Raw genomic sequence first — 144,179 nt, 5'->3', positions numbered from 1 at the left:
AGCTGAGTCAAGAAGCTAGCTAGACCAGCAGCCACCCGACCAGCAGCTAGGAGTATGGAACCCAGGCCCAATCTCCCCCAGCTTCTCTTCCTGTCTCTCTCTGCCTCCACCCACCAAAATCGTCATTTCCTATAGAACACATCAGGACTTGCACAGAGAGTGGGCGGGGACCATTTTTTATCCAATCCTGTATATTAATAGAATATAGCCCAATTACTATTTAGCGTCACGTACTTGGGACCTCAGTGCATCAACTCAAACCTCAGCCCATTACAGAATCCCACTGGGAAACTGAGTCAGAAGGATCCCACCTGAGTGGAGGCCAAGGTTGTCCTCCCAACTCTTGCCCCGGCACCAATCTCTACCTGTAGCAATTCAGGATCACATTCCTCTAACTTATGGCATATTCCTTTCAGATGGTGGATTATTGGCTTTTTGATCAACCAGACCATCATATTTGAATTCAAAACTCTAAATAATATCAGTTATAGTCCCAAGAAATTTTATCTCAAATTGCAAGTCTCATCAAAGTTCAAGGATCCCATATCCTAAATAAGTAGTGGCTGTAATCTTACATTAATAATAGTAAGAAATTTATCTTTAAAAGTTCACAGCTTATCTTCATATCTAAGTAGATAGTTTTAAGTTCAACATTATACAAATCAGTTTACTTTAAGATGCTCCATAACCAATCTATATCAAAACATGTTAAGGTATGAACCATGTTCAGATGGACAAAGACATAGACCACTGTACTCAGAATCTTCTTAAACAATATAAATAGCTTTAAAATGATTTACTATAGTTAATTAAAAGTCACATAAAATATAGAATATACTGTCCTAATTTTGATTTAAAGGATCCTCTCAGTATTAACATTAATGATTTCTTAAAAAATTTCAATTCATCTTCTTCCAATCAAGGAGTCCCTATAAACTTTTCTGGAAATGTAAATAACAAGTACAACACCAATATTGTTAAAATTCCTCTAAACACAATTAATCTCTTCTCCCATCAAAACATTCCTAATTGCCACAGTGCAAAGTCAATTTTAGAGGTTATAAATTGTCCTTAATAGTCCTTTGTTAAGGTTCTTCCACAGGTCCTTTTAAGCCTGGTGTTCTTCAGCCTCCAGACTGCAGTCTCAGTCACCAGTAATGTCTAGTAAGGTCCTTCCCACTCTGCTTCTTCCAGGACTTAGAAGCATTCATTTTCCTGAAACTGCAAATCCCAAAGATGTTGTCTGGGTCAGTAATCCTTGCTTCCTAAAAGCTAAAAGGGATGAGATAATTCCTTAAAAACTTCTTTTTTGTTTCAAAAGAAGATATTTCCCTTTCTCCTCCCAAATAAAATAAACAAAACAGCATCTCATATGGGGAAAGCCCTAGATCACTTCTGGGGAACAAGTCTAATTCTTTAACAAAGCAAAAGGCAAACATTTGGTCCAAGGCAGTTCCTGAGCCAAGTTCGAGGATCACCAGAGAATTCTCTAGAGGGCTCCTGTCCAAGGATTCAGGATGGGAGAGACCCTTCACAAGCAGGAAATATCCTGGATAAGCTCCCAAAACTGTGTGGGACAGTGATCCTTACCTAAATTAAAATCAGAGATTCTCAAGGTAAAAATGAAAAAAAAAAAAAAAAAAAAAAAAGGATTTATTATGATCTTGCAAGAAAAGGCATTTCCCAATGGAGAGGAGTACAAAGCTCAAACATAAGATTAGATAGACCCTAATGCAGAAGTCCCCACTTCCTTCAGACCTTTTTTCCCACTGGCTGGGGAGTCCAGGCTCATGCTTAAAGTTAAATATCTGTCCTAGAAACAAAGAATACTAGTTAATAACATTCTCTTTACTATAGTAGGTAATTAGATGGTAATAAAGAGATAAAGGGGAGAACAGGAAGGAAATGTAAATTTATCTAAGATAATTGAACACCTGAAGCTTTAAGCTATAACGCAACGTATTATTGCAAAGTCTAAAGTTACAATTAGGACATAGGTTGAAGCCCATAGGTTTTTATGAGATATCTTCACTCAGTTTATCCCATTCAATAGGGTGATTCAAAGTTTTCAAAGCACTTGATCTATACAAACTCATTTGATCTTTTTTAGGAAAAAATATGAGTGAAATGAAGAAGGAAGGAAGGAAAGAAGGAAAGAAAAAGGAAGGAAGGAAAGAAGGAAGGAAGGAAGGAAGGAAGGAAGGAAGGAAGGAAGGAAAAAAAAAGAGAGAAAGTCATTTATGAAGGTATTTACCACAGAAATTATGATCTATTTTATATAGATGAGGAAACTGAGAGCCAGAAAAATTGCATTTCTTGTCTATGATCAACCAGTAAGTAAATGTTGGCAATAAGAATTTGAGTCCAGTATCTCTTAGCTCCAACTCCACCATTTTTTCTATTACATAATGCTCATTGTCTAAACAAAACTCCTTGTAAAGCTGTGGTAAACTCTTTAAAATGGCTTGACTAGCCTTGACTATATTTTCTTGTTCGTGACAGCTACTTGGTTCATTTTTCAGAATACTGGAGTTGGTAGTCACTTACTCCATGACCTGAGTCAAATCACAAACTGTCTCTCCCTCAGCGTCAATTATTTTATCTATAAAATAGGAATAATAGTAGCTACTTCAAAGCTCTATATTTTTAATATCTTCTCAAAAGTCTTCCATAGAGTGTCCACCCAACATGCTGGGATCTTTGTGGTTTCTTAACATTATAGGAACTCATAACAGTATTTGTGCTAAGATCAAATACCCCATATTGCAAACTGTACAATGTAGAGGAAACACTGATAGTTCCAGATATTTAATTGAATGTGTTGTGACTTTGTTAGAGATCCTGGTGTTTTCTACAAGCCTTAGACATGTCACCAACATGACAAATTCAAGAGTTGAATTTCAGGTATAAAATTTATTTACAATCAAAATGTTGACTGGGGCAATGTCAAATATCTTTCTGTAGACATTTAGAATGCTTCTAATAGTACTTGTGATGTTGATATTCAATTGTTTGCACTATTTCTCCCCTTCATTTTAATAGGAAATTGATTTCAATGTTACTAAAGAAAGAACAGTGGTTTTAGATTCAAAAGAACTGGGTTCAAATTCTGCCCTTTCGGTTCATTACCAATGTGACACTGGATAGGTAATTTAACCTATCTGAGCCTTAGGTTTTTCATTGGTAAAAAAAGTGGATTGTCCCAATGGCCTCTGAGGACCCTTCCCAGCTCCCAATTCTGTTCCACCAAATAATTCTCTGATTTCTTATATTCATAGAGTATGATCCTAGTAGTTCCCCTAAAACTAAAAGAAAAAAAAAAAGATATTTCTGTTTCCAAAGTCTTTCAAAGGAAATTAGAGAAAATATATTTTAAATGGTAGAAATTATTTGAGATTTGTACATTATAAGGGTAAGGACAATATGATTTTAAGGATTGCTTTTTAAAAATTTTTGCTCTTCACCTAAGATTTCCTTGATATTAGCAATTACTCTGAGGAGCAATTGTTCTGCAGCTTATAGTCTTAGAGAATGAAACATAGACAAATTAAACTATTTGACTCATGTCACAATGCCTGCACTTCTCAGACTTAGGGCTTGAATCCAAGTTTTCCCAAATCTCAATACCCACTGGACCACAATGTTATTATTAACATCAGATACAGCCATACACATTTAGAAGATATGTCCCATCACAGTTTACACTGATTAGAAATGCATTTATTTCCTGAGAAGAAGCTTTCAAGCTGGAACAGTGAGTCAAGAGTTCTCACTTGTTCAGAAAAGAGTTGGAAATAGTGAGGTATTTGTATTTTTTAAACAAAGGAAGAAGAAAAAGTGGAAATTTGGACAGATCCTAGGCAGGAAATCCCATTTCCCAGTGGAGAAGGATCCAGAAAACCAGGGGAATGAGGAATTCCAGGTATCAAAGCTGTACACAGATGTGCACACAAATTGGAAGGCATTCTTGGTGATAAGCAGTCCATAGTTCAATTCTTGAACACAGATGACAAGATTAGGGGTTATCCCCAAACTATAAAACAGGATGTGTCCAAGAGTCCCATAACTAATAGTTCAGGAAGTCTCTAAAGATAAGGATGACGTTTATAGGTCCACAAACCACCAAATGACTCTGACTCTGATTCACAGCTGGTGTGTGCTTAAATTGCTTTAAGTTGCTGATTTTTTTGCATGTCCAGGTAGGCTTACTCTCAGACCACAAAGTTCGGTTGGTATATCAAACTATCCTAAACTTAGCTAATACATCCTCATAAAGTCCCCCTCAGTTACCTGGATAACTAGGGGCTCAAGCAATTCAAGGTTTCCATTTTCATAAATTGTAAAAGGTTAGTGCTGGGATGGTCTTTATAAGACATGAGCATGTCAGCATCATACTCATAGTAATAATTCATATTTTTAAAAGTTCCATATTTTTAAAAAAGTGATTCTTTTCTTATATTAATAACCAATTTTAGACATGGGATCCAAACATCCTCTTCTTGATTATTAATAACCAATTATTAGTAGGGTATTTTTAGGGATTTTTTTCCTCTTTTTTTACTTTCTTATTCAAAACCCAGTACTAGTGAAGGACAGAACAGACAATTATGACTTTTTCCTTAGTTTTAGGTGGGATTCACCCAATTGAGAGACCTTATTTCTGACTAAATGATATAAAGAGAATCCAATTTATGTGAATTCTGACCCCATTGTTCATCAACAAGTAATTTGAGTGGAGATGGATTCCTTTGTCTAGATAACTGGAGGCAGCTGAGTGTCATTAAGCTACGGCCTCAACAGGAGGAGTTGAAGACTTTATATCTACCTTCTTATTAATATTCTACTCCCTCCTTAATTGTTAATCAATCAGTGTTGCTTTTCACCCTCAGGAATATTCCCTTCTCAAAAACATTTGAACATTCAATGACTTTCCTGTAGGATCTTTGGTTATGAGAAAGACCACTGACCTTAAATTGCTAGCTTAATTACTAAATTGATTATTAATTACTCAGAAATTTTCAGATTTCATTTGTCTCATTATAAAAATTCTTATGAATAAGCCTGACAATCCTGTGAGATAGAGGCTATCATCATTCACTTGTTTTAGGCGTGTCTGACTCTTCATGGACCTATTTATTTGTTTGTTTTATTTTGATTTTTGGCAAAGATACTAGAGTGGTTTGTCATTTCTTTCTCTGGCTCATTTTATAAATGAGAAAGCTGAGATAGGGTTAAATGACTTGCTCAGGGTCACATAGTAACGAAGATGTGATTGAAAGCGAAATACCCAGCTCTGTTAAGCACTTGATAGCCTCAAGTTTTCTTATCTCACAATTTTAGAAATGGCACTTTAAAAATACCTACCAATGGGGAAAGGAGACCAGAGGTTAGGTGGAGGAATAAAAAAGGAATGCCTTTTGCCTATGTGTGTCTCTCTCAAACCACACTTTGTATATCAGAGACTTAAAAAAAGGTACCCTTTCTTATGAGAAAGAAATAAACTTTTTTCCTGCACTTATACTCTGACTTCTAGTTTTAGTGTTCACTACCATCCCACACAAAACTTTGAATCTTTATTATATAATTTGTTTTTAAAACAACATATGGAATTTAAAATGGTAGTACCACCACTTCCTATATGTATCTCCCTTTTGTATTTTCTTCTGCTCATTTAAAATTTTTCATTGGTGGCCTTTTTTGCAGGAAAGGGGAAGGAAGGGGTCATCTCTATCACAAACACCAAAACTTTCCTTCCTTTCCTCCACATCTCCAACAAAATCATCATTATTTACAAATAAGTACAGCCAAACAAATCAACTCCATATATTGGCCACAGCTGAAAATTCTTGTCCCTTGCACCTCTAAACTATCCGTTTTGTGACAAGAAATGGGAAGCTTGCTTCACATTATCAGTCTTTTGAAGGTGATTAGTGGTCATTGCATTGATCTGAATTTTTAAATATTTCCAAATTTTGTCCTTTAAAATGTCATAGTCCTTGTGTAAATTGTTGACCTGGTTCTGCTCACCTCACTCAGCATCAGTTCATACAAATCATCTCAGGTAGATTGTTTTTAACAGCTAGAATATTCTGTCCTACCCAGGTCTCCTTAGAGTTTCCTCAAATATACACATATCCATATGATGTGGCTGATGTAGCACCAAATGTTATTATTTAGGCACCAGATAATGTACTTTAGGAAAAACACCAAAAGTTGGAGTTCAGTCATGTGAAGAATTCACAATGGCCATTCTTTTTGACAAAAGATAGATTTTTTTTTAAGGAAAATATGTTAAGAGACAAAATGATGGAATAGAATATATTCTAGGAATGGTAAGTATGAAATAGAGTGGGAGAGCATATGAGAAACAAGTTCCTTAATGGACTTTATAATTATCTAGTAGAAAGGGAGCATCCCTGAGCTTGAAACATGTCTTTAGCTGGTAGACTAAATTCTGAAAGGGATTTAACACCCTAACAGAGTTAGTTATAAGAGGGGGAAGTGGGTTTGAGAAGCATAGTGGAATTAGGGGAGTTACCATGTGGCATGGGGGAGAGGGAAGGAGACAGATACCACAAGACAGATTGCCATGATGGACTGAGCCAAAGAAGGGCAGTAGCAAAACCATAGCCAGGAAGCTACTTTATAGGGTAAATTTAGCCTTAAAAATTTGACATAATTTGGATTTCTGACTGGATTACCTCAGTAGACCTAAACTGATCTCCCTTATCAGAATCTTCTTCCTGCCTTCCCCAGGGAATACTTTTTAGGCAGGTATCTCAGCCAAGGTTGGCAAATGAAGGTCAACTTAATGAAATCAGGTTGGATATACATTTTTCTGGAGTGGCCACAGTGAAGGGGAGAGAGATAAAGCTGCTGGAGGTTTTGCAATTAAAACTAATCTAATCAACAGGTTTGTATGTCTACCGAAAAGGGTAAATAATAGGTTCATGACAATGTAATTGCCACTGCAGGAAAACACTCCACACTAACATCAGCACTTCTGCTCCCACCATGATGAACCTCGATGAGGTTAAAAAATAAAAAAAATTATGAAGACCTGGAGGCCCTCATCATCAGTGTGCCAAAAGAGGATAACATTAAAATTCTTTAATGTTTGAATAGGATCAGACATGGCATGGGAGGGAACCTTTGGGAGAAATGGAGTTGGAAATACCAACAGCAATGGTTATTTATTACTGAAGACTTAAGAATCTCATGACCTTATTAACAACACTGACTTCTGTTTACCTAAATGCAAAACAAACAAGCAAAATCTCAAACCCCTATTTTTGTGGATGCACCCTCATAGCAAAGACTGCCTTTGACAGATTATGTGAGTGTAAGACATAGACAGGATGTGAGAGTGAAGAAGACAATACTGACTCTCTGAGTGCTGATCTGATGATCATGGACATTCTCTCCAAGCTAAATATGTGCATTCAACAAAAGCAGTGGCCTTAAGGCAAAAAGCCAACCAGAAGAACTAATGTTTCAGTAGATTAGAGCAGGAACAGTTTGCTGCTAACTTGTAGGGAAAATTGAGCACACACACTCATTTGGCAACATTGGAGCAGAAAGGGAGTGGTCAGCTTTCAGCTTCAGAGATTTGTATAGCATTGTATTTCCTCATCCATGTCAGAACACTTGGAAACATCAAGACTGGCTTGATGGAAATAATGGGGAAAGTCAGAAGCCAAATGAAAAAATAAGAACTCCATAGGGTGTACCAGCAGGATAGTTCATTCATCTCTAAGAAGGTAGCATTCAGTTCCATCCAAATTCAAGTACAATTAAAACTTAGAGATGCAGGTTTCTTGGCTAGGTAAGAAGGCAGATGAAATTCAGCATGATGCTAAAAGAAGCACTTTTATGATCCTCTGTTCTGAAGGCTATTTATGGGCCAAAGACCTGTGGTGTAGCTCAATTTATCAGTGCTGGTGGAGCCACATTGATTAGTGATAAGAATATGATCCTGGAGAGATGGACTGAACACTTCCATGTGTTGTCAATAGACCATCATCAATCAGTGCTGAAGCCATCCAGTGTTTACCCCAGATTGAAGTCAATCTTTCCCTAGTTGAGATTAACTGAATAAAAGATTTTGAATGCCATTAAGTTCCTTTTATGAGGCAAAGCACTCGGTCCTGATTATTCCAGCTGAGATTTACAAGGTGGAGAGGGTGGAGCAGTCCATTGCTCATACAAAAACAAAATTAGAGCTCATACAAAAAATTTCCGACTGAAATTTTCCAAGTGATATTACAAAATTATCCAGAAATAGAAGGATGCCTCCATTTTCCATTTCTTTAAAGATAAAGGGAACAGATTGCTCTGTGACAATGTGGAGTCTCTCTGTTTTAGTCCTTGTTGGCAAGATTCTTGCCTTAGCAAGATCCATAACCTGGAAGATGGTCACCTACCTCAGAGCCATCGTGACTTCTGAAAAGACCAAGAAATAGTCGATATGGTGTTTGCTGTCTGACAACCCCAGGAGAAATGCCATGAGCAGAACAGAGATCTGTACACAACAGTTGTAGATTTGTCCAATGCTTTTGATACTGTCGGTCATAAGGAAAAAAATCATGTCAAAATTTAGTTGTCTACAGAAATTCATCAGTATTGTTACATCAAGTATATGACAACATGTTTAGCTGGGATCTAGTTAACAGACAATGCTCTTGTGCTTTCCCAGTCATCAATGGAGTGAGACAAGGCTCTGTGCTTGTTCCCATGCAATGTTTGAATGCCAAATGTATGCTTTTCTGAAAGACTATTTTCTGGAGAATTCATACGGGGCAAGTGCTCAAGGTAGTCAGAAAAAGCAATTAAAAGACACTCTCAAGGGTCTAGAACTTTAAAATTGAATGTGCAACTTGGGAGACACTGGCATAGAATGGCCCAGCATGGTATGCCCTCATCAGAGAAGGTGCTGTGCTCTGTGAACAAAAGCAGAATTGAAGTAGCTCAAAAGAAATGCAAGATGGGAAAATTTAGAGAATCCACCCAATTGTTCATATGGACTATGAGCTTGTATTGGTCAGACCAGCCACAGTTGGACACACTGTCACTTGACTCTAATATAGTGATGTCATTTTGATTTTCTTTGAGAATGAAGAACAAAATTTTAAAAATATATATGTTCTCTGAAGGATGGACCATGACAACTAGTATGACAACGTCTGACTGAGTTCCCATTGCATAGTATTTGGGGCCAGGAACTACATTCTATCTTTCATTAGGAATATCTGGATGAATTACAATATTTGCATGGACCAATAAGTGAAATCCCAAAGCCTTCCCAATTAAGTGAGCTCCCTCTTTCCTTTACCTAGTCTAATGTGGCTTTGCACAATAAGTGCCCTCTGATAGCGAGTGCAGTTTCTATTTGTATTAGGGCACTGGCAGTAACCTGCTAATTATGGGAAACAAGAACAACTATAAATAAAGACTTCCTCTGTCAACCTCAAAGTGCCCTGGAGGTTCAAATATGGCAGTTAACTTTAAGAAAAACAGAGAACTAAAGATTTTGCTTCTAGCAAGTACAAAAGGCAGGGGAAATTTATAGTGAACTGTAGAAATTGAATTATGTTTGATTCTACCAAGGCCAAGTAACTATGTATGGAAATATATATAAAACTAGGGCAGAAGTTATTAAATTGAGGGAAGGAAGGGGTATGTCTAGGAACTTGCTTTAAAAAAAAGTTCATAACTATATTTCAATGTAATCCTCCTAAGTAATATTAAGGATTTAGACTTAATTTTCCCCCCTGAGGCATTTGGGGTTAAGTGACTTGCCCAGGGTCACACACCTGGGAAGTGGTAATTGTCTGAGGCCATATTTGAACTCAGGTCCTCCTGACTTCAGGGCTGGTGCTCTGTCCACTGCACCATCTAACTCCCCTAGACTTAATTTTTGAAATTAGAAGTGAGTTCAAGCTTTAATATTCTGGTGGCTATTTTAAGTTTCCTATTGTTTATATTGTAGCATTAACCTCTATGAAAATTTATTTACATGATCAAAAGAACTGTCCTCCTTTTGATTAGCTTTTAAATTTGTTATATTTAAATAATATTTTAAATTTAAAATTGAACTGAAAGCTATAATTAAGCCTGATAGACCTTTCATCTCAACTACAAAATCTTCCCACGATTTTGATATTTAGATGAATGGATTCAGAATACTCTTTCAACATAGCTGGCTTCAGGTTAGCAAAGTTCCTTTTGTGCATATAATCATCATGGAAAAGGCATATGTTTTTAATCTTTGTTATTATTTTTATGTTTATAATCCTATGAATTTTATTTTATGGATTTAAAAGCATAATCTTGAGAAAGGCCCATAGGCCATATCAGACTTTCAAAGAAGTTCATGATGCACAAAACAGAATTCTAGGATTAGAGTGAAACCTATATTTTCTAGCTCCTCAGGGAGACCAACACATTTCTTGAAATAATAGTAATAATAATAATAATAATAGTTTTGTGCCAACCACTGAACTAAATGTTTGGCTGCTTCATCTGATCCTTATAACATCTCTGGAATATAGGTGCTACTTTTGTCCATATTTTTTACAGATGAGAAAATTAAAAAAAAAAATAACAAAAAGGAATGGACTTGTCCAGAATCACATGGTTATTAAATGTCTGAAGTTGGATTTGAGTTGAAGTTTTCCAGTCTCCAGGCTCAGCATTAGATCACCTATCCCACTTAGCTGAAAGAAATACTTTAAATGGAAAATAAAGAAAAAAGTATATATATGGGGTGGTAAAATCTTTAGCATAAGATGTAGAAGAATGAGCTATAAGAGAAAGAGAAAGAATGATCATAGAACTTTTTAATCTATGAAATAAATTTGAAACTTAGCTTGCAAAAGTTGGGAATTGAGTTAGTGAGGAAGAAGTAGCTTCTCCTTATCCAAGGAATAAGGATAAGGTTCCATGTATGCCTTAGATTTTCTCCATAATGAAAAAAGACACTGGTTGTGATGATTGTTTGGTAGCTCTGCTACTTATGAAACAATGAGCCTAGGTTGACAATTAACAAGATATAAGTTTATTGTCTTCCAAGCTGATGTATTTATGATGTGATGGAAAGCATCCTGAAATTGTTCACATGTATTGAAAAGTATATATTACATGTGATTTATGTGGGAATAAATCTAACATTAGAAGGAAACCACATATCACTGCAATGATTGCAAAGACCTTTGAAAGGCTCTGAAGACATAAGGGGTAGAGGTGGTGTTTTCATTACTGTTAACGATTAGCCTCAGGAATCTTAAAATTTAGAAAGAACTGATGGCTACTCACCTGATGGGTGAAAGTTCAGCCCAACATAGACTCACCATACTACTTGCAACTCTCCAGTCATGTTCATAGTTATGACTTCCTGCCTCTGGCTCAGATATCCAGCTCCCACCCTAGGGTGCTACTTGTCCATGGTTGGATAGAACTCTCCATCACCAAACTGCTGCATACTGCTGCCAGTATATCCCTTGTATCTTTGCCCATCTAGATCTGGGAACAAAAACAAATACTATCATTTCTGGAAAGGCTATATCAGACAATTGCCCTATGGCTCAATTCATCCTTTCTGTGATTTCTTAATCTAAAGCACAGAACAGTCCTCTTCGGTTCCCACCAGTGTACATACAGATTCTGTCTAGCTTTTTGAATTATCTTCAGTGCTTTTCAAATTGCTGGGTACCTCGTAAGTGCTTAATAAGTGTTTTTTTAACTTTCACAGGCAGGTAAGAAAACCTTGCTGAAACAGCAAAGCATTCTAAGGGAGAGATGGGATGCAGTATCTTATTCAGGAAGGTCCCACCAACTGTCAAGCAATTGCCTCTTGCACAGGGGCCAACCAGCCTAGATGAAGCAGTTGACACTCTGAAGGAAAGATAGCAGGTAGCATGTACAAGACCATGACCCTTGTTCACCATCTCCCCTTAGACATTGGTGGGATACCTAGGACCCTGAACCCAGGAACTCTGCGAATATCTATGCTTTCAGATTATTACCCTCAGCTATTACTCTCCAAGAAACCCCTGTGGAAATGTAGCTTAGCATGTACTCCTGCAGGTGCCATAGCCACATCTATAGCTCTCATCCCCAAAGTCTTTATTACTGCCAAATGGTTCAAATTCAGAAACAAAAGTAATTTTATCAGGGTAAATGACACCAAAGAAGAAGCCTTAATGACTGCTTTGTCACTGTATCCTATGAATCATAGAACTTTTCAGTCTGACCTGGAAGTAGCAGCTTCTTTATCTGCTTTCTCCCTCATTAGAAAGTGAATTCCTGAAGGGCAGAGATAGCTTTCCTTTTCTATTAATATTTAATAAATGCTCCTTCCTTCCTTTATTATTCCTTCCTTCGTTCCTTCTTTTAAAACTTCCTTTCTCCTTTCCTTTCTTCCTAATGTCCTTTCTTCTTTCCTCCTGTTGTGCCACAGTTCCTTTTTATTGTCCTGGCTCAGTTTCCCTAAATTGTCCTGCCTCGGTTTCCATGAATTGTTCTACCTCAGTTCCTAATTGTTTTGCTCAATCCTGCAACACCATGCCTCCCTCCTAATCATCAAGATTCAGATAAGGAGAAAGACCTTCTATCTTAGACATCATGACCCCGAGCCCTTCCTTACTTATCAGAATGTCTGCTGCCTCCCCCCACTTCTGTCAGAACCTGATTGATAGTCCATCTTAGTGCTCTGACTCTGCCCCTGCCTCGGTCTACTCCTGTAGCTGAGCCATGTATGTATATATACTTCATGGGAAGCACACATGAGAAGCTGGATGCTTTGGACATCAGCCCTGGGGGCAGCATGCCCCCAATACAATCTCTCCCTTTCAAATACATTATTAAAGACTCTCTAATCTCTATCTTGCCTCAGTTTTTCCAGCATTACACTCTCTTCCCTCCTTCATTAATTCTTAGTCATGTAAGTAATGTGAGAAGTACTCACTTCTCAACTTCCTAGGACAGAGCCCCAGTCTCCACACCCTAATTATGACTGTGTCATTTCCACAGCAGGATTCTTTCTCTTCAGTCCATAAATATTTATTGATCACTTATTATATACCAAGCATTGTGCTAAGTGTGTGAAACCTGAGGAATAACACAGATTCTGACTTTGTAGGTGGGTGGAAAGAATCAGAGTAGACTGTTGCCATTGGAACCTTTGTCTAAAGTCCTGTTTTAATGGAGATTCATTTGACCTCACCTATTACTCAGAAGTAGTTGAAGCTTCCTGGAAGGCATCAGATTTCCTTCAGCTGCTTTTCCCCATGAATGTCACAAGAAGGGCAATTGTCAAGGCAGAGACTCTAACTTGATATGAAAACGCTGGTTCCTCTTCAGAATTAGCTAGACTTCCTTTCTTAGAGGGCAATGAGTCAGGGCTGATGGATTAATCCTTGTGAAATCAGCTGCTTTTTAAGGCAAGTTGTTACCTATAGACCATTTCACATGATAGTCTCAATTCTAGGGGGAAATGTGGGACCAGGAAGTGGCTGGTATTTTTAGCCTGAACTAGAGCTCTATAGCAGCCAGATATTCTTTTAAAGGAATAAAGGAATAAAAACTTGGTGAGAGTGGACCCTGGGTTCAAGCACAGGTTCTATCACTTCTATCTATGTGACTTTGAACCTCTTTGGACAGCAATTTCCTTATTTACAAAATGAGAGAAATGGATTAAATGACCTCAGAAGTTCCTTCCAGTTTTTAAATCCATGATTCCTCTCTCCAAATAAAAGATTTGCTCAATACATTTTTTAATTGAAAAAGCCAATATAAGATAAGGAGCAGAGAAGGCAATAGTGGAAGGAATGTGTATATACATGTATATATATATAGACACATGGACACTTATTTTCCCTTTCTGAGCTACAAGAAAGAGAATATAAAGAGAAGTTGGACCATTTTAATCTTGAAAGGCAAGAAGTCTATGAAAAAGCTCCCATTTGAACCTTAAAAGTGAACTGCTTTTTATAGCCCAAGGGGATTTTGTAAATGTAGGGATTTTATAAATGTAGTAGACATGCCCAGGAATCATTCTCTCATTAACTGTTAACTAATCAGAGCTGATTACTGCCTGTGGGATCACCCATTCTTCCAAGGGCATATAAGCTTGGAGAGGCCTCAGTGATTCATCTTTTGGTTTACAAGAGACAGCTAAATGTGACCATTCTTTTATTAATTATTCACTAGCCATAATTAATGAAATGATTAATTACCCAGAAATTATGTCTCTTGAACTTTTCCATCTTTTCATTCTTCACAAAATCTGATGAAAAGGAAATTAAAATCTCTCAAGATGGCCCATTCTCCTTTTCTATACAAGCTCTAATTGTTAAGAAGTTGGGATTGTTTGTTTTTTCCTGATATCAAACCTAAATTACCTTTTTGCAACATTTATCTATTATTCCTGGATCTGCCATCTGGGGCCAAATGAGAAGCAAAGAGATTTACAAGTTTTAAAGTTAAAAAAAAAATGCTAGTTATTGTTGTTATTGTTGTTCCTGTGAATGGGTTTTTGGGTGTGTGAGAGTGACATCAATTGATGGTTGATGGTTCATAGCTAGCCCACATATTAGCAAAGAATTAATCTTGTCAAAGGAATTTAGCTTTGTAGTATAGAAGCAATGAAAACATGGAGTAATTACTGGCTAGGTAAAGAAAATTGAGCAGAGGGTCTAGAGTAAGATTACCTGCATTTGAATGCTGGCTCTGGTGCTTAATGTTATCATGATCTTAGGTACTTCTTTCCGTAAAATGGGGTCAGCTAGGTAGAGCAGTGAATGGAGAGCTGGGTCTGAAATCAGGAAGATCTGCATTCAAGAGTTTGACTTAGACATTTATTAGTTGTAACTATGGGCAAGATCTTATCTATTTCAGTTAACTCATCTGTAAAATGGTGATAATAGAACCTATCTTCTAGGGTTAATGTGAGGATCAAATGAAATAAAGGATTTAGCACTGCCTGGTACATAGTAAGTGCTTTATAAATGTTGTTATTAAATGAAAGGTTTGAATAACATGCTTTATGGAGAAAAATCTTCCTAATATTCAGAGCTATCTAAAAATGTGATGAGCTACCTCAAGAGTAGTGGGTTCCTCTTCATTGTAGAAGTATAATGATTATATTTTAGGAATTATAAAGAGGAATATTTTTCTCTCAATAATATTTTGTTTTTCCAATTACATGTAAAAATAGTTTTCAACATTCTTTCCCCCCCCAGTTTATTTTATTTTATTTTTAAGGTTACACATATACATTTATTTTTTTCTTTTTTCTTTTCAAAACATACACAAAGATAATTTATCAACATTGATTCTTGTAAAACCTTGTATTCCAATTTCCCCCCCTTCTGCCTATCCCCTCCTCTAGTTGGTAGTAATCCAATATATGTTAAACATGGTAAATATATATATATATATATATACATAAATATATGTATATATAGATATATATAAATCCAATATAGGCATATATATTTATACCATTATCTTGCTGCACAAGAAAAATCAGATCAAAAAGGGAAAAAAATGTGGAAGAAAATAAAATTCAAGCAAATAACAGCAAAAGAAGTGAAAATGCTATATTTTGATCTACACTTAGTTCCCACAATCTCTCTCTAGGTGCAGATGGCTCTCTTCAACCCAAGATCATTGGAACTGGCCTCAATCATCTCATTGTTGGAAAGAGTCATGTTCATCAGAATTGATCATCTTATAGTCTTGCTGTTGCCATGTACAGGGAAATCCTGGTTCTGCTCATCTCACTCAGCATCAGTTCATGTAAGTCTCTCCAGGCCTTTCTGAAATCACCCTGCTGGTCATTTCTTACAAAACAATAATATTCCATATCATTCATATATCATAACTTATTCAGTCATTCTCCAATTAATGAGCATCCACTCAGTTTCCAGTTTCTAGCCACTACAAAAAGGGCTGCCACAAACATTCTTGCACATACAGGTCCCTTTCCCTCCTTTAGGAAAAGATCTCTTTGGCATATAAGCCCAGTAGTAACACTGCTGGATCAAAGGGTATGCACAGTTTGATAACTTTTTGAGCATAGTTCCAAATTGCTCTCCAGAATGGTTCACAACTCCACCAACAATGCCTGAGTGTCCCAGTTTTCCCACATCCCCTCCAATATTCATCATTTTCTTTTCCTGTCATCTTAGCCAATCTGAGAATTGTGTAATGGTACCTCAGAGTTGTTTTAATTTGCATTTCTCTGCTCAATAATGATTTAAGAGCACCTTTTTATATGACTAGAAATGATTTCAAGTTCTTCATCTAAAAATTATCTGTTCATATCCTTTGACCCTTTATCAATTGGAGATAGTCTTTTTCTTTTTTTTTTTTTACATATTTCCATATGAGTCATGTTGGAAGAGAAAAATCAAAACAAAAGAGAAAAACCATGAGGAAGAAAAAAAAAAACAGAAAACAAGGTGAAAAAATAGTATGTTTCAATCTGCATTCAGTATCCATAGTTCTCTTTTTGTATTCAGATGACATTTTCCATCCCAAGTTTATGGGAATTGCCTTGGATCATTGAATTACTGAGAAGAACCAGTCTATCCTAGTTGATCTTGCTATTTCTATGTAAAATGTTGTCATGATTCTGTTTCCTTCACTCATTATCAGTTCATTTCCAGGCTTTTCTGAAATCTGTCTGTTCATCATTTCTTATAGAACAATAATATTCTGTTATATTTCTATAACATAACATATTCAGCCATTCTTTAGCTGATGGACATCCATTCAGTTTCCAGTTCCTTGCCACAACAAAAAGAGCATCTACAAATATCTTTTTACATGTGGGTCTTTTACCTCTTTTATGATCCCTTTTGGATACAGTCTCAGCAATGACACTCCTGAATCAAAGGTATTCAGTTTTATAAGCCTTTGGGCATAGTTCCAAATTTCTCTCTAGAATGGCTGGATCAATTTACAACTCCACCAACAATATATTAGTTTTTTTCACATCCCCTTTAACATTTATCATTATCTTTTCCTATCATTTTAGACACTGTGATAAGTGTGAGAAGATACTTCAGAGTTGTTTTACCTTGCATTTCTTTAATCAATAGTGATTTAGAGCATGTTTTCATATAACTATAGATAACTTTAATTTCTTGTGGGGAGCCAGCACTAATCTATGGCCACATAAGGCCACATTCCTAACCTTGAATAGGAATCTCCTAATCACATCCTACATGAGCAAGCACTGCCCTAATTTTGAATAGGGAGATATTTAGGCATCCCCTAATCACATCATAGAGCTTCCTATGACCGGAGACACCTGAGCAGCTCATCCTTGGGAGGGATACCAATCCTTTGTCTAGGACCCCCACCCTGTACTGTGTTTGCACAACCCTGCTTCCTTTTCTATTGCTATATATATTTGTACTATTGCACCCATTAAAATGAGATTTGATCAGATGCATTTGTCTTGCCTCCATTTTGCACATCCCCTCTCTCTTTCCCTTATCTCTTTTCTTCCAGGGTCCACACACTCTGCCGAGGCAATTTCTTTATCTAAGAATTGTTCATTTATCAATTTGATCATTTATCAATTGGGGAATGACTTGTATTCATATATATATATATTCTTATAAATTGGAATCAGTTCTCTATATAATGAGGCCTTTATCAAGAATACTTGCTGTAAAAATTGTTTCCCATCTGTATTAGTTTTTTTTGTGCAAAACCTTTTTAATTCAATATAATCAAAATATTTTGTATTTCATAATGTTCTCTATTTCTTAAAATTCCTCTCTTCTTCAAAGATCTCTGACAGGTAAACTATCTCTTGTGCTGCTAATTTGCTTATAGTATCACCCTTTATGTCTGTCATAAATCCACTATGAAATTATCTTGGTATAGGGTGTGAGATCTTAGTTTAAACCTAGACTATCATACTATCATACTATTTTCCAGTGTTCTCAGCAATTTTTATCAAATAGTGAGTTCTTACCCCAGAAACTTGACTATTTGGGTTTATCAAACTCTAGATTACCATAGTCATGCATTTTTTCTGTCTCATGTACCTAATTTATTCCACTGATTTAGGATGACTACAACTATATAATAAAATTTTAGCTCTGTGCTGCTAGGCCACCGTTTAAAATTTTTTTTTTCCTCATTATTTCCCGTAATTTTTGACCTTTGTTTTTTTTTTTTTAATAACAGCTTTTGATTTTCCCAAATATACACAAAGATAGTTTTCAACATTTACTTTCACCAAACTTTGTGTTCCCAATTTTTTTGCCTCCTTTTCCCCCTACCCACCCTCAAACAGCAAGCAAACAAAAAAAAAATAGGTTAAACATTTTTTCTAAATATATTTCCATATTTGTCATGCTGCACAAGAAAGATAAAAAGGAAAAACAGGCACAAGGAAAAAAAAAAACAAGCAAACAATAACAAATGACCATTTTTCCAGATGAATTTTATTATTTTTTCTAGCTCTATAAAATTATTATTTTTGTCTGTTTTATTGGTGTAGCACTGGACAAGTAAACTAATTTATGGTAGAATTGTCATTTTTATTTTATTAGCTTGGCCTGCTCATGAACAATTGTTATTTTCCCTAATTGTTTATATCTGAATTTATTTATGTGAAAAGTGTTTTGTAATTGTGTTCATATAGTTGCTGGGTTTGTCTTGGCAGATAGACTCCCAAATAGTATACATTGTCTACAATTCTTTTAAATGTAGTTTTTCTTTTTATCTCTTAGTACTGGGCTTTGTTGGTGACATATGGTAATGCTGATGATTTATATATTTTTTGTTTTTAATATTCTGCAATTAAAATTGTTTCAAGTGGTTTTTTTAATTGATTCTCTAGGATTTTCTAAGTATATTATCGTATCAACTGCAAAAAGTGATAGTTTTATTTTCTCATTGCCTATTCTCATTCTTTTGATTTCTTTTTTTCTCTTTCTAAAGCTAACATTTCTAATACAATATTGAATAATAGTGGTGATAATGAACACCCTTATATCATTCCTGATATTACTTGGGATTCTTTTAACTTATCTCTATTACACATAATGCTTGCTGATAGTTTTAAATATATGAAGCTTATCATTTTAAGGAAAACTCCATTTATTCCTAAGCTCTCTAATGTTTTTTCATAGGACTGGGTGCTATATTTTATCAAAAGCTTTTTCTGCATCTGTTGAGATAAGCATATGATTTCTGTTAGTTTTTTTTTTTTATTAACATAGTCAATTATGCCTATAGTTTTCCTGATATTGAATCAGTCCTGCTTTCCTGGTATAAATCCCTCTTAGTCATAGTGTATTATCATGGTGATAATTTGTTGTAATCTCTTTGTTAATATTTTATTTAAAATTTTACAGCAATATTCATTAGGAAGATTAGTTTATAATTTTCCCCCTTCTGTTTTGGCTCTTCCTGGTTTAGGCATTAGTACTATATTTGTATCATAAATAGAATGTGACAGGACTCCTTTACCTATTTTCCCAAATAGTTTATTTAGTATTGGAATTAATTGTTTTATAAATGTTTGATAGAATTCACTTGTAAATTCATCTGGCCCTGAAGATTTTTTCTTAGGGAGTTCAATGATGGCATGTTTAATATATTTTTTTTTTAAATGGGGTTATTTAAATATTTTATTTCCTCTTCTGTATATGTGGGCATTTTATATTTTTGTAAATGTTACTCTATTTCAATTAGATTGTCAGATTTTTTGCCATACAGTTGGGCAACATAGCTCCTAAGTATTGCTTTAATTTCTTTTTCATTAGGGGTAAGTTAGCTCTTTTCATTTTTGATACTGGTAGTTTTTTTCTTTACTTTTTCTAATCAAATTAACCAAAGATATATCGATTTTATTTTTCATAAAACCAACTCTTAGTTTTATTTATTAGTTCAATAGTTTTCTTACATCCAGTTTTATTTATTGCTCCTTTGATTTTCAAAATTTCTAATTTGATACTTGTTTTTTTTTTAATATTTTCTTTTCCTAGCTTTTTTAGTTGCATGCCCAATTCATTTATCTCCTCTTTCTCTATTTTATTCATGTAAGCATTTAGAAATAAAAAAAATTTCCCTCAAGAACTGCTTGGATTATATCCCATACATTTTTTTTTATGTCGTTTCATTATTGCCATTCTCTTGGATGAAACTATTGTTTCTATGATTTATCTTTGATCCACTCATTCTTTAGGTTTCGATTGTTTAATTTCCAACTAGTTTTTAATCTATCATTTCCTGGCCCTTAATTGAATGTAATTTTTATTGCACCATGATCTGAAAAGGTTGCATTTACTGTTTCTGCATTCTGCATTTGATTGTGATTTTTTTTTATGCCCAATACATGGTCAGTTTTTGTGTAGGTCTCATGTACTGCTAAGAAAAAGTATATTTCTCTCTATTCCCTTTCCATTTTCTCCAGAAGTCTATCATATCTAAGTTTTCTAAAATTCTATTAATCCTTTAATTCTTTCCTATTTATTTTGTGGTTAAATTTATCTAACTCTGAGAGGTTAAAGTTGAGGTCCCCCATTAGTATATCTTTGCTGTCTATTTCTTCCTGTTACTGGCTTAACTTCTCTAGAAATTTGGATTCTGTGCTATTTGGTGCATATATATTTAGTAATGATATTACTTCATTGTCTATGGTACCTTTTAGCAAGATGTAGCTTCCTTCCCTTTCCCTTTTGATTAGATCTGTTTTTGCTTCTGCTTTATCTGAGAGCAGGATTACTACCCCTGCTTTTTTTTGCTTCAGATGAAGCATCATGTATTCTGCTCCATTTTTTTTTTTTTTACCATTATTTTGTGTGTATCTCTCTGTTTCAAATGCATTTCTTGTAAATAACATATTGTGGGATTCTGATTTTTAATCTAATTGTTATCTGATTGCATTTTATGGGAGTGTTCATCCCATTCACAGTTATGCTTACTAACTATGTATTTCCCTCCAGTCTATTTTCTCACCTGTTTATTTTTTTTTCTTCCTTTCTATCCTGTCCCTCCTTATAAGTGTTTTGCTTCTGATCAACCTTTCCTTCAACTTGCCCTCCCCTCTTTTCTTTCCCTTTTCTCCTTCTAATTCCCAATAAGGTAAGATAAATTTCTATAGTGATTTGCATGTCTATGTTATTCCTTCTTTGAGCCAATTATGATGAGATTAATCTTCAGAAAATGCTCACCCCCTTTTTGTCCCTCTACTGTTAGAGGTCTTTTGTGCTTCTTTTAATTTATTTATTTTTACCTCCCTTTTCCTTGTCTCCCACTACAATCCTTTCCCTACCCTTTAATTTCTTTTTTTTTTTTAATAACATCACATCAAAATTAACTTATACTCACATCCTCTTTCTATCTATATCCTTTCTAATAAAAGATAATATTCTTGGGAATAACAAGTATTATCTTCCCAGTTAGAGATGTAAACAGTTCAACTTTTAAATAATATGTTGAATTTTTTGTTTCCTTTTATCTTTTTATGCTTCCCTTGACTCTTGTATTTGTAGATCAAATTTTCTGTTTAGTTCTAGTCTTTTTGATTGGAATTCTCCAACTTCATTAAAGATTCATTTTTTTCCCCAAAAGATTATACTTAGTCTTGCTAGGTGATTTTGAGTTCCAAATTTCTTCCCAATTCTTCCCTTTCCTCCTGCCTCCTCAAGACAGCAAACAATCTGATATATGTTATGCAATATGATATATTTCCATATTAGTCATACTGTGAAAGAAAAATCAGACCAAAAGGGAAAAACCACTAAAAAAAAAAAAAAAAAAAAGAAAAAAGAAAAAAGAAAAAAATAGAGGTGAAAATAGTATACTTTAATTAGTGTCTATAGTTCTCTATCTGGATGTGGATGGCATTTTTCATCACAAATCTATTGGAATTGTTTTGGATTACTGTATTTCTCAGAAGAGCTAAGTCAATCACAGTTGATCATCACATAATCTTGCTGTTATTGTGTACAATGTTCTCCCGGTTCTGTTCACTTTACTCAGTATCAGTTCAGGTCAGTTAAAAAGGAAATTCTGGTCTGGGTACAGATTGACTAGATCAGGGCTTCTTAAACTTTTTCCACCTGTGCCCCCTTTTTTCCTAAAATTTTTTTATGTGACCCCAGGTCTTTAGGTACATAAAATTGGTATATAAGTCAAACATTTAGTGATAATACATCATAATTTTGTGACCCCAACATTCAATTAGGGGACCCCATATGGGATCACAAATTACAGTTTAAGATGAGGACTAGATGAGCTTTATTCATTCACTCTGGTTCAGTAAAAAGTATATTGGACTTGGAAGCTAAAAGACCACACTATGAATCTTAGTAGCTGGGTTACTGTGGGGTGAGGCAGCCATCTCTCAGAAACTCAGTTTCCTCATCTGTGAAATGGGGCTCATAATACTTGTAGTTCTAAGCTCGACTGGTTATTGTAAAACCCAAAGGAAATAATTTCTGTAAGACTTTTGTGTTTTTGCAAATCTTTTAAAAGTGTTTATGAAAGGGGCAGCTAGATAGCACAATGGATAGAGTACAGGCTGATCTCAGATACCTAACATTTATGTATGATCTTGGCCCTTAACCTCAATTGCCTTTCCCCTCAAAAAACACAGAAAAGTGTTTATGAAAAATTAAATAAAATCATTTGCTGTTATTTAGATGGCCCCTTGCAACTCTAAATAACGACACTACAGAACTTCATATCCAGGTGGTTAAGGCCACAGCGATATTCTGGAGGATAATTGGGCAGAAGTTGAGCAGAGCAATCCAGGACTGCCTTCCTGACTTTCTCCAGCCTCCTTTCTTCTTTCCTCCCCTTCACACTTCTCTAACATGCTTTATTTGATTTTTATCTAGCTCCTCAGAAGCTAGTTGAGTGATAAGTGCAAAGAAGGCTGATAATGTAACTTTGGCTGCTGGAATCCCAAACCACGGGTAATAGCAGCCAATCGCTGACCTACAGGCTTTTCATTCTCTTGGCACCAGTTTCAGAGACTGTTGATAGAGGGAGTTAGAGGGCTTGAAAATCTTTGCCATTTTTTTTTAATGTTTCTTTCCATGTGGATTTTTTTTTTTTTTTTTTTTTTTTTTATGAAAGCTAATTTTGAAAATCTGGTTATAACTTTCTCCATTCCTCACCTTCCCAGGTATACTTAGCAGTGGACAAGTTAGTACCCCTCTTGAAACTGAGTTTCTTCATCTGTGAAATGGGGCTGATAATACATGTAGATATCTCTCGGGATTATTGTAAAACTCAAAAAGACCCAATGGGGATGGAGAATTCCAAACATCCTACTCTGAAGAGAGTGATTGTGTGATTGTGTGATGAATTGACTTGCCTAAGGTCATAAAATTTTGTAAATGGGAAAACTTGAACCCAGGTCGCTTATTTGCTGTGTGATCCTGGGCATACTACTTAATTCTTTTTTTTGCCTCAATTTTCTCATCTGGAAAATGAGCAGGAGAAGGAAATGGATCTTTTCCAAAGAAACCCCAAATGGGGTCGGGCCGACTCTGACAAGACTGAAACCTCAACGATAACCACGAGAAACCATTAAATCCCTACTGCCTCTACAACTACTTTAAGGGAACAAAAATGCCCCGAGAAATGTCCTTTAAGAAAAAAGAAAAGCTGTCTCCTTAGGAAATCACCAAGTAATCTGAAAATGATTCAAGTTGGGGTAATTGTGGTTTTTAAAAATGGTCAAATTCTCATGGATCACACCATCACGCCGGGGAAATTTAAGTGTGTCATGAGAGCAAAATGAAAAAAAAAAAAAGCCTTTTCTTCCCTGCTTGTTTTCAGGATGAGTCAGGCTCTTTCGTGACGAGAAAGGTGCAGCAGAAAGTCTCTTTGCACAAGATAACTTTAGTTGTGTTGCTAAGCAACTTAAAGTTTTTTTTTTTAAGGAACTAAAAAGGTGGGTGTGTGTGGGGGGTCACCCTGAGAATTCTGTATTTTTGGTTACTAATCCAGCTTGATATTCCCTTCAATTCTTGGCAAGTTTATATAAGAGGTGTGTGCGTGCGCGTGTAAGAGGAAAAGGGTGGCGATCTCAGATAAAAATTAAGTAGATGTTTCCTGTTTCTTGTTTCATTTTCTTTCTGTTTGAAGAGCCCTGGGGCCTCCCAGGGAGTAGCTCCCCACCTCTGGGAGGGTCTGTGTATGTTTCCTCCTCCTGGATTGGCTCCTGAGGCCTTTTAAGTGAGGGCTTTGTTCTGTGAAAAGCGCAGGTCAGTAGAGCTACATGCTGCTACTGTTTGGGAAAAGGGGGAGAAAAAAAAGCTGAGTAATGCTGGAGTCTTTCTCCCGTGGCTGATGCAAACCTGGAGAATTTGCATCATCATTTAGCCGGAGTTAGTTGGTGTGTTAGTTGGAACTTAAAGCCCAGCTCGTGAGGAAGCCCAGCTAGTTTCTAATGATAGGGCTGGAGCAGCCGCTCTTGGAGCAGCGGCAGCAGCAACCTTAGGGACGGAAACTAGGCTTCGGACAGCCACGGAAGGCACAGGTGTTCTGGAGAAGTCATTAGCCAGAGTAAAACACGCCTTTGGGGTCCCTACCTGGGAGCCCCAGAGCAGCGTTAAAGGCACCAGAAAAAGAAACAGTCCGAACTCAGGGAAAAGGGAGACTAGATCTTAGTTTGAAAGTTTTTCTCCTCCTCACTTCTACTTCTTTCCCCATCTCCTTATCCACCTCGTCCCATCCTCCTCCTCTTCCTTCTTTTTTTTTTCTCTCCTTTCTTTTGCACTTTTTGCTTTTTTTCCTTCTGCTCTCCCACTATGGTCAGGAAGCCCGTGATGCCCTCCATCTCCAATGGAGGCTATCTCCAAGGGAATGCTCATGGCCATTTAGACTCCATGGGCAGCAAAGAGGCCCTGAAGCAGGAAAAGATAGTACTGAAGAAAAAGATCACGCTGCTAAGGGGCATATCCATCATTACTGGAACTATCATCGGGGCTGGCATCTTCATCTCCCCCAAAGGAGTTCTCCAAAACACGGGCACAGTGGGTATGTCTCTGGTCGTCTGGTCGGTCTGTGGACTCCTCTCTCTATTTGGTGAGTTGACAGGTAAAAGTGGAGCCTCTGAGGGAATGTCTGTGGGAGGGTACCAGGGGGCATGTAGACTAGCATGCTGATTTGGGAGCTTGAGGGACTCTTGTGCTGGGAGAATTGGAACACATGAGTAGGAATGAGGAGAAATTGCTACCCAGTTCCTGGAAGACTTGTATTTCCCTCTTTCCTTCCCCCATGTCTTTGATTTTCCTTTCCTGATGAAGAGAGAATTTTTTTATTTCTTTTCTTCATAGCGATGGGAATAAGCACTCATTTTTATTGCCTATAAAAAGGCAAGCACTGGACGTTTGTGCTTGTCTGGGCAATGCTAGAGCTTTGCCCCTGAAGCCTCTGGGAAATGTAAAACCTGGTTGGCCTAGTCAGAGTTGTCCAGCAGGACTTTCCCTGACTTAAATGGTGAGATAGTGTTTTTTTTCCTTCACACAAACGCACCCCAACTATTTGGGCCTGACATTTCCTCATGAATCACTAAACTGTAGAAAGATATGGTAGGACATGCTATTTAAGAGTTCTGTTCTTATATAAGTAGAGAATATAATTAGCATATTATAACTTCTTATTCATCCTTTCCCCATCCCCGCAGTGATCTGTATCCAAAATATTGAGCTAGGTTGGGTGGGAGTTTTAAGAGACAGAGTTTTTTATTTTTTTACTTTTGCATTCTGTTGTCCACAAGTTTGGTAACACGATATCTTCATTGAAGCTTAATAATCTGAAAAAAAATGGAAAAGAAGCTGGCTTTCCCAATTCAGATGGCTGTATTAATAACCAATTTAAAGAATAATGGGCAACTCTAAAAGATATCTACTCAAGATGTCAAACAAAAACAAGTTATCATCTGAATTCCTCTCAGATGGCAGGCCCTTAAAATTATCCATGACCTAAACATTGAACTTGGTTAAGTGATAGTCTGAGCAGTATATCCAGCATTTTCCTCCCATGTGTTCCTCTGTTGTCCCAAAGAATTTGGTGACAAGATGCCTTCAATGAAACTCAATGAACTTGTTCAAGTTCCAATTAAGTGTCCAATCCATGCAATGCCATCTGTATCAATCCAGCGAAATAGTACCAGTTAATGTTCTTAGGAGGAAAAAAACTCACAAAATCTGCCCTTCTAAAGCAAGGTAAGTCCTGAGTAAATTTGTTTAAGGCTTAAGGAAAACTTATTTTGATTCCAGTGATGCAGAAGAAAGATCATTGCAAATGGAGTCAGAGAACATGGCTCTGCCGCTGACTATTGTGATTTTGAATAAGTTATTGAACTTCCCTTGGGCCTCAGTTTCCTAATCTGTCAAATGAGGGAGTTAGACTAGAAGATCTCTAAAGTTCCTTCCAGCTTTGACTCTTATGATCCTGTGAATGTCTTGACCTTTGCGCTATAAACTGTCCTACCATATGCACTGTCACATTCCTTAGGGTTTTGCTCAACTTTTTCTGAATTCTGAAATATCTCATTCCAAAGATTTTCTTTTCAACTGCAAAGCTCAGAATTCCATTATAAGGAAATTCTCATACAAAAAAACCCAGTTGATTGGATCCATATCTCTGCCCTTAAATAAAGGAGTGGAGTATCTAGGACAAAATTTTTTAATAGTTGTGATGCGGGAAAGATTCCAATCTTTGATTCCCCCAATGTAAATTATCCCTTGACTCCGTTGAATTCCAATAGAAGGTCCCAACCTGTCCCAGCCCCACCCGGATCTGAGCCAACTTTGGGGCTACACCCCAAAGCCCCTCGAACTAAGTCTCCGACTTAAAAGGACCACACTGGGAACCCCTCTTTGCAGAGATTCCAAACATGGTCGCCATGTGAGGACTCTCTGTCCACTAGACCCTCTGTCCAGTGCCCCCCTTATCTCTACCTACTTCTAAATTCAGTAATAAACCTCTTTTATCAATCTAGCTCTCTGGGCCAATAACCTCATATACAGCCGTATCCTTGCGCCGAATCCAAGGGGGTTGCAGGGGAACTCTGTTTGACTCTCTGTACCCCAAACTTGCCACTAGACCTTAACTAAACCCTAATTTCATTTAGGTACCCCAAATGTAGACCTCAATATGTGGTCTACACCTCAACAGTTGGAGATTTTCCTTTCTCTTCCTAATTCTTAGTCTTTTATATTAACCATTGATTTTATTTATTTATTTTTTTGGACTTGAACTAGGACTTGAGTGTAGACAATTTTTGCTGGGAAAACTCTGCACCAACTAGAGCAACTATTTAGCACCCTATAGGTTTGTCTGGGATGCTGAAGTTGAAGTCACATGACCATGTTCACAGAGGCAATATATCAAAGGAAGAACTTCAACTCAGGTCTCTCAGGCTGCAAGACCAGTTCTCCATCTCCTAATACAGCCTGCCTATCTCAATAGAAATACTAACATTATTTCTTCTGATGCAATTGGATTCTATTTTTGTGGTTGACCCAATAAATTTGAATTTATATGATTTTTATGATTTAAAAAATTCTAAAATGCATAGTCTTTGAGACAGTATAGTATGTCAAAATAGTTCCATGCTACATTTTTATAGATCATAAGAGCAAGAACTAGTATCAATCTCAAACACCTATTTTTGTGGATGATAAAATGGACATTCAGATTTAATGAGTTAGGTTAAATAGAAGAGCATATATACATAAATCTAGGCTTTCTAATTTCATATTTCATGCTCTTTTCACTACTTCTCTGAGTACAGAGAAATGTAACTGTTACATTTCTCATACATCATGAATTGTAACCTTGATACAACATCTATAGTCAGCATAAAAGAATTAAGATTACAAATGAAAAATACATCTATCTTGTTTTCTGTATCAAAAATTAGTTTTGCACATATAATTCTAGTAATTAGATTTATGCATAGATGAGATACTAAGGATCAATCAAAATCAATCAAGAAATATTTATTAAACATTGAACTTGGAATCTGTAAGCACAATACAATCATTCCAGTCCTAGTCTGCCATTTACAATGTGACCTCAAGGCAACTTTAGGTTACTTTTCTGAAAAATTACAGGTGATATGGAATGATTTAGTTCTAGAGCTATGGTCCTGTGTGTCAGGAGCTGTCTAGGTGCTGAGCATACAAAGACAAAAATCAAACAGCTCTTCAAACAGCTCTTTTCCTTCAAGTTCAGGGTGAGCTCAGATAGATACATAAGTATAGATATAATATATGCAATATAAATGCAAAGTAATTATATACATGATATACATGTACACACATGTATGCAGTCACACACATCACATACTACAACGTTTATGTGTACATGTTTACACCAGACAAAACACATACTCATTATATACATTGTATTTATATTATGTATTTTATTATATACCACAGGATATGCATAATATGATACATATATATCTATCTGTATCTGTTTGAGAATTTGTCTATATTTATAATAGAAATGTGCTGGAGCCAGCTCATACCTAACCAGTTAAATTTTCAGTGTAAGCATTTATACTTTGGGAATCAGCAAATGCTACAAATCAAGGATTGATTTTGTTGGTTATCTAGACTTGTGAAAGTGATGGGGAAAATATTAATAACACAGATAAAACAATGCCGATTACCCCGGCCGCCCAAACCCAGTTGTTAAAAATTTACCAGGATACCTATATTTGTATGTAAATGTGTGTGTGTGTGTGTGTTTGTATACACACAGAGCAGCCTATTGACTTGGACAGAGGCTGTGCTTAAAATGAAAAAGATCTGGGCTTAAACTGTTACCATTTCGGTCTCAGTTTCTTCATATGTAAAACGACAAAAATAATACCTTTAGTACCTAACTTGCTTGTTTGTGGTGGGGAAAGTATAAATGGGAATTGTTTTCATTATAATCTGCAATCCATCAAATGCTTTTTTCACACATACCCTTCAAGCATGAAAGCATTAGCATATGGCAAATAGGGGGATTGCTGTCTCTATGTATTTGGTGAAAAGTTGGAATTTTCTCCAGATGTTCAGAAACTTAGCCCAGTTTCAGCTTCTTAACTTGGATGAATTCTTGAGGTGGTTACATAGAATAATTAATACTAATGACTTTTGGTATCTTTTAGAGACAGTGGAGAAGTTAATAAAATATGGGACTAACAAGAAGACTTGTATTTAAATCTCTTTCAGGGCAAAAACCTTCCAAAATATGAGGACATTAACTTTAGCGTGTTGGAATCAACTCCCTAGGGTTTATTTATTAAATAAGTCAGAGATATGTGTATGTGGGTGAAGGAAGTACTGACAATAGGAATTCCCTAAGATGAAAAAACACTGATCCTAAAAACATTAATACATTATATGTCTATACATACATTTATATGTTAATAAATTTGAATATATGTATATTATTTGTATATACACATGTCTTTGTTCTAAGCATAAAATAACTTGTTCTGTTTAATGTTACTATGAAAATTTGTCTGTAAATAGGCATTTCAATTCAGTGAAATCCATAAGCATTTATTAAGTGGATACTTTTACCAGATACTATGGGTAATAAAAATAGAGAAAAATCAATCAGTTCCTGTCATCCTTGAGTTTGTATTCTGGTGAGAGGTAAGGTGAGATGGCATGGAGTTAAACTATTGTAGATAAATATAATACAGGGTTACTCTTTGAAAGAGGAAGAATAACAAACTTAAGGGAAATTTTCATCCTGATGTATCTCTTAGTAATAGACCATTCTTTCTGTGAAGAAATGAATGCATTTAATTGATCATTTCTTGACTGGAATCATGTCTTAAGTGGGTAAGTCTACCAGAAAAGCACTGCTGCTTAACTTTGTTTTAGCTGTTTCCACTTCCACTTACTTTAGCTCGTTTTCACTTTAACTTGTATTCTCTGCTTATTAGTAGGAGTGTGCTCTTTTATGAATCTATTTATCTGTTTGCCTACCACATATCACTGGATTGCTAGGAGTTATAAAGGAGTACCATTTCAACAGGAAACTAAATAAAAATTTAAAACAACAACAAACCTTTATTTGCCTCAAATGCTCCAAAGCTCCGAAACCAGACTTATGGGAGGTCAAAGCTTTGGCTCAGGACCTTTTAAAGGCCCAGTGTCAATAGATTAGATATCTTGTTCTGAACTTCTCACATCTGGGCTCTGACAGCTGTGAAAGCTGAGACCTCTGACTAGAAAAAGACCTTCCTTCAGGCTTTACCAGGTTAAACCTGGGGGCAGTCATCCTGGTGTGTTAACAGAGAGCAGGTTTAGCTCTTTATTGATTCCTCTGGCAGCCAGCAAGTCTCCTGCTGGCCTTTAACAATAAAAATGCTAACCGGATCTCCTGGATATGTTACCAATAGTATGATGGCCTCTCCAAAGTACCTGGGTTACAACTCTTTACATTTACATCTATTTCTGTCTTATACAAGAGATGCAATAAATAAATGAGATTTTAAAAACTTCTGAATAGCCAAAAGATACTCATGTTGGACAGTTCCTAGTGGTGCTTCTTTGACATAAAGACTTTTATTGTTCTTATAGCCTTTAGCATATTGTACTACCATGTGATATTTACTCTAGAACTAAACAATAATTTTCTTTTGAATTATATTAGCAAAATAATAAGAGTATTGTTTCATGGTTAGTTTACCCAGGTTAAAGGAACACAAATTAAGGCAGGACATATTTTTGTTAAGTCTTTTCAACTTTCCCAGAAGGAGGTGTCCATTCACGAGATTTAGCCTGGCTCTAATTCAGAGAATTCTTTTTAGTGATAAAGTTATGTAATTTACAAATTGAGTCCTTCAAGTTTAAAGTTGTCAAAGTGTGACAACAAAGTTTTAGATTTGAAGCTTTCTTTAAAAAAATCTACTGATGGTTGCTCCTAATTCTTTGACTTGGAAGCAAGATGATTCAAAACAATCTCAAAGGAAGAATGGGGTCCATTTCAGGTAATTTATTATCCAAGATTATATACTTATGCAGATAGAGTAAATTGTGATACCCGTTGAAGGGGGAAAAAACCCCCACTATTAATACTAATCACATACTCTATATTTTAGGCTCAAGTCTGTCAGAAAAAAATTTATTGAGTATATCAATTTATAACCAAGTCATTTTTAGCTTTTTACAGTTGTAGAAGCTGAGGCAGACAGATTAAGTGACTTTTCTAGAGTCACAGAGCTAAGAATCTGAGGCTGGATTTGAACTCAGGCACTGACTCTAAGCACAACACTATATACACTGTGCTACTTAGCTGTGTCTAAAAGAGGAATTGGTGGGCATTGAATAAGATGACTTATTTTCCTGTTTGAAAATACAGCTAATAACTGATGCTTATTCAGTATATCTGAAAACTGTAGTGTAGTTTTAAGTTTCAAAAGCTTTCTTAAAACTTAAAATAAAAATATATACATCAAGGATATAAAAGCTTCTGAAGCTAAAACTACACTAAGATTTTGGGGACACACTGAAGAGTTATTTATAACATTTTAAAATTAAATTTTGTAAAATGATTTACAGGTAATTGCTCATTGGGAAACATTTCTTCAGAAAAGTAACTTGTTTTATTGGAACTTGGAGCTCTCTTCATAGTCTGCCCTCAAGATCGAAGTGTTATTTTTAAGGTTGCCCATAAGATTTTCTTCTGGTGTCACCTGAATACTTTGAAATGATTCTTTTCAAACTTTTTTTTCTTTATGAATCTTTCATAGGGGCTTTGTCTTATGCTGAATTGGGGACATGTATAAAGAAATCTGGTGGACACTACACTTACATCTTGGAAGTTTTTGGCCCATTACCAGCTTTTGTCCGAGTCTGGGTAGAACTACTCATAATACGGTGAGCACACTGATTTGCTTTACTTATAGCTTTCATCTGTAGTATACTTCTGAATCACCTGGATTATTTCTGGCTAATATGTTTCAACAGGAAGTATGGGGGAAGAAAAAGATCAGCTTGAAATCCCCGACTCTGAAATATACACATTTTATGATCTTGTACAAGGCCCTTAATCTTTCAGAGCTTTATGCAACTCTCTGAGACTATTATAGACAGTAGTCAAAATAAATCTATGGAAGAAACTGATCCCCCAAGACTTCCATTCATTAATGAAATCATGTAGAAGCATACACTCCCACCATCCAAAAAAAAAAATCACGTTTAAGGCTTTAAAAATTAAATACACATGCATACATATTTATTTTCTATACACATATGCATATATTTTACATACATATACACATACAGTTATATATTTTACATATATAATGTATAAATATACATAATTTCTTTATACTTAAAACTTGATATTTGCTTTCTGAATTTTATTAGTCAACAATTAAGTGTCTGCTATGTGCTAGGCTATGGTAAGGACATTTCTATTTTATTTGTTGTTACTCTGTTCCCCAAATATGGTAAAACATCACAAATACCCAATGTTTCTTAAGTTTTCAATTATTTAATTTGCAATTCTAGCAAATACATTTTCTTTTTAAGGCTACAGAGCATGAAATTACCCACTGGAATAGCAAAATGATGCCTTGAGTACAGATTATTCAGACCCTGCCCAGACAAGAGTGCAGTGTTAGCATGACTTGAAACTTTCATTGACTCCAGATTACACAACTAAGCCCGTATAACTTTACACTATTCTAGTGGTTGCGGCTTTTTTGTCCTCCCACCTAGCTTAGTATGTCACACTGGTCCCCTTAGGTACTACATGATTAATTTGCTTGTTTGTAGTGACTCACTTCCTCCCATGAAGAATCCAAGAAGCTCCAGTTATGTAAGCAGTCTCTGCTTATATTGTTGAAATTGATCTTCCTGATTTCTTCAATGTAAATTCGAACCAGTAATGCTAAGTCACTCTGAATTGCACTTAAAACACATGCACACATACACACCCAAATAAGCAATCTTTTAACATCCTTTCATGCCTTAAAAATAATCCTCATCACCTTAACTTCACAATTTTAACAGCTAGCCAGGATTTTCCAATTCCAAAATCCCCCATAATAGCTCGGGGAAACATACACTGAGTGTCTAATTTATCAGAAATGCACTGCTGAGTTCCCATGGAAGCTTTTATTTCTGTCTCCCACAGCTCAGAGGCAAATGATTTACTGGTAGAGAATGAACTTGGCACCAGTGATGATGATTTCCATGGTCAAAAGAATCTCTCTTTCAACAAAAAAGTTACAAAGGAGTAATGCCCCCTTAGTGAAATTTGTTTTCCTTTCATTATTTCAGCCTTGTCATAGTGAAATCACAATAAGGACATATTTCCTTTACTCCCTCTAGAAATATTCTGCTCAGGTTACTTTCACAAACTGCAATCTGTTGCATATTCCTGCCCAATTCTCCACTCGGCCCCTCTGAATCCAATCCGTTGTTCAAAGATGAACTCAATCTGTATTTTAAGTGCCTAATATATGCCAGGCTTTGCCCTGGAGATGCAGAAAGGAGCTGGAGACAGTCTCTGCCCTTCAAGAAACTTATAATTTGTTGGGGTGACTGCATACACACAAATATATACAAAGAAAGCTATTTATAGGATGAATAGAAAATAAGTAACCCAGGGGAAGGCAATGGAATTAAAAGGAATTGTGGAGTTCCTGTAGTAAGTGGGGTTTTAGTTGGAACTTACCTGAAGCCTTGGGAGAGCTTTAGCCTGGGAGGAATCAATACTGTTAGCCTGGGAGGGACTGGTACTGGAAATTCCAGGAGTGGAGAAATGGTGTGTCTCCTTCCAGGGATGGTATGGAGGCCATTGTCACTGGGTTAAAAAATATATGTCAGGGAAAACAGGATAATGTAGGGAAAAGCAAAAGGGGGACTAAGTTATGATTAAGCAGAAAACTGCATTTTTTCCTGGAGTTTAATGAATTTAATGAATAGGGGATGACATAATTGGACCCACCACATAGAATTATGGAATGCTAGAGTTATCAAGCAATAGAGGTTGTACTTTGAGATCTCATTCAATTCTCACAATAAACCTGTAAGGTAGGTATTAATATTATCCTCATTTTATGACTGAGGAAACTGAGGCAAACAAGTGACTTAACCAGATCCACACAACTAAGAAGTTCTGAGGCCAGATTTGCCCACATCTGAGGCTGGATCTACCCAGATCCACACTACTGGTAAGCGCCTGAGGTCGGAGTTGACTTTTTGACTCCAGAATTGGTGCTCTACCTACTACACTACCTAGTTGTGTTTTTGCCCTTCTGTGTCCTCCTCTAGTTCTCCTATACCTCTAGTTTGTTTTTTATTCTACCTTGAATTTACTTTTTTTTCTTCTCTCTAACTTAATTGCAGATTCCTGTTGAGACCATTCCTTCTTCAGAGCACAGTGCCTTGCAGTAGATGCCTAATGGATTAATGATCTTTAAGATTTAATGGATTTTGATCTTTAAGAATTTCAGCTCTAATATTTTGAATCCAGGAGACTTATGCTTTCATATGAATGTTGGACTTATGTAGAGTTATAGGCTATACTTGAAATGTCAGATTATCTCTTCCTCTCCCATATGGTAGGAAGACACTATTAATTTGAAATGTCTACACTCTTAGAAATCAGGGGAAAAGGTTAGACATTTTGATGACTTTTTCAGTGATAATCATTGTGAGACACCGGAATCTATTACCAGGGGAGGTAGTTTAATCTTCTCAAGGGATTTTAAAGAAGATAGTTGATGAGTATCTTTCTGGAGTAGTTCAGCTCAATGTAGTGTAGATGGGCTATAGGGCTAGGCTGCTTTTTGGCTGACTGTCTCATAGATTTATCCAGAAGTGGGTTGGGGGTAAAATGACAGAAGTATTCTATTTGTGCATTCTTGCTGCACCTGGGTTAGAACTGCCCCTCTTCTTTTCCAAATTTCATACTTAGAAAATGGTGAGGAAGGCACTAAAAAGCATTTTGGGGATTTCATAGGGCATTTGATTTAGAGTCAGAGAGTCTGGATTTAAACCCACGATCCCTATCATTATTATTATTACTATCTCTTTGACATTGGGAAAGTCACCACATCTCTGAAGAATGGGTGTACATTCCATGGCCTCTAAGGAAATTTACACCTATGAATCCATGATTCTACCATCCTTTTCCTCCTCTTTCTGCCCAATTACCTGGGAACTATTGTGTGTTATCTTAATGGTGATAGACATTTCAGCCAAACAGTAATATTAGTGCTAAGGAGAGGGAATAGAGGTTCGCACAAATACACAGAGGCACATATGTGTATATATTGTACCCTATAATTATTTGGGAATCCATTAAAATAAAATGACCTTTTTAGAATCCTGGTGCTATAGAAAATAGATTAGATTATGTCTGACAGAATATGTTAAGTCTTAGGGGAAAAAGACCTGGTTCTAAAGTAGATACAGTCAGAATTGGCAAAACTGATTGATTTGAGAGATACTAAGATATTTGTAGCATCTCCACCCACTAACCTGTCATACTGTCTGATTTTATTGGGTCATCTAGTAAAGAATTTAGAACTAGGGTGGAGTTTGGAAAACATCTAACCCAACTTGCTTTTTATGAAGATAAGAAACTTGAGACTAAAAGAGTTTAATTTGTCTAGATCACCACAAGTAGGAATTAATAAACTGGATTTCCAGTCCAGGTCTTCAGACCTCACTCTTTAACCTCTCATCTGTATGAAACCTTTTTTTAGAGCAAAGCTTCTTAAACTGTGGGTCAAGACCCCATACAGGGTCATGTAACTGAATGTGGGGATTGTAAAATTGTGATTTATTATCAGTAAATTTTTTATTTGTATGGGTACACAAAAATTTCTCAGGCAAAAAAAGTCACAAGTGAAAAGAGTTTAAAAAGTCTTGCTTGGTCCACAGATGATGATTATGATGTTACAAAAGCTGGCTTAAAATATCTTATAATATGTTGCTTAATCAGTCATCTGACTTTTCCTGACTCTGTGGAATAGTCTGCCTTTGGGCAGTGATGGATACCCTCCTTGATGTCTTTAATCAGAGGCTACACGAATATATGTGGGATATGTTTTAGTAGCAGGAAGAGGGATCCCTCAGACACTTACTAGTTAGGCAAGTCACTTAACCCTGCCTGTCTTATACCTCAGTTTTCTCATCTGACTTAGAGAAGGAAATTGCAAGCCACTCTAGGATCTTGACTAAGAAAACTGCAAATGGGATGATAAAGAGTCAGAAATGATTCAACTACAACAATGATCTGGGGATTTCTTTGATGTTTGAGTTGGATCACATGACCACCAAAATCCCTTTTTACTCAAATTTTGTGATTTTTATCAGGAAAATTAGAATTCAAATTCTGCCTGTGACTCTTACTAGCTGTGTGACCATGACTGGTTCCTAATTCTTCCTAAATCTCAATTTCTCCATCTATAAAATGGGGACAATCATGCTCCACTGATTTAATGTGATGATCAAATGGCATAATGTATATAAAAAGCCCTTTAAAAGCCACATAAGTGTCAGCTCTCATTATTACTGTGATTTTATGAAGTGCAAGAAAAATCTCCAACATAAAAAGGAGCAAGTGTTTCATGTACTAATGAATAACAAAACTTGAATGCAAATGCTCTTAGCTTTTTCCTATTGTGACCATTTTCTCTGTACTATCTAGCCCTGCTGCCACTGCTGTGATATCCTTGGCATTTGGACGCTATATCCTGGAACCATTTTTTATTCAGTGTGAAATCCCAGAACTTGCAATCAAGCTAATTACGGCCGTGGGCATCAGTAAGTATCACAGGCATGAACATGAATGGTGCATAAAGTAGTAGCAGAGGTAATTAGCTTAATTCACTTTAGGTTTCTTTTCATCATAGACCTCTCCTCACATAATCCTTTTCCTTTCATATTGGTTCTACCAGATTTGTTTAGGAGAATTGAAATCGAGGCAGTATGAAGTTTCGCAAAGGGCACTAGATTTGGAGTCAGAACTCAATTCAAATTTGACCTCTGACACAATATCTTGAATAAGTCACAGAACCTCTCTAAATCCCAGTTTCCTTATCTGTAAAATGAGAAATTTGGACTTCATAGTTTCTAAAATCCTTTCCATGATCCCCAAGGAATCCCAGACATGGATAGGATTTGTTAGAAACCCACATTTCAAAGCAGGTAAGTAATTGTCTTATTGAAGGGAACACCTGGGAGCTTTCAGATGAAGATGTGGGGATTTCATGGTGTTAAAACTAGAGATTCAGCAGGTGGCTTTATGGGTCATGTTTCACTCTTGGAGACATGATTCAGCTCACCAAGCATTTGTAAAATACCTACCATGTACCAGACAGTGCACTAGTCACTGGGTATACCAGAGTAAATGAAATACTTCATGTCTTTAAGGAGATTTTATTTCCAGGGGTGGTTATTGGAAAGAAAGGTAACACATATAGGGAAAAGTAAATAGATAAGCAAAGGATTTTTAGGTGGTGATTGGGTAAATAAATCAGGAAAGATCTAATCAAGGAAGAGGCATTTGGACTCTCTTGAAAGGGATTGAGATTCAGAGAGGTAGAAGGAAGGAACATTCAGGGAATGGAAATCATTCTGTACAAAGACACGGGAGTGGTCTGAAGGGAAAGAAAAAGGAAGGGAAAAGGCATTTATTAAATATCTGTTATGTGCCAGAGACTGTGTTAAGTGCTTCAGGTCTACCGTACTCTCCAATATGTCGGCCTCCTTTTTCTGATCTAGTCTGAGAAATGATAAAGAGGAAAAGTTCACATTTGAAAGTAAGAAGATGTTAGATAATTGGGAGAATTATTAGGGTAATTTCCTTAATTTCACAATGAGAATACTAGATGAAAGGATACTCAGATAATCAATGGATAGCTCATCAAAAGAGAAAAACTCCCCCCTCCCCAGACCTTCAGGGGAGCTTTTAGGGAGAACATTTGGGAGTACATGGATATCATGGAGCAGGCATAGATTGTTGTTAGGAGAGTTAAAGTTCATGATATTACAGACCTGCTGGAGGATCTGAGAATTAATAGGGAAATTCAGATTTCAGCTCCGTAAAACAAGGATGCATTTTTTAGTTGTTCTCCTGCTTGCTTTTCTCCTTCCTTTTACGGACCCCTTTTAAGGATAATCTATCTATCTATCTATCTATCTATCTATCTAATTATAGCTTTTTATTGACCAAACATATGCATGGGTAATTTTTACAACATTGTCCCTTGCACTTCTATTCCAGTTTTTCCCTTCCCTCCCTCCACCCTCTCCCCTAGATGTCTCATACACGTTAAACATGTGAAAGTATATCTTAGATACAATATATGTGTGCAGAAATGTACAGTTCTCTTGTTGCACAAGAAAAATTGGATTCAGAAGGTAAATAACCTGGGCAGAAAAACAAATGCAAGTAATTCACATTCATTTATAAGGATAATATTTTTAAATACACAAACATATTTAGGATACAAAGGAAATCATTTATATTTAAATATGATTATCAGAAGTCTGTTCATAGATTCTTAGGGGGTCCAGAGACCAGGTTAAAAACTCCTGATTTTCATAAAGCCTTTACTTTTTCCTTACAACTGCCAATGTTCTCCTGCTTCCAACTTCTTGTTAGTCATTTTTTGACTAATGTCCAACTCTTCATGAAATCATTTTGGGGGGTTTTCTTGGCAAAGTTACTGGAGTGGCTTGCCATTTCAGGAAACAGGCAAAAAGAAATGGATTAAGTGATTTGCTTAGGGTGATAAAATTAGTGTTTGAGGTTGATTTCAACTCAGGAAGATTTCTCAACTGTTATGCTCTCTATCATGTCACCTAATTGCTCCCAACTGCCCTACTTTGTATTTATTCCTTTATATTAATTTTATATGTACTTAATGTCTTTTCCATTAGGATATAAACTCTTTCAAAAGAATTATTTAATTCTTTGTACTTGTATCTCCAATGCCTAATACAGTACATATACATATATACACATATATACATGCACTATATATATATATATATATATACACATATATACATGCACTATATATATATATATATATATAATATTTATATTTTGATGGAAATAAGCAAAAAAAAACTTAAATAAAAGTGTCAGTACTTTTAGGGGAATAAGACGAAATATTAAAAAAAAATTCCCTCTCCCCTTAACCTTTCTCAGCCTGGGAAATGTTTGTAGAAACTTACCAAATCTTTTCTTTCCAAGTTCCCCTTGCTTATTACTGTAGTGATGTGGTTGGCATTTTAAAATGCCCATATTTTTCCATATATGAAACATACTTGGAAAGTACCTCATGCAAACAGTTTTATAGAACAGGCTTTCCTCAGTGACTTCTGTATGGAGTTTCATGGTTGTAGAACTTTATTTTTCTACTACTTCATGGTTTATGGAGGGTGTTCCTCACCACCAAGCTTGTGCGTGATTGTGGGAAAACAGACATCCTGGAATCAGAGTTGGCACGAACATGTGCTTTGTTGGAGGGATGAGTATTGCTCCATCCTCCACTCAGTCATCATCCTAGTGTTTGGTGTGGTAGCTATTGTCATAGGCAGTCTTGCTAAATCATCCAGGACCTTATGTTCAAAGACCATAACAGGAAGTTGCATGTGGTTTTTGATGAAGTGGATGGAAGAGAGTGAATACTCCTGGAGAGAATGGACAATAGAGCAGAGCTTCCTTTTTCTGTGTCAAGGATCCCTTTGACAACTGGGGAAACCAATGGACTCTTTCTTAGAATAATGTTTTTAAATGCATAAAATAAAACATACATAATTACATAGGAAAGAAATTAGATTGAAATACAGCTTGTCAAAATATTTTAAAATCAAGTGTTTTGGATCCCAGAATAAGAACAAGTGGAATTGGAGTCAGGAAATGCCTCAGGTAGGAAGTAATACTTGAGCTCTAAGGAAGTCTATGAAATGGAGTTGTTACATTTCAGATGGGCTGACCCTTCTCCATGCAATTAGAGATGGAATATCTTACATAGAGATCCACTAACTTACAGAACTCTTGAGTCAGTGCAGTCAGGTCAATAAGTATTTATTAAGCACCTATTATATGCCAAATATTGTCCAAGAAAGGCAAAAATGATGACTCTGGGAACCACATTTTAAAGCAGGACAAATGAAAACAAATATTTATATGTACTATAGAGTACAATTTTAGGCAATTTTAGAGGACAATATTGGTAGGGAGGGAGATTTACAGGTAAGATTCACACTGATTCTCAAAGGAAGCCAGGGAATCTCAGGTAAAGAGGGAGAGTATTCTAATCAAGATTGGTGGAGTGGGGCATTTGAGAGCCAGTAACTGTCATAGAGTTGGGAGTTTTGAGCAGTGGCTACTGTTAAGACCTAAAAACAGGATGCTTAAATAAGATTCTCTCTAGATGAATATACCACCAATGCATGTTTGTAGTGTTGATTCTGGGACTGGAGATGGAGAGTCTAGATAACTGATTTACTATTTGGGCAAATCTAAGTGGTTTCTTTCCACTTTATTCCAATGACTCCTTCATGCAGGTCCTACTTGTTAAAAAATAGGAAGGCAAAGTAAAGTGGAGTTGAACACACGGGGAAACAAATCAAAATTTCACAGAGGAATTAAACAGTGAGGTATTAGTTTAGGGAAATGATGCTCTGAAACAATGACACTTTCAAAGAGAGGCAGATGAAATCTTGTAAGGAGCATGAACTTGAATAAAGCTAGAGATTTTTGTTTTGGTTTGGTTTTACAAAGTCGTGTGGATAAAGACATCATTTTGTTGACTTAAAGCACAGGTTCACAAATTCTAGTGTTCCTTCTACAAACTTGAGAATGGAAGGGAAATTTTAACTGAATTGGAAGGAAAACAAAACAAAACAAAACAAAATCCAATGTCAGATGGTTCTTCTAAAGCTGTGGTCTGAAGGGAAAAACCAACATGTAGCAGAAGATTTATCCCTAAGGCTGGAAGAGTTGAATGAAAAAGATCATAGTTCCTGAGGGTAAATAGATTTGACAGCAGGATTTAGGTGGAAGATCACTCAGTTTTCAAAGGTAGTTTGGGTGATTTCATATCTGCTAGGGGCAGAAGGTTGGTAAGGTACAAAAAAACGGAGAAAAAAAATTGTTTCCTGGTAAGCCCATGAAAATTAAGACCTTTGTTTTGGGAAGTTTTCGGGAATACTCAGAAAGCAAGCAAAGGAATGGAGGATTGGCCTTTATAATGCTAACAGCTTTCAGAAATGAAAAGGAAGCACTGAGCCCTGACAGCTCTTTTGTTTTAAAAAAATGTCACTACAACCCAAGCATAATTCAGCCAAGATTAAAGGTTTCGGCTCCCCTTAAAACCTGCTTATTCCACACAAAAAAGAATCACATCTGAGAAGTACCTTCTTGGAAGGTGGGGGGGGAGTGTGAGGTTGAAAACGCATATTAGCCTGGATTGGGAACCTCCTTTTGAGGCTGATTCTAGAAATGATTTGATTTGATGTGTAGGCATATATTCTGGAGATTCTGATTTAATATGCTATGGATGATTTTTTTCCCCCTTTCCTTGACCCCTTTGGCTTAAAATTGAGGGAAGCCAGTAATTTCCAGTCTTATGTCCTTGTGTCCATTGGTAAATATGGGAAGGAGGCAAATTAACATTTAGGACCACATAACATACATTTTAATTGGACTACTTAAAATGGGTCATTTTGAAGTGACTTTCCTCTGTGGTATTAAGTAATAAATAGGCAAATAAAAACAAGAAAAAAAAGCACTCTAGAGTCAACATTTATGCAAATATTAATAAGAATTCCTGTCATCAGAGATGAAAGGGATGTCAACAAGCCTGACCTATTTGTACTTTAGCAGCAATCCATTGTACAGTATTCCTGATTAGGATCATTTAATCTCTGACTTCAGTCTTCTCATGATGGGAATTTCAACTACCTCCTTAGGCTGCTTTTTTTCCTTTGTGGAAGTTTTCACTGGAACAAAGCTCTTCTTTAGGTCCAAGTGAAATCTAACATTACAAATGTCAATTTACCCTTCTAATTCTTCCTTCTGGGATCAGACAAGTCCTTTATACATGACAGACCTCTAAATATTTGAATTGTATTGGCAAAGACTTCTTTTTCTTAAACTAACATCCCTATTTCCATCAAAGATTATGTGACAGCTATGATTGCTGGTAACAACAGGAAAGAACTAATGGCATTGTGGATCTAGTGGTAGTTCTGAATTTGAAAGACCAGAGTTCAAGTGGGATCTCAATATTTTTTGCCTCAGCTTTCTCAATTGTAAGGTTATAATAGCACCTATCTTCTAGGATTGTTGTGAGGACACTTGTAAAAAACACTTAACACAGTCTACATATAATAGAACATGTAAATGTTTATTTCCTTCCTTTACTTTTTTTGTACTTGCACTGATTTGGTAATAACAAATTTAAGATGTTATTCAGGACTAAGATTGAAAAGACTAAGATACTGCATTCTAGTTATAACTGACCTTTTATCATGTTAACTAAATTGGGTCGGAAACTCACTATTTAATGAATCATTGATTAGTATGGAAACAGAAAATTATACCACTAATGTTACCATATCCTTTTGGAGAATGGACAATAGCACATCATCAATGTTGCATAAAAGCCAAGATCAAATTGAAGATTTGCAGAGGTGCTCTGCTTGTTTTTGCTTTAGAAGCTACATTTGATTTATTAACTATTTTCTTATGGTTGCTTATAAGCTGTATAGATATTAAATTCATTTTCAGTGAAGGAAAACAGATCTGTTAAGGGCCTATTTTTTAGTAGGCCCTTAACAGACACTAGAAAAGATAATAAAGTTTAGATAAAATTCAGTTCCTGCTCTCATATAACTTGCAATCTAACAAGGAGCTAAGATATCTGCACAGATTTTTATAAAACATATAAGGCATATGAGAGAAAGGAACAAAAAAATGTCATAGTGTCCAAGGTGGAAGAAAAGTTGTAAACTGATAGGATTGTGGAAAAGAAAAAACTGTCTATGAATCCACTTGATACTATTAGAAAGTGTGGACATTGTAGGCTTCCACAGCAATACCAAATCACCACTGAATAGTCCAAAATGTGTTCAGTTTTTAAAATTTATATTTTGAAAGGTCATTGTAGAAAACAAAAAGCTTAAGCAAAGTTTCGAACAGACATGTGAAACTTAAAAGCAGAAGATAGACTTGGACACGGCATAGAAGAACATTTTTCCTCCCATATAGATCCTACTCATGGATAGCCACTGAATTCAGCAGTATCATTAGAAATGACCTGTATGTTATATAGTCCTCTTCACCAGTTTTCCATATTGGTTATTATACAGTTTTAGCCTTTCTCATTTTAAATAAGAAAGCAACTGAATAGCATTTAAGTAAATCAAAGCTGAGTCTGCCTGAATTTTCAGTTCAACAAAGGTAATTCCCCCCAAACTAGCTACAATCAAAACATTGTAGCTATCTTAGATAAAATCAGTAATTATTACAGCAAAGAAAAACAATTGTGAAGTGATTCTCTCATGTTGTCCATGACTTTATGTTCAGACTCATTAAATCAGACCCTTGTCAGAATTGGCTTTCTTGGGTTTTTACAATGTGTGTAGCTAGAGAAACAAAACATGACTTCTATCAGTTAGATACAATTTCTGTTGCTCTAAATCAGCATCTATGGCTGTATCATTCTTGGGACTCAATTTATACCCAAAGACAATATACTCCATTGGACCTGGGTGCTACTTGTCTTCTTACTTGTTAAATTGTAAGCTATAGATTTCAAATGAGCATTTTCTAATTGGAATTTATGTAGTATTAGGAAGGGAGAGAAAAAAAGGGAGCATAGTCCAGATAAATCTGTACTTTTAATAATCACTTGAAATGAATCGGCTTTTACCTTGAAAATTCTTCCTTATTCATTTTCCAGGAAGAAAGAAGAAAAGAACAATTTATAGAATTGTAGGATCTTGTCTATTATGTTTTACTAGAAAAGTTTAAAAACAAAACAACAAAAAAAGAACTAAAGCTAATCTCAAACACCCAGAAATAACTCTTCCCCCCCCCCCCCCACCTTCTCAGTCATGATTTAGATCTTTTAGAAAAGCAAGGCCTGCCTATTGGCTTTTTTTCTTCCCAGAGTTCATCTTCTATGCAGTAGTCCTTTCATAAAAATAAATGATGTTGTTATAAGCTTTCCCCAAGCAAATTGCAGCCCCTGTATAAACTTGTACCAATGGAAATTGAGGGATGAGCCTTTGTTGTTCTTAACCCAAATATAATCTAAAGAACAACAAAAAAAAAAAATCCTCTAAACCAAACAAAATATACACTTATATCAATTTAATATTTACAAAGTTATATATATGTATATATATTTCATTTCATTATTATAATAACAAATCAAGATTTGAACCTGATTTAAAGTTCCCAAAAATATTAAGTAATTTATATATTGCTTTAAAGTTTACCAAGTGTTTTACATGTCTTATCTAAGTAATTATTAAATTCCTGCTTAATAACTGCCTAAACAAGTTTTTCTTAAGTTAGGCACTATGCTAGTTGCTAAAGAGTCAAGTATAAAGAGCGAGTATAAGCTTTCATTCTAATGGGGAGAAATAAAAAGGACACACACACACACACACACACACACATGTCTGTCATTTACATTGGAGATATAAAAGAATAACAATATTTGAGGAAAAAGCACCCACATGTGCAAAAATGTTTGTAGTATCCTTTTTGTAGTGGCAAGGAACTGGAATTTGAGTGGGTATCCCTCAGCTGGGGAATGGCTAAATAAATTATAGCTTATGAATGCAATGGAATATTATTGTTCTATGAGAAATGATGGGCAGCAGGGTCATTTCAAAAAAGCCTAGAAAGACTTACATGATCTGATGCTAAATGAAGTGAGCAGAATCAAGAGAATATTATACCTAGTAACAACAAGATTATGTGATAATCAACTGTTATGGACTAGGTTCTTTTTAATAATGATGATTCAAGGCAATTCCAATAGACTTTTGTAGGAAAGTTATCTACATCCAGAGACAGAACTATTGAAACTGAATGTGTATCAAAGCATAGATAGTATTTTCACCTTTGTTGTTTATTTATTTATTGTTTCTTGTGTTTTTCCCCCTTTTGATCAGATATTCTTTTTTTGTCTGCAGCATGATGAATATAGAAATATGTTTAGAAAAATTGCACATATTTGATTTATATTGGCTTGTTGTCTTGGGGGAAAAGGGGGAAAGGAGAGCAAGAAAAATTTGAAACACAAGATTTTGCAAAGGTGGATTTTGAAAACTATCTGCATGTATTTTGAAAAATAAAATAATATTAAAACAAAAAATCTTTTTAAAAGTAACTATTTAAAAATCACATTTATCACATCAGAAAACTGTTTGGAATGTTTTACTCTGAGAAGGATTGAAATGGTTGTAGAAAACTTACGCTGTTGGTTAGGACTATTTAAGGGATCTTATACTCCTAAACTCTTGAGGTAGCTCCTAGTTCCAAAAGTTTGATCATCATGACTGTGATTTGTTTTTATCGTGCTTAGGAAAAGGAATATCAAGCAAAAGAGATTTTGAGGTTTTTAGGACTCTGAGATTTAATTTTTCAGCCACATCGGTTGGTCTTGTTGCTATTTGTAAAAAGAAGCCATAGCTCATGTAAAATCCAAGGAGACACTACAGCCCATAAGAAATCGAAGAAGAATAGTGCAAGGTCCCCAAAAGAAGAAAGAATGAGAGTGAAAGTTGTTTTTGCTTTTTAAAATTTACTGTATGGGCAGCTCTTGTTGCCCAGTAGCATCTTTTGAGACAGTTTAATTCCTTTTTCAGTTATGGTAGTAGGTCAAAACTCATAAGAGGGACCACTTAGAATCCTATAGATGTAGAATCATTTCCTTTAGCAAGAGGCCCCCAGTAAGCAAAATCCACATATTTGATAGGATGACCACTGAAGGCATTTCCCAACACATGTTCCATGCCAGATCATTTTCATCAGCAATGGGCAATAACCTAACCCTGTATTGGGAGGATAGAGGAACGACAATCTTTAATGCTGCAGGACCTGGGGAGTAAAGCAAAGACATGGACAAAAAGGAGAGGTCATTTGGTGCTATATGAATACAGAAGGAGAATGACAAATACTTGGATTTTACTGAGTTTTATTTCTCCAGCTATAAGATTAGAGTTTGGATAAGATAGCTTTATTTAAGATTCTTTCTAAGCATACATTTCTTTCTGTTTCTGTTTCTGTCTGTTTCTTCTCTCTGTCTCTTTCTGTCTCTCTGTCTTTTTGTCTCTCCCCCTGTCTCTGTCTCTCCCTCTCTGTCTTTGTCTCTGTCTCATTGTCTTTCTCTGGTACTGATCTTAGCTGTGCCAGTGACTATTTGTGTGACATTAGTAAGCCAATTAATCTCTTACTGTAAAATGAGACCCATGGATTAGTTGGCAAGTCCTTTTAAACTCTAAATCTAAGGTAGTATTTCCTCAGTGTGGGGGAACTCCAGATATAGAAACTCCTCCCACTTCTTCATATCAGCAATTGGTTTTAGGTAGTTGGTTGGTCATATAGTCACAGAAGTGAGCAGTCAATAAGCATCTGTTAAGTGACCAGGAGGCCAGAGCCTGGCCAGCCACATGTCAAGCAGGATGCTAAGTGCTAGGAAAACAAAGGCAAAAGACATCCTTCTCAATCTCATAGTCTAATGGTGGAAAGAGCATGAAAATAATATGGGATATATTATGGGAGCATATGTGAGGGAAAATTAAAATAATCAATAGAGGACAGGAACTGATATTAAGAGGGATCAAGAAAGGTTTTTTGTAGAAGGCAAAATTTTAGTTGAAACTGGAAAGTTGTTGGGAAATGAAGATGAGGAAGGAGAGAATTGCAGACATGAGGATAGCTAAATAAGAATGTCTAGAGGTGGCAGATGGAGGGTCTTGTTTGAGCAAGAGTATCACTTTAGAACTTAGAGTATATGGGGGAAAGTACAAGATAAAAAAGACTGGAAAGGTAAGAAAGGATGTTTGGGAAGGGCTTTGAATGCCAAGCAGAGGATTTGTAATTTTGACCATTTAACTGAATACAGTGGACATGTTCAGGATAACTTTGGGAAGGTCACAGGTAGTATCTGTCCAGAGTGCTTGATCTGAATTCAGATTGTTTTGCTCAAGGATAATGATCTGTCCATTATATTATGTTTCCTCTCCAAACCTATTACCCTATTCTCTATAGCCTCCTTTCTTCCCAAACATTCATTTTCTGCTCAGCTGGGGTGGTAGGAAGAACTAGGAACAAGAATAAACATTTATGTTGCTTGACAGTCCTGAGGTTTAGCTAATAAAAATATGTTTATTTCTATTTTATCAGTAAGGAAACTGAGGCAAGGTCACATTGATACTAAATTATGAAACATGATAGATCATGGAGACTTCTAAAACAAAGTCATTTCAATATTTGAGGCAGAAGCCAAAAGTTTAATTTCGGACTTTTGAAATGCTCAAAATGATCAAATTCTGGAGTTCTCTATGTTGATGAAGGTTTAGTGCATCAAGAACATGGGTCTTTAAGGGCAGCTAGATTAGTGCAATGGTCAGAGCATCAAACAGAGAGAGAGAGAGAGAGAGAGTGAGTGAGTGTAGTAGAAGGTGTATGTATATAATTTTTTTTTTTTTTTTAATTCCAAACCCAACTTCCTTCAATAACTTTTCCTCTTCTTTTCCTTACAGCGTTGGTCATGATTCTCAATAGCATGAGTGTCAGCTGGAGTGCCCGGATCCAGATTTTTTTAACCTTTTTCAAGCTTACAGCAATTCTGATAATTATAGTCCCTGGAGTTATGCAACTAATTAAAGGTAGGCACTGGAAAGTAAATGCCTTTTAACTACTTATCTGTTTTTGTCTTCTCATTCCAAATTTGAGCTAACACTAGCAGAATCTCTTAATTAGCCTTTGCTTGTGAAACTTAAGCTCTATACCATCATCTAATTGATTTGAAGTGTTGTTACTTTGGGAGTGAGATGGTATTTATAGCTGTAGTCTCTAACAAGAGGATAAAGCTTGGACTCTGCATAGAAGATGAAGCCATAGTGGATTTTCCCAGTGGAAAATGTTTGGAATGAAACCTCTTGAAGGCATCATAGAATTTTAGAGGTAGAAGGATTTTCTGGGATCAGTTCATCAGGACCCTTTGTTTTCTTTTATATTGTACATTTTCTTGTTGCCTCCTGCCTTTGAAAAATAAGTGCTCTTGTGTCTTCATATCTTTTCCTTTTCATTTCTTTTCTTAGCCATGATTTTTTCACCTTCCTGGTTCTACTTACTTTGCTCTTCATCGGTTCACATTTTCCCCACATTTTTCTGAATTCCAAATAACTGTCATTTGTTTGATGCAAAAATGTCCCATTGAATTCATGTATAGCATTTTGTTTAGCCATTTCCTGTTCAACTAATATCTACTTTGTCTCCTCTTCTTTTTCTTTTTCTTTTTTTATTTTTCAAAAGGTATGCAAAGATAGTTTTCAGCATTCATCCTTGCAAAACCTTATGTTCCAAATTTTTCTCCCTTTTCCTAGACAGCAAATAATCCATTATAGGTCAAACACATGCAATTCTTCTAAACATATTTCCACATTTATCATGTTGCACAAGCAAAATCAGATCAAAAGGTGGGAAAATGCCCTCTTCTTTTTCTATTGAAACTTTGGTAGGAATGGTAGCACTGATTTGATTGATACAGTGAAAAGTGAGTGGGGAAATGTATTGTGAGATAGGGGGGAAGGCAGGACAAGGTACCTGAACTGGAAATGCAATGATTTCATGATGTATGGCTAGTTGGATATGAGAAGCCCTTTCTTAGTTTTACTAATTGTAAGGGGCCTGCCCTCTAGACTTCTCCACACAAGATCCTAATTAATACAATTCAGTTCAACAAATATTTGTACTAGGCCCTGGGGAGGCCATTCCTGGGGACAATGCAAAGACAAATAAAACTATTTTTGCCTTCAAAGAGTTTATATTTTATCTAGGAAACAACACTTGATGATCATAAGAAAAACAAAATATATATAAAGATATATTTATGCTTGAAAAAATTTGTGCCTGAAAAAAAACAAAGGTTTTAGTTTGTTTGTTTGTTTCTTGTTTTTTTGAGGGGACATGAATAGAGAGAGCTACTAGCAGCTTGAGGGAACAGAAAAGGTTTGGTATGGGAATTATTCCTGAGTAGAGATTTGAAGGAAGTTTGAGATTCTACAGGATGGAGGGAACATGAGGGACAAACTGTGCCAAAGCATGGACACGGGTGATGAAATGTGTATGAGCAACAAGTTTGGCCAGTATGTTGAGTATGTATGCAAAGGAGCAATAAATATTGTCAGGAAATATAGGCGAGAGCTGGACTCAAGTGCTTAAAATGTCCCAAAGGAATTTATATATACACACACACACACTTATGTTTTTATACACGTTTATTATACATACATATTTTTATATACATATATACACACATGCATATATATTTAGGTACATATATTCAGAGGTATCTGTTTAAATTCATTCAATTCAAAATACTCATTCAACAAAACATTTTAAAAATTTCTATGACATAATGAGGATTTGAAATAAACAAACACAAACAAATGATGATAGCTAATATTTATTTAGTGCTTAATATGTGCCAGGTACTGTACTAAGGACTTTTATAATTACTATTTAATCTGATCCTGACAGCAACTCTGAGAACTAAGTGCTATTATTATCCTATTAAATAGATAATGATTAAAACAAAACAAAACAAAAAATGGTCTTGGACTTAAATTCTACTCTGAGGGAGGAAGACAGAAGGGAAAAAGGAAGAGAGAGGGGGTGCACATTTAAATGAATATATAATATATTCGTGAAGTAATTTCCTATTGATGAGAGAAAGTAATGTTAGTGATACTTTTTCTTTCATTTTCAAACTTGATAATAAAATATAACATATGCAAGAATTTTGCCATCAGGCGGGCTAAAAGATTGGCTGTCTTCTCCTAGTTTTTCTTAATCCATTTGAGATTACCTGATGCCATAGGATTTAGCTTCAAAGCCCACCTTTGACTTTTGCTATTTATATTACCTTGAACTAGTCCTTGAATTTCCATAGAGCTCAGTTATCTCATCTGCAAAATGAAGTCATTGGATTAGATCAATGTTGTCAAATTAAAATAGAAATAATCCACTAGACTCAATAAAGCATTAATAAATGAGCATTCTGTAGAACTCATATTGAATACTATCAATATGTCCTCTCATATTTTTACATATTTTGTTAAGTATTTCCAAGTTGCACTTTAATCTGGTTCTGCTTGTATTCAGGAATGTTTCTGGGTCTTGTAAATTTGCCTTTTATGGATTAGATGACATCTGGGGTCCTTTATAACTTTAAAGCTGTGAGACTGGGACACCTAGTGGTCAGTTCCAATTTGGCTGTCATTTTCTAGCATGGGTGGTGGGGCAGGAGTTGGGGTGCATATTTTTACCAAGCAGGGTAATCTGTAGTATCAAAAGCATCATAGGACCATTGACTTAGAGATGGAAAATCTTCATTATAGCCTCACTAATTTTACAGATGAGGAAAATGAAGTCCAGAAAGATTAAGTGACTTGTTTTGCAATGTCAAACTGGCAGTAAGTCATAAAGGTGAAACTCACACCCAGTTCCTAAGATTTACCATCAAAGCTCATTTCATTGCACTCTGCTTCCTCATTCATTCAGTAGACTCAAGCATGGTGAAAACCCTTAACCCAAGATGCCTTGAGAACTACTGTTTAGGAATATTATTTTTTTTCTAATGTTCTTAAAAATATGAAATAATTGTGCTTGAGCCATAATGACTGAGCAATACATTTATTGTTGGTGTTGTTTTGGACCTATGATTTTTATTAATTTGGAGGACTTTGATGCTGATTGGAAACTCCTTCCACTAACACAGAATTCTAATTCATCTGTAACTTAAATAGTCCTTAACAGCTGCCTGGATGTCTGGGAAGTTGTCAGTTTGCCCATGGATTTTACATCTTGGGTCAAGACTGGAGGGCAAACTTTCCTGACTCCTCCATGGCTGGCTTTCTCTCCACTCATTATGTCAAACTATCTCTCTCCAAAAAATGTGTATGTATGTGTGTGTGTGTGTGTGTGATTCGACAATTCATACAATTATTTATTTTTAATTTGATTTTCTAGGTGAAACTCAGAACTTTAAAGATGCCTTTTCTGGAAATGATGCCAGTATTATGAGATTACCATTGGCTTTTTATTATGGAATGTATGCATATGCTGGTTGGTAAGTTGATTTCTCTGTTTTTCAGGTGGCAGCCAGTGTGTGTATTTGTTCCTAAATGTTTTATTTAAAAAAATTTTTTGAAGGCAATCAGAGTTAAATAACTTGCTCAGGTCCCACAGCTACTAAGCATCTGAGGCAGATCTTCCTGATTTCCAGGGTATATCCTTCCTCTTTCTACTGTGGTATTTAGTTGCCCCATATTTGTTCTTTAATTTGGCATGAAGAAATGGAAGAATGGGAGTCACCTTCCTCAATTCCTGACCACTTCATATCCATATACCTGAGCTTAAACAACTGTGTGGCTTAGTTTTGATTAAATGACATTTTCCTAAAACTGTGTTAGATCAAACGCAAACATTTATTAATCCTTTGCAGAGCATTGTGCCATCAGGGGGAGTACAATACTTAAAGAAGCCATCATCCCTGTCTTATTTTCTAGTAGAGGAGTAATATACAAAAATTATATGATAATTAGAAAATTAGAACAAAGTACTCTTTAGGAGGTTTGAGTAAAGTTCTTGAAGGTGGCATTTGAGTTAGACAGGAATTCAGCAGGAGAAAAATGGGAAGTCTTTGAGGGATAGGGTCAATGTGAATAGTGACATAAGGACTTGAGAGAATAGAATAGTGTTTGTTTATGGGGTAGAGAGAGATCCAGTATGTGGAAGAAAATGAACATAACAGGGCTGGGCAACTGTAATTTTGTTCTAGTGTGCTCAATTTAGAGGATGTTGGCTAATTTGCAGTCCATTAGCAATGGTGGAGAAACAATAACTTAGTACCCAGCCAGCAAGATTAATTAAAGTAGGAGAACAGCAGGTGTTGGGCTGAGGGCCACCTATCTTGCTTTGCTACTTTCCCATTCAGTAACTTTGTCGTGGGTTTGTTTCCAAATTCCCTCAATTAAAGGGGTACCTTGTGCTATTTACCTCTAATATCATTTAGGTACTTGCACCAGAGGCAAAGTGGCTTCAGGAATAAAAGGAGAGAAAGTTAGGATGATTCCAATGGGAGGAGTTTAAAATGAATCTAGGTAATCGGGAGCCACTGAATATTAGTGAGAAAAGGAGCAAAAAAAGCAGCAACATCCAGAAACAAGGGTATGCCTTGACTTTGGTTTACCTTATGTATATGTTAAACTACAATAAATCCTCATCTTTAAATGTTGAGACAAGATGGGGGGGAAGAAGCAACAGTTCCTTCATCAATGCCCCAAAGCTCTGATTTTGTTGGTGGGAGAATTTCTGTCACTAATGAAGATCACAGAGGCTTAACGAGCTCTCTTAGGCTCAGAAGGATTCTGAGTAGTTGCTTGGGGTGACTCAAGAATTAAGTATTAGAGATGTGGGGTCTGATCTCATACTTCCCTGACTTGAAGTCCAGTATGCTGCCTGTGACTGTTCTTTAGATATTAATTCCTCCTTGTCAAAATATCTTTTATCAGACGGTCTCAAGAGTCTTTTATACTGATTAATTCTCTTCACATTCCCATGAGAAAGGGAAATATTTCAGATTAAGAAATCAGTCAGAGACTCCCAAGAGGTAAGATGACATTCAAAGACAAGGACTAGAAACCGAGATAATGAGCTCGGTTGTATAGGACAGACCAATTCTACTTCAAAGTACCTAGTTTCTTAAGTTCCTTAAATACCTGGAAATAGAAATAGGTAAAAAAACTGATTAGAGACCTTATTTATCACAGAAATGTTGCCTTTCAAGCACTTCCAACAAGGACAACAATGTGGCTAAAGACGTGGGACTTTGCATTTATTACTTTATTAGCAGAGCTGAATAACAAGTATTACAGATAAAATCCCTTTCTTCCCTCCGTCTATTTATTGCAGTAGGACCACATAAGAAAAATGATTATGTATTTCTAGGAGAGTGCCAGGTGAGCTCAACAGATTACACAAGAGACCGTAAACAAAAAAGCCATTCTGGTAAACTCCCAATTAAATAGGATGGACTTTGACCATGGCAAAAAAAAAAAAATTAACACTTAGTTTGGTTTCCCTTTGTCCCAGATCTCTTATTGAGCTGCCTGTCTCCATTAGCATTTGATGTGTCCAAATTTAATATTTGACACTGCGAAATTTTTTTGTCTGTTTTTAGAGGACCTTGGAGATGAAACAATCTCACACCTTGCTTAGCAACGATCTTGTAATTATTACCAGTCTTTCCATTGTTACACAGCTCTTAAGAGTTATGCAGTAGGATTAGCCCAAAATTATCTGGAAGCTCTGTGTAAGGCGATTGGGGTTAAGTGACTTGCTCAGGGTCATATAGCCAGTAAGTGTCTGAGACTGGATTTGAACTCAGGTTCTCCTGACTCCCGAGCTAGAACTCTATCTTCTGCAACACTTAGTTGCTACTTCAGGCTATATGTCTTGAGAAAAATATGCATAATGCATTCCAAAGTCAAATTCGCACACATTTTCTTATGGTCTTTGGTTAGGTCCAATCGAATAAGATTCAGTCAATTAAATTTAACTAGCATTAATTAAGCTTCTACTATGGACAAAACATAGTGCAAGGCACTGGGAATATAAGGAAAAAGATGAAAGAGTCTTTGCCCCTAAGAAACTTTAATTCTATTGGGACTAGGGGGGACATACAGTAGGTGTATAGATGATAATAATAATAGCTGGAATTTTTATAATGCATTAAAGTTTGTGAAGCACTTTTCATAAGTAGGATCTTACATAGTATGAAAGGACCTGAAGTTCATCCAAACTGATCCTTTCATTTTATGAATGCAGAAACTGAGGCTAAGAGATATTATGACTTGGCCAAAATCATACAGTAGTAGAAAAATTAGGATTTAAAACCACAGTCCCCAATTCTAAATCTAGCAGTGTTTCAATAGCACTACTCTAAGATATGGTTGTACAGGTAGTTGGGAAGTATAACTCAAATTTCATAATGCATCATGAAAAAAAGACATCAGAGAAACAAAAGAAAGAGGTGAAATTTGAATACAGGGCCCTTGACTCTAAATTGGGGATCTCTTTCTTCCCTTTCCTGAGGAGGTACCATATTGTCCCCTCAGAAGCTGACTGGAAAAACAAATGGAAAGTAACACATTTCATGGAAAAATGAAAGTCCTGTGTTAAAGGAATAAAAGAAAGAATCACTCCCTAATGTGAACTATTTGGGATAGGGCCGCTTTGTGGGGTGTGGGAAGGGGCAATGGGCATGTTCATACATGAGCGAGGGTCTGAGGACAGAGGTAGCCACTTTAGCTAAAATTAGCTATAGGGACAATAACATGAATCTTGTGGTCAGGAGATCTGGTTTTGAAAACCAGCTCTTCCATATGACAAAGTGAATGATGGGGATGGTAATGGAGCCCATTCATTGTAAGACTGAATTAGTTACTTCCTTTTTTTGAGTCTCCGAAGGTCTCTTTCCCCCTTTATGAAATGCAGGGGCAAGAGTGGGGAATTCTGAAGTCTCCTTCTTGCTTTAATAGTTGATTCCTGTGGCTTTAGGAATGCCTTTTGGAGTTTATAGCTGTTTGCTAAAATTTTTAACATCTCCAGGCAAAAAGTATTGAAAGAATGCTTTCCTTGCTTAATCTGGGTTTGCAATGGGATGGTGTCCTAACAGAAGTATTACAATATATTGGAAAAATACTGTCAACCTCCCAGGGCACCAGTGTGAAATATTTGCTTGTATATTCTGAAGGCATTTTTTTCATTGCTATTCAAGTATGTGCATTAGCCTTGAAGCAATCTCCTTTCCTGACACATTTCATGTCACCTGCAATGTTCTAAGCAATCCTGTCTCACTGCTGTAACTTTTTCAGGCTTTACATTCTTGCTCAAAACATCAAGAGTGTCTGAATGTTTGACTTGTGTGGCAGTTAAGCAGAAATCTTTTTTTTTTTTTTTTTAAACTTCTGGGATAGGTAGGATCCATATGGAGTCATATCTCCATCGGTGTAGAACTGGAAGGAAAACTATCTCATCCAATTCTCTAATTTTATACAAGACAAAACTAAGATTCAAAGTCTACCAAATTCACATAAGCCATTAGTAGCAAGAACTGGGATTTGAATCCAGTTCATATTACTCCAGTTTCATGGAAAGGTAGCTTGTACAAGATTAGAAATGTTCAAAATGGTGGTCTCCATCTGAATGTTGAAGCACATAGACCAAACTGTGTGGATTTGTAAATATTTTAGCAAAGTAGTAACAAATGCAATAATAGCTGACATTCATAAAGGGCTTTAAAGTTTGCAAAGAGATTTATCCAAATTATTTCATTTAAATTTCACAACAGACCTATGTAGGTATCTTCCTCTAATTCTTGTCCCTCCAAAGACAGAATTCCTCCTTTGCTATTCTATATTTGTGGATTTTTATGCATGAACCCTGTTTTTCTTTTGTTTTTCTCATGTCTTTCCATAATGCATTATAATCTTTGAATTATACTTCCCAACTATCTGTTCAGCCATCCCTGAGAGTAGTGCTATTGAAACAATGCTAAATTTAGAATTGGGGACTGTGGTTTCGAATCCTAGTCCTGTTACTATTACTGGCATGCCTTAACTTTAATTTAAAAATAAAGAAAACAATTCCAGAGATCTTGGTTATATGGCATGTCCAGAGTCATCAGGGTTAATATTCAAATCAGATTCCATGTTTATCTACATTTTAAAAATCATTTTCTTCACAACAGTGCAAGTATTATGGTTATGTAGATAAGTTGTGTCAGGGTTTGGGTCTGATCTCAGGTCTCCATTCCAGGTCTGGTGTTCTTTTTCCTGAACCTTGCTAGACTGGATCTTTGGTGTCTAGCTTTCCAAAGAAAGCTGAAGGTTTTAGGTGACTTTAGTGGACAGAGCCCTCGACCTGGAGTTGGGAACACCTGTGTCCAAATCCCACCTCAGAAACTTAGTAGCTCCATGACTTAGAGCAAGTCACTCATTCAACCTTTGTTTGCTTCAGTTTCCTTAATTGTAACATGGTGATGATAATAGCACCTACCTCAAAAGGTTGTTGTGAGAATCACATGAGGTAATATGTGTCAAGTGTTAAGCTCAGTTCCTGATAAATAGAGAACGTTTATACAGTAGATATTTGTACAATTATAAGTGCTATTATTATCATTATTAAAATAGCTCCCAAAATTCAATAGTCATTAAATATTTCTCATGCAAAGGCAAACTGTAGTTGTAGTCATTTAATTGGATGTCAAATTGGGTCTCCTTCTAGTATTAACCTCTCCCACCATTATATTTTTTATCTTGATTCCTATGTTTTACCTTCTTCCCATTGTGAATGCAGATCTTCCTTACCTGCTTTCCTTGTTATCATTTCCACAGTATTCCTCCAGTATTTCTTTTCCCCAGATCTTTATGCTATTTTCCATCTAAAATAAATACCAGTTTCTTACCTCGTGGTTTTTACACGTTTTGTTGTTGCTACTCAGAAGAGACTTGACAGATCATAAAATAAAAAGCACCAGAAGAAATCTGTAGAAGTCTTATATTTAGTCACCCCCTTATCCTTTTATGGAGTGTTTATGATTTAAGGGATTTTATCTCCTCTGACTCTGTTGTTATCCCTGCAGTCATTGTATCATATATTCAAAAGTGAAAAAGACCTGAGAGAACATAAAATCTAATCCCTGCTTTTTGAAACTTGGGTAATTGAGGTACAGAGAATTTAAGATAGTCACTCAATATTCACAGAAGTAGTAAGTATCAGAGGCAGAATTTGAACTTGGGTCTTTCTCATTCTACCCCTAAGACTCTTTCCTTTGTGCCCTCTTGCTGCCTCATCCCAGTTTCACTGGAGTTGGATATTCTAATCTTTGAGACTCACAAGTCTTAGATTGGTATCATTGCTAGAATTCTCAGCCTTTTAAAGGAACTACCTTTCCCTGGTCTTTTTCCTAGGTATAGGGGTACTGATTCCTAGTGAAGGCTCTTGGAAGACACTTTCTAGATAAAACCCTAAATATTTTTCCCTAGGCTTTAGAAATATGTATCCCTTACTTCCAGTTACTATCCATGTGATTTTTGTTTAGTCTCAACCTCTCTGGACCTCGATGTCCGGTTCTATAAAAAAATGTAGTTGTGGAGAAGACTAAAATAAAATCATGTTGGGGTCAGTATCTGATTGTGATTTCCCAGACTAATATAAAACCAAAAAGCTCTACTCTAGGGTGGGTATGAATAGCCCATATGAACATTTGGAGTGGATGCCTGTCTCATGAAAGGATAAGTTTGAACTAGATGGTACAAGACCCATTCCAGCTTTTGGTTCTTTAACCTTCCTAATCTTCGATACTCTCAATGCAGCCAAGATTTGTAATAGTTTTCTTGGATATAATATCCCACAATTGACTCACTGAGCTTATCATCCAAAACCTAAACATCTTTTCAGACAAATAACTATTTGGTTTAGTTAATCCTATCTTATACAAATGAAGTTGATACTTTGAACTCCAGTTTAAAATATTTTACATTCATCCTTTTCAGATTTCGGCTTAGTTTCAGCCCAATCTTTCTCTGTGCTCATCTGGATTCCCTGAAACGTATTCTCTTGTTTCTTGATACATAGATACATACATTCTATGTATGATACATACATAAAATATGTATCATACATAGAATGCTGTACTGTCAAAATTGAGGTTGATTTATGCAATGGGCAAAGCATAAGTCTGCCCATGACTCCTAAGACTGGGGACCAGTAGGCTGTGACCTTAAATAATTGAGAAAGGAAGACATATTCTAACTAGTTAAGAGGGGAAGCACTTGGTTTATGAGATCAGAAGAAAAGCTGTATGAAATAAGGAACTGTATGACAAATTCAGCTCTAGTAATGAGCAGAGATATATCTCTTAGAATAATCAATTTTTCCAGTTTTAGAGTCAATTAGAAATGGAACTGCAATTAAGAAACTTTAGTTTAAAGATGATGATAGTTTAGAGATAATGATGATGGTGGTGGTGGTATCGAGCCAGCTTAAGGAATTGATTACTTAAAAAAGAAAACAACTGGAATTATGGCGCCAGATATTTATTAAAGTGTTGGAATTCACTGTTAGTTTTATAGCATATCATGTTAGTCTTACCATTTTTTTCCTAAGTACTTCATATTATACTTCAAGAAATAATCATTAAAAAAAACAAAATAAAAAAAACAAGGCTGAATCAAGAAGGAACTGGGTACTTTTTCTAAAAAAGCATGTGCAGTCTAGTTATGTGTATTTGTAAATGTAAGTGTGAATATGTATGTATATGCATATATATGTATATGTGTGTTTATATATGTGTGCTTCCCCTTTTCCCCACCTTTTTTGAGTTGTCCTGGACCATAACCATTGTATTACATCCCTCAGAATACATGATCCATGTAGAAGTATTCATCATGCTTTGCTTTTCCTATCTGGCCAGAGCTTCAGTTTCTGAAACTTGCTTTTTAGGCATTAAAATGAACACATGCCACTTTAGGCACTAACTTTTAAATGGACCTTTATTGTCAGTTTGGACTCATCAATTCAGTGTCTTTCCATCAAAGTCACTTCTCCAAGCAGAGTCAAACATTCAGCCCTTGGGTCTTGGAACATTGCTTGCTTGCTGCAGAATCAAGTCTGACACTTAACAGAGATGAAGTGTGACAAGTTTGATGATTTTTGTCCTAGGTTAATAGAAGGCTTTAAGTACATTGAGCTCTCACAAGCAGAAATTCAAGACATTTTCATCTCAGCATGCTCAGAGTTTGTAGCCACATTCATTCACCTAGTTAACGGTTATTTCATCTTGTCAAGCCCTTGGTTGCAAGGAATTGCAATGAGCAAAATAGTGTGTACAGAAAAGGTGACTTTTCACTTTAAATATATTTTCAAAATAAGTTTTAATCCACATGGTGACTATGGCTCTGTTTGTAGTGAGCCTCAAATGATAATGCTTTGTCTTAAATTTTATCTAATTAAAATAAATTAAATTCCACCAGCATTTATTAAGCAATTTTCTTCCACTAGGGGCTGTATAAGGTGCAAGGATAGGACAAAAAGAAAAAGAAAAATGAACTGGTCTTTTGCCCTGAAGGAGATTAAGTTCTACGAAGAGGCTATATTTATTTATATTATATATTTATAATATTATTTATATTTGCTTTAAATCATTAGTTGTTATTCCTTCCCACTCATTGAATTCTTCTTTGATAGGTTTTATCTCAACTTTGTTACTGAAGAAGTAGAAAATCCTGAGAAGTAAGTACTAATATTTACTTTTATTTTAAAACATTTATTAAAATGAACATGCCAACTTAGAGCATAGGCAATTCCATGCTGTTTATCTCTCCACACTCCACACCCCTCAGATAAATGAGATCTATTTGAATTCTGCCTGGGAGATTTGTTATTTTTGGAATAAAGTAACCTCATTGTGTATTCTGTTTTCCTGGCTGGCTCTAGAAGTAGAAAAGCCAGATGGACAGAGGTCCTTCTTACGTGGCTAAACTCTTGACCAATGGTTCTTATGTGTACAATATCATGTTTATTTGTGGATTTCCCTACCACCAAAGTAATCCAGTAGACAAGAAGAATGCTAGCAGGCAGTGATTTCAGTTATTCAGAATGTTTATAGAAAATTACTCTTTTTCAGGGGACTGGATTATTATAATGACTAATTGTGTAGGAGAACATAGAACTCCCTCCAGTTTAAGATGGAGTTTTCTATGTATATCCACAAAATGCATACACATGTATTTATATATGTTTTTGTAATATATTTGTATATATATATATGTGTATGTATATACATATGTGTGCATCTATCTATATCACTCAACCTATCTATCATATATATATATATATATATATATATATATATTTATTTAGAGAGAGAGAGAGAGAGAGAGAGAGCGCACAACTGGGAGGTAATCTCAATGAGAAGATGCTAGCCGGGGAATAATTTAAAGAACTTTGGAAGAAAGTGGAATTTAATTGAATCTTGAGAAACCAGGAAGCTTTGAGGAAGAAAAGATTAGAGACAAGATGACCTGGGAACAAATGAATATGTGAGGTGAATGGGAATCACATTTTGAGGATGATACCAATGTTGGGGATCCTGGGTGTTTGGAAGAGAGTGGAGGTTTAACAACAAGAAAAGTGTTTGAAAGAGGAAAAGATTTGTAGGGAAAATAATGATTTCTGTTTTTGGACATGTTGAGTTTAATCTTCATTGAACAAAAATACTTTGGAGCCTTGTTGAGATTTTCTGTTAACTAGATCACAATTTAGGGATAATCACCTTGTAAGACTACAGTTGAGATGCTGTATTCACTTTGGACTGTGATTCACACTGTTCAGTTGTAGGACCGGGCCATGTTTAGCTGAGAGAATAGAAGCCTTAAGGGGTATAAGAAAACTATGTTTCTGAAGGGTTGTCAACTGGAAGAAAAAGGATTAGATAAGTCTGCTTGGCTCTGTAAAGCAGAACTAGATTCAATTAGTGGAATGATAATAACAACTCACATTTCTTGTAGGATTTAACACTTGCCAAGTGCTTTCTTAAAATAACTCCGTGAGGTAAATAATGGGGTATTATTAATTCCTTCTGTCTCCATTTTATAAATGAGACAACTGAAACTCAGATTAAGTGATTGACCTGGGGAATCACACAGTAAATATCAAAGTTAGGAAATGAGTCCAACTGCTGGTGGTAGATGAAGATAAAGACAATTATGGATAAAGTATCAGGCCTGAAATCAGAAAGACTCGACAAATCTGTCCTCAAGAGATTTACTAGTTGTGTGACTCTGGACAAGTCACCTAGTCTCTGCCTGTCTTAGTTTTCTCAAATGTAAAATGGGACCATTGTCCTTAAAATGCATCTACTTCCCAGGTTTGTAATGTTTCTTAAATCCAATATTCTCTGTAAAGATAGATAGAGAGAGACAGAAAGAGACAGAGAAATTGAAGCGGAAGGCAGGGAGCAAGGAAGGAAGGAAAAAAGGAAGAAAAAATTTTCTTTAGGCATTGTTGGAGTTGCCTTCACTAGACTGGATATGCACTTCTTGGGAATTTTGTTGAATAGATCCTTGTTCAAATATTTTTTGGCTCTTGTTTTTGAGGTTGTGTCTAAATCTGAGATTCAGTGAAAAGCTAAATCAAAAACTTGAGTGCTTAAGGTTTCTCAATCCAAATCATTTTTGCCATATTGTATAATCAGATGGTAAAGAAATTTTGCAAAGGGCATTTTTCAAACAACCCAACATATAGTCACTACTAAGTACTAAACATTTCATATAGATTAAACTAAGTTTCATTCGATCTGTTGATTTTTAAAGAACAGGGCATAGTGCTGGAGAATTGATAAAAGGACACGTCTTGCTTGATGTATTGATGGATCTGTGGCTTTGAATGGGGTAGAGAAGAACTCTGCACCTTTTGACAGCATCACTAGCTTCACTTCCTCTTCAGTATTTCTGGGAGGAAGCAAACTATCTTTTCTTAACCTGTCACTTAATTTGACATACATATAGGTCAGTCAGCTGTTCATTTTTTGGAAGCTTAAAGGATTATTCATGTATTAGTTTTGATGACAACAAAGTTAAGGAATTGCTTTTAAATGATTACTTCAAATCACTTCAACATTTTGAATATTATATAGCTATATTTTTTATCTTTCAAAAGTATAAAAAATTATAATATTTAATGTGAGGGAAAAAATGGAAACATCCCAGAGGTCCCTTAATAATACCTGTTATTTATGTAGTATTTTATAGATACAAAATATCTTTTACTTAACACATTATCTTAGTTGATCCTCATTATTATCTCCATTTTACAAAGGAAGAAACTGAGTCTTTGAGTTATGGCGCTTTCCTAAAGTCACCCTAAATAATGGAGCTAGAAATCTTTGATCTTTTGACTGCAGGTTCAGTGTATACTTAAATTTGAGGTATAACCACTCAATTTGTTTTTGGTTGTAGATATACAAATATCTATTTCCTTAGAGACATTCTTGCTAAGAGTATGGTATATATGCAATTCATGAGAACAACTCAACCAGAAGACTTGGATAGTGCTATAAATTTCACAATGTTTGAACTGACTTCCACTTAGATCTATTTATATTTGAAATATGTGGCAAGGTACTACCTTGAAAGAAGTAAATGTGTGAATGGATTGATAAGAGTCATGATTGGGGGTATGGTAGAAAGATAGATTCACTTACTGTCTTTCATAAAAAGTATTGTAACATGCTAAAAAATTGTAGAAATAACTAAATTTTGAAAGTGCCAAATACTCATTTGGAGTATAAAAGGACTCCAGGAGAGTAGTTTGCTTTTTGAAAGCCCTTGGATTCTAGGAACTGTCTTAGTTTGAATTTTGGATTGAATGAAATGCATATAACATGCTTTGCTAATGTTTAAATGCTATACAAATGTAAGTTATTATTAAATATTATTTTTATTGTCTTCTCTAGATATGTACAAGATGGTCTATATTCAGTTAATAGTATTTTGTGATGGAAAATGTCTAAAAGATCATTTTGTCTAGCCCCTCACTCATTCCATTATTTTTATAAAAGAATCTACTAAGTATTAGAAAAGTGAAATAATTCCCCCAAATTAATGCAGATAGTAGATAACATAGCCAATACTTTAGCCTTGGTCTGGTGGCTATACCCAGTGTTCTTTCCTGTATAACATTCCATTTCTTCAGTTCACTACTTCAAGGAATGGTAATTTTTGTCTGTGTTCATATTACTTCTATCAACAATGAGTAGATGCATTTGGAGAGCTGCTTTTGATGAAAAATTCACTGCTTCTGAGTCCAAGTTGAGGATAAAGCCCTTTAAACTTAGCAAGGCTGATCTTCAAACAAAAAACAGTCTGTCATCTAGTGTGGATGCTAAACCTGTCTAGATTAGTAAATTAGTCAGATGTTGCTCTCTATTGGCATATTCTTTGAGAAGCCAGGATAACTTCATGCTATTATGAGACAAAGAAGTTAAGTTTAATGGATCATTTTACTCATTGTGCTTAGGGCACCTGTTTTATCCTGAATGACCCATGATAACTAAATACTAGTGAGGAATTGGGACAGTGGTAACTAAGGAGCAGTCTACTATGACTTCTATTGCAAAGTGAGAAATCTGAACAATAACATTTCCCAAACTCTCTTCTCCTTGGTTTTTGAAAAGAATAGACATTTTTTAAAATCTATATTGAAATAAATTATTTTGCAAACTTCCTGTGCTGTCCATAATTCCTATTCTTTCCCTCATTCCTTTTTGTTGTTTTTATGATTGTTTTTTATATTTACTGTTTTTTATGTTTTTTTATGATTGTTTTTTATATTTACTAAAAAACAACCTTTAAAAGTTAAATTTTTCTGTGCAGAATTCTTGATAGACTGACTCAACTTTCCTTGCAAATATTTAAAAAAATGTATATTTTGAAAAAAGCTTATGCTGTTAGAAATTCCTATCCTTTTAAATTGTGATTATATAATCCAAGATAATGGGAACCTACACATGGTGAGCTAGACTTGACTAAGGCTAGTTCTCTAGTAGTTTAGTTCAAATATTGGAACAAAATGAGATACTCATAGGTCTTTCATAATTTAAAAAAAGGAGACTTATTTGCCATTGCATAGAAAAGATATTGAAAGAAACAGTTCCCATCTTGAGTAGATGTAGTAGTCTTTCATTCTGTAGGGAAATGAAGCAGGTAAGCAGGGCTTGGGACATCCAACAAATTTTAAGGGCCGTGATTCCTTCACATTGACAAGCATCTTTATTGATGTTTTAGTGAATTAGGAAGCCACATGAGGGTCCTGGAAAAAGTATGTTTCTACAGTTTTGTGGATATTATGTTGGTCTGCTGGGCCAATTAAGACTTAGGGACAGCTTTATTGGCTTTTAGGGAAAAAAACAAAACAAAACTAGTTTAACTTAGATTGCAGGATGAGGAAGCCCTGAGCTATCACAATTATTAAAAAAATAAACAAAAAATCCTCCAGAACCAGTGTCAACCAGTCTTTCGTAGTTTTACTCAATCCAGGGGAATTTTAAGGGTATTTAATAAAAGGTCAAATAGAAATTTTTAGCACACTGTTTCTCCAAAATCTCCCGTCAGCATAGATTTAGATCAGGAAGGAACTTAGGAGTCATCTAGTGCAAGCACCTCATTTTGCAGATAAGGTAATTATTTGGTCAAGGTCATGGAGATAGAAAATGATAGAGCTCAGATTCAAATTCAGGTTCTCAGACTCTGAATTCAATACTCTGATAAATGATCTCACATTTAAGATCACATGTTTAAATACTTACAAAGGACTTTTTCCCAGGAGCCCTTTTGGGGGAATCAATGTATCTGTTGTTTGTATCTGATCGTTCAGACTGAATGTTGGAAAGAAATGAAATGAAAATGAAATCCTTATAGGTTACTAAACAATTAATAAAAAAGGTGTATACTTGACTTTTATAAAGAAAAGGATGCACAGTAGCACTTAGCTCTGGTGGTTCTGTTCCCTCTCATTTCTATATAGAAATAAACTCATGTGGAGAAGAAGCCCACAGATTCCATGTGGTAACCTTTCTCCCCCATTTTTTTCCCCTTTTCCCATAGATCTTTTATACCCTCATTGACTCCAAAAGTGTTCTTTTCATTTATATTGTAGTAGTCATGGTGTAGGTAGGTTTTTTTTTTCCTTTCATTTTAGATTTTTTTGATTGTATGAGTTCATAAGAATCTGCCCATGCATCTAAATTCCTTTGTTTTACACAAGAATATTCCATTTACTCATATACCACGTCATACATATATATTTTCCCTACCATTCGCCAACACCAGTTTGTATTTTTTATTCCTTTACTATCACATAGAGTGCTGCTTTGAATATTGTGTTATATATAGGACTTTTCTTTGACCTCCTTGGGGTATATGCCCAGTAGCAGGATCATTGAGTCATCTATAAAATTTTTATGAGAATAATTAACATTCAGCAAGGTTGCTTTTAAAGTTCTAGGGGTTGACACAATTAGTACAATGTCATTTATGACTAGGAGCATTTGGAGAATCTTACCATCAGTAGGTTCTATTATATGGGATTTTTAAAATAGGCATCATTTTAAGACTTATTATTGCTCACCTTAATGAAATCTCTTTAGTTGAATCAATTATTTTATACTGGAGGCTTTCTTAAATCTTTGAATATATTATTCTGTGTCAGGTATATGTATATTTCTGAGAAAAGAAGTAGAAACATGGATTTTCCAGTTAAATTATTGAATAATGATGACTCCAAACCAATTTAACAAATCATTCTATCCCAACTGACTTGCACTAGATAAACCATTAATGGTTAGGCAGAATAGGACATTTTCACTTCCAGTAAATCAAGATTTGAAAGTTCATTAGATAACCTTGGAATACCTTCCATTTGAAGTGAGTGAGTAGGAGCATTGATTAGGGAAGTTAATAACAGAATTTCAGATGTGAACTCTCTGGGATTTGGTACAGGGAAATGAACAAACTGGCAAAGGCAATATTGAAAGAGGGACTTATCTAATATTTCTTCACTTATTCATTCTATTCATCAAATAGTAATTGCATGTCCACTGTATATCCAGCAATTTTTGAGGCATTATAAAAGTTGCTTCATAGAGCTTTCAGTTTAGTTTTAAGAAGTCTAAGAGACAGAAATTTTGTCAATACATTATTTTAAACATACCCTACTTTGTTTAGTTATGTTAAAATGCAATGTTTGATTTAATAATAATAAAAATTAATATCATTGAGTTCAATTTTGTACCAGATACTGGTAAAAACAAACAAGAAAGAACTCTTACCCTGAAGGAGTTACTATTAGATTAAGGAGAAACAACATATATGCTGGTAAATGTGTACAAAATAGGTTCATAGTAAACACATAGTAATTTATAGTAAACATAGTATTTTAGGGGATAACAGAAGAAAACAAACTGGAGAGATCAGGAAAGATTCCAAATAGGCTGTGCATTGAGGGAAGCTAGGATGCTACAAAGATGACTTGGGAAGGCAATGCATTGTAGACATGATGAATAACTTGTTCAAAGACATCGAGGAAGAGGATAGAATGTCTGGAGAAATGGATGGAGGGCAGATTGTTCGAATGTAGTAAGTGAAGGGAAGCAATGTGAGGTTAAGTCTAGAAATAGAGAATGGAATTGCATAGTAAGCAATTTTAAATGTTTCCCAGGAAACAGGGTAAGTGGAAGCCATTGAAGCTTAATGAGTAACACAGTTATGGTCAGACTGGAAATATCCATTTGATGGACTGGAGGAGATAGAGATTCTGGCCAAGGAGAACTGTTAGAAGATCATTGCAGTAACAGAGGTGGCTCAGTGAGTAGAGGGAAGGAGACCTATATGAGCAATGTTGTGGAAACAGTGATGTGGTAATCATCTTTTTTAAAAACATTAAGTATATTTGCATGTGCAAAACGTAGTGTGTCATAATGTATGAAATTCTGAAAATTGGAATCAGGGATGATTGGGTTTAACTCAGTCTCCAAAAGGACATCTCCATTGATACTAATAAGTTGGTGGAACAAATTCCCCATGTTGAGAAAATCACAGTATATTCATGAACATAAGGATTTATTTCTTTTTTGTCAACTTTTATAGTCAGTATCATTGTTATATTTGTAAATTCAAAATGTAAATATGGAGAACCAAGAAACTACTTAATGAATGGTGAAATCATTTTAATTTTTTTATAATGTGTTATATAACAATAGGCATCTGAAATCTTATTTTTTCTATATCTTACATGTATTTAAACATTTATTTAATATCTCTGAAATGCCAAGAATCATAACTTATTTAGAAAAAACAACCTGCCTTTAAAAAGTAAATATTGTGCTTTTGGAAATATTGAAAGTTTTCTATCTAGAACAAATGGCAGAGGTGTCTGGATCTAGTCCAGATGTGTAATTTGCAACATTTTATGAGGTGATATCAGTCCAAATTACATTTGGGAGCAAGTGATAGTAATAATGATTCCTTCCTGATTGTGACTTGCTGAGGCAAATGTATTTCACAATGAGTCACAATTGTGCATTTTCAGGTATGCTGCAACATGCATCAGGCCCTAGGGTGAAATGACTCAACACTTTTAAGTATTCTCCTCCACCTCTTTGGTGGGGGTAAAATGCTTGATGCAAGTCTTGAGAATTAGCATGAAAATGGTAACTGTGATGGTGAGGGAGGGGAGAGGGTCCAAAGTATATTGGAGGTACAACTGGGATTTACATAGAAATAAAAATGGCAAGTTCCCAATTGACACTGGTGTTTTTTGTACCTTCAGGATAACTTCACTCAAATTTGAGTGTCTTAAATTAAATTATGCTAAAGTAAAAAGGAAAATGAAGGAGAATAAGCATTTATTAAGCACTTAGTATGTGCCAGATTCTATGCACCCACTTAAGTGAACTACACATGTGGTTCTGTGAATAGAGGGCAGGAGATAGATATGAGTAATGTTGATATAATCATTAATATTAAGTATATTTGCATCTGTAAAAGATAGTATAGTATAATAAATGATTTTTTTCCTTTTTTTGCATTTTACAAATATTATTTCATTTGATCCTCACAGCAACCCTGCAAGGTTAAATGCTATTATTATCCCCATCTCGTAGTGGGGGAAACTGAGACAGGTGACTTGCCCACGGTCATACAATTAAGAAGCTTCTGAGGCTGGGTTTGAATACAGGTCTTCTTGACTCCAGTCCAGTGGTTCCATGTACCACACCATCCAGCTACCTACAATTCTTAGTCTTTTTGCATGAACAAAACACAGCAAAATCTCCTTGAAAGGTATATGTAATGAATATAATCAACTAACCAGTATTTATTAAAGATCTATGCGTCAAGAACTATGTTAGACATTGTTTATACAAATACACTGAGTGTAATAATCCCCACTCCAAAGGAGTTTACATTCTAATGAGGGAGATAAGAACAAGTAAAAATAGCATAAATAGAAGGAGAATATATAAAATTAAAGACAAGCTAGTTTAAGAGGAAGAACCTTACTAGGAGAGAGGATTAGGAAAGGCTTTATGAACATTGTTTTTTGAGGGATGCATTTAAAAAAGTGAGGGATTCTGGGGAGGGGAGCTAAGGAGGGAGTACCTTATGGGGAATGACCAGTGCAAAAAATTTGGAAATGGGAGAAAAGATACCACATCAGAGAATTGGAGAGAACACTTTGCCTGGATTGCTGAGTGCAGGAGGGATAGTAACGTCCAGTGAGACCAAAAAGTTAAGTTGGGGCCCAGGTAGTGAAAAGATTTGAAGGACACTGAGGAGTTTACATTTTATTCTAGTAGTAATAGGTAGACTTTGGGGTCTATTGAGTGGAAGATTTTGGGGTTTATTGAGTAGGGGACTGGCATGGTCAGCTCTGTATTTAAAAAAAAAATTACTTTAGTAGTCATGTATATAATAGACTGCAGAGGGGAGAAACTTGAGACAGAGAGACCAATTAGGACATTAATATAAAGGTTAATGGAGTCAGAGTCATTATATACTGTCTAGCTATTAAACTTCACCCAGAGTTTATTAGAAGCTTGTGAAGGAATAGCCACAATAATCAGGGCAAATTCTTGATTAAGTTGTTATATTTTGGATTCCAAAGGGTTGGCTTTGAGTTTTCTAAGTATAGAATATGCTGTATCAACACTGGAAAATCCCCTTTTTGGACCTGGTTCGAAGACCAGCTCTGTCATTTACTGCTTAAGTCATTTTGTGCAAAAAACAACCACAAAAAAAATCCTTTACTTTTTCCTTGTTTGTAAAATAAAAGGGTTTGGGCTAGATGACTCCTGAGGGTCTTTCCTACTATAAAGATGTGATCTTTTCTAACATGATTATTGCTCTTATGGCATTACTGGAGATCTTTTTATTTTTAATTGGATCTGTTATTTTGTTAGTATTGGGAATTCCTCGTGAAAAAAACTGACATGTGCTAATGGAAATGCCAACTGTTTTGTAAGTTAAAAAACATTGGAAAGTTGCTTTGTGAACAGAAAGGTTAAGTGAAGAGCCCACATTCAGTGTGCATAAGAGATAGAACATGAATCCAGATATTCCTCACTTAGAGATTCTCACTCTATTTTTACCTCACTGATGCTAAAGGACTAGACTTTGGTTTCAGGACTAAATGAAAGCTAGGGTAATATTTTTGAGAAATAAATGCAAGGCTAACATATGGTACCTGGAGGCAATCTCAAAAAACACCTGTGTTTAAAAAACAAATAAACCAACATAAGAAACCCAAGTCCCTTAAACTCTTTCTATAAATAGGGTATTTTTAACCTGTACTTCATAGCTCCACCTCTCAGAGGTCATTCCATGAGCGCAGTTCAGGAACTACATGAACTTGGATGGGGGAAAATAGCATCTTTTTTATCCACTAAACTCTAATTGAAATTGAGCATTTACTTCAATTATTTAAAAACATTCAGGGTCCATTGGTTTTCCCAGTTTCATGATGGGGAAAAAAAAAAGAGCTAAGAATCTCTGCTCTATAGATGCTATGATTACTATTCTTTTTTTTTTTTTCTTTTTAAATTGAGATTTTGCTTTTTTTTTTTTTTTTTTGCAAATATTCTGACTTTGGATTATAAAGTAGGTTTGGTGCAGATGGAGCCATCTATCATTGTTTAAGAAGTTACACAGTGCAAAGAACGTATCATTGAGATGTATTGTGTTTGTAAACCTGCTCTGGGATTGATAAATCATGTCTGAGGCTGCTGGAAAGTCCACAAATGAATCGCTTTGCTATGACCTTGGGGTCTAAAATCAGTCAGTTTGTCTATTAGACTTTTCCAGTATTCTTCTCACTTCATTTATTCCTTCTGTTCTAGCAAATAGTGGACTGGCAGCAAGTTTCTAAGGTTTGATATCATCAGTCTTTTCAGAAGAGCCAGGATAACCACATGCTCTGAATAATCGACTTTAATATCAGATTTAAATAATCTCAGTGTCATGTTTAATTAATATTTTGCCTGGCACCAATTTATATTAATTAGGGCCTGAAAGTCACCACCCCCTGTCTCAACAAGATCTGAAAAGGAAAAACTTAGTTTTAAGAAGATGTCCAAAGGACCAGTGGGATTGCTGATAATAAGAAAGGGAGGACAGCCAAGTAGGTTAAATTGCATTAGAATTTTTAGGGGCTTCAGCAGAGCTACGACTAAAACTTCTAGCAGCTGGAGCAGCAATGGGAAGGGTAGGGTATGAGATAAAGACATAAAGAAGTCATGACATTTAAGGGAGTTGGGGAACTTTAGAGTTTCTGATATTTGAATTTTGGATACGTTAGGGAGAAGAAAGTTATAAGCCAGTGCCAGAATGGAGGTAAGTGAAGTAGGAGTCTGGAGATGATAAAGACAAAGCTTTAGACAGAATAAGGTAAATTACAAATGAGAAGAGGGGACAGTTGAGTGATGGTAGTATAAAATGGGGTGAAAAGTGGAGAGGAAAGAATATATCAACTTCTGGTAGTCCTCTGTATCAGGAAGATGGGATGGGTTGAGGGGAGAAGAAGCTTTAGGCAGGGAACTAAGAGATGAATGAATGAAAGAAAGAAAAAGGGATTAAGCACTTATTATATTTAGAGCTGACTATGGAGAATCTGAAGAGAACAGTAGACTAGTCATTTCTCTCAAGGAGCTGTCCTATATTCTAAGCTTTCAGCTCCAAGTCAGATGGAAAGGTCTCCTGCTCCTTAAGATGTAGAGACAAGATAAATACTGATAATATCTCTTTAATGTCATTATTTAATATCAGTCTTCCCCGTGATCTTAGATTCAGGTCGTAGGCTAGCCCCATCAAGATTTAAGGAGAAATGGCTACCACAGTGATAGTGGTTTGACTTACCTGGCATGTGTTGTCTCCTAGCTCTGCCCCAACTTACCTTCCTGCTTTGGTTTGCTGACTTTCCTACCTTGTTGGTTGCCAGCTGGTGGGTCTGGCTCTTTCTTTAGAGGAGTTGCTTCCCCAGATGATGATTGAGAAGACTGGGCTAGAAGCAGGAGGACTGGTCTGGAAGTTGTTGCTACTCTTGGGGCTTCCTGGGTCTTTCTGTTTGTTGGTGGCAGCTGGTCAGCAGTTGCTGGTACATAATGCTGTCTCTCCTCACTGATGTCTGTGGGACCTGGGCTTAGGGGAGGGGAGCAGGCTCCTAGGCTCTGCACCCTGGTCTTTTGGGAGATGGTGGGCAAGGTGGCAGTTGGGGTTTGGCTGTCTGAAGTGCCCTCTGTTTTCTCCTCGGTGTCTTGCTACTTCAGTGAGGCAGGCTTTAATTCTGCTAATTCTGCTTCTCTTTGTCTCTTCTTGAAGTCTATTGTTAAAAACCCTTTATTCCAGATCTCTTTCTATCACATTTCTTGTACCTTTCCTGTGCTCATGGAAACCTTGAATATGCCAACAGCTCTTGGCATCCTTTCAAAAGCTGGCTACTCTTAATCTCATACCTCAATCACAAAGGGCAAGGAAAGGGAGTTGCCTTATTCTTTCCATAATACTACTTTCTAACCTCCCTCTTTCACCATCTCTCAACAACTGCCCCTCTTCTTTTAAATGTAACCCCAACTTGATCATATTCTTCTTATTGTTATCCATAAGTTTCCAGATCAGTTTCTATTTGCATGTAATACAGTTAGAAGAAGGTTGGGTTGAGTACCAGACAACAGAAAATGAGAGGAAGAAATGTGCAATAACATTATGAGGAGAGGCTTTAAAAATAACAATAATTATTATTTTTATTATAACCTTTTATTTACAAAACATATGTATGAGTACTTTTTTCAATACTGATTCTTGCAAAACCCACAAAGAGAGTTTTATAGGACAAAGTTTTTTTTTGTTTGTTTGTTATTTTTATAAAGATTGAAGGAAAAGACATAGTTGGAGAATTGGGAAGAAATTTATTTTTGAGGAATATGAAATGACTGGGTGCTTTTGTCTTTAAAGCCTGCCCTCGTCTTTTGCCCCATACTGATGTCAGGCACTTTCCACATGTGGCATGGATTTCCAAGTTGGGTGTGGTTTGGAAACAAGCTGAGATTGCTACAAATGAGGCATATAAGAAATTGAGTTGATACCCATTACTATTCTGGGGGGAAGTATCTCCCAATGTGTTAGTACTTATATTCTACCCACTACCTATATTTCCCATTTAATTCTTAGTTTTTGACACTATTACCAGCAGTTAAGTAAAAAGTCATTTTGACTGTAAATTGCTTTTGTGTTTGAGATCACCACAGTGCTTGACACATAAGAACTGTTTAATAAGTGTTTTTCAGCCATTCTTTCCTACTTAGGGGAACATAAAACTTGTCACCTCAAATTTTTTTTTAAAATATCACCAAAAATCATCTAAAGTAATGAATAACTGAGAAACCATTAAAACACCATGAGATTTTTCTTCTTCTGCCTTACTCAAGTTAAGTGATGATATTAAAAAAAAAAGGCACAAAAAACTAGAAGAAAAATCTGCTTTAGAATCTCCACAGGTTGAATAGGTACCAATTTATATCATATTTAGTTATTTATTACCAATGCACAGATTATTCTCAATTTAGTTAATCTGTGCCTATTAAAAAAAAATGCCAGGATGACATTCTACTATCCAGAAAGTTTTATATTTTCACTTTTCATAGAACTTAATTTAACTAATTTCAAGAAAAGTCTGCTTCAGGGCACTCCATACTTAAAATTTTGGGTTGACCAATCATAAATTAGGGTTGATTTTTTTTTGGGGGGGGGGGGGGGGGGGTTGATTTTATATACATTGTCAGAGGATTTGGAAACTAGGAAGGAGGGATACAGCTCAAATGGCACAGCTAAGTGTCCCAGTGGAGAGTACTGGGCCTGTATGGAAGTTTGTCATTTTCTTCTCCAGCTTATTTTACAAATGAGGCAATTGAGACAAATATGGTTAATGTAGACAAACTCCATATCCTTGCTAAGGTCACAAAGAGTAGGACATAACTGAAAAATGACTAGAATGACAAATAGCTCAGATGAGCTGTTTCCCATATTTACCTCAGTTAGTCCATGTCATAATTCATACTCAAAGGACTTTTAGCCAGGAAGTGGTAGTGCTGGAATTAGAATCCAAAGCTTCTGATTTCTTAGAGAAATTCAGTTTTTGCACAGAACTTTTCAAGAATGTTGTTGTTTGTCCTTTGTCTTTTGTCCTTTGTCCTTGAGGAGGACCATAACATCAGGAAGGTGATGCTACGAGATGCAAGTAAATTGGATTGAAATGAGAGTGCGCTGTACAAAGTCACCAGCCTTTTTCAAAAACACATTTTGTTTTAAATAAGGTAAAAGAAGGCTTCCACCAAGGATTTCAGCAGTGGAAGGAATTCCTCATGCAGAAACTTCCTCCGCTCATGCAGATTGCAGCTCTCTGTAAATTATTTTTTTTAGTGAGTTGCTTTAGGTACATAGTTATTGCCTCATCTTTGTCACAGACTGTACTTAAACCCAGGTCTTTTTGACCTCAAGACTGGACTCAACCTCAATGATAATTGATTGTAACCAACTGAGAGTTAACTACAATATCATCTCCAAATCTACTTTTGTCCTTTTGAAGCACAAAAGTATGCTTTAAAGAGAGTGAGAGAGTAATGTTCCAGGTGGGAACAGTGTCCCACCAAAAGGTAAAGGATTCTATTCAAGGTCATAGGAGAAAGGCCTCTGTCCTTAAGAAGCATGTCCTTGCATGTGTTCAGACTTAGAGTCTCTGCCTAATGGAACATGTGGTTGATGTACCTTGGGATCAGAATTTCTCTTGCATTTCTCAGCTTCCCATATGCATAAAAAATACATTTGGCTCAAAGACAGTTTGCTCATGTAAGGCCAAAATGTCAAACAAGTGGTGCAGAAATTATAGGATTAAATTATAATATTTTATCATATGGTAATCTAAAAGGACAGGTATTAATCCTTCAAATGCTTTCCAGAAGCTATTTGGCTTAAAAAAGTTAAAGCTTTTCAGCTAGATATAAAGTGTAGTTTGAAGAATAATACTTTTGAATATTCTATTTCATTTTGGGTTTTTTTTTCAAATTTCAATTTCAATTTTATTAGTTTTTATTCTAGGTTCTCTAGTCCTCACATACACTTTATGAACAGTGACAATGTCTCCTTAAGGCAAATTTCAAATCCAGCTCCTTTTAAAAATACTTTAAGAGGCTAAGTAATTGCTAAGCCATGAATATAATAAAAGGCAGCTGCTGATAAAGTATGTATGAAGCTTTTACTATGGCCTAAGTATTGGGGATACAAGCAAGCAACCTAGTGCCCATCCCCAATAAGCTGACGTTCTAAGAGAGGAAGACAGTACATAAATGGAAACTAGAGAGAAATGGGGGTAAAGGGAGGGATGGTATTCAGGGGTCATAGTTTACAAATGTTCAGAAGTGATAATGAAGATCAGATTTCAGGGCAATATAAGATGAAAAGCCATATTTTGTTGGGAAGGAGATGAAATTGTTTAGAAATATATATTTTTTCCTAAACTCAGAAAACCAAAAAAACAAAACAAAACAGAACAAAAACGAAAACAAAAAAAACTTCCACAACAACAACAAAAAACCCAAATTAAAACAAATAACATCCCCTCCCAAAAAAAACAACTCCTCAAAAAAAGTAGTCAAGAGAATGATAATGACTTCCTTGAATCAATTTGCTGATTTTCACTTTATTTTTTTGATTTGATCTGCCATCATGTAAATTTATTTGCCTTGTTGCTGTAGTAAATGTATGAGTAGTTTAGTTACACAAGTAGGGTGGAGTGGATGTCCTAGGGTGTTTCCTAAGAGAATAAGCTTAGGGGACAATTGGAGGGTTCAGATCAAAATTGGCAGACTCAACATCTCCTGATCTAAGGAGAAATTACCTTTCCCTACCTACAAGTAGACCATAAAACACTCAGATTCTCTCCCCTTCTCTCTTTTTCCCTCCATTTGTGATTCTGGATACTTCTATTACCTTCACCCATATTCCTTATTTTTCATTTTTTCCTTGTGAGTGATTGAGAAGTGACAGTCACTGTCATACTCTTACAGGGATCCTGAATTAAAAAAACAGAGTCATCCTCCTATACCTGATGCATGAATACCCCCAAACTATGAGCTATTCTGAATGTCTTTACTCCATTGAGTGAGCCCAAGGTTCACTGCTAGGGCATTCACATAAACTTGGTTTTGATTGAGGCTTTCTGTATGTAGTACCATCAGTGCCCTGTGTTTCTCATTATCAGAGAAAAATATGTTTCTAGTACACCTGCAGCAAACCCAATCATACTGTGAAATGGTTTGCCAATTGTGGCCAGCCATGTTGGATTTATGATGCAGTTGACTACTCCAATAAATTTTGAACAAATACTGAAATTGTTGTCAACACATGTTCCCAAGTAACCAAATAACCAAGATAAACTCTAAGGGAACTGAACAAATTTTTCTTTCAGTGTTGTTTATAGGGAAGATTCCCTCTTATTGACAGAAGCAGTATGCTTAAGAAATAAGAGATCAAGATTTTATTTCTCATTCTATCACTAACTAGTTGGTTGACCCCTAGATATTTAGTGACTTACATAACTATTCAACCCACCTATGTCTTTTCATTCTATACCTGTGGTGTATTTTACTTATTTTTTAATATTTTGAATCACCTAATAGATTAAGCATCTATCTTGGAGTCAGGAAGATCTGCTGAGTTCAAATACCAATCCCAGGTATTTGAATTTGGACAAGACACTTAATCTCTATGGGCCTCACTTTACTCATCTATAATATAGGGCTAAAAATAGCATCTACCTTCCAAGATTGTTGTGATAAACAAATGTGATCACAGGGCTTTTCACACTACACTGTAGTAGATGTTTTCCTTACTATTTGGTTGATTGATAGATCAACATAGAGGAAATGATTTGCTAACTTTATGTCTTTACATAAAACGTTATTATTATTTTGTTGGTTTAGCGACTTTCTCCAGTAAAACAATTAAATCATTTAGAGTCTGTAGTCAAAAAGTTACTAGAAGCCACAGAATGGTTAAAGATGACTAGTCCAGATTCACACAGCCAGTAAATAAGACTTGAACCCAAGCATTCTGTTCTCCAACGAGAAACTAACAATTTTGTTTCATCATCACAGAATCACAGAATCACTGAATTTTGTAGTTTACAGGATCTCAGAGGCTACCTTAATCCAAGTCATTCCTGAAGAAGTATCCAATCAGAAACACTTTCAAAAGGTCTTTTTTTTTCCCTTGTGGACCTTAGATTATAAGGATCCTATAGGTGCCATAGCAGCCTTTCTACTTTTGGAAATTTCATTTTAGGAAATTTGTGTTGTCATTCAAATTGGGGTAAGAGCATAAAATATGCCAAGTGTGAAAGTATAAAAATACTTTGAAATTAATGTATAGCCCTCAATAAATGCATAGCCCTCAATAAAGATGTTTTACATATTTTTCAAAGATTAAAATTTTTGATAATCTATGGAATGAAAATAGGTGTTTTTGGAATATTTTTTTAAAAAAAGTATTTAGCATTGGTTAATTTGAAAAACTTATTTTAATAGTTATTAAAATGTACATGACATAAAGACACTAACTTTAAAAGTCTAGAAATCGTTGGAGTTTTAATTTACTTACTCAGCCTAATCAGATTACTTTTCCTGGTAAAGCATTTTTCCTTTTGTTGCTTGCCCACGCCCATGTCATTACCTTGTTGGCTGATTTGGCTATTATAATTAATGATCTGTTAGTCTTTTCACTGAGTCATCTATTTTCAGGATTCAGTATCTTAACAAGAAACTTCTTTATAAAACTTGGTGAACAGGGTATCCATCTGGGTGGCTGATTTATTTTCCTTTCAGATTTTATTTTAAAATTTTGTTGAAAGGAAAAAGGAATATACAGTCTATGTTTTTTAGAGAAGATATAGGGTTAATACTAGGTAGATAATAAGGAACTTTTGGCTAAGGAAACTGTAATACAGGGTTTTTGCTTTGTAAGTGTATTATTTTATGTTTTATATTATTATTTTCTTTTATTTATTTTTTGAGACAATGTCCCAATCTTTTCAATGCTGGAAGTACAATAGCTATTAATGGACTCAAAACCCATTTTTGTTCAAGTCTAGTCCTCTTTATGTAATTTAATGGTCCACTGCTCAATGGGATTCACCATATTTGCACAGAATTTAGTGTGACTACTCAATTGTCTATTTTTCCCTCAATAGATTTTTATTTTTCCACATGTAGTTTTCATTATTCATTTTTATAAGATTTTCTATTCCAATTGTTTTTCTCTATCTTCCTTTCCTCCTCACTTCCCCAACATAGCAAGTAATCTGATATAAATTAAACTCGCACAATCCTGCAATTATCATTATCAGAGATTATGCCAAGCACTGAACCTGTAATCAGGAAGATCTGGTTCAAATGTGACCTCAGATACTTACTAGCTATGTGCTTCTAGGCAAAAAACTTAACTCTTGGATAATCCCTTTTAGGGTCCTAAACCCCTTTTAGGGCAACCTATTGCCTCCTGGCAATTTTGTTGTAGTAAGCTTCTTTTTGGGGTTAGTTTGCTTACTTCTCTTGGAATTTAGCCCACTCTTAGCAGCGTAATAAAATCTTTGCCCCTTGATTTTTGGGGAAAAAAACTTAATCCCATTTGCCTCAGTTTCTTTATCCTTAAAATGATTTGAAGAAGGGAATGGTAAACTACTTTTGTATCTTTGCCAATGTAGCATTCTATAGAGTGTCTAGTGCACTAAGTAAAATCTCTTAAGCAGAGGCACATGGTTAATATGTATCATAAGTGGGATTTGTATTGAGTTCTTGGCTCTGAAGATTTCTAATTTCTACTAAGCTTTTAAAGTAAAAAATCTTTCCGGCTATTTAGAAGTTCAGAAAAAGGGAATTCAAGTTGGGGCCATGCTAGAAAGTTTTATAATAGAAATGGAATGGTTCTTGAAGAAAGTGTAGTATATCAAAATGAATTCAGAAGGGTTCCGACCAGAGGATTATAGGTTTAAGGTGGGAGGGAATATTATTAATCAAACCTCTTATTTAACAGGGAAGTAGAAAAGGACAAGAGCAAAGATTTCATGGTACAGAATCCCTTGGTTTCTTTCTTTAGGAAGCAATGGGTTTGGCCAAATTGGATAGTTTATTTAGAGGGATAGTAGCACGTTGATTTGAATTGGCAGCTAAGAGTCAGATTGTAAGAGGGCTTTGAATGTTCTAAAAGTATATGTTTGGATCTATTATGTCCACAGCCTGATAGGCATAAGTCTCCATTTTCATTGAAATTCCTCCAAGACCACAATGTAAAACACCACATTATAAGGAATTAAAGGCAGCAGGCAAGGTAAATAACAAAATATTAAAAACCAGCAAACATCTACACCATTCACCAACCAAACGGCCGCCTTCCAAATATCCAGAGACTGAAGGTTGTAAATTCACTTGTCTGCCCTCCATCCTCAGCTCCTCAGCCTAGAGTTGTATGATATGGTGACAAAAAAAAAAAAAAAAAAAAAAAATGGATTTATGTACTCGGTGCTCCTCACTCTCCATTTTGGATTAATTGACTCAAATTGTAATGATGAGAATGGTAAAGGGATGGTTGTTACAGGCTTGTCTGTTGGATAACTACTCTAGATTCAATTCTAGGAAAATGAAACAACTCTCTACCAAAGCCTGAATTATCTCTAAGGAGGCAATGCTGCATTGTAGAGTGGTCTTGTTGCTTCCTCTTGGGAATAAGTGAATCTGAAGAGGATCTGGGGAATTTTGCTAAAGGAACTCACTTCATTAATAGGAATTCTATTTATTTAGGACTTATATAGTAAGGCTTACAGAAAGGTTCCCTGGTTTGCCTGAGACTGATAGCTAGTTAGTTACAGAGGGAGATTTAAACTTGGGTCTTTCTGACACTTTGTCTCCTTAATCTCTCCACTACACCAGTTACTTTTTCTTCTTCCTGGACTGCAAGGAAGTCTCCTACCAATCCTGCCTGGGAGTTGTCCCTTAATACTTCTGTCTCTCTCTTTTCTTTTATCTTTTGCTCTCATCCTGTCTTCTCTTGTACCCTCTCCTTTTATTTTTCCTCTTGTCCTTTTGCTTTTCCTCCCCTCCTCACTTCTTTCACTTCTTTCTTCTCTCTTCCACCCATCATTTACATTTCATCTGTCATCCATCCAATCAGAGTTCAGGCTGTCCTGCTAATGTAATCCTTTTAAGAGATTTGTGGGCAAACTGAAGTAGTTCTAGGCATTTTCATTAATGGCAGGACCAAACTTTGAAGCCTCTATGGCATAGAGCTTTAACCTGGAATATTTTTTAAAGTATTTTGATAAATGTATTCCTATATAATTAGTTTCCTTTGTAATCCAGTACTTTAATGTACAACATATTAATGAATTTAAAAACATTACTCTGAAAGGGGGTCAATAAACTTATTCAGACTGGCAAAGGGATCCATGACACAATAAAGGGTCAAGAAGAACTCCTGTTCTACAGAGTAGAGAGCCATGTTTATGGATGCTCAAAGGATGCTGCAAAATTCTATTTTAGGATTTAAAGCATGATTTAGGAAGTTGAATCTAGTGGCATATTTACAATATTGTACTTTGTTTTTATAGTTGTTTCTTCTGAGCAGCATATGAACTTAAGACACTCTCATAACACTTTCCAATTTGTATGGTTTTCCTTTAAACAGAAGTGTCTGACTCAAAGCACTATCAGGATCAATTTATGTGAAGTCCACACTACAATTCTATATTACAAAGCTGACTCGCCTGGGGTGTGTATTTAGCTTAAAGAAGAGAAATGGGGACCAAACTCTCCGCCCCCCCCCCCCCCCCCTTCCTTCTTCCTAGAGTGCCTTGCCTTCTCAGCCAATCCTTAACTATCCTCAAAGATAGAGTACCTCTGGCTCTAATTTCAGGTCATGGGAAACAGGCGTTCTCTCTTGCCATTTTGGCCATTATAATAGGTAATCTCTGCCATTGGATGCTATTTTCTTAAAACCTCTCATATTTCTGAATTGGCTTTCCAAGAAAACAACCCCATACCACTTTACAATCATATGCCTTCCTGGCCTTCTGTCTATTACTGCCACTTCTTCCTGTCTTTCTTTTAATGTGAAAATTATAGGAGTTTGAAGTGTTTTTTTAACAGATGGGAAAATGACAGAGACATCCTGACAAAGATTCAGTTGATATGTTGATCAATACTGATGCTTATCATCTGGGACTGCCACTGACTAAAGTGTAAAGTTTATTTGTAGACCTGCACTGATAATAAATCAGGGGACTTTGCCTCAATCAGCTATGGAGGGGTCATTCCCTTCTGTACTCAGGAATTAGAAGGAGACCATCTCTTTCTGAGTGTGTCTGTTCTGTATGTAGGATGGGATGCTGCCTATGTCACATATTTCCAGGGCTGTCTTCTCACTGGTCTCCTCCCATGGCATTCTTTCCCATCTCATCCCTCTGTCCTTACATCTTATCCTTAAATTTTTAGCATTTGCATGTGAGCTTGATGTGTTGGTTGGGGTGGGAAGAATTGAGGGTTTCTGCTGCCCTTTCCCCTTTAACATTGCATTAATTAAGCTATTTGTCACAGTGAAAAGCACCAAGAACTTGGTCCCAAAGACATGAATTAGAGGCTAACGAAGGCCTAATTAGGACAAAGTAGTGAGAAGCCCTGGGAAGTAGCACAGCGGACTTCTGGAAAGATCAGGTCTAGTTTGACTAGTTTGGGAGTAGGTATCTGGTATGTTGGTGAACTAGTAAAGAAAAACTAATAATCAAATTAAATTCAGTTATTATCATTGGCTAGTGGCTTGGAATACAAAGAGGAGAATGGAACTGTCCCTGTTCTCAAGGAGTTTCCTTATTAGTTGATAAAAGGGGAAGAGTCCATTACAATATGTTCTAGTTCAAAGACCCTTGAACTTTAAAAAAATATAGCTTTGTATTTTTTCAAATACATGCAAAGATGGTCTTCAACATTCATCTTTGCAAAAGCTTGTGTTGCAATTTTTCTCCCTCCCTCTCATTCTCCCCTAGACAGCAAGTAATCCAATATAGTTTAAACATGTGCAATTGTTTCAAACATATTTCCACATTTATCATGCTGTGCAAGACAGATCAAAAGGAGAAAAATGAGAAAGAAAAACAATAACAGCAACAACAAAGATGAAAATACTATGTTCTGATCCACATTTAGTCTCCATAATCTCCATCATATCATCATATACATGACAGTATATATAGATGGAAATACAGACATACATACACACAAACATATACATATTGGTAAAGTACATTTCTATTGTTAAAGTACTATTATAAATGCCAGCTATTATTAAAATTATTCCTGTAAATAGACTCTCAAAAATAGCTGTAGTTTCTCCTTTGAGAATACACTTCAATATTCTTAAGTTGACAAAATTTTTGAGGCACAAGGAATCTTAGAGGTCCAACCTACTTAATTTACAAATAAGTAAACCATCTTGCATGGATGATTTGCCAAAAAGCACATTCAAGATTTATAGCAGATCTGGGATTAGAACCTATGTTTCTGGTTTCATTGACCCACCTTCTTTCCTATCCATTATATAGATTTCTTATTGATATTAAAAACGAACAAAGAAAAAAAACTCAAAAAAACCAAAACCAAGTTTGTTTTGTTGTGGGTCTTAGCTGAAGAGGAGAGGATTCAGAGATAAATTGACATAAAAACCAATAATTAAGCTTTATTAGCGAACAAAACAAAAAAAGTGATAATTCCTGATGCTGTGCTATCAAGATAGAACTCCCAAACAGTCAGAGTTGATGAAAATTTTGTGAAATGGAGGTTAAAGATATTTTGAAATGCATATGTTACCTTTTCCATTTTCATGAAACTTTTTTTTTTTTTTTTTTTGACAAGGCAAAGGGATCAGATAGCAAATACTGAGAGAAAAAAGAATAAAGAAAAGTCAGAGCAGAGACAGTCCAAACTGTGCTTTTTGAGTCAGTGTTGATACACCAAGCCATCAAGGAAATCCATGGCTCGGAAAGAAGGGCTTCCTTTTTTTCTTTTTTTTTCTTTTTGCTATTTTCTCAATAGTATTTTATTTTTCCAAATATTTGTAAAGATAGTTTTCAACATTAATTTTTGTGACTTTTTTTGCCAAAAATTTCCCCCTCCTCTCTCCAGAAAGGCAAGCAACATGATATAGTTTAAACATGTATAGTCCTTCTGAACATATTTCCACATTTGTCATATTGTGCAAGAAAAATCCGCCCCCCAAAAGAGGGGAAAAACACATGAAAAAGAAAAAGCAAGCAAATAAACAAAAATATCAAAAAAGGTAAAAATAGTATGTTTCTATCTATATCCAGTTTCCATTTCTCTCTTTGGATGTAGATGACATTTTCCTTCCTAAGTCTATTGGAATTGTCCTGTATCACCACATTGCTGAGAAGAGCTAAGTCTATCCTAGTTGATCATCACACACTCTTCCTGTTACTGTGCACAATGTTCTCCTGGTTGTGATCACTTCACTCAGCATCTGTTAATTAAAGCCTTTCTTTCCGGTTTTTCTGAATTCAGCCTGCTTATCATTTTTTATAGAACAATAGTATTCCATTACATTCATATATCTCAACTTATTCAGCCATTTTCCAGTTGGTGAGAATCAACTCAATTTCGAATTCCTTAGGGTTTCCCTTTAGAGAAGGAGACATGGTCCATAGACAATTGATGTGGATAAAATCAACTGGAGTTTCCTGTTGTCTAAAAGACAACCCTTTCTGATGTCCTGGGTGTTTTAAATTCCCATGGTGACAATTATGATAAATCCCCTATCTTGGTCCTATTTCATTTCATTTTGATTTTTTTTCATGTTGGTCTTGTGTTGTCTAGGGCACACCAAGGGATACCAGGTGACCTTGCCATCATATTCCAGTGTTTCTCCTAACCAACTATTCTTATTCCTTCCCTCTGAATACTGAAATCCAGATCACCAGCTAGTAATTTTAGCCAAGTGAACCAAGCACATGGCCCTGAAAATAGAGCTCTGTTGTGTTTATCTTGATGCTGTGCTCTCCTGGGGGGAAAAAGAGAAAATAAAACCTTGAGATCATAACAGTGTTTTGAATTCAATACAGTTCAATTCAAGTAGTATTTATTAAGAGCCTATTATTTACCCAGAACTCTGAGGCCCTGGGGATTCAGAGACAAAAAGGAAATAGTTCTAGCTCTCCTTTTACATTCCACATTTAATAACTGTGTGACCTTTGGGCAAGTTATCTCACTTTTTGGAGCCATAGTTTTTGCATCTGAGTTGCAGAAAATTGAGATCCTTTTAACTCCCTTTTGGTCCAAAGTTTTATAACTAACATGGGTTATAGGTTTGCGATTTTTCACTCTTTTATAATTGGGTAATTATCTATCAGAGTTAGCAGTATTTACTATACTGCTATCCAGGAGTTCAAGAGGAACTCCTGTTGATTCAGAATCTGAACATTTTAAAAATCCAATGGTCTAAGGGATTTGTTACCTCAGACCTATTTACAGGTCATTCCATGTGGCCAGGAGAGACTCCTTATAGACTCTTCCATCTCTCTATATACATAGTATTCTAGCAAATTAAATATTGATAGCTTTCTAGATGGAAAATAGTGCTAAGCCTAAAGATAAAAGTAGGTATTCTCTACCCTGATTTAATACATAAAAAATCCTGAAGTGACCTTAAAATCATAAAATATAGTTGCTGTTTGTTATGGGCAGTATTTTTTTTGTTTGATGCTGACCTGTGATTTTTCCTTTCTTTTCTCCAATGTAGATTGGCAACTTGAACCTAACTTACCTTTTCTCCAGAATTGGCCCTTTATGTACTATGCAAGGCTTCCTCTCTAATATAGATTATTTTAATGTCTCATGTTTTATTTAAGTTAACAATGCACATCTACCAGTTAGATGAAAATCTCAAAAGGGGAATATGCTGTGATGGAAAGAACAATGAATTCTGGAATTCTAAAACCTAGGTCCAAGTCCCAGTTCTGTTACTCATTAGTTATTTAACCCTAATCAAGTAGTTATGAGCTCTCTAATGCTAAATTTCCTCATGTGTAAAAAGAGGCTAGTCATACTTGCTCTGACTACTGTCCATGGCTTGCAGGGAGGATCAAATAAGATAAAGTACAGTAAAGACCTTTGGAAACAAATAGAAATATCATCTGCTCCTCTTAATCAAAACACCCTATTCCATAACCTTTGTGGAGAAGCTGGCAATTTTGCGTTAGTATGAAAATGACCTTCAGCTGCCAGGCCTTGATTTCCCTGCCAGATCAGAGAGAATGCTTTTCCCACAAAGATGCTAGAGTGGACCAGGATGCCTTAGGACATGCAAAATCTTTGGTTTGCTCACTTGGAGTTTCTAAAATTGTATTAAAATTATTTACATTCTCAGGAGCTGCTGGTACAGGCCTTACTGCCAAATTCATTTGATTCAATGATTCTAACAATTTCTATACTCTGGGGAAGAGCTATTTATATATGAGATTGGTTTCTTTATTGTAATACAATACTGTTGATGCTCTCTTTCATTTTTTAATCTTTCCAAGTTTTAGAAATGTTTAACTAATTAAAGTCCCTACAGGCACTTTCCCTTCCCTTCCCTTCTTTGCTTCCATCTACTGTTGTTATATCCCACTCTTCAAAAAAAAAAAAAATTACAGCAATAGGTACCTTTTGTTGGTAAATGATATTTTGGTTTCCATGGCACTTCTTGTTACAAGTAGCTGCTTTATTTATCTTTGAATAGTATCATTTCAATGCCTGCTAAAATATCACTGCTAATATATAATAGCAAATAGCTCCTTGATTATCCTTGTCATTGTGGAAACTCTCTTGTTAAGAAATAAATGTCAGAGAAATTAATTAGTATGTATTTAATGAGGAATCATTTATTTATATTTGTTTATTAGTTCTTAACAAGTCTGACAAAATAATCCTTTCTTATTTATAAATGAGTTATAAAAATGCACTGTGTTTTGTATAGAGAGAACTGGAGATCATGCATTCTCATTCATACTTGGGTCAACTGCTTCAGTAGCTAAGTTCAGTAAACTTTTTCTCAGTTTTCTAGGTGTAACACCCAACTTACAAGACTGAAGTTCCACCCAGTGTTTAAATTCAGCAAGTATTTAAGAAGTGCTTATCACTACTTGCAGGGTGCTATATTTGGTTATCAGGATACAAAGCTGAAATAAAATATATAGAAATATATGTGAACACACACCTGTATGTTTTTTTTTTTTCTTTTTTTACATGCACATATATATTTCAGACATGACTACTTTATCGTGTTTTAAGGTTTTTAAAATATCATATTATTTTCCTTACAACCCTCTGTGGTAGGTAGTATAGGAAATATAATAATATTGGGAAATATAATCCCAATATTACAGCTGAGGAAACTGAGGCTAATAAAGAGAAGCCGAATTGAAACCCAAATGTCTCAATTACAAAGCTACTTCTTTTTTCAACACCACCAGAAATTCTTTATCTTTTTTGTGGCTAGGACTTCTGCATTTCATTCTGGTGGGACCCTCTTAGAATAAGAATTTTAAATGTATAAAAGGACACTAATACAGGATTAGAAAGGAAACCAATTATATTGAATTAGTTATAATATTTTCTGGGACAACCCATTTATTTCACAGATGGACAAATGAGACCTAAAAAGTCAAATGTCAAGGTCACATATATAATAAGAAGTTGAACTAGGATTTCAACCCAGATCCTATGATTCCAGAATTCACTATTTTAACTGATTGAGACAACAACCTAAGACTAGGCAGATACAAATTGGAAAACATTTTGTTCCTTCCCTCATATATTCGATTCACCTCTTCCTAACCCCAAATAATATTTAGCTTTTTTATGATTTTTATGAGATGACCAATTGTTTAGCATTTATTTTTTGGGGGGGAACTATAAATACCAAAATATCTCATTTCTTTGTCTTTTTAAAAAATCCTTATACTAAATCACAAAGTCACATATCTTTTGTTTACCCAGGACAAATCAGTACAAAATCAGAATTTGTCCCTTTTTTTTCAATTCAACATGTATGCAGCTAATCTTGAGAGGCAACTAGGTAGCAGAGTAGATAGAACAAACACTAGGCCTGAAATCAGGAAGAATTGAATTCAAATGTGACTTCACTAACTTCAGATCCTGGCTATGTTGCTTAACCTCGCTGCTTTAATCAACTGGAGAATGGCATGACAAACCCCTCTAGTGTCTTTGCCAATAAAACCCTATGGGCACTATGAGCATGCTATAGTCCACAGGATCATGAAGGTTAGACAATTAGGAAATCCCTGTGTCTGTCGCATACTATATGGTGTGACTCTATACAAGTCCCTTAAATTGTAAATGCTCTCAGCCAGTGATGTAAAAATCAAATCAAAAGGAGAATCTTTAAACCATCTCTGTAGCCATACTGTTGGAAAATCGCATATTACACTACCTGTGTTTTATTGTACTTTTTTTTCTTTTGTTAAATATTTCTCAATTACATTTTATTCTGGTGTGGGCTGTGCTGGGAAATGTTGCAGACCTACGTTGAATAACTCTTCTCTAGGTAACTCCCTAAGCCAGTTTCTTCATCTAGGAGTTCCCTGTATCATTTTATTCCCAAGTTCTAACCTCCTATCCATCTCTATCTCAACCAAATAGTCAAACAAAATAGCCAAGCCTTTTGGGTGGAAGGAAGAGTGTTGAGCTGGATGCTATGATGTATTTACTATATAGATGAGCCTCCTCTGCTCCTGCTCCTCTTTCCTGGTGGTGACATTAATTTCCCACTGTGTTCCTTCTCCATTGGCTGGTACCTCAAGAGTTGTGGGGCTCAATTTGTTCCATGGCTCAGACATCCTTGTTTATTTGTACCTTGGAGCTCCCTGCTGGTGGCCGCCAGCCGCTTATACCATGCTGTTTCTATGCTTTATGGGGAAATGTTCATATGTGGCTGCTGTGTTTGATATTAAATCTGAGATGAACTTCAGAAGCTTTCTTGCTTTTTATTAAAAATGATTTTGGCTGGGGGCAGTGTTATCCTGTTCATAAATCAGGTTCTCTCCGAGATTCAATAATTCAGAATTCACAAGAGGATATGCTAGAATAAAACATTTCTTTTCTTCCTCCCCCATCTTCCCCATGCAAAATTTACTTAACTCTCCCTTTTCTTCTTTCTTCTGCCTCTTTCTATTTATTTTAAGCTTTCTTTGGGGAGGTTTGCACAGATGTGTCCCATGGCCAGGGAAGAGAAGGCAAAAAAAGGAGAACCATCACTGGATAATTGCTTTTGGCTTGAAGGGACTTGAACTTGATAAGTTTTCTGAGTTTCTCAGTCTGCCCAGGAAACAGGCTATTTTGTTTGTTTGTTTTATTTATTTTAGAGCAATCCCAAGTGATAGCTTAGCTCCCTTGTTTCCCTCGGTTTTATTGCTTGGTCTCTTATGAGAGATGGCCTAGAAGAGAAGCAGATTGATAAAAGGAAAAGAATATCAGTAATGTCAAAGACTTGAGAAGGCCTCCCTGTGTCAAGTTACAGGTGGCAAAAGGATTTATGAAAACATAAGTGCTTGCTTTTCAAAAAGCTCTTTTCTTAAGCCTTCACCTCTTCACATTTGAAAGGCAAAAAGTATATTTGGGAAATATAATTGAGAGAGGAAATCTTATGAGGCTTAGGGTTTGAAGAAATTTTAAAAGGCTCTACGAAAAAGAAGGCTGATTTATTTTTTTTTTTCTCATCTTCTAAGAGTAAGTAGGAGCAATTAGAATCCATAAAGATTATTCGTAATCAGTATGCCAGTATGCCTGGTATTTATACAGCCCTATTTTTCCAAAGAGTCTTAAACATTTTCATATGCAGTGTGTAGTTTTTGTCATAAAAATCTTATGGAGAGAAAGCAAAAATGTTAATCATAGGAGTACCTTAAATAGTACCTTTTAGTAGGGCATGTGATTTTATTTACCAAAATTCAATTCACACATGGATTTTTTGGTACTTTTAAAAAAAATGTTGGTATTGCAAGAAGTATATCAGAAGGGAAACCTTGTGGTTGGACTCAACTCTCTTGATGTTCAGGTCACTTTTTTTTTTTTCTCATGGAAATTACATTTAGTACTAGAAAAAAGGACTAGATTTATATGTGAGAAACCCTGGGAGTGGGGAGACTGGAAACTTCATGAAAGATGTGGGACTCAAACTGATAGATACCCAAACTGGGCTTTGAAGAAAGGATTTTCAATAGGAAGAAATTTAGAGATGATGCACTATCTTAAGGATCTACCATATGCAAGACATTATGATGGAGAGCCACAAAATATTAATAAGAATTACTGACATTAATATAGTTCTTTAGAGTGTACAAAGTACTTTCTTTACAAAAGCCATGTGAGGCAAATAACACAAGTATTATTGGTCTCATTTTTGTTGTTGTTATTGTTTTTGTTTTCAATCTGTATAAAATTTTACTGGCATGGGAAAATCCTGATATACCCTGCATTCTATTCCTGTTGTTGTGACCATGGACAAGTCACATCCCTAGTGTACTGAGCAATTCTCAAGGACAATAGTTTACAGATGGATTTTTTAATGTGCCCCAATGGTTTCATATTAAGATTTCTTTTTGCCAAGGAAATCTCAGGTCCAGATCGAAAACAAAAATGAGAAAAAGTGAAACCAGTAATACTTGTGCTGTTTGCCTCACGGAGCTTTTGTGAGGAAAGTACCTTGTATCTCTAAATTACTGTATGAATTTGAGTAATTTTTGTTAACCAATTTTTTTTAAGCTATCAACTTATCTGTGTTTTGCATAGGGTAAGGGCTTAAATGTTCATTGAATTGAGTGGAATTACTCTGAGGTAAAGGAAACATGCTTTACAGAGTTCATGTGATATATTGACCAGTCAGATTTCAGGGAGCAAACCTGATCAGAAATTAAAATTAGACAAGCAGTGGGGATGGGGAAGAAGTGTGTATCTAGCATAGGGCCAATGGTCATAAATTTGTACCTTCCTGATTCCCTAAATAAATTATCATTTAGACAAATTATAATTAAACAAAATAGAAAGATAAACCTTCATGAAAACAGTGTATTTTATTAGCTTTTTCCCATAAAAATTCATGTAAAATATATATTTTTAAAAATTATGCATTGTTTTTTTTTTTTTTTTTTTTTTGATCAAGCCTCATTTTAATGGGTGCAATAGTACAGATATATATAGCAGTAGAAAAGAAGGCAGGGTTGTTCAAACACAGTACAGGGTGGGGGTCCATGACAAAGGGTTGGTATCCCGCCCAAGGATGAACTGCTCAGATGTTTCTGGTGGCAGGAAGCTCTATGATGTGATTAGGAGATTCCTATTCAGGAAGTCTTTGATATAATGTGATTAGAAGATTCAACCTATTCAAGGTTGGCCTTATGTGGCTGTAGTTTAGTGCCGGCTCCCCACAGGTCCCCCTTTTTTCATTTATATTAAAAGAATCAAATGTAGAATTTTTCATTTCTCGACCTGTGCCTGGCTTAGGTTGTTCCTATGGGGAAAAGCCTTACCCGTCATAGGAAGGATGTACAGAAACGTCTCTTCCTGGCTTAGGTCGGCTAGTCCTTGAGGAATCTTACCTGTCATTGGCTAACCAGGTCTCGATGTTTGTCAAAAATTTCTATTGCTTATGAGCATCAAGGGGGTCATCACCAGTCTCTAAGGCGGTGATAGTGTACATGAATGGGTTTGGCCAGCGCACTATCTACTTGGGACAAAAGCAAAAGAAGGCCAATTAAAGGCCCTTTGAGCTTCTGAAGTACCCAAAGTCCCTCATATCAGTCCAAAGTACAGTAGATGCAGGGTCCAATCCATGGTCTCATTTTAAAAACTACTGCTTCAGGCTGTGAAGTGATAGGAGGCTCTCATTCCATGCAGACTGGGTATGCCATGCTGACAATGAAAGCTGATCAAGGTTCCAAAAGCAAGCCAATATCTGTAATTTGACCGATTTAGATGAATCTCAGATGGAAAGACTCAGTTCACCAGACTGCGGCAAAATATGAGGAGGCCAAAATAAATCCTATGTGAAGAGATGAGTTTGCCAGGCAAACGGCTGCTGTCTTATAGACCCCTGTTAATTGTCCTCTTATCATGTAGAAATCTTAAAAAGAAACAAAACACAAATATCCAGTAACAGATGACCAGGCAAAATACTTAGTTGCCCAAGCATTTAAGATACAATGATTACATATAACCAGACTGAAAATAGCAAGGTATGACATAAGTGAATTAACAGTTTCTATTGAAACTGTTAATTCTATTATTATTATTATTATTACTATTATTATTATTATATTATTATTGTTCTATTGAGTTGAAAGCATTGCTAATATATTTATATCCTGATTTGTATCAAAATGTCAAAATATCTTAGAAAGAGGGCATTGATAAAGATATCAGGGGCCAACTTTAGAAAATGGGAAGAAATATTTGCTGATGGCTTGACTAAATCCTTAGAGACCTTTTCCCAAGATATCAAAAAGAATAGAAGATTCTAAAAGACTGAACTATCACTTGTATCTTTTTTGCCTCAAAAAGATGACTGAGAAGCTATTAGCTACTATCAATCTGTATTCCTACTTTTTTTTAGCACTAAAAATTCTTTATTCATTTTAGGATATTGTTGATGAAAACTGGATGAGAATAGAACAGGAACATTTTTGTAAAAGTTTTTTTTTTTTTTTTTTAATAGCACCCACCTCTTTTTAGTCATAACTTAGTCAATCAATTTAGTATAAAAAGTATAATATCTATATATTTATTATTTGCTGATGGAAATAGAATTTTAATTTGAAGAAAGGAGGATTTATGTAATATGATGAAAATTGTGTGTTCAAATATTTGAAAGGCATAAAACACATTATTATTATGGGAGGAGTTACAGGTTGCATTATTGGAGGGAATTCCCCCGATACCAATGAGGATCCTTGAAATATCAAAGCACAAGCATTTGCTTTTAGCTCCTCCATGAAAGGGTTTCTCCAAAACCTCATCATGCTGGGGAAGTATTTCTGGGTGTGACCTATGAATATGGTATCCATGGGAGATAACCTTTTTAAATTTACTATCCATAGTAATTATAGATAGTAGAAATACATTAAGAATAAACAATTTGGATGAGAGAGTGCTTTTACAAGCTTTTGAAAGTAAGAAAAAATCAGTTGCAGGTAATGCATTTTTTTGTTTTATTTTATTTTGAGGGGTACTTTATATGAAATGGAAGCTAATGGAACCTGCCCATAGAAATTATGCTGGGAATATGGTTATTACAAAGGCTAAAGTTTTTTTCTTGTGTACTTTACACACATTTACTTTTAATGCTAGGGTAAAGTCAGATGTCTTTCTGCATATTTTAAAATTGTTAATGACTCTGCCTTTCCACTGAAAGGTTTGAGCTATGGGTAAAGTATTAGAAATGATCAGATCATTGAAACACATGTTTGGGATGACTTAGTGGTCTCTGTATCCTGAGTCTGGGCTTGGAATTTATTTTGGATTTTTATTTTTGGCATTTACTTTCTTCTCTTATGCCTTTCTCTGTGTTTCTCATTCATTTTCTCAGCTTTTAATCAGTATGCTAATTTTTTAAACTTCTCTCTCTTTGTGGATACTGGTAAAGCTTAGATGAGTTTTCAGGATAACTGAAATTTCAAGCAAGAGTCCTATGGCTTTGTCATTGAACACTCAGAAATAAAGGGCAGGAACTTGACTCTGGAATTCAATTGGGTCCACAATGCACACGTCAGTGAGAACAGGTCGGTTACAGTATCATGCCCTTCCTTGGCCCTAAAACTTGTTCTGAAGCTGGACTATGAACCATAGCCCTTGAAGGTTCATAACAGACTTGATTAAATACATTCTTCCTCTCTCTAGTTTTGTTCTTCTCAACAACATTGTCCTTCTGCCTTTTTCTCTTTAGGGCTGATGTTCTTTTCTTTATCTTTTTTTTTCCCTTCCTTCCTTCCTTCCTTCCTTCCTTCATTTCTTCCTCCCTTCCTCCCTTCCTTCCTCCCTTCCTCTTTCCTTCCTTCCTTCTTCCCCCTACCTCTTTAATAAATGAAACAATATTTGTTTAGATTTTGGGGGTAGTCTGAGCCTATAATTTCATTAGTGTATGAAACAACTCCCTTTGCCAAGAAAAATCTGTACTACTTACTATTTTAAAGTTCTAGAGCAAAGGTTCTTAATTTGATGATATAAATATATAGATATAGATATAAATTACATTTATATCTAGATTGATAGATAATTATGTGTCAATATAATTGGTTTCCTTTAAAATTGTACCTATTTTGTTTTAAGCATTTATAAACATTATTATAAGAAGAATCTAGGAGTTTCATCAGTCTCGGAAATGTCCATGACACAAAAATTCTCTGTTTTAGAGAGTTTCCAGGGACACCAAGAAAATTAATGACATATTTAGAATCACCCCTCTAATATATGTAAAAATATGAAGCTTGAATCCCAGTCTTCCTGTTTCAGAAACTGAGTCTTATTTCATCATTAGAATGTTAAATTAATTAAAGAAAGGGATGATTTCATTCTTTGTATTACATCCCAGGCACCCAGAAAGGTACCTGGAATATTAGTAAATACAGACAATAAGTACTTATTACCTGATCAATGCTCCATACTCAAAGTATAATAATACTCAAACACTGCAATGAATCTGAGATCTCATCAGCATGTGCATGTGAGTATTCCCTCCAACAATGCAAATCACAACTCATCCATATCCTCTCTTAAATCTTCTACAAATTATTAGGAACCATCCTTGTGTTTTCTTGACATAGTAAGGATACCCATGCATCATGAAAGGTATTTATCAGTTATCTCTCATTCTCACTCAGGGAGCAGCCTGTTCATGCTTACTCTGTACCTCTCCACTGACCTTTTGTAATTCTCATCTTTGTTTAGATTTATTCAGAGGTTTTCTATGACTTTCAGTAGTATAAAATTACTCTTGGTTCATAAAAAAGATATACCTTTGTTTTCTTCAAGAAGTGTGGAAGCACTTTTCACAAAGGCAATCCTGAACCAGAGAATTAAAGTTATAGAATCTAAGAATTGGAAGTTATCTCAGTCATTAACCAGTGTAACCCTCATACCAAAGAAATTCCCTTCTTGATCCTATTTGATTTTAGATCCATTTATAGGTTCTGTTTATTATCCACATGCTAGGTCTGTCATATTACTTTTAATATTGAGTTGTTACCCTATTTGTTCTTGTCTATTTGAATCTTGAAATACAGAGGTAGAACTCTTCAATCAGTGCGTATGTACTTTAGATACATAGATACATATGTGTGTGTGTTTACTTTAGATAGCACTGTAGGTATATAGTGTATCACTGTAGATATATAGTGTGTAGCCACACTAGTTCTAGTGCAGCTTGGAAGATTCACTGTGGACTCCTGGCTTGAGTTCTGAATTCCAGTGCCTTGGAAAGTTAGGTCTGTTCCAAAAGCATGGAATATTTTCCTGCAGATTAAAAGGGTTTGGGTTGGCAGTACTCCCTCTACAGCTTCTGAAAATCTCATAAAGACTTCTTGTTAGTCTCTTGAGCTATGGCATAAGTGAGAACTAAGCTGGACTTCTTTGAGTTTTCATGATTCATTCTCATTCTGCGAATGCAGCTTCTGCTGTCTTTTGAGATGGATACATAGAGGCAAGAAAATACCAACTGTAGTCTATTATGGGGCAAGACAAGGCACTTCAAGGTTTCATGTACTACTGGGCTGAAGATGCACAGTGTGTTAACCCTATAAATGGGAAATTTGATGTAAAAAGTCATGACCCCAGCCACTTTGACCCATCCCACTCCTTTTTCAGATACTCATATTTAATGCACTGGCTCCTCACTCTCTCCTAATTGTTCATCAGATGAAATTAATCACCCAATGTAAATATTATCACAATAGATTGTACAACCTTTATGGAAGGTAAACTGAAAGCAAGAATGAAAGGGGAAAAAAATGCTTAGATATTGTAAGCTGCCCTGCCTAGGTTTATTATTTCACACTATTATTACTAGCTATTTGCCTTTAAGTTGTTAACCTGTGCTAATCATTCCCTATGGTGCAAGATTTTATGGGCTAACCCATCTGTTTTTGCCCATTTGAGTTCTGAAATGCAGAGTTAAGCCATATTAAGTATTAAAGTCTTTTAATTAATTAAACTGCTGTGCTTAAAATTATATTTCTAAGTGTTGATATTTAATGCCAAGGTAGGAACTGGACCTTTTCTATGTTTGCCTTCCACCGGATTCAAATGGCAACAAGCTATGATCAAGAAGTACAGACATAGATGTATAAAGTCAGATGGTCCCTGAAATGGCCTGAGATGATCTAGTCCAACCCTTCACTTTACAGATAAATGTAAATTTAAAACTGAGGTCCATAGAAGTAAAGGTCATTATTTAAGTAAGTGGCAGTGTTACAATTTGAACCCTGCTTTCCTGACTATTAGTTGAGAATATTACATGAGAACACACTGTCTCCACTTAGTCCACACTTGTTCTCACTCTTTCTCTTGGTTTCTCTAAGTATTTTGTTTTTTTTTAATTTTACCTAAAGAAGTTGGCATGCTGTTTGCAGTTATCATTTCTAAATAGCATCATTCTTAAAACTTCAATTTGTTAAAAGTTTCCCTAATTAATGAACACTTATTTTGTTTCCAGTTTTTCTTTTTTATTTTCTCTCCTCTCCTTTTTATGCTCCTCCTCTTTGTCTTCTTTTTCCTCTTCTTCTTTCTCCTATTCTTCCTCTTTCTTTTTCTTTCTCCTTCTCCTATTCCTCCTCCTCCTCCTCCTCCTCCTCCTCCTCCTCCTCCTCTTCTTCTTAGAAGTGCTGCTGTGAATGTTTTGTTACTTATTGCTACTTTTTGATGTTACTTATTGCTACTGGCATTATTTTCCCACAAAGTTATACATTCTTGCTGTGGGTGGGAGTTGGAGATCAATAATACTTTGAGACCATTATCAGCTTGTATAGTTTCTGGAGTTTAATAATTTTCCATAGTTTTTAAGCTAATTCCATTAAAAATATTATATTCCAAACATTATAAAACAGAATGAAATGACTTTTAATAAAACAAGTAAAACATTTCATCCTCATGCTCCATCATAAAAATTATTTTTTTCTCAATAATAATTTCTAACACACCAGCAAAAGGGTAGTTTATAGGACCACCTTCCCTTTGGTAAAGAGCTTTAAAATTCCTATGGAACCATGGAACCATGAGGGATGTAACTAGGAATATTCATGTGTAGATTATTATAAGAACTAACTTCACTGGAAATGAATTTGGGGGACCTATATCCATTTGAGAAGCTAGGTAGAAGAAAAGTGAGTTATTCCCTGAGGTTGAATGCTACTCTATAGTGTCTCATGATTCCAGTACTAAATAGTAAGATAGAATGAAAAAGATTCTTATCTCTTGACAAGGGAAGGAAACAGAAGGATAACAGATAGTGCTAGGCTGACTTTACAGGTAGAGCTGGATAAATAGACACATTCCACATTAGCATGTCCTCTGTTAACTTAGTCCATCACTCTTATTTTCCATCAACACCAAATATGGAGGCATTAGTCCTACCTCTATAATTAAGAATTAATTCACTATGTCTTACTACTTAAAAGATTTGTTTGCTTTCATGGTGTGGGTACATCATCCAAAATTATGATAGATAAAATATTTATTACTCTTTCTTAGTAAGCCTAGTAACATTCTTCCAAATTAGCTCAAATTTTCCTTGAACAACACAGAATCATAACTAGACATATTCAAAGATTTTCCAGCTTAGTGTTATTTATCAGACCTTGTACCTCATGGACATAGCCATCAAAAATATGGGCTTGCCTCTATAGAACAAGAAAGCAACAGATGATTTCAAGAGGATACATCATTCATTTAAATACATGATCCATAGAAGCATTTATATGCCTACCTAAGAATGTATGTATATGTGTGTGTGTGTGTGTGTGTGTGTGTGTGTGTGTACACATAACACACATATATTTAAACAAATGAAAAGGCAATGGCATAGAATGATTAAGCAAAAAGGACTAAAAGAACAGAGAGGGAAAGCAAAGCAGGTAACAAAGGTTTACAATGTTTACTTTCTGAGTTCTTCCAGCTTCTAGAATCTTTTTCTCTTAGTTACCTTCCATCTATTCTGTTTATATCTTGAATGTAGCCGTTTATTTCCATGTTATCATTCCCATTAGAATGCAAACTTCTTGAGGGCTGGGACTAATTTTTGTCTTTTTTTTTATTGCCCTAAATCTTTGGCACAAGTTGGTGCTGAGTAAGTGCTCATTGATTGATTCATTAGTTGACTGTTTGGATGGATAACTACTTATATACTTATCTTTTATTATTTTCTATATTTCACAGTTGATGGTGAAGCTGTTTTATACCACTTGCCTCTTTGTTGAACCAATGCTTTTCTCTGTTTATGTGTGGTTTGGCAGCCATACAATTAGCTGTACATGAAGCGGTATGCAAAAAAGAGACATTTATGAAAGACTTGAGAAACTTTCATATTAAAAGACTGATATATTTGGAGGTTTATGTTAAGTTTCAAGATTTGAGAGATCATGGGAACTTTTATCATTTAGGAGAGATGAAATGATTAATTTCTTATAGTCATTGCAAGTGTTTCTACACTTGCAAAAGAATGAAAGCATTACGAGTCGTCCATTCTTGTTATGATCCTCGCTATTTTAGGTGAGGAAGGAGGTTCTGTGATGTACAATATGAGGGAGAAAGTGTACCATGAAATTTTAATCCTACTTTATGACCATCTAGTCAGTACCCTCTAAAATTTGACACTCCAGGACAAAACCTTAGTTTTTCTGCTTCATTATGGCTCTGGGTTTCACTTCTATAAGGAACAATCACTGCTGACTAGCTAGTTGTTGTTTGTTTCTTTTGTTTTAATCTTGTTGCTGTCAGAGTGGAATATGAGTATCATTCAATATAATAGCCAGTGATTCTGTGTGCTAAACCCAGGGATGGTCTATAGGTCAGTAGTCAAACACACAAAGTCTTTTTCTTCTTGTCTCAAACTGAATTTTCATCTTGGAGAAAATTATACTGAGGTTTTCATTAGAAGCACCCAACAGTATCAAAGTTCTTTGGGGTTGATAAGCATCATGGTTACAAAACAGGCAGCCTTTGTGCAGGGAGGTAACAGGTCCAAATTTTGTGAACTGGAAAAAAAAAATCTGAAGAGGTGATTATGTTAAGTGAGGGATGTATACAGGGGACATGGCATCAAATTACAAGGGTCAGCAGCTTCCTGGCTTCTTCAGCATATTGAATGAAGATACAGCATCACCTGTGTTCTGTGTACATCTTGATGCTAGTCAAGCACTAGTCAGCCTCTGCATTGAACAGCAGGCCACCTATGAATGAATGGGATTCTTAGCTGTAGCTTCATAATTTACATGGGATCTTGAGACCTTGGACCTACCGAACTTACAGCAATACGGGTGCACTGTAAATGCTTCTGAGCTGTTCTTCTTGCGTGCAGAATTGGTATCAGCTATATTTTAAATTATACTGATGCTTTTTAAAATGCCATAATAATTAAAAAAAATAACCCTTTCCCTTCCACTTACAATAAAGAAAAACAGATTGAATAAACAGGCACAAAACACCTGCATTTAACATTTGAAGCATTCTACACCCACACTCCTCTATCTTTCTACTGAGAGATGGGACATTTCTTTTATCAACTGGTCTTTGGGACTAGTTCCTCAAAATTAATCTGAGTTAGGTTATCTTCTAGTGTTTCTGTTGTTAACACTATTAGGTATTGTCTTAATTTTTTCCCTTTATGCATCAGTTTTTTTCTCAAGTTCTGTTTACTTATTTCTTCTGATGATAATATGCCATTATATTCATTTACCATAATTTATTCAGCTACTTCTCAATTGATGGGCACTATTTTTTTTAATCTTCTGCCCTTCTCCCCTTTCTTTCTTCACCTTCCTCCTCAATTCCCCCTCCTCTCCATCCTCCCCCTGTTCTTTCCTTCCCTCCTTTTCCTCCTCTTTGTAAATAATTGCCTCTTGTTTTTAATGATACACTGGCATTATACTTTTAGAAGAGGTCAAGTAGTCATTCTTAGAGTGGAAAGGAATTCTTCACTAATGAAGCTTTGAAAACATTATTATCTTCTATAGCTTCTAGGCTCAAATTTTCAGTGGTGTTTAAGCTAATTCCAATTTTGAGAGGGGTGTGTGTGTGTGTGTGTGTGTGTGTGTGTGTGTGTGATCACTTTCCCAAATTGAACTTAGGGTTATTTTCCAAGGTTGAACTTATTTTTGAACATATGGTCCTTCTTCCTAATGAAATTTATAAGCCAAGAAATGGACTTATCATTCTGGAAGAAAATAAGACAAAGAAGGAATTACTTTTTACCTATCATCCTTCTCAAAGAGATAATTACCTGCCTTGGTTTCAGGAAGTGAATGACAAATAACAGATGGCTAATATATAACTGCTTTCTATATTTCAGAAATGTTCCTCTTGCAATATGCATATCAATGATCATAGTCACTGTTGGCTATGTCCTAACAAATGTGGCTTACTTCTCTACCATCAGTGCTAAAGAGTTGCTGCTCTCCAATGCCGTGGCAGTGGTAAGTACAAGTTATGGAAAATGCAAATGCAAAATGGGTCATGGAGGTGATGCAATTTTCCAATGGTTCCCTTTGGCAGAAACTTGAAATTTTCTGACCTCTGATCCTAGGCATCTGGGCAAGGGAGGAAGTGAAAAAAGTCTTGGACATCAGCTTTTATAGAAGTATGTTAATATAAACAACTTCACTTTTACAGCATCTTTTCTTGGCATATTCCATTTAACTTATATAGCTAGGATCCTATAAAACAAGTGCTGTTTTTATGATCATTTAATGCATTTTCAGCATTAGGTTTTTTATAGCTAAAATAGACCCACATGTAGAACTTAGAAGACTTTCAGTGTTGGGGATGTTTGGAGGGGACTTTTTTTTTTTTAATGGAAGAATATATCTTACCACTGGGGGACCCAGAGACTATATAGACAGTAATTGAATCTAAGCAATAATGCATGCTTGGCATTCAAATTTATTTTTAGCTGAGATCATTGTAGTTAGAAAATGCTAATAGGATCTACCTAAATATAATATCTCTGACTCAACTTTTCTCCAAAGTTCCTGTTCAGGATTTTGGAGTTGACCAAATTGTGTTTAAAACAATTGTTGACTCTCAGAAACTGTTGGTAAGTGTTTATTAACAAGTCTTCTTTGTACAAGACACTGTGCTAAGTGCTGGATATTAGAAAAGCAAAATAAAGAGGCAAAAATCAGTCCATGCCCTTGAGGAGTTCACAATCTAAAAGTACACGATCAACTATGTACAAGATAAGCAGGATAAACTAAACAGGATAATCAAGAGGGATTGGGAAATTTTTTTGGTAAATATTTGTTTCATAATCTATTTTAAAAAAACTTCATACTACTGCATTAAAAAAATCTTTATTGATGAGAGAGAAAAAACAAATCAAACAAAACATTTAGTTGGAATCCCACATGAAGAGAAAGATGAAGACAAAGACAGACATAGAGAGACAGACAGAAACCAGAAAGACCAGGGTACAATTCCTGCTTTTGAAATTGTAGTGTAACTTCTGGCCAATTCACTTGGTTTCTCAGTGCTCTAGGCTACTCTATTAGACTACAAGTTGAACATAAAATCTAACCTAGATCTGTAGATTAGTTTGTGAACTCCCTCCTGGCTGATTGTCCTTTTTAAATAAACTACTACATTCTGAGTATCTACTCAGCCAGCATCACTTACTAAGGATAAGCTGCCTAATCTCTTTTGATCACATGTAAGAGTTTAGTGCACTAAGAATGATTTTGCTCACTGCAAGTAGTCATACAAAATAATTTAAATCATATATATATATATATATATATATATATATAATTACTCATTTCAAGTCAGCAATGTGATTTTAACATTTAAAGATTATTAATTTTTGGGGGGGTGTCCTGGTATGGTCTGAGATAATAATGCATCATCTATGTCAAAGGCAATTAATATATGCATGCCCAACAATAATATTTTGCTTAGTAAAAATTTCCATCATTCATACCACTGAGGAAAGTATGCTATGATGCATATTCTGAGGGAATAATGTTAGAAGTAACAAAAAATAACATATGTATTATATTATATTACTTCTTTCTGTATTTATCTTTTGCTAATTTCCATGGGACTTGATGCGTCATTTTGGATGAATTGAATGAGTAAGTTTTCTGGAGATATGTTCTTGTGTCCTTAGAATCTAAGTATAAGAAGCTATAAAATGAATTTGGGTTTCATTAAAGAAAGTTTCCCAGACTGTCTTGAGTTCCTCTTATACTTAGTAAGGTAACAATGGGTATCATCATCCCCCCAGTGGAAGAAGTATTAGGAAGCATACCAGCTCCCCTCTGGGAATATGGATAACTGATGTCCCCAACTCTTCCTTTGAGTTAATATGTTGTGATTAGTAGTTCAAACGGGTCTGACTGTTTGAATGGGGGGATGAGAATGATAGGCAACTCTTCTCTTCCCCTCCTGTCTACTTCCTGCATGTATAGAAATGTTCTCAAATGGATTATAGGCTTGTTAGGTTTGTATTATAAATAAAAATCAAGACTCCTCTTGATCTAGAAATGTAGCCTCTGAAATTTCGTATGGATTAGAAGGAGGAAGTGTTCACTTAATGATGTTAGAATCTCACTGTTCTAAACTGACTTCTTGTGGGCAGAGGTCTCAAGGAAAGAGAAATGATCACCTTGTTAAGGAGAATTGAAGAGATTTGCAGTTGAATGTATGCCCAGAATGACTGGATATTTTTTGTGTTAACTCTTCTCCCCTTAAATCCTTCCCTCTTCTAAACTTCCTTAGTAATGTTGAAGGTACCATCACTCTCCTAAATTACCCTGGTTTACAACACAAGTATCACTGTTACCTCCTCACACTCACATATCCTAGAAAATCTGTTGCCAAGTCTTGTCATCTCTACCATCTGCTCTATACTTTCCCTTCTCTCAATTCACATGAGTGACAATCATCTCATTTCTGGATTTCTCCAGTAGTCTTATGGTTAGTCTCTGTGCCTCAAGTTTCTCCTCACTCCTATGCATTCTCCACTCAACTGTCCAAATGATTTTTATCAAACGACAGGTCCGGCCATGTTACCTTCCTACTCAATGAACCTCAGGGATTCCCTATTACCTGTAAAAGCTAATAGCAAACCCCCACTTTACAATTTGACCCCTTCCTATCTTTCTAGCCTTGTATTAAATACTATCTCCTGACTTTATTCTGTCTCCAATGCCTGGAATGCTCTCTTTCCCTATACACAAAAACTATTTCTTTGTGTGTGTATGTATAGATAATATTTCTCTGTATATGACTAAACATATATCAGTATTCATGTAGATATAGGTAAATGTATATAGCAGTTTGCATGTTGTCTTCTCCATTAGAACTTAAGCTCCTTTGGGTCAGTGATGATAGTTTTGGGTGTTTTTTTTTTTTTTTTTTACACCTCATAGCCCCAACACTTACTATAATGCTTGGCATATAAGTAGGAATATAATAAATGTTTGATGAATTACTGCTTGCTTTCTTATTCCTGTCTCTTACTTATGAGCTGCTGAACAATAGGATAACTCCTTCCTCTCATCTTTTTTCCACTCCTTTCCTCCCTGTTCACATTAAATGTACTCATGTATGACCAACTGAGTCTAAAAGAGGTAATCAATCCATTGTGGCCCACTTTATAAGAATAATTTTGTGCCATATGCAATTAAGAATTATTATTATTAAGAAATTCATTTTTATTCTTGGCAAAGTGCTTCATTTTTCTTCCACTTTATGAATATCCCCTTATTGTTTCTTTCTCTAGACCTTTGCAGAAAGGCTTTTGGGAAAATTTTCATTAGCCGTTCCAGTTTTTGTTGCCCTTTCCTGTTTTGGCTCCATGAATGGGGGCGTTTTTGCTGTCTCCAGGTAAGAATGTGTACCTAATCAAAAGATGACTGCTCTTTGGTTGTGCTGGGTCAACTAACCAAAATAATGGTTATAGCAATGGAATGAGGAGATAGGCTAGAATAGAGTGATTAGATAATTTCCAAGGTTTCTTCCAGTTCTAGATCCCCAGAAGGGGAAAGAGGCACTGACTTCCTTCCTTTATTTTGAGACATTACCCTTAACTTGATTATAATTCTTTGAGGTGGATGAAGATTAGTATCTTTTTTTAGTGAGAATAACAGGTACAATAGCATAGGTTTGCTTTTGACTCTAAAGGTGTTTTGGACCTAGAAAGGTCTATCTAACCTTAGTTAGATAGATAGATATAGTCAGATAGAAGGATAATAGATAGAGATAGGGATATAGTGGATAGGGAATTGAATTTCTTGTGTGTGTGTGTGTGTGTGTGTATTTAAGAGCCAGGAATCTGGAATCCTCCTAACTCAGACACATGCATCCCATGTGACTCTGGGAAAGTTGCTTTCAAGTATTCTAAACAGCTCACTAAGATACTAATTTTCAGAGATGTTAACTTGAATTTATAGAGGAAGTTCCTTAGATCCAATTCCTGAGAAAGGAGAGAGAGAGAGAGAGAAAGCCAGACAGACAGAGAGAGATAGACACAGAGAGAAAGACAGAGAGAGAATGAGACAAAGAGAGAGAAAGGGAGAGAGAGAGAGAAAACGAGGCAAGAGAGAGAGAGAGAGAGAAGAGAGAGACAAAGAGAGAGAGAAGAGAGAGACAGAGAGAGAGAACGAGAGAGAACGAGAGAGAGAGAGAATGAGACAGAGAGAAAGGGAGGGAGAGAGAGAACGAGACAAAGAGAGACAAAGAGAGAGAGACAGAGAGAAAAAAGAGAGAGACAGAGAGAGAGAGAGGAAGAACAGAGAGGCAGAAACAAAGACAGAGAGAAACACAGAGACACAGTGAGACAGTCTGAGAGAAAGAGAGACAAAGGTCAAAATCCTACATTATCTTGCAAAGGACCTATCGTTTCATTTTCAATGCCTTCACTGGTGTGAAAAAGGCCCTTCCCCAATGCAGATCAATGAGAACTCTCTAATTTAAGCCTTAAATAGTTTTCTGGAGGTGTTGGGAGGTTAATGAACTTAGGTGGGGCCAAGCAGACTATAAGTAGCAGAGGCAGAAAAGGTCGGAATCCAAGTTTTCTTGAAGGCTGGGACTCATCCCCAATGTCATGCTATCTCTCTTGGTTTATACTTTGAATGATTAAAACTGTCAGTTTTCCCATTGTCATTATTATTTGCTCCTTTTTTCTTTTTAGATACAGGAACTCACTGTAAATGAGACATGACTATTCAGTCTACTTAATGAATAATTGTATGGGGTTGGCAAATTTAGTATACTTCTAAATTCGGTTTCTTTCACTGTTTATGTAGTCCTGCCTCAAAAGAGAAATGCCAGGATTCACCTTGGGAGAACTGAGCCCATTCCATATGAAAAGATTCTGGTTTTCTCAAGTTTTCCTTTGTGGAATGAACATTCATAAAGTCAATCCACATTTTTCTCCCATCAGGTTGTTTTATGTTGCTTCCCGTGAGGGTCACCTTCCAGAAATCCTCTCCATGATTCATGTCCACAAGTACACTCCTCTGCCAGCTGTCATCGTTTTGGTAATGCATATTAACAAGTGCTTCTCCATGAAACGGGGATAACAGGCTTGCAAAGGCGGAATCAAAGGAAACTTCTCAGGGGCTGCTTTCTTCACTTTTCTTACTGAAGCATATAAGGGATGGTGTGAGACTTGCATGAGTAGTGTTCCATCCTTATGGATTCCTTTTTCATTACTGACATTTATAGAGCTTTAAGGTTCTTTAGATGCACAAACTCTTATAAGCCTCACAACCGATCTAAGACATTGACCCTGCAGATGTTATCGGTCCCATTTTACAGAAGGGGAAACTGAGGTGTCAGAATATTTAAGTGACTTTCGCATCATTCGCACAACTAAGTGTTGGAGGCAGGATTCAAATTGGTTCCTAATGCTCAGGGCCAGCCCCTTTTCCTTTGTACAGCATTACTTCTGTCCATCACCCATAGGACTATAGTTCTTCAGAAACTATCTCTTGCAATCCTCTCGTTTAATAGATGAGGGCATTGAGGCTCAGGATGCTGAGCATGTTTTCCAAGGATACATAGGTAGTATTTATTAGCAATGGGATTTGAACCCCAATCCTCTGGATGTTCTTTTCACTGTAGAACATGGGCTCCCTTTGCTCCATCTTTCTTCCTCTTTATCTTTAACTCTCCCAGGCAGGTAACTAAAGCCCATCTCATTATGATTTTCCTAAGAGTTTGAAGGGAAATGATTAGCTTGACCCCTGTCACTGACTCAACACCTTGTAGAAAAGGCTGTCTGAGTAATGAAGCTCAGATTCACTTAATTGAAAGTGAAGCTCAGTGCCGTAGACTGAGAACACCCAGGCTCATCATAGACACTTTATAATGAAAAGCACAGACAATTATGCACAAAGATAATGGAGGAAGACTTGGGCTGGGGAATGATTCTGTGATTAAAAGTGAGACAGTTGGGGAGAGTACCCAAAAGGAAGCACACGTACATATTAAAACCCAACTTTTTTTTTTCATTTAGGGACATATATCTAGTAGGAGATGTAAAATACTCCTGATGTAAACTTTTCCTATTATTTTTCAACACTTCCATCTGTTATGAGGTATACTAGATAAGGCATTAGACTTTTTTTTTTAATAAATGCATTTAATTTGTTTCAAAATCTTTCCTCAAAAATTCCTTCTAAAGTACACGTTCTCCATAAGCTTCCCTCGTGAGAACAGAATGTATTATTTATTCTGTGAAGAGGCCTTTCATTTAAAGCCCAGACTGCCACTCAGGCCCTCCTTGGTATGCGCAGCTGCAGAGACACGTTGTGCTGATCTTGACTTCTTCCTTATTTTTTTTACTGTCTTGAGGGTCAGAGGAGGCAGGTACAGAGTGAGAGTGACTTTGGAGGGAAAGAAAGGTCAGTGGTTTGTATTCAGGAGTAAAGGTACCATTATATAGAGATGCCCGCATCGCAGGTGTGTATCTCAAGGAATTTATTGGACAGCATTTATGAGAAAGAGCCATTGGTTTTTAAAATGTCTTATGTCATTATTATTTGTTATCACTTCATATACGGTCATACTAAAAAACAAAACAAACAGGCGTATAATAACACAGATTTCTCTCTTGCCTGGATTATTTTAATAGGCTTCTAATTGGTTTACCTGCAAATCTTTCTCCCACACCAATTCTCTATTTCATTGCTGAAAATTTATACCTAAACCAATGATTGGACCGTGTCAAGCCCTGTTCAAGAAATTCCAGTGATTCCCCATTGCTCTTAGGCTAAAAACCAACCTCTCATATTTGACATTTAAATGTCTTTCACAATTCGACATCAACTTAGGTTTTAATAATGATTCTTTTCATAGTCTACATTCGAACTAAACTGGCCAACTTGTTGCTTCCCATTAATGACATTCTCTCTCTCACCTTTGCATCTTTACAAAGGGTGTCTTCCTTCTTACCTTACTTCCTCACTTCCTCCCAAACTCAGCTCATTTCTTCCAAGCTCTGCCGTCTCTTACAAGAGCCTTTCCTAATTCTGCTAGTACTTAGTTCTTCCCCCAATTTTGAAATTACCCATTATTTTGTTTTTTACTCCTGTGTATATGTAATTTATAGAATGAAACTATCTATATCTATACATATATATGTACACATGTATGCATGTTTATACACATATGATGTGTGTGTATGTACACACAAATTAATGTAAACTTCTTGAGGTCAAGAATTGTTTCATTTTTGTCTCTGTATCCCCAAAAGTTGGCATACTTCCTGGCATGTGGTAGGTGTTTTTTTTATTAATGTGTGTTAAATTTAATTTTGAACTTTTAAAGGGGACATACAAGTTTTCCAATCCAATTCCTGCATTTGACAGAGAATAGGAAACAGAAACCCAGAGAAATCAAATAGCCCAAGGACACTCACATTACTATGATCTCAAAAAAGGAAATCAATACCAACTTAACTATTTTCAACTATAACAAGTATCCTACATAGCATATGAATCTAGGTACTGTTTCCAGAGTTTAATTTCTTTGACTTGGTACAAAAATATTTTCTCTTCTTTTTCCCCCCTTCAATGAAAGGAACAAACCCACAACCAGATGCTCATATTAAAATAGAATGGCCCTGTTCATTGATCCCGTTAGTTATTTTGTTTGTAGGTGGGAGGAGGTGATAATGATGGCCTTGCTTTTAGTCATGTCACAAAATGGTGCTGTTAATCCACTGTTTCTTACAACACATTGGTGGCTCACTGGTCTAAGAGGTCATTTGAAATCTAATTAGAGGCTGATGCTCTGTAGTGCTCTCATTATTTGTATGTTCTGTTTTGCTAAACTCAACTGGAAACTTTTTTTCTCTCTTTTTTTCCCCCCCACAGCACCCATTGACGATGATAATGCTTTTCGTCGGTGATCTTAATAGTCTTTTGAACTTCCTCAGTTTTGTCAGGTGGTTTTTTATTGGGCTAGCAGTTGCAGGACTGATTTATCTCCGATACAAACGGCCAGATATGCATCGTCCTTTCAAGGTAACCTAGTCGTTTTAATGATTTTACATAAATCGCTCTCTACAAGTCATAGCTCTCTACTTGGGACAATTCAGTGATGACACCGGTGATAGGAGTCTTCTCTTGAATCCAGGGCTTAACTCTTCCTGGTAAATGCATGGCCAAAAGATTTCCTTTAACTAGGGGGAAAAAATAAAAATAAAAATAAAAGTCTATTTTTCCCTGCTGAAGGAAACTCGTTAATAGACTTGTGTTTCTCATCGTCATACCTGTTGACTTTAGCAGGTTTAGAATATATACGCTTTTCATATTTCTTTTGTGACAAGTTAGAAAGAAAATCTTAGGATTGTCAAGACCCATAAAGATTTTCAACAAGTCAGATAAAGATTTATGAAAGGCCATTAATTATTACATTATTCTATGGGATTTGTGATCCTGTTGATCTTGTTATTACAAGGGTGTGCTGGAATTTATTTAATGATTAGCTCCCTGGAGTGGGTGGGAATATGCTTTTAAGTTTAATCAGAGCTATTAACATTTTTCCATAACTTTAAGTCTTGACAATTAACAAAATAAGAACTCCTCAGATTTGTAGTATTTATTGAATCATTGTTATAAAGGCTCACATCAAAATGAATAATTAGGTCTCAGGAAGTGCTGGTTCAACACATTCCTGTTATTCTCTCTAAATGATGGAGACTGTAGGTTTTGCTTGTCTTCTCAGTGTTCTACTTGTTTGTAACCTTCCATAGGTTCAAAAGAGTAAAAATGAGGGAATTTCACTTTTGTATCTTCAGCACTCAATACAGGTTCTTGCAGAGACTAGAGGAATCTAAATGGACTAGGAGGGCTTAGCCCCTAAACTAATATGTTATATGATAAACTAAAATAGAAGTGAATTGCTACTGGCTTTATATTGACTTAGAAAAATCACAAATTCACATTATTTCTCTTAAGTTGTATTTTTATTTATTTTGGTAAATATTTCCCAAGTATATTTTAATCTACTTCACTATACTTGGGATTTTTATGGGATACTTAGGTCTGTGGGTAAAAGAGTTTGATAAGTCTGCTCTAAGCAAGTTTTTATGGGTATAAATTACAGAGAAGGTACTGATCAGCGTTGGTAGAGGGAGTTTCTTCATTGGGAGTTCGCCATACTGAAAAAAGCTAAAGTCTAATTCTTATCATCATCATCATAATTATCATTACTTTTTATTATTATCTTGATAATCTGTACAAGGCATCATTTGTATGTGACAAAATCCTTTCTCCTTACAGCTGGAGTTAAATATAAGAAATCAGGAGTTTACAAATGAAATATTTTGAGTATTTTAATGTCACCAACGTAGCTATTTGATGTTCTCATATAATTTCTTTTTCTGAACCGCAAATTCCAAAAAGAAAAATATTAAGTTCATATTTTGGGGTAGAATTCAAGAAGAATATATCACTTTGCGGAATGTCTATTTTATTCATCACAATTTTCCTTGGAAAAACTAAATATTAATAACCACAGTTTCTCTGAATCCTTCATAGAACTGATTGGATCTTGTCATTTAGTTTCTTTTAAAAAGATACTGATAATGTCGTCAGGAAACTTTTTAATTATATTCATTGCATAGTGTTAGGGACTATCTTCATCAGTGGTCAAAGAGGAATTTGCCTCTTTTATCCTTTTATCAGTCCTTGTGGCATTTCTCAGAAAAGAAATCAATACATACTTAATCATTTTTAAGTGTAACAAGTGGCCTATGCTACTTGTATCATATTAAAATGGATTATAATGGCAACTCTCAAAGATTCAATGTTTGAAGTCCAAAAATATAGAACATGTTCATCACAGCCAAAACTAAGACAGTTCTTTACTCCAGGGTGTTATTGCCCACTGATAATACTTTATGGTCCTTCAGCACAGTAAAAACAATTAATTAATTTGATTAAAAAAGAAAACTTCCAGAAAGTGTCCTCTTCCTTTAGCTATCAAACCCATGTAATCTCTCACCCCCCAGTAGCTCCTTGCTGTATCCCAGTCTTTCTCCAGCTTCCTACCCAATGGAAACATTTCTTCAAATGTTCTCTGGATACTTGACATAACTTACCCTGATGTTTGTTTTGTTTTGCTGTGTTCTTGGGAAAGCTTGTCCTGGGTAGCAAAAATTTTACCTGCATCTCTAATGAACCAACATAAGAAAGGGCATCTATAGAGAGATAGTGTTCCTAATTTTATGTTTTATACGACATGAAAACATCCACCTTGATTTATTCCAAACACATGTTTTAATATATACCCCATGATGCCATTATTGGGCATTTATTACTGAGGTGCTTTTCATCAGTGTAATCAACTCCATAGCTATAAGAAGTGACAACTTTTATTTACTTGTATTACATTTATTCAGTGTCCAAAGAGAGCTTAAAGTGACCTTTGTCATGTCTTTTTATTTCAGGTGCCGCTGTTTATCCCAGCTCTCTTTTCCTTCACATGCCTTTTCATGGTGGCCTTGTCCCTTTATTCTGATCCTCTCAGTACCGGGATAGGTTTTGGGATCACGCTGACTGGTGTCCCGGCATACTACTTCTTCATTGTCTGGGACAAGAAGCCAAAGTGGTTCCAGAGAATATCAGGTAATGGTCTTAATATTATGCAAAGACTTAAGAAAGGTAGATATATTATTATTGTGAAAGCCACACTGGTTGGGACATATGTATCCCTTAAAACAGTTGCACAAATTAAAATGGCAATTAAATGGCATTAAAATGCAAAAACATCGCCTTTGCTCTCAAGAAGCTTAAGTTCTAAAGGAGAAGAAAATATGTAACTACCATATATATTTATATGTTTGGGGCAGCTGGGTAGTACATGGATAGATGCCAGTCCTGGAATCAGGAAAATACTTCATTCTGAGTTCAAATACAGCCTCAAAAACTGAGCAAGTCATTTAACCCTGTTTAACTCAGTTTCCTAATCTATAAAATGAGCTAGAAAAAGAAATGGCAAATCTGCCAAGAAAATCTATATAGGGTTGTGAAGAGCTGGACATGACTGATAACTGAAAAACAACAATAAAAATTTAAGAAATTGTGTTATGTGGTGACAAGAAAAGAAAAGGAACTGGATTAAAATCCCATCTCTGCTGTTTATTATTTCAACAATGTTGTGCAAGTCAATCAGCTTTCCAGGCCTTCAGTTCCCTTCTCTGCAAAATGGATTCACTGGCCTCTATAATTCTTTCCAACTTTATATTTCTGATTCTGTTAACTTGGCTCAAATCTTGTCTCAGTGTGTATTTAGTAGTAGTGTGACTTTATGCAAGTCATTTAACTTCCTTGGGATTCAGTTTACCTATCTATAAAATCAGGATTTTTGCTTAGTGTGTATTTTTAAGATCTTTTGGTCCACTTTCCTATGTTGCCATTTGACTAGGTCAGCCAGTATCCAAGCACTTTATCTGGTAGTTTCTTGCTGATTTTTTTACCTGATAGCCAATCATTTAAAAAATAATAATACATTCTAGATGCCCTGTGTATAACCTCATATGATCTACTTTCTCCTTAGGCCTATCATGAGTCAGAATCTATATTAACAGAAATGGCTGTTTTACAGAGATTATATTTAACTGGGTCATGAAGGAAAGGTGTTAAGTCTAGCAGAGAAAAGGATGGGTTTCAGCTTATGTTTGGCATAGGGGAATTGCTTAAGGCATTGTTGTCAAAGCCATATAGAACAGGAGCCACTTTACTCTGTGAATGAGGATCCTGATGGGGAGCATATTGACTTAATTGTAAAATGTAATGTTAACTATATTTTATTGCAATTTTCTGTATTTTGTTAAAAGATTTCCCAACATTTTAATGTGGTTCTGGGAACATTTTGTATTGCTCAGGAAAGGTCAGAGGCTAGAAGCACGAAATCTATTTAGGGAATTGACAGAGAGTAGTGTAGTTTGTTTGGGGTAGAGAATCCTGAGCTAATCCTTAGGGCTTATGGAAGAAAAGGAACAAATTCAACATTTTAGGTTAACAGGTTATTGTGGGCTAGCTTGGGAACTTGGACACCATATTTCCAAAGAAAAGTCAATTTGCAGTTATAAACAACTTGCATTCAAAACAAAACAAAGCAATCTTTTTGAAGAACAACCAGTTTCAAAATTGAGGGTTGCTCCTCTCTGAAGTGAATAATTTTTGGAAAGAAGAGAAACATTTGAATTCAAGCCACTAAGTAAGTCCTTTCCAGGTTAAGCTGATACCACTTTTGGAAGAGCCTTGCCAGGACATTTATTTCAGGCAGAGAGTAGCTCTTTAAGATTTTAAAGCTATTAAGCTCTGTTAAAGAATTTTTAGATAAAAAATGTTATTAGGTATGTAATGACCTACTTGTACTTTCCAATCCCTTAAGTAACTTAATTACAGTGGTTCAGGATTGGGAATAAAGGCAGCTTAATCAAAATGCTGTATTTCAGAGAATCTGAGGTAGGGTGGTTGTTCAATAATTGTTGACTGAAATCCCTCTCCCACCCCACCCCTAAAAAGTGTATGTGTGGGGATAAACAGCTCGAATCATTTAGGAGGAAGGGAATGAAGACTCCATGATATTTATTATCACAGACTGCACACTTATGGCTTTGTTTCACCATACCTGGCTATATCTCTTTTTGAGTAGGTTCTTTTCATTGTTCTGTATCAAACCTAGTACCTGGCACCTAGCACCGGAGCCGTTGTTTGTAGCATGGTTGGGAAAAGGAAAATATGGAGGTGGAGGATGTAGTAAAAATGATAAATAAGTTAAAGTGTGGGAACTACATGGTGCCCTAGACACTTATTCAGAATCTAGCTGTCTTTGGCAGATTAGACATCTTCAGTTTTGCATTAGTGTTTAGGATTTTGATTCAGTTCACAGCAACAAGTAGCCACCATGTAATAGGACTTACTCTAGGATTTGAGGATATAAAGACAAAAAGTGAGATAGCCTCTGTCAGAGGAGGCATTATGAGCCATTCTGAACCAAGCAAATCCAAATTATGTATAGAATGAATACAAAGTCATATGAACATTTCCAAGAAGCCCCAATTTCTCTCATTCTTTGAGATTTCTTCTGTGGAGATTCTCTTCTCATCCGAGTTTGTGTTTTGCTCTGCTCTATCGCCATAGTAGCATAGTTTCATGTATTTTTCCAGGGGAACTGGGAGAGCTTGGGCAGCTTTCTGACTTTACTCCGCCATCTTAGCTCCATCCCAAGAACTCCTTGAATATAAAGTCATAATGGAAGGTTGGGGAAGACCAATACCAGCAGGGGAACATGGTATATCTCAGCATTGGAGACCAAGGACCCACGATGTACTCAACCTAGACTCTGTACTCATTTTCCTGTCCCCATTTTTGCTATTTAAGTTTGAACTTTTTTTTTCCGAGTAATATTTTGATAGATTCTGTTTCCAGAAATTTTGAAGAATTAGATTAACAAAAGTTTCTAACAGGTTCGTTAATAAGTATTCTTAGCCCAGTCAAAATATTTCCCTTGAAATTTTATTTTTTTACATTTTTTAGGCTGTTCATGAAATCACCTCTTCTTGGAAAGGTCTAGTTGAACAGTGAACATTAAAATTGTGTGGCAGGCAAATCACCGAAGCTTCCTTTTAGTGTGCCTTTTCTCAATTTAGCTTTTGTCAGGGTGAGCTCTGGTATATTCTTTAAATGAAATGGCCCTTTCCCTCTTTAAGATGATATCTTGGAGCACTGTGAAAATCTAAGACATTTCTAGTCCCCAACTCAGTGCCTGACATAAATGGTGCTTAATGATATGAAATCATGTTAAAAACATAAAAGTGGCATATATGCTAATTCTTGGGGGAAGTCTGTTTTTCATTTTTAGGGTATAGTAGGTATTTAAGAAATGCTCTGTTGTTGTTTTTAACTTAGAGAGAAATCTATAATGCCCTTAGAGTTTTCCTAGAGGAGGAAATTTTTATGTATCTTGGACCCCTTTGGCAGTGTGGTGAAACCTATGAAACCCTTCCATGATAATGTTTTTAGTACATACAATAAAATATAGAGAGTTACACAGGAAACTACTTATATTTAAAATAACAGTCTCAGACTATATATGCCTATCTCCCTTCTTCCTTCCCTCCCTTCTTCCCTCTTCCTCTTCTCTTTGTCTCTCTGTCTCTCTCTTTTCCTCCCTCTCTCCCTCCCCTTAATTCTTGTTATTTCTGTTTCTCTTGTCTCATTTTTCTCTTTTCTTTTCTGTCTCTTATCTCTCCATGTGTGCAGGTATGCATGTATGTACATATGAAGAATGCCTGGTTTTAGGGAAATTATGAGGAGAAAACAGCTGGCATTTAGAGCCTAGTTTATTGATTTATGGATTTTATCTCATGATGAGATAATGAAAAGAGAATCTCACCCCCTGCCAAGCATTGGGAGGTGCATTTACTCCTCTTCTGCCTCCCTGAGGATGCTCCCAGCCTGTGAGTCTTTCCTGCTTCTGCTCCTGTTCCTTGCAGTTGTCTTCTGCATTTCACACCTCTTCCTTTTGAATTCCAGCTTTTGCAGTTTCCTCAGTTGATTCCCATTTCCTCCTTTCTTGCCCACTTGCTCCTCCCTTTCAAATCTCTTTGTAGCATTGTTTTCCCCCTCACTGATCTCTGAATGTGTGTGTGTGTGTGTGTGTGTGTGTGTGTGTGTGTGAGTGACCTCCACATTTAGCTCTCATCCTTCCTGAATTTTACTAGCAATACTATAGTGGGTGATTTTGAAAAGGAAATGGTATTGGAACCTCCTGAATATCTGGGGATTTTCTGGTTTAAACCAACATCTTATCAGTTATTATCTTTATAGCTTCCTTGCAAGAGAGTGCCAAAAAGTAATGACTTCCTCTGATTTTGTGTTATTCTCTACCCATACTCTCATGAAATGCCTTTGCAGTAAAATACATGAAATTAATATTTATTGCTGGCGTAACCAAAAAAAAACAAAACAAAAACTGTGTGTGTGTGTGTGTGTGTGTGTGTGTGTATGTGTATGTGTGTACATACTTGCTTGTCTGTATACATACACAGACATGCAATTACATATACATATGCACATGTACATACACACACACCCATGTACACAGGTTCTGAGCCTCATGGATAAAACTTGTAATGCTATTTTAGAGAGGAATCGCATGAGCTCAGCTACCTAGAAGGCTTTCCCCCATTACCTGCTGTGTTAGAACTCATTCTTTTTTCTGCTGCAGGCTCTTATTTCTCGGCTGGACCTGGCTGGGTTAAAGTTAACAGATCGTATGAGCCCCTTTAGAGGGACACAGAGCCTCCCATGAGGCTGTACCCAATATTCCTAATATACCTCTGCCAGCAGTGAGATTTCGCTGACCACCATTAGGAAGTAGCAGAGAGCTGTGGTAGACTCGGAGAGTAAGAGGATGCTCAGAGTCTGAAAAGCAGAAGCTGAGAGTTGATTAATCTTTCTGGCCACAGGATGCCAGTGTTGAACCACTTTTTGCTTGATAGCGTTCCTCTGATGGAAATAAAATGTGCTCTTTAAGGGAGCCGTGGGCTCGATGGAAAGCAGTTTTTTTTTTTTTTTTTTTTTCCTTTGCCAGCTGTGATAGAGTAGTTAATTCCTCTGTTCTTTCTTTCTTTTTTAAAAACATGAGCTTCTTGGGCAGGAGGGGAGGGGTAGATACCTCTGTGACATATTCAAATCCATTGTGGTAGCAGGGAAAATGACAAAGTACAGCCTGAGCCTGGACCCATAATCTTTTTTTTTTTTTCTATTTTATTGGTGGCCTCTGTGTCTCCCAGCAAGAGAATGAATGCTTACGCTAAACATTTGGGGGATGGAGGCCAGGTTTCCTGTACAACACACTTGCCTTTAAATAAAACCCATAATTATCTATGTCAGCCTAGAGCAGTGCTGGCAGAATTATTAAAATCTCCATTCTGAGGGACGATGTTGTGCTTCCGTAGGGTCCCACGAGCACTCGTCCCAAGGAAGGTGTCAGTATAAATCCGTTTCTTAGAAATCGGGAGGGTGCGTCTGACAGACTTTCGGTGGAGTCCACAGTGTGACATTTTTCTTCCTAACCCTGGCTTGTAAATTAATTAAGCTTGTTTAGTCATTCTCAACATCTGCCCAGACTACCTTAGTGGTCAAAACTGCACATGCTGCGGGGATCAAGTGAGATTGTATGTTTGAATGCCCTTTGAAAACGATAAAAGCACTTTTCATATGTAAAGTATTATTACAATTCCATTTTCCAAGAGTGGGAGGGGGAACTCTTGGCCTTGCACCTGGCAGTTAATATTTCACCCATGTATTAGCTGTCTGCTGCTATTCCCACACTCCTACCATATGTGGTTGGGCAAATCAGAGCCAGTAGGCCTGTTCCTGCTTCGGTCTTCCAAGGTAAACTCCTGAACACAGAAGGTATTGCTAAAAATACACATAGTGTTTTATGCTGCAGCTTTCAGATAACAAAATCTCTACCACGTGCTGCCTCATCTGCTCCACTTTATTAATAGCCAGAATGGTATCATGGGGTTGTAATCTGTAGCCCTCAAAATGCTTCCTAAGCATTACTCCAAGTAGGGGGATGGATGGTCATCTTCGTGCTTTAAAATTGAATCTTTGAGTGTACGAGCATCTGTGGAGGCCCATTTGTATAGGCTGAGTGCTCTACCTTAATGATAATTTTCTTTTAAAAAAAGGTTAATTAGTACTTCTTTATATCCCAGTTCTTTTCCAATAACCCCTTTCCTTTAATAAATAGTCAAGCAAAATTTAATAGGATACTACCCCTCTATGACAACCATTCCAGACCTGAGGTCCATGTCTTAGCTTACATGAGTAATGTGTGTTTTTCCCTTTGTCTTCTGGAATCAAATCATGATTAGATGCCTTATTTTTTATTAGACCCTTCGATTTATTATTAGATCCTTAAATTTCTGATTCTTCAGTGTATCTCAGAACTTTATACTTGATTTTATACTGATAGGTTGAACTCTCCTGAGATGTAAATAGCTTTATTTTGCAGATGAGGAATATAAGGTCCAGAGAGATAGATGAAGCTGTCCAATGTCTGAGAAAGGATTTAAATTCCGATCTTCTGGACTCCAAGGACTAGCACTCTAGCCATTTCACCATCTTCTATATCAAGAATCCAAATAACCAAGAAAAGTGACAAGTATGGCAAGGGAATATTGAAAAGTAGTTGACTCCAAGCTGTCTTTTAGTGTTTTAGGACTTGGGAAGAAGGATTTGCTGGCACTGCTGAATGAGGAAATTCTATTTGTGGGTAAAAAGGCTTCTTTAGTCAGGAGTAAAGGAAAGCAGAAAGTGTGGAGTTGGGTAGGAAGGCATGGAGAGGTTTTTTTTTAAGGTTGATTTTGAGAGAAAGCAACTTTGGCAGGCATACCATTTAATTCCAAAATGGAGTGAGGAATTGGCAAGGGCAAATATGCATTCTCCAGTGTTTCAAAATGACCTGTTGTCCAGCGTGGGCCTGGTTTTTCTAAGAAACCAATGTGGAAGGTAGAGGATAATTACTCAGCCCCTCCTGCCATTTGGTCAGTCATTGTAGGCCAGCCTGTCTCATGATCTGCTAGTTTCTGCCTGCTCCCTTCAGTCATATTTCTGCCATCAGCCTTTGCCTACAAAGGTTTCAGCAGCTGCCTCACTGTTAACCAATTGCTGTGTTCCTGGGAAAATTCTGTTTAGTGGATTGGTCTTGTTTCCAACCTTGTTCTTGAAAAATGGGATTTTACTCTGCCTAATTGCCTCCTCTGATATTACAAGCCAGTAAAGGTTGATTTTGACCTTTATAAGGGACCTCCGAATTATAGTTACTCTACTGGGGAGATGCATAGAGGATAGGAGAAGTGAGGGGAGGGAATTGGGGCTTTATAACTATTTTGAAGGAAAAGAAATACTAACTGTTCAGCATTTGGAGAGAGGGAATTGACATACAACTAGAAAGTGGGTTTGTGGCACATTTCAGTGCCCAGAGGAGAAACCTTAGGGAGAAATACTTACATCTATCCCCTTCTTTCATAGGTCGCCATAGTCTGATAATTGATTTTCTATTCTTCTCTAATCTCTCCCATGATACAGTTGCTAAATCAACATTTCTAAAACACAGCTTTTACTCTGCCAATTCCCTATTCAAAAAGATTCAGTGGCTCCCTATTGCCTCTAAAACAAAATGCAAATTGTTCATGTTAGCAATTAAAATCTTGCAGTCTGTCTTTCAATTTGCTGTTGAGTGGTTTTTAGTCAGATATGACTAAAAATATCTTACTCTTCACAACCACATTTGGGGTTTTCTTGGCAAAGATACTGGAGTGGTTTGCCATTTCTTCTCCAGGCCATTTTACAGATGAGGAAACTGAGGAAGACAGGATTAAGTGACTTGCCTAGGGCACACAGACACAGTAAGTGTCTGAGGTCAGATATGAACTCAAGGAGTTGAATTTTCCTAACTCCAAGCCACTCCTAGATACCCCCTAAAACAGCCCCCCAACTTTCTTTCCCTTTTGTGTCCATATCTTCCAGCCAGGCTGCCCTTAAAATTGTTCTGCATATAGACAATGCACTCTCTAACTACCCTTCTTTTGTTGTTCCCCATGCCTGAACTCTCTTCCTACTCACTTCTTCTTAGTATCCCTAACTTCCTTCCAGCCTCAGTTCAGATACTCCCTTCTTTATGAGGCTTTCATGATCTCCCCAGTTGTTAGTACTTTCCCCTCATGTTACATTACTATATGTATTTTGTTTGGTTTCTTTGTCTTGAAGTATCCTTCCAATATAATTCAACCAATATTTAGTGAGCCACCTGCTGTGTTCCAGGGAAATGAGATCAGCTGTCAACCATCCCACTTAAAGTCGAGAGACTTTTCTTCATCCTTTCCTCACTTACCTAACACCCAAGTTTACTATCAAAGTTTCTTCTTTTGAGAAGCCGCCTCATCTCCATCTCTAAATGGTGGTTTTCTACACCCCAAACCTCAGCCTTACTGCCTCTATATGTTTTGAGATTGTAAGGAAGGCCATTAATTCATTGTCTCATTCTAAACCACATCATTGCTCTTCTCATCTCAACACCCTATTGTTGCACTCAAACCTACAGCGTAGTTTCAGAGCAAATGTGTTGGAGATTAGCTTCCAAATACTAAATAGAATAAAGGCACCTGCAGATTTCACAGCCCCGCAAGCAGGCCCTATCTGTTGAAAGCTGACTTTAAAGAGAAAGGGAATACTTTATTCTTGTTTTCAGTAAGTCCATGATTTGTGACCAGATGTGAATCAATGGTGTAAACAAAATAACAGAAGGGCCAGAGGGAAGACAGGACTTACTGTACACGACTCTCATGTCTAATCACACAAAGGGCCGGTGAAAGACATGGAGCGATTTCTTCTTAGTCCTCAGTTTAGGAGGTGGGGGAAGTTGGGGCATTAATGTGCTGCAAATTCCTGTTCATTGCTTGGGACTTTAACAGGATTACAATTCACTCTTGCACATCCAACCACTCAGCCAGATGACTGTTCACCACACTGCTGAGAAACTCAGATTCTAAGCCTGTCTCTGCTACTTGGGGCTTCCCTTCTCCAGGCCAGTTCCTAATTTATAAAATGAGAAGATTAAACTAGATGACCTTTTTTTTGTGAGTAATGGACTCTGATAAAGACTATGAATCCCTTTTCAGAATGTTTTTAAATTCATAAAACAAAATGCATATGTTATGAAGGAAACCAATTTCATAGGAAATATAGTCATCAAATTATTTTTCCCACCCAACACCATAAATCCCCTAAAATTAAGGTAAGAACTCAGGCTCAAGGATCTTTTTTTTTTTTTTTTTTTTTTTTTTTTCCTTATTTCATTTTATTATTATTTTTTTGTTGTTGAGGCAATTGGAGTTAAGTGACTTGCTCAAGGTTACACAGCTAGGATGTATTAAGCGTCTGAGACCAGATTTTAACTCAGGTCCTCCAGACTTCAGGGCTGGTGCTTTACTCACTATGCCACCTAGCTGCCCCTCAAGGGTCTTTTCTAAAACAAAATCTATAAACCTATGATTCTGTAGGTTCCCATCCTGTCTCTCTTCCTTAGGAATTCCTTCCTCCTCTCTCCCATGGGCTGTTGCCAAGGGGAGTTTGTTTCCTCCATCCCAATCTTTATATCTGCTTTTCATTTCACCTTGAATGGATCTAAGGGGCAAGGCGATTGAGAAAAAAATGAGGATTGAGGGAGAGAAGGAAGTCAATTGCCCCGTACAAAGGATGCTTCTTCTTACCTAACCCTGCTACTTCTTCAAGCCCTGTGCAGATTTTGTCCTAATCCACACATGATAACAATAATGGAGAGCTAGGAGAATTTCCCAGTCCAGTCCCCTCATGCTAGAGTTGAAGAAGCTGAGTCCTCCAGGAAGTAAAGTCATTGGCATGTGACCATTAAAGTACTGGTCCTGCAAGTAGGAATTTGCAGAACTGATATTTTTAAATAGGTCCTTTGGTTCTTATTATTTTGCTTTTTACATTATACTATGTGATCCTGCTCTTTAGCCCAGAACTCCCAATCTTTGATCCAATTGTCATGGAACCTGATTCTCTTTTTCTTCTAGGATAGTTTCATTTTCTTTCAGTTCTTTGAACACTCAAAGATTCTACATAAATTCCATATTTTCTTCCTGTTTATATCTTCCTGGTCCCTTAGAAGTCACAGAAAGTTTTATTGAGCTGCTGCTAACTAATTCAACCATTTATGTCTGCTTCTATCCTACATACAACAGGGTATTAGGTAGCAGTGGCCTTCTATTCCTGGGCAGGATTGGGTGGGGTAGGGGGATGATTTGACACAAGCCTGTATAGTAGAAATATTATGGAACCAAGGATCCTGAGGTCATTCAATTTAAAAATAATGTTGTGTGGTCTTATGTTTCCAGGCTTGAGGGAGGAGAGAAGAATCACTAACTAGTGGAATCAGAATAGGTCTCTTGGAGAAGAGTATCTTTGAAATGATCCTTTAAAGGAGCTAGGGACTCCAGAAGGTAGAGATACAGTGGGAGGTCATCCCAGGTATCAGGAACAATCTAGATAAAGACCTGCTGGTGGGAGATGGAATAATATCATGAAAGGCCAATAGCAAGCAATTTACTTTAGCTGCAACTCAGAGGGCATGAAAGGAATTAATAATGAATTCTAATCCTTTTACTAGAATAGCGTCAAGCTATGTACTTAGACTTCTTGGTAAGGACTTGAGATTTTTTTTTTTCGCCTTTTGGGACCACTCCTGATAGAAATTAGTTCTTTTTATCTAAACTAAAAGTTCCCAAAATATGTTCTCTGAAAATCCTGGGAACCCTTTCAGGAGGTCTATGAGGTCAAAACTATTTTCACAAAATTACTAAAATATTGCCTTTAAAAGTATTATTCCTCCTTCCAACTACATAGCTATGTGAAGCCATATTTTCTTCTTTATTTGGACTAGGTATTGGGTTTAACTTGAAAGGAGAATCACACATGAGATTAGAATGATAAGGCAAAGTAAACCTGAAATAAATTTGTGCACTTTAACAGAGGAGATTGATATGCTGATAGTAAGAAACTACAAGAGTGAAGAGATGAGGTATAATAGAATGAAAAATACAGGTAAAATGTTTTGTTTTGAATCTCATAATTGAGAGTATCTTTCTATTTATATAAATGGAAAATCACCTACTTAGGAAAATGAGAATGAATCACTTCACTTTTTTGTCTCAGTTTTCTTATATGTAAAATGAGATTAGATTAGATGCTCTCTTAAATTCTATTCTGTGTCTCAATTACCTCCCTCCTCCTTTCCCCCCAAAAAGCAAAAGCACTTAGTAGGGGGTAGAGATTTTAAAAAAATAACAGAAAAATACTAGCTCTAATTAATACTTAACTGGTATTCTTGGCAACAAAATCCCAAGTGAGGGAGAAAAGTTTATATCAGCCCAACTGAGAGATTAATTAAAACTGGCTATAATGACAGAAACTTTGATGCTTTGGAGCCAATGGGGAAATTCTGAGGAGCAAAAGTGATCCAAGAAGAATACTCCAATAAGATTAACTAGGCAACGGCCTTTATCCAGGGTAAGAAAGATTGCTTGGGAAATAGCAAATGATTTTACCCTATTAAAAGTGATAAGCCAAATGGTTCATGTAAACTCTCACTGAATTTTATAGCATAAAGTTTCCTCTGTCTTCTGCTGTTAGATATTTTCAGATGTTTGGTTCAGAAATGAGAAACTTGCCAACAAATGGGTTAATTTATCATCACCAAGGAACCCAGAAAGAAATGGCAAAAATGATATTAATTTAAACCTTATGTGAGATCCTGATGAAATAAATACTCATACAAATCACTCAGTTTGCTTAAGGCACTTAATGTGCTAAGTGTTAGGGATGCAAATTAAAAAAACAAAAACAAAACTTGTTTCTGCCCTCCAGGAGTTTACAATTTAATGAGCAATAGGAAGCTGAGAGATGGTGGGGGAGAGGGAAAGGAGAAAGAAAAAAGTACTATTCCTCTAACATGGTATAGAATTCAGTCGGAGAGGTTTCAAAGTAGTACAGCCAGGTGAGAAATGAGTTGCTATCTGACCTAAGCTCTCTGGGAAGGTAGAAGATAAAGGCTGATGAGATCTTACTGGGTTTATCTCAATAATGAACTTTTGAGTGCAGGTTAGAGAATTCAGTCAGAGAAGTTTCAAGATCATTCAGCCGGATGAAAGATGAGAAATGCAACTATTGTGTGTTTTGAACATTTTGGCCAGGACCAAGGACATTGTCACTGTACTCATATGTCTTCTGGAGCTTTGTTTCTCATTTATCTCTAATTATACTTTTTTTTCTTCTTCAAATTATTATTTATAGATGTAATAACCAGAACCCTGCAGATATTGCTGGAAGTTGTACCCCCAGAAGATGACCATAATAAGTCATGATCAGTTGAATTCCAAAGAAGGCGCCATACGTTGATGTTCTACATTTATCTGAGGCGAAATGAAAATGAGAAACTGCTTCTTGAGATTACAGAGAATTACAAGACTGGATTATGGCTTAAATCTCAAAGGAAACAAGTATTTCCAAGCAGTGGTTTTCTTATGTGTTCAAACCTGTGTTCAAGAAGTTTAGACGTACCTTCAGGTACATGTGTAGAGCGCCTTCACACTGCCCTTTTTAGGGGCAGACACCTTTTGTGGGAAGGGGAAGGAGAGATAATGACAAACCACTCTTATGATCTTTCTCTGCGACATTGCCTTACTGAATCCTAGGATCTTCAAATTGAAGGCCATGGGATATTTTCTCTATTATACGTGTTATTTTTTTTCTGTTGTATTTTGTTTTTTGGTTTTAATGGTTTTACATGTTCTAGGTAGATATACTGTGAAGTGTTCTCTGCTCTTTGGACTTGTCACTCATCTTGATTGTGATGTGAGATTGGGTGACAGGAGTCCAACTTAACTTTAAATCTTCAACCCATAAGTCTTCCTTTTTGTTTCATTTGCACTGTACTAGTCCTCCAAATAGTCACACTGGCTTAGGTATCACTATTCCTTTTTTAACAAACTGAGAAGGGATGTAACTTTTTTTTTTTTTTTTTTTTTTTTTGAGTGTAGTAAAAGAGAGGAGCTTTGGGGCTTTTGTTTATCAGTTTTATTCAGCAAATGTGCTGACCTGAAAACCTGATTGGTTTATTTATTGTGAAGATTTTTAAAAATAAGGCCATGTAAGAAATTAGACACTGTGGGCAAAATCCTTTTGTTCCTTATGAGGAGGATGAAATGGAAAGGACACAGGTCTTCACCCTTTTCAACAACTTCTACCACTAGATGTTTTTAGCCCCTATTTCACTTGGAAAAGAATAATAACTACCTGTTGAATATATCAGAAAATTTTTTTTTGCATCTTCAAAGAACCAACATCAATATTTAAAATGTTTCACCCAGGTGGGGAAATTGCCCGACCACATCCTTGCACTCATATCTGTATGCACTGTTTCTTTTTTAAAAGGAGGAGATTTTTGTATTTGAATAATTTTACAGAGTGACAAATTTAAAGTGTTCCTGTATTTTATACATAATTTTATTAAAAAAGAAAACCAAAAACAGTTGAATAAGATTTTGGTGTATTATACTGAATGAACATTTATCTGGGATTTAAATGATTTTAATTTTAGGGCTGACTCCCATAACTGAGGGTAGGTGTCTTTGATGACTACTTTATCACAATGGCCCTCAGTTGCTTCATATCTAAAATTCAGATTTATGGCTGAACTTTTGTATCTTGTGAAACAGAAGATGGAGGCAAGGAATAGAGTAGAAGGAATTCACTTGGGGGTTAGCTACCAGGGAACAAAAAGTGCACCTTATGATGGGACTTTGGTACCATCTAATTATTTAAATATTGTTGATGTGGGAGAAAGTTCAGGTTTCCCTGTTCTAGTTAAGGTACTGGTAAAATAGAAAAAATGAATTGTGAACATCTCCAAGTTTATTTTCTATGGTTCTACAAACTGTTCAAATTGTTTGAGTAAAGATGTCTATTTACATGAAAGACTGAGGGGTCAGTATGTGGAATATTGTTACTAAAAATTGGATGTGGAATTGTTGACATTTTGTTCAAGAATTTCTGGTTACTGTTCTTCAATGTTGTCAGTAATTTCAATGTAAAGATTAATTTCACTTGCAGAGGGAAAATATGTGATAAATGTATTTTTAAAATGAATTAAAGTGTGTATATGCATGTGTATGTGTGTAAGTGTGTGTGTACATGCACTGTACTATAGGAGAAGAAGGAAAGAAGGAAAAGAATCAAAGCAGTGTTGAAGTTTAGAAACTCTAATGTTATACAAGTCTAATTAACGTTCTAACGGTGGGCAGATTCCTGTCCTCTATCTAGATGGTTTTCATGATGTTAATAATAATAGCTAGAATAATAGCTGTAACAGCTATCATTATGGTCCTTTACAAACCTCATCTCACTTGATTCTCACCATAACCCTGTGAGGTGGGTGCTGTTATTTTCCTCCCTTATTGTTGAGGAAACTGAAAAAGACAATGGTGGTTTTTTTTTTTTTTTTTTTGAGCAGGGAATTTTATACATATTTTTGTCTCAGTGACTTTGGTTCAACAAATATTTGGTAAATGACTTGTTTAGGGTTTCACAGCAAGTAAATATCTGAGGACAGATTAGAATTCAGGTATCTCTAACTCCAGACCCAGAACTGTATGGACTGCTTTACCTAATTGACCCCCCCCCCCCCCAGCCCCATTTTACAGATATGAAAACTGAGTTCTAGAGAGAGGAAGTGTCCAAGGTGACCTAAGCATAAGATGAGAAACTTGGACTAAGGTAACTTTTGTGGTGCCCTCCAATTCTTTGTTTCTACTTTGGCCAACTCTGCTTCTTCTTTGCTTCCCCATGTTTATATTCTTGTACCATATTGACCAAAGCCAGATTCATTTTAGTATTTCCTGTAGAAATTAATATCTTATTACCAGCTGACTTTGTAACAGGGTAAAACCACTATTGAATATACTTTTTTAAATTAATTTTTTTTTTTGAGACATTTGGGGTTAAGTGTCTTGTCCAGGCTCACACAGCTAGGAAATGTTAAGTGTCCAAGGTTCATGACTTCAGGGCTGGTGCTCTATTCACTATACCAACTATCTGCCCCACATACTTTATTTTTTAAAATGAATATATTCGAATGCTATCATGACATCATTTTATTAGTAAAATCATCATATATTTCACATTTTAAAAAAATGGATATGTTAGAATGTTATTATGACAAGATTTTACTGGTAAATGCCCTATTAAATATATTTTGCATTTTTGAAAAATGCTATGCCTACAATGCTATTATGATGAAATTTTATTGGTAAAACCAATATTAAATCTATTTCACATTTAAAAATGAATATGCTGATTGCTATTGTGAAATAATTTTATCCAGACTAAACATTTTAGTTCGGCTGACAGTTTTTAAGAGTTATAGAAACTAGTCAAATTTTCTGTGGGGAAAATAACATGTAATTGAAAGATTTTTTTTTTTTATAATTATTCGATTTTTGTTGTAGGTGGTTTTGACACCATATCTTTCTAATTAAAGAAATGCATATTTTTATTTGGAGGTTATTTTATATTGTGCACATTTTTTTTGATCCATTTTGTTTTTCTAAATAGCAAAGTATTTAATTGGGACAAAACTACAATTACATAATGAAAATGGAAAAATAAAATGCTTCTCCCTTTCTTGATTCCATCTAATGAAGGTTTGCAATCTCAGAGATCCTCCTGCTAGTGTGAAAGGAAGGAAGAAAAGTTGTGGTTCTAAGTAACAAAGGGTTACATTGTGACCAGAACCCTCTTTTACTCTACCCCTGACAAATAGTTGGGCAATCTAACTATAATTTTGCAAGCACAACTATATAAATATATATCAACATAGTAGCAATTTAGAATGGGCTAATGGTAACTGCGGTTGACATATTAATTAAAAACCCACATATAATAGATATGTAATTTTTTTTTGAATAGGGAATTTAATACATCTCTATATCAGTAACTGGTTCAACACAAATTTGGTAAATGCCTACTTTTTCAAAATATTTTGGAAATATGATATTTTAAACTTTAAAGTAAAATATAGTAAAGTATATAAAATAATATTTTTTTTAGATTCATAGACAATTACTAACAAAGCATTGTTTGCATTAGAGTTTTTAATCCAATTTTCAAAGAGTGGTTTTTTCCCCAGAGATCTTTCTTTTACTCAAATGAAGTCATTCCAAATGATAGCTCACTTGGGTCAGAGCCATAAATACCGATTTTTGCATTCAGGACGGGAAACACAAAATGAACCTGGGCAAGTATAACAGTTTCTGTTATACTAGTGTTAAAGGAGGAGAGGACAAAGTTCTCCTAAGAAAGCTATATATTTCAACAATTCTTACTAAGTGGTTGCTAAGCTCAGCTATTTCTAAATATTGTAAAAACAAAAACCTTCAAGTTCAGGCTATTCTCCAAATTTCAGCACCCTGGGTCAAGCCCTATCCTGGTTAGACTCTGATTTCATCATTTGGAAGTACATGATGCTCTTCGTGTACTGTAGATGGTGAGACTCCATTATTAAATTTAAATATTTAGAATTTTTTTTTTGGGGGGGGAAGGCAAGGGAAGGGAAATGATGGTGGTGGTGGTAAAAATGAATTAGGCAGATCTTTTGGCAAAGGATGGCACTTTATTCCCTATCTGTAAATGGAATTTTGCAGGCTTTCATCTTGATGTATCTGGTAACATCCAAAGTGATTATCCCAGAAAACAGCTTAAAGTAGAGAAGATTATATAAGTCAATGGAAATTCTTCTGTGGCTATAGGTAGTGTTCAGGAAGGACTAGTTGGTCTAATTTTTCAGATGAGTTATGTTAAAAAAGGAGAGAACCTTTGCTATAATCCCTTGTGCTTAAGACACTTCCAAGGTAAAGAAATAAAAAGTTAAGGTCAAAGTAGGAGGAAATGGGAGATAGTGAATAAATGGGTATACATATTTCAGTGTCAGTTTCTCAGGAACATAGAAGTTTCTGGGGTTTTGAATCCCTTCTTGAAAAGAATGCTTAAATTTTAATTCCATCCTTGGCATGGTGGGTAATATGGATTCTCTGATTTTTTTCCCCCTATTAGCAACAAATTCTGCCGGAGGGGTATTTGAAGAGACCTTGAAATTGTAAATGATGTCTTAAATAGAGAATCTTGAAAAAAGTAGCATTTCTTTTCTTCATATAATCAGGGAAGGAAATTACACTTTAGTGATATCTTACATTGTAATTCTACATAAAGGGAAACAAAGCATTTATCTTAGTTTAAAAAGACGTGTGATTTGAGATGCAGAACCCTTGTGAAAGATGCTCAATCTAACCTAGATTAAGTGCAATCTATTAATAATAACATTACTTACAGATTGAAACGACAGCCTAAATTCTAATGTCAGAGAGTCTAAACAATAAGAGTCTAGACAAAAAATACTTTGTCAGGTAGCAAACTGTGGAGATTATTGTGTGCTTGGCTTTTCCTGTTTACATTCTTTATTTGTTATTATAAACATACAGGTGCCACCTGTATAACATATGTTATAACATATAACATAAAAATACTGTATAACAGTATTTTTTTAAATTAAAACATTTCTTTATAACATCCTAATTCTTAAAAGTGACTTTTAATGTCATTTAATAAAGAACTTGTCAATATTTAGAAGAGAATGTCCATTAGGGCCTGATTTTCTTGTAAGCACACATTTGTAGTTAGAGAATAAGATTTATTTTTTAGTTATTGCATTGTCGATGCTAATTGTAACTAAAATTAGTGATTGGAGTTTTCTTCCTGCTAATACTTGCTTGATAGGGCCCTTTCCTACCCAGTTAGCTAAATTTTTTGTTGTTGGGAAATATTTCTTCTCCTACCCACCTCAATAGAAAGATAATATATAGTCAGTGAAAATAATTTCACCTTCTCTCTACTGGCTAGTTTATGTAGAAGAAAGGGAGATAATTGGTCCATGGTTGTTTTAATAGCATATTTTGTTTGTCAACAGAGTAAATGGTCTGAAGATCATGTTGTAGGAGAATCAGTTGAAGGATGTAGAGATGATAGCCTGGAAAAGACTCAGAGATAGGATAATAAAGGTCTTTCTATATTGGAGGGGTTGTCATAAGGTAAGACTTAGTCTGTTTGGCCCAAGGATAGAATTAGATTAGATACTGTGGATAGAAGTTGTAGAGAGGTAGAGTTAGGCTTGAAAAAATGAAGAAAATAAAATCTAAAAAACAAAAACATCTCAAAAAGTAGAGCTATCCCTAAATGTGTTGCTATGAGGTGGGGAAGAGAGTAAATATATCCTACCTTCAGATGCTTTTGAAGCCAACACTGAATGGTCTGTTCAGTATCTTGACAAGGACATTTCATCTCTTAGATGCTTCTATGTGTCCTTTCCATTTCTAAAAATTTTATAATTCTGAGCATAGTTGTGGTTACAATTAAGGCAGTTCCATTTTTTTCAGTTCTACATAACTTAGAAAAAAACTGCAGTACCATCATAATTATTCTGGGGTGTGAGTTTTTTCCACCCTTGAATCACCATTTTTTTGTTGTTTGTGTTTTGTTGTTGTTGGTTTTTTTTTTTTTTTTTTTTTCTCATAATTATTCTCAGTGTGATGAATTCAAGAATTAGAAGTGTAGCCAGAGTTGCATTTTTGTCATTGCCTGAGTTGTGCTAGTGTGAGTCTAACATTTACATTTCACTTCCTGGAAAGCTTTTTCTTCCTTCCATAGGTCTACCTTAGGGAAACCCACATGATTTGATAAGGTAGTTTCAGCTGCCAATAGCTCTCTGTTACTTAGTTATTATGGTGTATTTAGATCTGAGAATGCTGTATAATTTTCAGGCAGTAACCTTTCCTAGTAATAGCACAGCTTTAATGGAGATCTGAGAACTATATGAATGACTGTGCTGATTTGGAAGATAACCACTCTTACTCAATTTCTGTAGACCTGAGGAAAATATAGGTTGCAAGGTGAATTCCTTTAATCATATGAAGTAACTTCCAGTTAGTAGAATTGAAAAATAATACTTTTTGCCCTTTTTGTTCTCTTGATTTATTTTGAAGGAGAGTTACATATGTCATTTGATGAGACTAGTATAGCAGGACAACAATAATAGCTCACATGTAGGTTGTTTTTTAAGATTCACAAAACCCTTTATGTGCCTTATCTTCTGAAGTGTCTATAAGACTTGATTTCAAATCCCAGTTGATAAAATTTGACTAAATGGTGCCAGAAATTCGATGAGTCTTTTCTTACTGTTTATGCCACAGAAATATGGTTTTCCTTACTAAAGAAAAAGAAGAAAAAATATACAGTTTTTTCTTTAACAATATGAGATTCAACATATTTAGTACACTTGTAGCAAAATGGAGGAGATCTTTGGGAGGATACTCCTGTGCATATTTTTATTTTTGGCTTTGACTTGAACATAGAGATGTGAAATAAGACCTTACAAGTTTGATTAGATTACTTCTAAGATGCTTTCCAGCTCTTAATCTATGAGCCTAGAACCCTTTGAGCCTAAGTGCCTAGAAATAGAACTTCAAAGAGATGTCATCTTGGCCATTGGAGATGGTGTTGACTGTCTGTGTCACTACTTCCCTGATCCTAGATTTTCACTCTTTTGATGGCATATCTTCAGTAGCTCTGAAGAGAAAATTTCCTTCAATCTGTCTTCCATGGTTTTTTATACCCCTTCCCCATTTAATTCCATATATTAAAACACAGTTATATAGATTGGAAAGTAACTTTAGGAAATAATAGATACAGATTGGGTAGAGAAAGAGTGAATATGTATATTGTATGGAGCATGTGCATTCGCACTCATGTGTGTGTGTGTGTGTGTGTGTGTGTGTGTGAGAGAGAGAGAGAGAGAGAGAGAAAGAAAGAAAGAGAAAGTGAGTGGCCTACTTTGCAAACTACATATATTAAGTATCTCAAACACTACCATTGTTGCACTTCTTTATTGTTCCAATGACATAAATTAAGCTGCTGTTATTGTACCAGCCACCAAGTCCAAAAATTGTGATCAAGCATTTTCTAGCCCTTTCAGCATAGAAAGAGGGTGCTGCTTTCCTCCTAATTCCTTCAGAGAAATTCATCACCAAATGTGTTTTTCCTGTGACAGCTATAAGTAGTGTGAATCCCAGACTAGCCTTTTATGCTTACCACTTCCATGACTACGGATTCTGACTCAGACTATGTTCAACCTCAAAAAGTAGGAAAAAAGCAAAACTTTACTTTATGTTTTCATAAATTACCTGGGATTGGTAGCATTAAAAAAAAGTTATTTGGGACCAAGGAATCATCATTTCTTATCATTTAATTATTTTGAATTTAGACTATTGGCTAAAAACAAAACAAAATGCAAAAAGATGGCAAAACTCCCTTCCTCAAATTAAGACAAACAGGAAGACCATTTTTCTCTTTAGGAAGGATGCAATTGAGTTATTAATTTGCTTTCATGTCTATTAGTATATCTCATGTATTAAAATCAAAAGGAGATGCCATGAGAATCATTGTCTTCTCCCTATGCTACTTCTCTCCAGTGGACAAGTTTTGTTGTGTTTTCCTATTGCTAAATGTTGACTCCCTGAGGTTTTATAATGAGCACAGAATCAGAAAAGAGCAAGACAAATCACCTCCCCTACTAAGTGTTTGATAGATTTAATTTGTCTCCCTTTCCTGACAAATATTTGATAATAAAGCCCACTAAACTTGCCTTGCCTTTTCATTCCCATGAGGCTATTTGGCTAATGAATCGTTAGCTATTATAGGCTAGAGAGTGGTACACTGCTGGAGGTCATAATTTAGAGATCTTGGTTCAGATCATTGGTGATTGATTGGCACTGCATGAAGATTCTGCCATAGTCTGTTATTGCTTTAAGAGCCCATCAACAAGCACTTATTAAGCTGGTTGTTCCAGGTCCTTTGTTAGACAAGATAGATACAAAAACAGAAATGTACAGCTTTTGCTCTCAAGGAGCTTACACTCCACTGGAATGTGTGAACATTATAACAATAGGCTGATACTTTTTCTTTAAATTATATTGTAATGACAATTATTTTTAGTGTATCAAAGGGCAGGGTCACAAATATGTGATACACATGTATATGTTTTTTATAGTAGTAATGGTTTCTATCATTGAAACTCTTGATTGGATTTTCATTTCAAAAAGTCAACTCTTTGCAAACTATGAAATGGATTTGTGTCCAATAGACTATAGCTGGTTTTGTATATGATATATTTTCTGCCTAATTCAATTCAATTCAATCCAATAAACATTTAAGTGCCTCCCATTGTCTGTGTCAGGTTCTGGGGCTATGGAAACAGAAACCAGTCACTGAATTCAAAGGGCTTCCAAATGCTACATTTGGATCCGGCATTAGCTGACCCATAGATGCTGGGGTAGTCTGCTGAGCTTAAGGTTTATTGAATTGCCCAAAGACCTTGCCAGATCATAGTTATCAAGTATTTACTTGGTCATTTGGGTAATGAAATGTGACAAAATATGTGTGTGACTATTACAAATCAACTACTGGTTTGGGTATCTTGCTCATAATAAATGCTTGTGAATGAGTGACTGATGAACTGCTTGTGGTAAGGAGTGAAACTGCCTACCTCTAATGATATTTCTATGAAATTAGCCAGTTCCCAGTTATTTGTGAGAATGATATAAAATGAAAATCATCCGCATGTTCCTCTGTGAATTATGTAGCTTTTGGGTCTCTGGCACTGATTTTACACTAGCATTTGATACTTGAAACAAATGAATTTTTCTATTGTTAAAAACGACTTCCCTGAGGGAGGAGATCTGGTTCAGTGATTATATGGCCAGATTGGAGTTATGGTCTATTGGTGGAACCAGCATGATACTATTGAAACCCTGTGTATATATGAGTGTGGAGTGGGAACTAAATATGTGCCTTTGAACAGAACATCATTTTGGTGCAATATGATGCCCTACAATTTTGTATTGTAATTTAATAATAGATGTATTTATGTATATAACACTTGTTTTACTTTTTAGTTGCTTCTATATTGTCTCTCCTTTTCTCTTTTTTATATACATTTCTGTTTGAAAACATCTGACTCAAAGTACATAATTCCATTTTCTTGTGGAAATTGAAAATTAAATAAATATTCATAAAGTTTAATAAATGTCAAGTGTAATGTTTTTTCTCCTCTCAAAAATTGATCAATTCAACTAATTTTTATTTCTACATCCTTAACAGCTTGCCAAATCAATCAAACAGCATGAAATTAAGTGCTCATAGTGAACCAGAGAAAGCAAAAGATGAGAATAAAATCACAAAAGCAAAGCAGTTTCTGCCTTCAAAGAGTTTATATTCTAAAGTTTCAGAATGCTAGGCTACATCGTTGATAAATGTGCCTGGTATGTGCTTTGTGTCCTTAATGCAGGGTGTCTTGCTGCTCCAACTAGGCTGAGTTGTCCGTCCCATAGGTCGCAGGTGGTCAACAGTGGGTGGGAAAGACAGGTTTATTCCCCTGACTCTAGGACCAGTGCTCTATCCATTGCACCATCTGGCTGCCACTGATTGGTTTATCATGTTTAGATGATTGTTGCAATCTGGAAGTAGAACCAGGGTTCTTGGTTGACATTGATAGTAATATCTTTGTTCTTTTTTTCCTTCCTTTTTTTTTTTCTTGCTTTTAAAATTTTATTTATTATTCATTATTTTGTTGTTTTTATTTTATTTTTTAAGATTTCAGTAGTTTTTTTCCCCAGATACATGTGAAGATAGTTTTCAACATTTAGTTTTGTAAAACTTTTTGTTCCAAATTTTTTTCTCTCTCTTTCCCTTACTTCCCTCCTCCCCAAGCATCTTTTTTTTTTTTTTTTTATTTAATAGCCTTTTATTTACAGGTTATATGCATGGGTAACTTTACAGCATTAACAATTGCCAAACCTCTTGTTCCAATTTTTCACCTCTTACCTCCCACCCCCTCGCCCAAATGGCAGGATGACCAGTAGATGTTAAATATATTAAAATATAAATTAGATACACAATAAGTATACATGACCAAACCGTTATTTTGCTGTACAAAAAGAATCAGACTCTGAAATATTGTACAATTAGCTTGTGAAGGAAATCAAAAATGCAGGTGGGCATAAATATAGGGATTGGGAATTCAATGTAATGGTTTTTAGTCATCACCCAGAGTTCTTTCTCTGGGTGTAGCTGGTTCAGTTCATTACTGCTCCATTGGAAATGATTTGGTTGAGCTCGTTGCTGAGGATGGCCAGGTCCATCAGAACTGGTCATCATATAGTATTGTTGTTGAAGTATATAATGATTTCCTGGTCCTGCTTATTTCACTCAGCATCAGTTCGTGTAAGTCTCTCCAGGCCTTTCTGAAATCATCCTGTTGGTCATTTCTTACAGAGCAATAATATTCCATAATATTCATATACCACAATTTATTCAGCCATTCTCCAACTGATGGGCATCCATTCAGTTTCCAGTTTCTAGCAACTACAAAAAGGGCTGCCAGAAACATTCGTTAAGCATCCTTTCTATTGTGTACACTAAATTCTCTCCCTTGCTCCAACATTACCCCCATCCAGTGAGAAAACAAGCAAAATGAAATAATTTATACATGTGAAATCATGCAAGACATTTTCCATATTTTCATAGTCATATTTTAAAAAAATAAAATTTGGAGTACTTGGAGTTCAAAATTCATTACTTTTTCTCTGGAGGGAGATAGCATTTTTTCATCATAAATCCTTTGGAATTGTCTGGTATTATTGTATAGCAAATTTTTACTACTTGATCATCCTTACAACATTGCTTTTAAACTGTCCCATAATGATTTACTGATTCCTCTCATTTTAGTAATTCATCACAATCAAATGTCACAACTTATTTGGCCATTCTCTACCTGAGGAGTATCCTCTCAATTCCCAATTTTTTTTGTCACACAAAAGAATTGCTTATTATTGGTCCTTTTTCTTCGATCTCTTTGGGAGACTGTCCTAGTAGCTAGGTCAAAGGGTATGCCTTTGGACATTGTTTCTAATTGTTCTCTAGAATGGTTGGACTAGTTCATAACTCTCCCAACAATTTATTTTCCTTCATTCCTTCTATCATTTGTTATTTCTGATAGGTTTGAGGTGGTACCTTTATTTTAATTTGCCTTTCTCTAATTTAGAGCATCTTATCATATGACTGTAGGTAACTTTGATTTCTTCATTTGAAAACTGCCTATTCGTATCTCTTGATCATTTATTAATTGCAAAATAGCTATTATTTTTTAAATTTTGACTAGGTTTCCTATTTAGAGGAGATATAAGGCCTTTATCAGAGAAACTTGCTGTAAAACTTTTGATATTACTTTGTTGTCTAGGGTACCTTTCAGCAAAATATAATTCCCTGATTATTTTTCTTAAAGTCTATTTTTGCTTTTGCTTTGTCTGAGATTATGATTTCTACTCTTGCCTTTTCTTTTTGCTTTAGCTGAAGCATAATACATTCTGCCCAGCTCTTTATTTTTATTTTTACTCAGTATGTAACTTTCTGTTTCAGGTGTGTCACTTACAACCAACATATTACTGCATTCTAGATTGTAGTCTATTCTGCCATCCACTTTCATTTGGATGAGATCCTCCCATTCAATTCACATTCACTGTTATCCTCTTTTCTGTTTATCCTTCCCTCTCATTTATTCTGTTGCCTCCTTTAAGCCATCCTGTCTTTTGTCACTCTCCACACCCTCTAAATTTTTGTTATTCCTTTCCATTCCTATTTCAGAATTGGAATATCTATATGCATGATTATTTATATATATTTTTCTATCTTTGAACCAAGTCAGATGAGAAGTGAGATTCAAGATGAGAAAGAAGTTCAAATTTTACCTGCTACCCCATTTCCCCCTCCATTATAAAAGGTCTTCCTTTTATATATGTATGAAAGAGAGACAGAGGGAGAGAGATAAGGAGGGAGGGAAGGAAGGAGGAGTAGGGGTAGGGAGAGAGGGAGAGAGAGAGAAGCATTGTCAGTTTTTTTTGTTTTGTTTTGTTTTGTTTTGTTTTTTGTTTTTTTTGCTACATCTTCATTCAGATACCACTAGTTAATTAGGAATGTGCCCTACCATAAAACTCCTATCTTGGGTCTTCTTCCCTCAATTCTATTTTGTTAGTGATTCCTTATCTACTAATTTGTATATTGTCTCCTTCTTTATATTGTGAACTCCTTAAGGACAATAACTATATTTTTGCCTTTCTTTGATTCCCTGGTGCTTGACAATTGTCATATCTATACCACAAGTTGATTTTACCCATAATTTTTGAAACTAAACCTAAACAGCTAGATGTTTCATTTTTAGTGAAATATGCTTAGAAGAGTGGGAAGTTTTAATAGAAATAAACAAAAACAATAATAAGTGATTCAGTATCTAGCATTCCATGGTCTTAAAATATCATTCAGCTTGAAAAGCTTTAAATTTTGCATTAAAAAGGTTCCTGCAGTTGGAACCCATTCTATAGCTTTTTTCTAGAATTTTATGGCTAGATCCAATTATGAAGATGGGAATTGTGGGATTAGTGGGACTAAGGATACTGTGTGTGACCTTTGTCTACCCTGAAAATAAAATCTGCATGAGTTCTCCTTACACATTTGACTTTGAAGGTCAAGTATTCATATTCATCTGATTATGATTATGGCCCCAGTCTGAGAAAACCTGGCTCACAGATGGAACTTGCTAGGATGGCCTTTGTGACTCCTAACAACTAGACCTGAAAATGTTTGATATTTTTAAGCATAAACCATAATTAGGCTTTAAGGCTCCTTGGAACATTCAGCAGCAAAAGATTAAGGGATAAAGTTTAAAAAAAAATGAATCTGAGGGTGTTAATAAATGTGAGGACTGCAAAAATAGAAACTTTTCCTTAATACAATAATAATGAAGTTGGAATAAGTGAATACAAATCCAAGAAGCTCTGGGATTATTGTTACTCTGCTTCCTATTAATTTCTTTAACTCTAGTGTGTCAAAGTGGCTAATTGTCATAGCAACATATAGTTAACAATGGTTAACAATTATTGAACTTATTATGATTTTTCTTTTTAGTACAATCATGGGATTAAATTAAGCATCTGTGAAATCTTCAATAAGTCATTGCTCCTCCTTGGTCCTTGGATTTTCTCATTAGACAAGATAATCTCTGACCTGGTCTTTCTAACTTTAACTCTTATGATCTTTATACATCTTTTCCAATCTCTGCTCCATTATGTTTCTCCTGTAATACAAGACATATGTTAAGAATGGGAATGTTTGATTTCTACATCAAAAAGTTAGAAATAGGTTCTCAAACAACCCTTTCTCTCTTTAACAGGTTGTCATTTACTTTTTCAAACTGTACTCTCACATATCCTTTTATTCAATGTAGATTTAGTAAACATGTCATTAAAACATTATTTGTTAAATACGTACCACGTGTCAGGCATTTTGCTAAGTGCTGAAGTTCTTTATGTCCCCTTTTCCCCCTAAAAATATTTTCTCTCAAGGACTTCATATTATAATGAGAAACAACACACAAAGAACTATTAACAACTAAGAAAAATACAAGATAATTTAGGGTTAATTTCGGAGGACTCACACTAAGATTAAGGAGAATGGAGAAAAGGTTTTTACAGGTGAGATTTTGGCTGAAATTTTTTTGGAAGCTAGGATGGAGTGGAGGTGAAAATGAGAAAGTTGAGAGTTCTAGGAACGAGGAGTCTACTACTTTCTGTTAGGGCCACAGAGACGACTTAAAAAAATAATATTAATGTTCAGTTTCAATTTCTCTCTCTGTACACCACTCAGCTAACCATTGAGATGGCAAAAATTTGGTATTTATTATATATATGAAGTCATGGAAAAATATATTTTTACATTACCCACATTGTGAAAACAATAGCAAGAAAAATAGAGAAGAAATTATGTTTAAATCTTCACTTAGATTCTATCAATTCTCTTTCTGGAAGTGGAGAGTGTGTTTCATCATAAGTCCTTCGGAATACCTGGATCACATTATTCATTAGAGTTAACTTTTTCACAGCTGATTATCACTATAATATTCCTATTACTGTGTACATTATTTTACTGGTTCTGCTCACTTCATAGTGTATCTATTCACATGAGGCTTTCCAGGTTTTTTCAGAAACTATCCCCTTCATCATTTCTTGTATTGTATCACAATTTAATGCCACAATTTGTTCAGTTATTCCCCAGTTGATAGGCATCCTCTCACAAGAAGATATAAAAATATGTCTGTACCTGTTCCTTTTTTTCTTTGATTTCTTTGGGGTATAAATATGTTACTGCATTGCTAGGTGAAAGACTGTGCACACTTTTATAGTCCTTTGGGGATAGTTTGAATTTGTTCTCAGAATAGCTGGGCCAGTTCAGAACTCTACCAGCAGTTTATTAGTTTACTTATTTTTTCACTTTCACTCTAGGATTTTTTTTTTTTTTTTGTCTCATCTTAGCCAATATGATGGGTGGGAGATAATAGTAATACAGAGTTTCATTTCTCTAATTATTAATGACAAAGTAATTTTTTTATAAAACTATTGATACCTTTAATTTCATCTTCTAAAAATTTCCTGTTCATATTCTCTGATCATTTATCAATTGGTAAATGGCTCTTATTTTTATAAATTTGTTTCAGTTCCCTCTATATTTGAGAAATGAGATCTTTGTCATAGAAATTTTTTTTAAATTTAATTTTTTTTAATGAAAGCTTTTTATTTTCAAAATATTACATGGATAATTTTCAACTTCACCCCTACAAAACTCTGTTCTAATTTTTTCCCCTCCTTTCCCCTTACCCCCTCTCTCAGACAGCACGTGATCCAATATGTGTTAAACATATCATATTTGATATAAATTTTCCTTAAGTTTTTTGCTTTTTTCTTCTAATTTTTGGATACATTTATTTTTGTTTGTTCAATTATTATTGATTTTATATAATTAAAACTATCCATTTTTTCTGTAAACCTTTCTATCTCTTGTTGATCATTAATTCTTCCCATATCCATTGGTTATATGGGTTTATTTTTTTCCCCATGATTTCCTAATTTGCTTATGATAGTCTCTTTGATATCTAAATTACATACCCATGTTAATCTTATTTTGAAATATAACATGAGATTTTGGTCTAAAGCTAAATTCTGCAAGACTATTTTGCATTTTTCTCAGCAACTTTTGTCAGTTATTGAGTTCTTGCCCTAATAGCTTGGATATAGAGATGTTTAAGAGCTTGCCTGTCTCCAAAGAAGTTACAATACAATAAAGATAAATATATGACTTTATTGTAAAACATTACTTTTTCCAATGTGTGACTGATGCCAGAAATATCACATATTTATTCTAATGGAATGTTGGTTGGTTGTTAGAATATTATTTATACTTTGGGGAGGGGCAAAGGAGGGAATCACATGCATCAAGAGAAACTTTCATTAACATATGTTTAATTTTTGGTACATTTAGAGTAATACAGAATTTTAGGGGAAAGAAGGGCCACAGCATGATCAAATTATAAAACACTTGTGAGAAGATGGTATTGGACTTGCCCTTAACAACAGGATTTTAACAGATGAAATTGGAAGGGAAGAGCTTCCAGAACAAATGGTCTAAGCAATTAGTCAGAAAATGATTTAAATGCATGTAAAGGGAATGATGCATTGCCCAAATGTTCTAGGATTTAGGCTTTCTGTAGAGCAAAGTTGGTCAATAAATCAAATTGTGTTAGAATTTTAAAGATATTTAAAAGCTAGTCCGAGAAGTTTTTGATATATTTGGTAAAAGTAATGAGTTTCTTAAATTCAGCAAGATAACTATTACTTTTTAAACATCTACTGTGTTCCAGGCATAGTACTAAGTGCTGGGATTTAATATGCATTTATTTATCTCTATAGAATGGCATGTTATTCATACATTCATTCACATTTATTGTCATTTGGCTTGATCATAAAAACAATCAACTAGAACTAATGAATTGCCCCACTGTTTTCATCTCAGTCTAAAAAATCAGAGTAAAAAACTCATTCCCATGTTCTGGCTTCTTAGATGATCATTTTTAGATTCACATGGGATTTAGTCTGTAAGTCAGTTGGTTCATCACTCTTAATATGACCAGACTTCTCTGGGTAATATATAACCTGCAGTTATATCTGTTACCCTAAATTTCTGTAGAGTTCACTTATTATATCATCCTATATGGACAATCTGTATGTTGTTCTTTCTGCTGCTGTATAAAATCATCCTTTCTTTTATTCCTCTTAAAACACCTTTGAAATCTACCTTCTATTTGTCTCCTTCAAAGATATGAGGAACAAATCTGTCTTCATCTCACCTATCCATTTCATGATTTCATATATTTGGTTACATTCTTTCTTGTTCTCCATTCATCTTCTCCAGTGGCTACATCCCTGAAATCGCAGAGTAACATTGCACTTTGTGATATAAATAATTGATACAGCTTGACTTAGCACTTGGCCTGTGTCCCATTAAAGAATACAAATGCATTCCAAGCTCATTTAACTTTATGATTACTTGTGCAATTGGGAATGTCACATTTTAGTGGCAAGTTCCACGTACAATTCATCCTTTTCTCTGTCATGATCCAACCACGACCTGCACATCAGTTGACTTTTTAAGAGTTTTTCTCTGTCCTTATATAACTATCCATTAGCAAATACATCTCACTTTTGCAATAATTGCTCATACTGGAACATCCTAAAATTTTTAATTTGATTTTGCAAATAATTAAATTCCTAATATGTTCCAGGCATTGAAGATTTGAAGACAAAACTGAAAACTATTGTTTTTCTTTAGACTACATTAGTTTTATTTTTTAGATTCATTCCTTTTGTTTCTATTGTCCTTATTTCGTACACCACAGATTCTGTTCCTGTGTCACAGCTGATGACTGAAAACTCCATATTTTATATGTAATATTTTATAACAGAAATATAAAGTAGGCCAGTTATATACTGAAAGTTATGGATAACTGGTGAACACTTTTAGTATTGTCCTATTGTTCATGAAGGGCTTTCATGAACCTGTTTAAAGGATTTCTAGACAAAGAAAACAATCCCAGAGGATGAAGAATCCCAAAGATGTAGTTTGTACTTACTGCAGAAGGAGGTGCTCACATCCATGAGTTCATAAGTCCATTATCTGTCCCCGAAATAGATTACCTAATTTCATCAAAATTCCTCTCTCAGTATTTTGCAGTTACATAGTCTTGTAGTTAAACTCATCTGCTTTGCAGTATAAGACCTAGAGAAAGTTTGGAGAAGATCATACAGAAGTCAGGAAACCCTAGGTTTAAATTCTGCCTCATGGATTAGGGATATGATTTGGGAAAGTCATATGAGATCTCTCAAACTTAGTTTCTTTTTCTGAAAAATGGAAGACAATATCAGTTACATCTCAGGGCTATTGTGAGGATCAAAAGAGATAATGGGTATAAAATGCCTTATAAAACTTAAAATATAATATGAATTCAAACTAAGGTAATTATCATAAGGACAATCTGTTAGTTATATCTTCATTCAGATTATTCATAAAATGACTTTAAAGCTTAAGGGAAACAAACTTTTTAGTTTTGTCCATTTCTCTCAATCTCAAAATAGATTTTTCTTTGGGAGAGGCAATCATGATTAAATGACTTGCCCAGGGTCATACAGTTAGTGAGTGTCTAAGGCTGGATTTGAACTTAGATCCTCCTAACTCCAGAGTTCGTGCTTTATCCATTGTGCCATTAGCTGTCCCAAAATAAGAGATTTTTAAAAATAAATTTTCAGGTGAGATTTTTACCAATCAAAAGTGGAGTAATAAGGAATGTTTATTTTTAAAATCATCAGTGTTACATGTAATGTTCTTTTAGACATGCTAATCTAAACATGTTTCTTTAAGAGGCTTTCCATTTGTTCACGAAACAATGAAAATGGTATTTAAGTCTAACTTTGAGGAAACTACTAGATCCACAAAGGTGAAGCATTATGCCTAATCCCTTTATTGTAGTTAGTCATGCAATTTGGACCAGGTTCAGTTCCAGGGAAATTGAACTCTAATGAGAGGGGACTCTTCCCATTGACTCATTATGTCCCTTGGAAACTTGATGATTTTTTTCTTATTATTTTTTCTTCTTATTATGATTATTCCAGATCGTATATCCAGTATCAATATATAATGTAAATCAAATGTGGGACAGTTGATTTAACAAAGGATTTGATTACTTAATATAATTATTATAATTTACTAGGAAGCTGATACTTAAATACCATCAAAACATAAAGCATTTTTCAGAATTATTAATTGGACAGCTTACATTTCACTTCAACTTGACAATGTTCAAAAGAATATCCTGATTCACACGTGGAGATAAAATGGGGCAATTCTCTTGGTTATCAGATACTTAAAAAAAATTAATTGCATTTTTCTGGTTATACATATATATTAACTTTCTTTATGAATCATGTTGGGGGTGAAGAATCAGAATAAAAAGGAACAACCATGAGAGAAAGGAAAAAAAAAATAGAAAAAAGAAGCGAACAGAGCATGTGTTGATTTACATTCAATCTTCATAATTCTCTCTCTGGATGCAGATAGCATTTTCTATCCAAATTATATTGGGATTGCCTTAGATCACTGAACCACAGAGAAGAACCAAGTCTTTCACAGTTGATCATCACACAGTCTTTCTACTTCTTGGTCATATTCTTTAAGAAAATTGAAGTAATCAATCACAATCAACTAGACCTCTTACTGTACTTTTGAACTGCCAGAATTTATGAAGTTGTTTCTACCAGATTATCTAGGTTGACTATTAAGCAAACTTATTAAAATTATTTTCTTTAACTTACTTGGCTTGTGTAGATGCCATATGCTGTTGTTGTTTTCTGCCCTTTGCTTTTGAAGAGGCCCCATGATGTTACAGGGTGATGCCTTGATTCATGCATGAGTTGGATTTAAGTGAGGGAGAGCTACACAAAGTCATCAGTCTTACTCTCTCTTCCAGAGTCATCAAAGTCCAAAGGCAGGATAAAAGTTAGGATGACTGACAATGGCCCAGATTGCAGTGGATGATCTTGAAATCTTCAATGTCTCACCAAGCTCTGAGCAGTATAAGCTTCATTGGCCATAAGAACAAATTATTTATACCCCCCCCCCATTCTGCCGAGGAAAGCCTTCACTTATTGAGGTAAACATTCCCCTAACTCCTTGATGGATTTTAGCCACTCTGACAAGATGGTTTACTGGAATTTGGCCTCTATGCATGAATGAGCTCCTTTTTATTTTTTAATTTTAAAGCTTTTTTTTCAAAATATATGCATAAATAATTTGACAACATTGACCCTTGCATAGTCTTGTGTTTCAGATTTTCTCCTTCTTCTCCCCACTCCCTCCCTTAAATGGCAAACAATCCAATATATGTTATACATGTTAGAATATGTTAAATCCAGTATGTATAAATATATTTATACAATTCTCTTTCTGCATAAGAAAAATCAGATCAAAAAAAAAAAGAAAATAAATGAATAAGAAAACAAAATGCAAGCAAACAACAACAAAAAAATGAGAATGTCATGTTGTGATCCACAATGAATGAGCTTCTTGCAGCTGTAGGTGAGAGTGGAGTGGCAGGTAGACATCAAAAGTGGATGAGCTTCCCTGAAAAGGGTTCAGCAAGTCTTTATACCAGCGGTACTGGTCTTTCTTGCTTACCCCACACACCCTAGATATCATATAAGAAAATAATGGAGCTATGTAGCCTTGAGCTACATTACATGGATTTTAAATTAAACTGTGGCAATCCTTAGAGATCACTACTAAGTCTTCATGTCAGCTCATGACAGGGATTTTTCAGGTGGATATTATGCTATATAAAAATATAATTTGTTGATTACCTAGTGTAGTAAAATTTTATAAAAAAAATTCTCATTGTCAAAATACTGTTCAGAAACTCTGAAAACATGCAATTGCCATTTTCCTTTAACTATGATTTTTAGCCAATCACATGATTCATTGATTGGTTATAGTCTCAAGCAGGCCCATGTTGCCTCATTTAATGATACATTTACTCAGGATTATTAAGTCTCGTTTCCAGTGAGCTTGCCATGCTTGAAAACAGCCAAATTTAAGGACTTGCAAACCAGTAACCAAAATTGTCATAAGTATATATTGATAAGTAAGGCATCAATATCTCAATAATGACTTTAAAATGTTATCAAACTTTCTAGCTAGAAATCCTTCAGTTATATTCTTCAATCAAATTTGTTTCCAAAAGTTATATTTATGTTTATTCAATGGAATGTCAGTTTGAATGTCAGTTACTTGGGGAAATCCAGTGCTGGTTCTTGGGAATGTCTTTGAATTTCTATCTCCAGAATGTTCACATTGTTTCGTTAGAGAGAAGTGTTCAGTTGACGTAGTGGTTTATTGTCTTAAATGTGAAGGCCCACAGTATATAAACACGGCGTGATCCCAGTACTCCAGGATGTGGTTGAGTGCACAGACATGTAGGAAGAAGGGGATGCGTGAGTCAAATAAATTTAGGGTTTTGAAATTGAGAAAAAGAACAATGGGTTCCAAACCCACTATGATGTTTCCTAACTATATTACCTTAGTCATACCATTTTAACTTTCTTGAATCCCACTTTTCTTCTCTATAAAACAAAGGGGTAGGATTAGGTAGCCACTAAAGTCTCTTGAAGCTTTTAAAATATGATTTTATAAATGAGAATGTTGGTATAATTAGAATTTCAATGGATCTGTGAGCACTCCTTCCAATGGTTCATATTTTAACCCATCCAATCTTTCACATCTTGTGTAACTCTTACCTATGTCCTTTCGTAAATCCTTCTTAAAAGCATCTGCCCAAAGTTTTGGGATTTTTTTTAGTTCTCTTAACATTGGACATCATGTCTCTATGATAATACTGTTTATACTACTTTAGAAAGGAAATATATCTCAAAAATTTAAGTATTTAGTATAAGTTGACAATAAGCATTCTTTGGCACCTTGAGTGGCGGGAAAAGATAATTTAAAGTAGACATAAGACAGAGAATTCTCAATAGGACATAAATTTACATATTATTTTCCTATAACTAAAACATACAAAAAACTCCATTTATTGTAATAAATATATCTTTCAACCATTCAATTAAACTACAACAATCGTTTATCAAATGCTTGCCATATAAAGCCACTTTACTAGATTCTGGACATACAAATACAAAGAATAAAACAATCCTGAGTAAGGATTGCTTTATACTATGTATGTTTATCTCTCA

At 35.5% G+C, this 144,179-nt stretch overlaps 1 protein-coding gene across 1 annotated transcript; it reads left to right on the top strand.

The window, feature by feature from the left end:
* Nucleotides 1-24,229: 24,229 nt before the first annotated feature.
* Nucleotides 24,230-124,009, top strand: SLC7A11 (solute carrier family 7 member 11). Its single transcript, XM_012552210.3, has 12 exons — nt 24,230-25,074; nt 31,763-31,889; nt 36,682-36,797; nt 47,778-47,903; nt 51,271-51,370; nt 59,554-59,598; nt 99,075-99,198; nt 102,504-102,607; nt 104,166-104,262; nt 107,104-107,253; nt 109,683-109,860; nt 122,134-124,009. The coding sequence occupies exons 1-12, from the start codon at nt 24,798-24,800 to the stop codon at nt 122,202-122,204; spliced, it is 1,515 nt and encodes a 504-aa protein (XP_012407664.1). The 5' UTR covers nt 24,230-24,797; the 3' UTR covers nt 122,205-124,009.
* The last annotated feature ends 20,170 nt before the right edge of the window (nt 124,010-144,179 follow it).

This window comes from Sarcophilus harrisii, chromosome 6 (genome assembly GCF_902635505.1).
Source record: "Sarcophilus harrisii chromosome 6, mSarHar1.11, whole genome shotgun sequence".
Classification (NCBI taxonomy): domain Eukaryota; kingdom Metazoa; phylum Chordata; class Mammalia; order Dasyuromorphia; family Dasyuridae; genus Sarcophilus; species Sarcophilus harrisii.
This window is presented reverse-complemented; position numbering and strand designations above follow the sequence as displayed.

Coding starts and splice junctions, on each gene's coding strand:
- SLC7A11 (XM_012552210.3), top strand. CDS start 24,798: ATGGTCAGGAAGCCCGTGATGCCCTCCATCTCCAATGGAGGCTATCTC. Junction 99,199..102,503: donor TCTCCAATGCCGTGGCAGTG/GTAAGTACAAGT, acceptor TTCTTTCTCTAG/ACCTTTGCAGAAAGGCTTTT. Junction 107,254..109,682: donor ATATGCATCGTCCTTTCAAG/GTAACCTAGTCG, acceptor TTTTTATTTCAG/GTGCCGCTGTTTATCCCAGC.